Source organism: Filicampus tigris, chromosome 19 (assembly GCF_054856515.1).
Source record: "Filicampus tigris isolate MCC_2025a chromosome 19, RoL_Ftig_1.0, whole genome shotgun sequence".
NCBI classification, from domain to species: Eukaryota; Metazoa; Chordata; class Actinopteri; order Syngnathiformes; family Syngnathidae; genus Filicampus; species Filicampus tigris.
The window spans coordinates 1,692,659-1,814,554 of record NC_141235.1 but is presented as its reverse complement, the minus strand read 5'-3'; the positions used below and the strand labels follow the sequence as shown (position 1 = coordinate 1,814,554).

The window sequence follows — 121,896 nt, the reverse complement described above, 5'->3', positions numbered from 1 at the left end:
GGCAAAGCGAGGACGCCAAGACTACCAAAAAATCTGGAACATTTCACCGTAAAATGTGCCTGTGGGTATTTGGAGAAGCCGAAAGCCGCAGACAGACCGGCAGATCCCGGGCCAGAAGTGTCTCGAGCACAGATCAGCCTCACAGCTGATGACGGCGAGGAAGAGGAAGGTCAAAGGCAAGAGGGAACTGTCAGCTTCCACTATCGGTATACAAAGGAAAAAAAAAAAAAATCCCGCAGGAATTGGATGTCTCATGGTGTCCAGAGGAATTGTGGAGGAAAAAAAAAAAAAAGAAAGAAACAGTGGCAGTGATTGTGCATGTCCCAAGAGAGGATCAAGGAGGAAGAGGGATGGTTTTTGGGGCTGCTAGTTAAGACGAACGAGCCCAGCTTTGGGCTCGCTGCCACCGAAGCTCTCAAGTGTCAGAAGGGATCAAATCCCGCCGTCGTGGTGGTCATCGACTTTCAGGGAGGACGGCGTCGGTAGGCCGTGTCCTCCCCCAAAGTTGGGCTGCAACCAAGTGTGGACTTGATACACTTCGTCGAGGCTGCTGGGCAAACTTTGGTCCTCAAGGGGACACCTTCCATTTTTAATAATAGACTAAATTTGTCATTCGGGAATGGTGACAATGCGCAAATAATTGGTGCACCTCATAACAGTACTTTAAAAAAAAGAAATGGAGTGATAAAAAAAAAAAAATAACAGGGGGATCCGATTAAAAAAAAAAAAAAAAAGGCGAATAACAGCATAGGATCCCAAAAGGGTTCCAAACAAGGTTAATGTTTCAAACAAGGGTTCCGTTTTCAATGCAAGGTTAGGGTTTCAAACTAGAGTCGGGCTTTCAAGGTAGAGTTCCAATTTCACTTTTTTTTTTTTTTTTGCATAATTTTTGATGAACTCACTAAATAGTGTACAAAAATGACCTCCTTTGCTTAAATTTGCTTCTCAGCAGGTTTTACGCCTTTTGACTTTTTAATGCAAATGTTGCCTCAGGAGGTTGTTAGACTACCTGGTCACAATATTAGGGACAGCATTTCTCCCTCTTCTTCTCAGCATCGCCTCCATTCGCCTCCTGATGACTTCATCCCCACATCAGCTGCTCGCGAGTGACGTATTTTTCTATTTATTTATTTTTTTTTTACACTGATGTTAATTACTCACACTACTGCTGGGGGTGCATCTGTATGCGCGGAACGGCTCCGCCTGCACGGTGAGTTCAGTGACACCGCCGAAGCCGCCGCCGCCGCCGCCTGCTTGAGTAATAAGCGCTCAGCTATGAGAGGAGACGGGAGCCTGCAGGATGACACAGGAGTGAGCCACCTCGCTACCTCGCTACTGCCCTGCCTGCCTTGCCTGCCTGCCCGCGCGCGCCGGAGAGGCTGTGTGATGTTTCACAATCAAGCTTAGTCGTCCAAGCGTGGCGAGCAGCTGGACCGGGCTGGTATTAGTATGCCCCCAGTATCCCCAAAGCCACAGGGCCTACGTTCAAATAGAAACCCGGCCTGCATTTTCTGCCAGCATTTCATCGCCCAACACTGGCAAAAAAAAAAAAAAAAAAAAAGACTAACAATTAATTTCTGTCAAAAATAGGCATGCTCGACATCACTTCTTTTTAGACTGATACTAGCACGAGTATTGATCTGAAGTGCTCCCCAACACCGACTACCAATACCTCTAGCGCGTTAGATATGTAAAATTTCATTGAACACACTGACCAAAATAATGAGAATTGGGAAAACACCCACATTTTGTTCAGATTTGTCAGTTTCATAGACAACGATAAAAAGGCATTTTTGTTTAACCCCTCGGAGCAGTTTGCCACGTTAGCAATGAGTTCTTTAGAAGTCATAATTGAGGTTTTTTGGGCCGAATCCTAACAAGAACAAGCTCAGACCTCCGCCAAGGCCAGACAATCCTATTTTGCAGCAATGCCAAAATGCAAACAGCAAAATTTGAGGGATTTTCCAGAGTTTTGTACAAGATGTTTTTTCGAGTCATTTTTCGTAGCCCAGCTTGGAAGCAAACGAGAATCAGCACAGAAATCCACTAAGGCCAAATGAACCTACCATGCAATATTGACAAAAACGACATTTCTAGATTTTAAAAGGTCTGTAGTAAAATGTAGAAAAGTTGTCTTTTTTTTCCCTTTTAGCAATCAAACAAGAGATTTGACCTCCGCCAAAACCGAGCAATAAATGCCGTACCATTAAAGCGCTTTTTCAGATTGCGCAAGCCAATTCAAACATTGCGCAACGCTTTCCCTTTATTGTCAAGTGAATAAAAAGTGCTAAAGGCCACCCAAAAAGAAATGTTTCTGTCTTTTGTTTTTCCAGTTGTCATAGTTTAATAATAAAAATAATTATAGTCCTCTGGCGGAAACATCTCCAATGACACCACATGCAGTTGCACTTTCATAACTGCAGAGTTATAGCTTCAATCGTTGCGTTTGAATGAGAGTCCGCTCTGTTCACATCTTTGCCACCTCAAGCGTTGCTTTTGGCTGTTGGCATCTTGACAGGGGACAAAAAAAAAAAAAAAAAAACGCTTCTTTTAAAGGCATTTTTGTGTGTGGGGGATGAATGGGGAGGGAAGTTATGTTCTTTATTTTTTCCTTTTCCTTTTCCTCAAAACACAAGACCACATGTGCTAATGGAGGACACACAAGTAAGTGAAGCCGCCACTACAGTGGAGAGGCTGCTTGTTATTGCCCAAAGCCAACATGGCTGTCTTGGAGATGTTTTGATAATTCCGGAAACTTTTAGAAAGAGAAACTTTTTAGTCCCACAGTTACACGAGGAGAGAAAAGGCCACTCTACTGTCATGGAAGAAATGGGCCAGCATCACCAAACGCAAGTCCGGGCTGGGCCAAGAGTTGCTTTACACTTTTTGAATGAACTTACTTCAAGAATGAAGGCAGGAATGTAGAAAGGGAAAATGGCTGAATTGCTATTGATTTACTTTGTAATACTATTGAATGAAGTTATCATTTTATTTTTCGTACCCGTACCGTAACTTTGCAATGATGTAATAGCCGATGAAAAAAGACGTAATTTGATAATAGATGAAAAAGTCTTGACTTAACCAAAACAACCAACTAGGCTCATTTGATTTGTCATTTTGCCAGCAAACAAATGTGGGCGTGTTGGCCTTGCCTCACCGCAACAGCAGACGCGTCTTTGGCAGGGGTGCTGCCGATTGGCCGAAAGGAAACACAGTACATCGCGGTTTGGTCCAAACAGACACTGAACAAGCGTGAGCACGGCAGCGCATTAAATATTCAATTGGACACGATGAGAGCTCACTTGTAAAAAGTAAAAAAAAAAAAAAAAAAACGACTGCTGCTTGGAGGTGTGATATACGAGCGGGTAATATTTCCGGATGAAAACGGCTGAAGTGGAGCGTTTTTTTTTTTTGCTGCCTATAAGACATTCAAAGAAATGTGCACACACATTCATACGGTACATGCATGTACTCCGGTTATTTTAGCCATATTAGCATGCTAGTGTGCAAACGAAGAAAAAAAGATATACATGTACCAAACATACTGTATATAAATGGTCGTATTGTACATATGTGAGCATTTGTTAGCATGAGCAAAGATCTCGTGGCCACAGGCAGAGCGGACTTTATGGATTTGCGCAAACAGCCTGCGCCCTGTGGCGGCGTGCTCGTCTCGCTGAGTAAACCGACTGGGACGTGAGTTATGAGCCTGTCAAAAAGTCCATCTATGAAATGGAGGAGGCCGATGTGGCCAGATGAATCCCGCATTGAATTTGGGAATGAGCGGCCTGGGAAAGCGGGAAGATGGTAGCAGCTGTTGCGGCGAGCGAGGAGGCAGGCAGGCAGGTGAGCCAAAGGAATGTTGTCAGGAGCAGACGAATTGCTTCTGGTACGGCCGAAACCCGTCCCGTCGGCAAGGACTTCCGGCCGTCCAAGGTGGTGAGCTCATGCCCTGCGCTAAACACTGGCTGCTATTCATCGGCAGGCAGGTACCGGGGGCAAACGTTTTTTTTTGGGCGGGTCTGGCAACGTCCTCACTGGACCCGGCGGTCTTGCCAAGGCTATTCATCATCCAAAGCAAATAAAAGTTGACGTTTTACGTTATTTTGTGTCGTGTGAATATAAGAAATGGTCTTGCTTTTGCAATAACGTAATGGTATGGGGAAAAAAAACCAACTTAATTTTACAAGAATGTAATGGTACGAGGAAAACGTATATATGTAAAATAAAGGGGTCGTAATTTTACTTTTTTTTAAGAATATATTTATAAGAATAACACAGTCTAAGTGCCACGATTTTTCAAGTGTACCAAGATTGTGGCAGCTATTAAAAAACAAAAACACTCGAGCCACTGAGAACTCACGTGGGCTAACTGCATTTTGGGCATTTGGAAGATTATCACGTCGCACTTTTCCCGATTCATCGGTGCAACACTGGGCCAAATTTGTTCACATTGAAATTTTTTTCACATTTTATGTCACAGCCTTATTCCAAAACATTCATTTTTACACCAACATCGTTACCTCCGCCAGGGAGGCCGATACAGTTGTTTATCGTTCCGGGAGATGAAAAAAGTGAGTTTGAGGAGATAATCGGCAGCTTTAAAGGAGGCCTCTGTGTGCCTTTTAAAGAGCCCAAGGAAGTCATCTGCACACAGCTGATAAAGACACTCGCAGCTCATTAATATTCATGAGGATGCATTACTAATTGTGGATAATCCCATGGGTGTTTTTACATTCCTTTTTTTCCGTGTTCCATTTTCGTTAATGTTTGCTGATGATTGAATGACGGAAGTGGTAAACTGTCACGCTTAACGGGATGCCGCAGCGACCAAAATGATGAAGTAAAGGCATCGGGAAAAGGTCACAATCAAAGCTGGGAGCAGCGTTGAACGAACCTTAATAACAAAAAAAAGGGAATTATTATTATAGCTGCAAGCAGCACTGAAATGGCCCTAATAAAAATAAACACACTTTAAAAAAAAAAAAGAAAATGATTAAAGCTGCAAGGGGTGTTGAGTGGGCCCTAATAATAATATTATTATCATAACCGCCGCGAGCCACATTGACCAGGCTCTAATAATGATGATAATAATAATAATAATAATTAAAGCTGCAAGTAGTACTTGTACACCTGATCTGAATATGCCGTGGAGTGCATCCGGAACATACTGCAGCTGCTAAGTAACCTGAGTACGGTGATTTTTTTTTTTTTATCTGTGCCTTTTCTTACAGGAGGCTTGTTTTGTTTGGAACAAAATCTCAATTTAGTTTCGTGGAGGCGGCGGTGGCGGGCGCATTTTCCCAGGAGGCGTGGAGCTTATAATGCCGCTGTCTTTGCTGCGAGGCACAAAAAACAAAACAATCATCGCAAAAGGGGCTGGAGGTCTTTTTTCCTGACTGCTGTGCTTCCAAAAATCGCACCCACGCTATTACCTCTTTCAAGGCTACGGAGACGAGAACATGTGGCTGAGATCGAGATCGAAATGGCAAATTTTTTTTTACGTTTTTAACAATTACCTTCGGTTTGGACAGATATGGTCTCTGATTGGTCCAAATTTGCAATACTCACTATTCTCACCTTGAGGTACAAAGCAGTTCTGCTAGCGTGTTTGTTTGATTTACGCCTTTATACAGTGCAGGTGATGGGATTTAAAGGTGGAATTTTAACACCGGAATGTTACAATATGTCAAGTATGTTACACAGTCAACATGAACAAACTGTACAAAGCAGAGTTGGCTGTAAAATGCCCACTGACCCCCCCTGCCCCCTCCATCCAAGCCGTTTGCTTTTCCACTCAGCTCTCCGGCACCTCTGTGACGAGCTCCACGAGGGGCCCGATGTTTTATTTTTTTGGTTCATATTCGCAAATTCCTGAATAACAGATCGTCGACTGTTATGTTCCGCGCTGACGAATGCTTCCTATATTTATAGTGCGCCCTTAAAATAGCTCAGCGGGTGACCCCTTCCGCCGAGCTGCGAGGGGGTGAGGACGTTTCCCCCTGTCAGGATTGAAACACTGCCCTTATTGTACGGCCCGCGGACATGACCTTCATTTGTGCAGTCACACTGTCAAAACACTGGTATGCTAACACACACATGACATAGCACAACTTATAGCTTTCGGCGGCAAAGCTACACACTGGATAGCATAGCGTAGTATAGACGAGCATGTCATAACAAGCGCATAGCATAGCATATACTAGCATTACATAGCATAGCATGGAAAGGGATAGCAAAGCATAGCACATCCTAATGACAGAATGACAGCGCATAGCATAGCCCTCGCGTTTTTCGGCTACTAAATTTGATGGGTGCGTCTTTATTAAATGTGACTGCATGTGTGAAATGACTCGCCGCGCTTTTAATAGAAGCGCACATCTGCGAGTTCGCATAGGATCAAGGTCAAGACGTAGTCACGATTGCTCGGCCTTCACACGCTCTCCTTGGAACCAAAACGCTGAGTCAAGCTCAAGCCGGACCACCAGACACCCCCCCGCCCATCCGTTCTGACCCCCCCCGGGGTGCTAAAACCAGACATAGCAACAAAACACTGGCGGCAAAATAAAGACGACTTGGGAGAATCATCCAAAGTCTGAGATTTCCTCGCAAGCTAACTTTTTCTTTTTTTTTTTTTTCCCTAATAAAAGTTGACATCATCATCATCATCATCATCACACAAGGCTTCATGATGAAATTGTGGAAAAATCTATACAGTGAGTGAGAGTGAGGTAGCCAGACCCCCTGAGGATGCTGCCTGCTTATTGCAATAAGTGCAAGCAATAATAATAATAATGCAAGTTGACACTTATTTGAAAAGCATCCAGCAGCGTGCCCTTAATAAAACAGGCACGCACGTACACTTCACGCTGAAAAGAAATTGTAATCTATTGCCCATTCATCCAAAATGAATTAGAAAAAAAACGCTTTTTTAAAATGTATTTATGTATTTAGTGAATAACCTTTTTATTGTGGATAGGAAACTGAGTAGTATTTGTATTGTATTTTCAAAATCTGTTTTAATCCTAAAATCTTTTTTTTTAAAAAAATATCCCAATCCTTTATTGAATTTTTTTGGTTAACTGATTTAATGTAAATTGTGTTTGTTTTAATTTTTCATGTTATTTTTGTTATTTCAGTTCATGTATGAACTGAAAAACATTTTTTGTGGAGGGTAAAAGACATTTTTTAATCTAGATTTTTATATCAAATAATAAACAGCATTCAATACATAAATTAAGTTTTTCTCCCCTTTTTTTGGACCGAGAAAGAATTGCGATTCGTGTTTTCTTCCCCAAATCTTCCAAAAAGCACTCATTGCACACCAAAATAAACTGAATTCAATCACAAGTCTTTTGCCCCCAAAATGGCGATTGTTTTTGATGCCATTCGTGTTTTCAGTGCCGTCATTATCTTTTGAAATGAATTTCTTCCAAATTCCCGCGAGCACGAGCTGCACTGATGGATGCGGCGGCTAAATGGCACACGCACGCGTGCCTGCTCCCGAGTAAATCACCTGACGGAGTGCACGGTGCGACGCATACAGACGCTTTTGCAATATAAATCGGCTTGGTTATGTTCCACACTGCGTATATTCGCGCACGTGCGTAACGATGCACGCGCTGGCTAAGTGAACTATCATATAATGGCGCATGTGGCCTATAAATCCTTGTTTGTCTAAATGGGAGCGAATGAGCTGCAGCTGTCTTGCTGGTGGTAGTGGCGAGTCCCCTCCCCCACTGTCACTAACCACCCCCCATTCCCCTCACCGGCCATCGATTCGCCACAACCTCACAAGTCAAGCGTGGTGGGGGGGGGGGGGCGGGGGAAGGCACGACCGTATGAAGTTGATGACATTTCCGCATAAAAGGGAAACTTTTCTTCTTGATGGAATAACACGAAAAAATTACTTCATTGACATGTGTAAAAATTCATGCGTTTCATGAAAATAACAGAATACACGATTTAAATGTTTCAAGTAATAGTTGGGACTAAGATTGTTTCAGTTGCGTGTATGGATGAATAATGTATCAGTAGTGTGTGTGAGAGTGTTACGGTAGTTTGTGTGTTTCACGAGTGTATGCAAGAGTCTGGCAGGGGTGTGTCCGATCGTCTTTGTAGTGCATGTGAGAGTGTTTCAGTAGTGTGCGTGAGAGATGAGTGTGTGTGTGTGTGTGTGTATTAATAGTATGTGAGCCTTCCCAGTCGTGTGTGAGTGTTTCAGTATTGTACGTCAATGTTTCAGTAGCGTGCGTTATGTGTGAAAGCGCTTCAGTAGTGCATCTGAGCAAATCAGTTTCCAGTAGCGTGGGAGAGCCTTCCACTAGAGCGTGAGTGTTCCAAAGTGCACGCGGGAGCGTTTCAGTAATGTGTGAGAGTATTTCGGTCGTAAATGTGAGAGCGTTTCAGTAGTGCGCGAGAGTATTACAGTCATAAATGTGAGTGTTTCGGTATTTCCGTTTCAATTGTGTGTGTGTGAGAGTATTTCAGTCATAAATTTGAGAGCGTTTCAGTAAAGTGTGAGAGTAGCGTGAGTGAACCTGTTTCACTTTTGTTTTTTAAGGGCAAATCATTTTTCTGCGGCGCGTCAACGCGTTTCAGTAGCGTGCGCCCGCATGCCAGCATTTCAGTGAATCATTTTTCAGTTTCAACCAAACTACAGATGAAAGGAAAGAAGTGTGCGCATGATGGAAAAGGTATGTAATAACGTGACGTGTGGGTGGGTGTGGGGTGGGGGTGGGGGGGTCGCCTATGGGGGGGCTGCCCCCGGCTGGCCCCCCTCCCTGCCTCCCCCTCCCATCAGAGAGGAGTCAGAGAGAGAGAAGCAGCGAGATTGTCAGTGTTCACATCGCGGGTAGGCGGCAAAGAAGGCAGGCAGGAAGGAAGGAAGGAAGGAAGGAAGGAAGGAAGGAAGGAAGGCAGACAGACAGACGAGAAGACGAGCAGCATCAGCTCGGACTCGTCTCGTGCGTTCACGCAATCCCATCGCGTTGGATTTTCTCCTCTCTCTCTCTCTCAGCACAAATCCCTTGTGGGAATGGAAACCCGCGGCGAGGCGAGAAGTTGCTGGACGGCGGCGTGAGGCGGCGGCGGCGGCGGCGGCGGCGGCGTGAGGGGCTGCCGGCAGCACATGGTACGCTTCATGCGCAGCGTCTCTCTCCCGTTTCAAACGGGACTCGGGCATGCCGCGCGTGTTGACATTTGCACAGTTTGCGTGCTTCTGCAGCCAGGCGCCTTTCCGTTGGCGTCGCCCGCCCAAGTCAAACGCAGGGTGGAAAAGTTTTGCGGGCTCGGGAGGCACGCATAACGGCCGCCTTTCAGCGCGCGCCATCAATGCCTCGCCACACCAAACTTGGTGCGCGTGCGTGCGTGCGCGCGCTCTGCAGCTGGAGCCCCGTCAAACCAGACCAATAATACGCTCACAAGTCGCGTGATAAATCGCCGTTTGTTTTGCGGGGGGTCTGGTCCCCAAGACCACCCCAGCCCTCACACACATGCATGCATTGTGTGCCTCTTTTAGACTCCCACCACACACACACGCACACACAAATAAATGACTCCCTGCTGACCAATGAGTGATTGAGTTGAAATAATATAATGGGATTTCTTTTCTGGTTAAATCAAGATTTGCACTGATTGATTGAAGTATTTGGAACATTTCATTGTACATCATTCATTTCATTTGGATTTTCTTCAAAAAGCATAATACTAGATAGAAAATCATTTTTCAACGATTTTTCCCAAATCCAAATATTGCAATTTAAAAAAACAACAAACATGATTTTTCTTAAGAGTTAAGGTTTTTTTTTAAAAAATAAAACTGTAGTTTGTGATGAAAAAAAAAAAAAGTCACTTTTATAATATCCAAATCATTTTAAAAAACAAGTTTAATTATCTCCAAATGTTTATTTTATATAAATGTTATTTTCTGGAAAGAGAAGCTACTGCAGTTTTTCCTACTTCAATTTTACGCATCCAGATTTTGCGATTAAAAAAAAGAAAGAAGCAAAAATACATATTGATGATGATGTGGGTTAGATGAATAATATCATAATGATATCGTTTTTGAAAGAAAATCTCAAACTGCATGTTGGTAGACGACCACAACACACATCTTGTGGATTCGCCCATGGCGCGACTTCACCGGCAACTTGGTGAAAAGCAGCGTTGTCAATAAGAAGACTGCAAATCCTGTAAATCAGGATAACTCAAAAAGCCGACATTGTCTGCATTTTCATCTGCAATGCACGTGTGTGCGTGTTGCAGAAATGCAAACAACATATGATTACGCTCCGGCAGCTGTCCAGAATGTTGCTGTGACCGCGTGTAGCTTACGTTGTGCCTTTGATGTGAGCGACAGCCGCGAGATTTCCCTCCATTCCCATGAGGCTTCCTTCGAATCGAGCAAGTATGGATTTTTTTTTTTTTTTTTTTCACTAGATGCGTTTCTCAACTTGCGACTTTTTTTGCCCTTGCGTTGAAAATCGCCGCGTAAAAAGGAGCCGTGGTGGTCCGACTCCTATGAGTGCCATGGCATTGAAAAATGGCACGCGCTCTTGATTTGAGGTCACCGTAGGTCAGCTGGAGCGTTTTAAGATGATGTTTATTTCCTCATGCGCCGATCCTTGACGACACAGTCAAGTGATCAGAGCGCACGCTTGCCCTTTAAGAGATTGTGCAGCGGCAGACTCCTAATTATGACCACGGCTGTAAACAAAGTGTATGCGTTGTATTTCTCCACAAAGCGGAACAGATGGGGAAAATGGAAAATGGCCTCTTTTTTTTTTTTTTTTTTTTTCCTGCATAAACACATCTCGCAATTTGTCAGCAAACACGCAGGCGAGGCTTGCGCTTGTTGTGTTGTCTTGGGTGGCCATGACACGTTATTGTTACTATAATGGTTATTATGTTGTCTTGACGTTGTTTTTTTTTTTGTGTTAGTCGAAGTGGGCCGGCGTGCACTGGGAGCTTTGCTTTGGATCATTGGAGACATTTTGGGGCCTGAGTTGCAACTGCACTTTTATTTTCATTGTTTTAATTGTCACTATTTTTTTTTTTATTTTTTTTTTTTTTATCATATCATTGTAAAAGTTGTTTTCCGTATTCTATTTCACATGAAAATTTGTAGGTTTATTTTTACTTCATTGTGGGATTTAAACATGTATATTTATGCTTTGTTAAATTATTTCCTTCGTAACATCATAAAAATATCTATTTTAAAATGTAAACTTTTATTTCACGTCAATATTTAGCAACTCATTTCACGCTACATTTTTAATTTTCTTTTTTTTTTTCCTCCATTGTCTTTTATACTATTTGATGAGGATGATGACAAAGACGACAATAAATACGATTACATTTTTGTAAGAAAATCTTTAAAAACAAACATATAAAAATTCCCGTGTATAATTCCAATGTCTGAGAATCAAAGAAGTTCTTAATCAATCTCGCGCGCTTCTAAGGGGGTCTCCAGCGCTCTTGCTCATTGGTGTAACATTTCTGCATTTCCTGCCAGTCACACTTGTGGTTCCCAAAGAGCAAATCTGCAACGATGACACGAATCCTCCGTAGAATCGGAACAACGTGCGGTCGGTTGCGTGATCTCAAACAAACACTGCCACTCGTCAGCATTCTTTTGCTAATTCATGTTCTAAAGTTGGATGTGGAGTTGCAGGCGCATAATAAGTTCAGACTGATCAATTATTCATGGCTGCATTATTTTACGTGCGCCCTTGCAAAAACGTGTTGTTGTTTTTTTTCCTTCGCTCCCGCGATTGTTTACGCTGTTAAATATCCCCATTGGCCTTCTAGCGTCGGCCTCAAGCGAGATGAAAGGATGAATAAAAGATAAGTAGAACCCAGCGCTGAACGGGGAAGCCACCGAAGCTGCCGTCAAAACAGTGGATAGAAAAAGTCTACACACCCCTGTTTAAATGCCTAGAGGCCAACAGCAACATGGAAGACCTCACGGGAATTTCTGGCAAGTATTGGCTGTCAACAATCTCCTGTTTTGTTTTGTTTTTTTTTTAAATCACAAAAATAGAAGAGGGGTGTGCAGACTTTACACAGTCGGTGTCCATCGTTACCAAATGTGCCTTTCAAGTTTGCGTAGAAGAAACTCATCTAGTTTCCAAAATGTTGACATTCAACGACATCGCCATCTACAGGCCCGGCACGCACGCACGCACGCACGCACATAACGTACGCTGGTCTTGTGGATGTGAAGGGATCGCCACAGTGGCGAGGAGGAAATCCAATTGCCGGCTGTTTTTCTCTCACAGCCCCGGATTAATTTCACGCTCGGCTCGTCAGCTTTGCTCTCGCTTCATTTGACGCCTTAGTGGAAATTGATTTCCTTTGTTGACACACTTAAGACGGGCCATTTACACTCGTCACTCTGCTCTTTTTGTGCGTTCCACAAAAGTATGATCAGTGCAACCTTTTTCATCTGTCAGCTTGTTTGTGGTCGGCAAAGCCGCTCTTCTTCTCCCCACTTCCTTGTTTGTCGCCGTCCGCCAATCAAAGGGCCGGCCGGCTGCACAGTCACATGATGTGGCCTCCTGTTGAACTTTTCATTGCGGCGAGTGGGCCAGCTGGGGAAATAGTTCTCGCCACATTTCACGCCACTTTTGGCGTTATTACCCAAAAGACGTTCAATGGGGTTTTTTTTCCCCGTTGGCTTTAACTATCATGAGACATGTCCGAAATGACATGAAATCATTGGGGTTTTTTTTGACAATGAAATGGAACATTTATAGAGACTACAGTCATGATTTTCGGAAAGAAGTAACACTACAAAGACGAATATCAGGACTCTTAAAAATGAAACACGGAAGTATCTTTGCCATGAGATTCTCCGATTTCTCCGGCTGCAGACGTTGGCTGGGCCTCCATTTTCTGTTTTCTATCATTTTCAGGCTCTGAGTGATGTTGTTCCCTTCCACAAAAATTAAAACCAAAACAAAAATCAAAGTTCCTATCTGAGTAGTTTCAGCTGCTCCTCGGGGCTCTTTTTCATCGATAAAGCGCCTCTCGGCCAAGCTGGGAGGGGGCGGCTTACTTGTTATTCCTCCGCCTGTGCAACTGTGTCGATGTGGCAAGATGGCGAGGTAAATGACACCGCCTAAGCGAGGATGAGGCATCCTCTTATCGGTTCCACAGATAAGGGGGATGGGGGTGCACCTGTGAGGGGGACTGGAGGGGGGGCGGTGTGTGTGTGGGGGGGGTGATGAGTCACCTCCACAGCACTTCTTATCGCCTGATGAATGAGCACAGGTGGAGCGGCACGTCCTCACTACATCACGCCTGCAAAAGCGACTCAAACCCGAGTGTCGGATTCACTGACCTCCATTATCTTGAAACATTTTTTTTCTCAATCAGAAAAAAAAAAAAAAAAAAAAAAAAAAAGAATTCTCTCTTTCACCCATTCCTGGCTCCTGATCCGCGTGAGAAATCAGATTTTTCCGATGATACGATCCCTCATCCGAGCCACGCTGTCTTTGTTGGATCGGATGTCCAAGCAAAGCCCGCCGCCGCCGCTTGGAATCCGTCCCGCGTGTCCTTATCGCTGCTTCCATATTGTGATTCCATGCAGCGGGAGTGGGGGGCGCTTGGAGTGTGATACTTTCGAATAGTGCCTTTCCTCCAATAGTGGTGGCCTTGGGAGCTTGTGTGGGAAATGGCCAAAAGGAAACCAGAATGGCAGACTTTCGGGGCACGCATGTCTTGGTGAGACTTTTTTTTGTGCATCTACTCATGAAAGACATGCCTAACAAATTTCACAAGACTGAGTGAAACTGGCTTCGGGGGCTGAAGTTTTACAACATTGTGGGTTGCGAGACTAAACCCAAAATGAGTGCTTTGAACCAAAATGGCAGACCGCCTGTGCCTTTTTTTGCGGATCTACTCATGAAAGACACGCCTACCAAATTTCATGTTAAGTGTAACTGCTTTCAGGGGCTCAATTTTTCTCAATGTATTTGTAGTATTACTGGGCCCATTGGAGCTTTTTAGAATATTATTCGATGTTATGATGAACAGCTGGCAGAAAGGTTGACAGCGAATGAGTGGTGAGTGCATCTGCCTCACATTTCTGAGGTTGGGGAATCTCTGGGACCACAGCATTCCCATTCCCGATCCAATTTCCAAGTGAAGACATTGACCAATCGACGCCTTGCACGTTTCGCCCGATTCAAATATCATCTTAGAATGAATATTTCAACGTCCCTACAAATCCCGCAGCGTTTCAGTTCAGCATCCACACGCACACAATATCGACAGGTACCCTTTGAAGGTTTCCAAGTCAGCGAAATGGCCAACCCTGCCGTTCGCAGATATCGCTGAGAATCTTTTGCGATTTCGTAACACCGTCCAACCTTTCCGAGCGTCATCCGCAAGTGAGTCATAATCGCTACGCCGGCGCAAACGCCGCAACTTCCTGGTTTCGTCCCACTCGTCCTGTGCTTTCCTCCTTTTTTTTTTTTTTTGCTGCGTGTGCGTCAATGACTGACATGTATGAAAAAGGCGACTCAATGCTCGCTTGTCTCTCGCTGCCAGGGAGGCGTCAGCGGATGAGGTGGCCCCTTGTCACCGGCCCATCATGGACAGTCAGCGAAGCTCCTCCAAACTCTGGGCTCCCGTCGCCAGGCAGCATTCGGGGACCATGACCCGCATGGACTACAAGTACACCTTGCTGGACTCAGGGGGGGACGACTATGGCAATAGGCCGCTGCTCCTGCAGGTGGACCGGGCGCCCATGAACCTGTTCGCCGTCCTGCAGGTGAAGCCCGAGCTCCCGAGGAGGTGGAGCGCGCCCGGCTGCGTGCGCAAGGTCCGCCTGTGCGGCGTCCTTCTCGGCGTGGCCGTCACCTTCGTCATCATGGCCTCGTACATCCTGACGGGGGACCGCAAGGATCTTCTGCTCACGCCGTCGCCTTATCACCACTTGCTCAACTCCCCGGGGCCCCTTGCTTTCAACCTGTCGTCGGTCAAGGACTACGCGCACGTTCGGCTGGCGGTCAAGTCCATCGCATCAAAGGTGGAGTTCGGCGGTGGCCGACAGCTGCCGGAGCTCAAGGCTCTGCTTCGCAGTGAGCAACATGTGAGTAACTTCAAGTCAATCTGGGATCGAGGGACGGCTCTCCGAAAAACCGCCGTTTTACATGTCAACGCGAGACTTCCTCTGTCCTTTTGAGACGTTTATGTGGGTCAACTAAGGACTGCCTGGTTTAAAAAAAAAAAATTTTTTTTAAATGCTTGGTGGGTCTACGTATGATGGACATGCCTACCAAATTTCAACAGTCAATTTGGGGGATGTTGCGACAATAACTGGGCAGCGCGGTTGCCAAGTGAATTCTACATCACAGTTCTTCCTCCCCAAACAACGGCTGCTTTGAGCCAAAATTGGAGACGTGCCGTGTCTGTTCCAACATGCCTTTTCGAGCCTTTTTGGGGTCTACTCATGAGAGACATAGCTACCAAATTTCACCATTCCCAAAAAAAAAAAAAAAAAAAAAAACTGATCACAGATCACCAACAGACAGAATTTGGTTTTAACAGGATGAGCATGTGGCTGTTGGCTTTTAGTGTTGACGATTTCGATTCGGAGAATCTAGGGCTCAATGCGAGCTCTTATTGCCCGCCCTGTACAGAAATAAAACGAAAATCTCAAAGTCATCGCCGGTCTTCCATCAGGGCCGCCGTCTCCCTGCCTCAGCCGAGTCTTAGATTGGCCGTTAATTCCAATGATAACGACTTCTGCCTCGGCTGTTTGTGACATAACTCATTTCTCGTGCGACGCGCTAATGAAAAGGAGCGTGGCCCCCACATGGGACGATCGATATCCCGCCTCCAACAAATCTGGCCGTTAATTGCATTTGGAGGAGCCGGCGTTCAGCTTTGTTAGGCTTTTGACGGTGAGACAATCTGGGATGTGACGAGACTGCGAGAGTGGCCTGTGCTGCGCTCGGGAATGCTCTTCAAAATGTTAGCGTTATGATCTCTAGAAGGCAGCGGCTTGATCCAAATATCGAATATACCGAGATCGGCATCGATGTTTGTGGCTCGGGCGGTTTGATTTTCGTATGATGTAATCACCTTCAACTTTGACCAAATTCTCTTCTTGGGTTTTAGAAATAATCTAAACGACCAAATCATAGAAACACTGAAAAGGTCATGACAATTCATTCAGATTTTGCAATTGGACAATTTACCCACCTTAACTATTCAAGAAGTATTGATATTGGTATCTATTGGCGATACTGGGCCTGTAATTATTTGCTATGGGAATCAATCCCAAAACTTGCAGCTGACACCGAAACACTAATGAAAGCGCCTTTACACGGTCTGGATAATTCCTTTTCATTTCCAATAACCAAGCATCCCAAAGGTGATAGAAATCAAGTGATTGGTGTGAGCTCTAGATTGAGTCGGTGAAAAAAAAGGAGCCGATTCATCTGGAAATGTCAACAAAGTTGACTTTCTTGTAGTAGCGTTGCATCAAAAAGAGGAGGGCGAAGCTAACATTGTTAGCTTAGCTGGGGTTGGATTTGGGTTTGCTGTGCACCATTTCCCCCCAACCTCTCTGGAAATACAAAGCGAGGGACCACTGTTGGAGACCGTTCCGACAATCTTAAAAGTTCATCTTAAAAACGACATGACTAAGGACGCAAAGTACAAAACTTGAAAACTTGAGTTCAATCCATCAAGGCCTGAGTCTGACTTGGGCTGTGTTGAATTGACGGTTGTTTTTTTGGGGTCTTTCCAGATGTTTTCAGTCATCCCCCGCCAATTCCTGCCTGGTTTCCGCAACCCCTGCTGGTACGAGGAGTACACCGGCAACGTCACCTCGGACCCGTACGGCGCCAACTTGTACGCGCGCTACGCGCGCAGCTTCCGCGCCGTCTTCCAGCACTTGAGGAGCACTTTCCGAAAGCACTTGTCGAGCCGCGACGGTAAGCTTTACCGCATTCGCTGCCTGCCGTATTTCTACATCATCGGACAGCCAAAGTGCGGCACCACGGATCTTTACGACCGGCTGCGGCTGCACCCCGACGTCAAGTTCTCCACCTTCAAAGAGCCGCACTGGTGGACCCGCAAGAGGTTCGGTGAGTTCGCCAGATGCTTGCAGCGTCTCTTTATTGAGGCACTTGTGAAAACTGCCTAAATTTAAACCAGGCATAATTAGTAGTGTCAGATAAGATTTCATTACAATCATTCACTGGCACGCCACGGATAAATATATAGTTAGCTTACAAAAGATGGTCCCGGTTGCTTTATGCCCACAGGTCACATGACTTGACTCGAGTCAGGCTCAAGCCACCAATTTTAGAACTTATGACTTGCATGGCTAAAATTTAGCAAAGGCGACATTGATTTTGGTATATACAATAATCCATACAGATAATGATACATTGACGCATAAGTGGAGCCGTTTTTCTGAGCTGTTTTTTTTTTTTTTTTCCTTAAATACAAGGCCTCTGCCTGACATCGATGACGACGCTGCATGTACTAAATTTCATGCTTGCGTCCCGATTTGAACGATAACTTTCACTTAACTTCCCAACTATTCAAACTTTCTCCCTTATGACTGTCTCAGCTCTGACTGGGCGCCGTGAATCAAGGCAGCCGCTCGGCGTTTCAGCGGAAGCTTGAGTCAGCCGGCGCTGGTGACGCCGATAGCGCCGACGTGACAGCTCACTTTAAACCGCCAACGACTTGATTGCTGAAGTAGACGAGATAACGACAGCGAGTTGAAAGAGGCGCCCGCTCCCACGCGGCGCATCGATAAACAGTAATCGGTTAATACCGCCTTCGAGAAGAGCCGCCGCGCAATCGCAGAATGACGACTCAATGGGCACGGCGATTTGCCGCCATGCATGTGTGCAATTTTATCCTCTTCTAAGTTTTGGTGTTTGTTTTTTTTATGTGTGCGCCTTGAGCTGCTTTAAAGCAAAAGCACAACTTCAAATAATTTCACTAGGAGGTTTATGGCACATCGTTGCAATATTCCAGAGCTGGGCCAAAATCTTTTTCAAAGCCTTTTGGCAGCACCCTTGATGATGCTCACAAAACCCAATTAAGGCATTGATCACTCGCCACGCAATACTGCCTTCAGGAGGGATAAAGATTTGCTTTGGTCTGTATGACTCATACTCGTTTTTTTTTTTTTTTTGTAGTCACAGCAAAGTTGCAGTGAAGCAATATTCGTCCATTTAGATGACCATTCACACCATTTCTTTAGCACCTGCGCGATTTCCGTCTTTCCATTTCATCGCACTTTACAAAAATGATTTTGGGCGTGTTGATGAATGGCACTGCCATTCATTACAATCGGAAAAGTGGATGTGGGATACAATTGTTTTTGTAAACACAATATTGGGAGTTGATGCCACTAGCAATTGTGCATCAAAGCATTCAGGAACCAATCGTTGGCATGAAAATATATTACACATGATTTCCCTGGACTTGATATTCACTAGTGACGCCGATGCCACTCACCATATCCATCAGCAGGAAAAAATTCTGCGCGATGATCAAAAAGCAACGAGATGAAACAAAGAAGGATGGAAAAAAAAAAAAAAAAAAAAAACCCCGCAGCGATAGCGTCTCGGCGTCGCCGTCCCACCTTGCGAGCGGCATGTGCCACTTGGAATAATGATGCAGCTGGGGAGCGTTTTCCCAGAATTCTCTTTTTTTTTCCCCCCCGCTAAGTAGAACGAGGCGTTGTACGGCGACAGCCGGCCCGGCTCATTATCCGCGTACCGCACGCCCACTCAAGAGTGCTCGGCTATTTTACCTTGCGTACTGTAATTAGAGCGCATTGGCTCGGATGGAAACACGTTTTCCCAGGCGCGAGTAAAGCATCCACATTGGCCCTTTAATCGAAGCACAAAAGCAGTCGACTGAGACAGCGTCAGCGTTAGCCTCATGGACTCACACTTTCCCCCCAGGGATCATCCGTCTGAGCGAGGGCTTCCACAACCGCTACCCGGTGGAGGACTACCTGGACTTATTCGACCAGGGCGCTCACCTCATCCAAGGCGGCATGGCGGCCAACGACAGCGGGACGCCGAGTCGGCCCAACGTCATCATTGGTAAGATGGCGTCAAACTTTCGTGTGAAGGCTGGATCAAATATTTGCCTCACCTTTGAGTACGTTACAACCGTTCGTCATAATAATTTGACAACGTGCACTCCGTGCGGCTGCTCTGTACAACCTCTCTCAAGCAACCACCTACAGCAAGCAACTAACTAGCTACTAACCAAGCAACTAACTGACCAAGCAACCAAATAGGCAACTTAATATCCATCTAGCTAACTAACTAAGCTCAAAAGACATCACGTCTCCTCAAGCGCGTCTCCTTGCTGTGCCTTTTCCCAGCTGAAAAGAGAGCACGTCGCAACTATTGAGCGCATTTTAGCTGGCTAGTCTGTTTTGTTTCTGGCTTTAAATAAATAATCCCGGTTAAGGCGCTCAATCCCCCGATCAGTATTCACACACCGTGCCTCGGGGAGAGTGTCCGGCCAGAGCGACGCCCCTCTGGAAAGCCGGTTTGCCGCATGGCTGCCTTCAACCTTCCATGTGCAACCACATCAGCCATCCTTTGACTTTGGATCACTGTACCGCGCCGTCCCAGTGGGAGAAATGGGATTTCGGGTCATTTTTTGTCGCAGTTTATTCGAAATGTTCTGCATGTGCGTATTACAACTTTATGAATATATTCTATTTTAAAAAGGGTACCTTTTCCATCAATTATTTGCGTCTGTTGGAGTCGAACTCCAAACCTCCAGAGGGGGCGATAATGCGCATTTAAGCGATTTTGTTGACTGTAAACGTTAGGAATGAAAATGTTACGCGACAAGTTGATGATGCAATTTCACTAAAACTGTCCAAATTAGTTGTAGTCATTGCAAAATACCAACACAAGTTCCCATTCATCCTTTTGCTACATGCAAATGTGCAAAAATCATTATGTTGTTCATAACAAACCAAAAATTTGTGATCGGAATGCTTCTTCGTTAAAAACATGTTTACGAAGCTTTCAACCAAAATTCCTGAAAATGTCAATATTGGGGCATGCGTTTTTGGACACTAATAGTATGTAAGGAAACTTGCGATCCTAACTAGAAATTCTTCATTTTTCAGAAACACTTCTGCCCAACAAAAACTCACGTCCATCCACTTTGTGTTTGGCAGGCGAAGCCAGCGCGTCCACCATGTGGGACAACAACGCCTGGGTGTACTTCTACGACAACGCCACCAGCGGGGGGGAGCCGCCCTTCCTCATCCAGGACTTTGTGCATGCCCTGCAGCCTGACGCCCGCTTCATCGTCATGCTCAGGGACCCGGTGGAGAGGTACGCAGACGACATCTTTATTTGAAGGCACCCACAATAGGCATTTACAAATGTTGCGCTTCTGATCTTTGGATCAAGACTTGTCTCTTAGGTGTTCGGTACGCAAAGTGCTCACTGACCGGAACGTTCGGTAGACGGTTGAATGAGATCCAATACGGGGCCTGCTGCCTATGGCCACAAGGGGCGCCAGGCCATTTAACATGCAGACTGGCTAACCGCAAGCAGCTAACATTTAGTCTTGCGCACCTTAACTGATAACAGCCAACTCACGCTCACACAACTAACCATTCATTTAATAAGTGATTAATCTGATTAATAATTAATCTGAAGTGATTATTTTTTCAATTAGTCAACAAATCGGATGAAACTAATGTCAATAATAGCAATCCCTTTATTCCAAACCGGACATCATTTCAATATGACAGCGCAGAAAACAAACTGATTATAATTCAGTCACTAGTTTGGTCCCTAACATGCCGGAAAATCTGCAAAAATGATGATCATCGTTTCCAAAGTAAAAGTCGATATTTGCAAATGTCTTATTTTCAATAAACGATGAATTCATTAGCAAAATAGGTTCATTTATTTTGATTCATTGCTTCAACAATGTTGCACCCCCTGCCGACTCCCACGTCACTCACCAGTCCAGGTCCCGCCTTTTAAAGCCACACACACTCAGTCACAAAAGCGACTACGCTGTAGAAGTTCAGGATGTTGACCCCAAGAGGGTCAGGCGCATTTGTGAACCTGTTATGTGTTGGTATTGTTGTTTGACAATGCAAAATCTATGTTTACTCAAATGAAACAACGGGATGATCGTTAAAATAATCAATTCTGAGGATGTTGTATTACTGCAGCCCTCCCATATTTGTTGCGGTCTCTGCAGGCTCTACTCGGACTACTTGTACTTCGGCATCGCCAACAAGTCGGCGGAGGATTTCCACGAGAAGGTGTCCGAGTCGCTGCAGCTGTTGGACGGCTGCCTGGCCGACTACACGCTTCGCTCCTGCGTCTACAACACCAGCGTCAACAACGGCATGCCCGTGAGTGCCGCACCGCGACACACTCCAGAGTCTTGGCACCGAGCGTTCTCAGCTCAACCCCCAGCCCTCGCGTCCGCCCGCCCGTCCCAGCGCCCCCAGAGCAGACTGGCCCATTACGGGCTGACCACGCTCCGCCAATGGCCTAATTGCCCATCCGCTAATTTGGCCTCACGCCTGCTGGAGCGTGCAAAGCGCATTACAGCTGTCCTCACAGACGCCGAGAAAAGTTTCAGGGCCGAACGACGATGGTTGCTCAGCTACAAGGCAGCAGTTAGCAACTCACATGGCACCATAAGTAAACAAAGCCTCAGTGTCGTTTGATCAAGGAGAAGTGATTGACAAAACAGGTGTAATGACTTGAATGATGATGTGAGACTAAAGGGTGACGGATACAGGGAGGTTTTTTGTTTTTTTGATGGGGAGGGGGGGGAATCCTTTTAGAAAAATAGTCTGAGTTTTTATTTTTTCATTTTACTTTTAAGTCAATCTAAATTATTTTCATGCAATCTTGATTTTAAAAACATCCAGAAAGTCTTCATATGAAGAACATGAAAAGAGGATTGTTTGGGCAGAGAAAAAGTCATAAGCTTACGAGAAAAAAATCGAATCTAAATCTAATGAGAACAATGTAAGTGATGTGAAAACTATTCTTTTTTTTAAGAAAAAGTCAGAGTATCGTCAGGGTTGATTAAAAAAAAAGCACCGCTCAAACAATGTTTTTTTTTTTTTAAAGAAGGAAATGTTAAAAACTGTTGAATAAAACTAAATATTACGCGAAAAATGAGAACTGATTATCTATTATCCAAGCGTATTTTATAAAAACTAATAAGAAAAATAAAAGCATTTGGAAGAGTAAAAAAAAAAAAAAAGAAAATGATATCAAACTTTTTAACCATTTTTGTTGTTGTTGTTTTGGTGTGTGCAGGTGCGACTGCAGGTGGGTCTCTACGTGGTCTACCTGCTGGACTGGCTGAGCGTCTTCGGCCGCGAGCAGATGCTGGTGCTCAGGCTGGAGGACCACGCCTCCAACAGGAAATACACCATGCACACCGTCTTCCGCTTCCTCGGCCTGGGTGAGCGTGTGAGATGGAAACACAACACGACACGTTAATCAGCCGGAAAAAGCGGCACGTAATGTTGTAATGTGTTGCTTTGATCGGAACAGCGCACAAACACCGTCTCAGTAATTATAAGATCGTACAGCGGAAATGCGTACAGGATGAAAATCTGCTTTCGTGGCTATTGCTCAGAAAAACAAAAGTTGGGCAAGGACTTTATATTGATTACAGAAAGAAATATGACACAGTAGTGCCTTGAGATACACATTTTAAATAGCACTGTATACTTCAAAACGTTATGAAAGCATACAGTAATGACACGATTAAATAGAATATAAAGAATTTAACAGATTTGGCCACATTTTTTTTTTTTGCTTCAATTCAATGGCCTTTGTGCTCCTGGCCACCTGAGGGCAGTATAATACAGTCGTATAGATATACTGTACATGGGTATGGTCTCAGTTTTTCGGTAAGCTGCAGTTACATTAGTCGTTCTTCACAGAGGATAAACAATATATGTCTGTGCGTATAATTGTTTTATTTTGCTTATAACAACAGATAATATTTCTTATCGCATCTCTGGTGTTTTGCATTGTTTGTTAGCATTAAGCTAAGCAGACAAACAGTATCTATCTAATGCAAAGCTATGCGGGTGCATTACATGATGTGTAATTCTTTGTTTGATGCTGAATTTGACTGTAAACTCCAACTGGTAGTGGCAATAAACCGCTTGAAGTCGTTTTTATTCACAACTGTATTAACACAGCTTCATTCCTGAACAAATCTATACACTTAAAAAAAAAAGGCTCAGTTTTTATTCTTCAAAATATACAACTTGATTCCCACGATATTACAGCTTTTCAAAAATTATTTTCCCCAAAATACAATTATTTTTATATTATATCTTCAAAGAGAACTCAAAAGACTGACTCCCCCCCCCCAAAAAAATCAGACTTTATTTTTGTCTATTTTACATAATATTTGTTCTATTTTGAGTCCATCAATGACCCAATACTATGACTATAAGTAGCTAGAACAACACTACCCCCTAGTGGCATTCTTTTGCAATTGCAATTTATTTTGGAGTTAGAAAAAAAATGTTCTCTATGTTAACCTAATCAACAACCCGAAGCAAAAAAAAAAAAAAGTTGAATGGGGCAGTTGGCTGAATGGTCTCTTTTGTACTTTGTGGCAACGCACCAACAGGGCCGCTGAGCCAGCCAATGGAGTCGGAGCTGAACAGAAGCCCCGCCTCCAACAGCAGGAGGCCTGCGGACAAGGATCTGGGCCCCATGCTGCCGGCCACGCAACACGTTCTACGCCACTTCTATGCGCCCTTCAACCGCAAGCTGGCGCAAATCTTGCGCAACGACGCCTTCCTCTGGGACTCCACACCCTGACATTTGCAATGAACCACGAACCACCGCTATATAGGTGGGCTCTCGTTCAATGTCGCGAATGTTCGTGAAACGTTCGCCAACTCTTTTAGTGATTTATCTTGTCGCAAGGAACATGTTCAAAATTCCTTTGCGACAAGAAGAGTACAGGCGAATGCTTGCCGAACATCTGACGACATTTTGGCGAACATTTGCGACCTTGAATGAACCCTGAGATGAACACACATTTTTCGACCTTCGCCAACAGTCGGAAATGTTCACCCCTCAGTGGGATAGGGGCTTAATATCAAAACTGGCATCATCTTAAAAAAAAAAAAAAAAAAAAAAAAAATCCAAATCGGTCGCGCCTGACCGTCATCTTCATCATTATCCACCTTCTCAAGTGCCCATTTTCTTTTTTTTTTTTTTTTTAAATTTAATTTATTTTAAATTATGGAAGCCGCAGAAATTAATCAAAGATTGTGAATAGCACAAGTGAGTGTGTGTGTGTGTGTGCGCAAGTGACTTAATTGTTTGTCCGAAGATGTACAGTACAAAGACTTTTTTTTTAATTAAAAAAAAAAAAAAAAAGTCTCCTCTGTGGTACTTTTTCAACACATTTGTTCAATTTTTGACCCCATTATTGCGGTAAAATCCTACATTATAAACACAAAACAAGTTTATTTACCTTTACTGCCACTCAGTTTGACTGAGCATTCATTGTGGAGAGTGAGCATGTCACTTCAGCTCACTTGCGGAATTCACAAAAGCAGTTGTTTTTGTTGAGGCATAAATGAGCGTTGCAGTCTGGCCCTTACAACTGGACGAAAACGAAGAAAAAAAGAAAGGACTTTAGAATAGGGCGGACGTTATATCTATTCAGTGTATAGTAGTTAGGTCAATAAATGTCACAAACAAGCTGACACTTGACACAAAGCCATTTTCACCTGGTTTAGAGTTGAGTGTATTCCTCATCACCGTCCCCACTTTATCTGAGACAGGCCGCCACTGTGTCCACAGAAGGAGGTCTGGTCCGAGGTCCACCTGCTTGCTTTGTGTAGAAAGATGCTGCGTTTATTTTTAGTTCTACCCAAAAATAAATCAACAGAAATTACGTTTGTAACTCAACGTGTTGCTTTTGTAAAGCTTACAGTGGACCGTGAACGTCGAGGGGAAAAAAGAAGGAAAAAAATCGCACTTTTGCCTTTGCTTGGCAGATTGTTATTGTAGTCAAAGGAGATTACATCACATTTTGAAATGAAAATAATCCCCATAAATCAAATGATAACGACCCACACACAGTTCGTTGCTTTTCAATGAGCGGAGAGTTTGTTTTCACCAATTTGACCGCCATTGACTTGTTACGTCATTTTGACGGAATTGTCCTAATTAGCATCACACCGAATTTGTCAAATTATCTTCAAAAACACTTGTCAGAGGCACTCTACCTCCTCATTTTACCGATACAAGTACACAATAAGACAGTATATCTTTTCTATTTTAGCACAACTTACCTCAAATCGGACAAATGTTCCAAGTTTGGGGTCCCAAATGACCGCGTAGCAAGAGTGAGTTTAGCAGTTCAAAACAGGATGTAGTATCCCCTCCGACCGGAAACCCGAAACTAACGCTTGCCAAAGCTTCCTATTCCCTTGAAATATTTTATATACTTGTTCATTTCTTCATTTTAGTTGTATATATCTTGTGATATTCTTGACCCAAAAATGGTCAATTCGTGCAACATTACCCTCTAGTGGTTATTTTATGCACCTGCGATTCATTTTGCAGGGGACAAAAAACGTTTTAAATCCCCCAAACTATACATCAATACAACATTAATGTGGCAGGACTTAAAACATTTATTGCACCTCATTCATAACAGGCTTCTTCAGAGCTTGCTTATCATTAAGATAAAGTGTGTTGGTGGAGGGAAACATCTAATACATGCAGGATAGTGGCCCTCGAGGACTCAACTTTGACATCTCTGAGGGAAGTTGTGCGTGCCATTGGCAAACATCAACCAAACACATTTAAAAAAAGAAAAAAAAACAAAACACAAAAGACAAGCCCATAGACAGCCAAACCACATTTTTACTGTTCATCCTTCAAGGTAGTGTTGAACATGAACTTTAGCTGTTGCACAAGTCGGTGGTGCAGCAAGAAACAGTGGAAGTGCCGGGCCTGTCCCTCCGCTGGCACTCATGCAACGTGAAACAGCCTTTAAGGAAGGTACCTGTGAACAAAAAAATAATAATAAATAAAAATACACAGCTCAAAAGCAGTGCAGGTATCAGCCTTCCACTTTCTTGACTGTCGTGCTTGTCACCACTGGCCACGGGCGAGCTGGTGCCGCGACATGAAGGCGTAATCTTCTGAGCATAGCATTTAGTTTTACTGAGAAGAATTCAGATTTCTACAGAAAAAAATAAGTGTACTATTAGTGGAATAACTGTATTAATTCCAGACTAAATGTGGAATCCTCCGAGAATCACATTTGTTTCGAAGAGAAAAAATGATTTGTTTTAAATAGGAAAATAAGGTTGTATCTTTTAAACATAAAAAAGGTAGTATTACAAAAGTTTTATTTTTCCCCAGCAAATCTGAAATACTACAAAAAAGTATCATCCCCTTACCGAAATTAAGTCATGAGTAGTCGAGAGAAAAAAAGTCGCAACCAACCAAGTGTCGCGATAATTATTTATGAAAAAAAAAACAACCTTTTTTTTTTTAAATAGAATAAAGTTGTAGATTTAAAAATATTGTTCATGAAGTGTATTTGTTAGAGATAAAACAGATCAAAATTACAAACAAAAGTTACATTTTTTTCCCTTGAGAAATGTGGAATATTAAATAGAAATAAATAAAGCACATTTTTTTTCCCAAAGAAAAACAGTCCGAATCTTCTTAAGTTTAGGGGGGGAAAAAAAATCTCCCCGTGTTGTCTTAATGTGAATACGACATACCAAAGTGGGAGCAGTGGCCCAAAAAAATTACACACCCATCATAGGACATACAAGGAGTGAATATGACAAGACTGGACTCACGGATGCCAAATTCAAAGTTGACGTCGGCACAGACGTAGTCGTTAGAAGGGCAGTTCTCCACCGGTCTTACACAATTACGCGTCCCTCCGCAGTAACATTTCAGGGCCTCACCTAGACAAACAAGACAAAAAATGTCTTTAACGATCACAATTACGTGCTTCAATGTGAACGAAGCACGACGCGCTCACCCTGGCTGACCAGCACAAAGACGAGAAGAGCAGCAAGGACGGCCTTCATGTTGTTCAAGCGACGAAGCGACTGGATTGTTGCTCTTTCTCGCCGTGGCCTCCTTTATATGCAACCTTCCTACCCCCAATTTTTACAATGTGGCGCACAAGCCTGGTTAATATTAACACTTTGCCCGTTTTGTTTTAAGGGAAATTACTTTCTTACACAATAGTACGCAAACATGTGCTACAGGTAAAGTAAATAAATAAATCGATCGATTGCAAAAAAGAATGCAGGACGAAGCAATGTAGGGATGATTGCTTCCCAGCTTTTCAAAGGTCATCTGATACTGAACACGGTTCCAACTGACTACAATAAATGACAAAAACATTAAAAAAAAAAAAAAAAAGCACAAAAGACAAGCCCAGTCGAACCATGTTTTGTTATTTTTATTTTGAATTCATCCGTCAAGATGGTGTTAAACATGAACTTTAGAAGTTGCACAAGTCGGTGGTGCAGCAGGAAGCAGTGGAGATCCCGGGCCTGTGCATCAGCTGGCAATCATGCAACGTGCTGCAGCCTTTGAAGTAGCTCGGACCTGTGGACCAAACACAATAAAATAAATAAAAATAAACAGCTCAATAGAAGCGCAGGTATCAGCCTTCCACTTTCTAGACTGTCGCGCTCGTCACCACGGGCGAGCTGGAGCCGCAGCATGCAGTCGTAATCTCGTAAAAGCTGTAATTTTACCAGAATGAAGTCGTATTATTTTTGACAATAAAAACAGAAAATGCAAAAAGTTATTTATTGTATTAAATAGGAAAATGAAGTTGTACCTTTAAAATATTAAAAAAAAAAAAAAAAGATGCAATACTACAAAAATAGTTGTATTTTTACCCAACAATGGTGAAATATAAAAAAAAAATGACCATCCTATAACCAAAATAAAGTCATGAGTAGTAGAGAAAAAAGAGGAACAAAGTGAAACAATTATATTCTTATTTAAAATAAATAAATAAAATTTTCAGAGAATAAAATTGTATACTTTAATTAAGTTAATTAAGCTTATTTTTTTAGAGAAGAAATAAGCCAACATTATAAAAAAAGTTACATTTTTTTCCTTGAGAAATGTGGAATATTAAAAAAACAACCAAAAAAAAAAACCCAATAAAGCAATATTTTTTCCAAGAAAAAGATTCTTAATCTTAAAATAAAAGAATATTCTTTAGGGGAAAAATAAACCATCTCACAGTGTTGCCTGAATGTGAATACGACATACCTACGTGGGAGCGGAGTCCCCAAAAATCCGCACCCATCATAGGACACACTGTACGTGGAGTGAATATGACAAACCAGGAACAAAATACTCACGGGAGCCAACTTCAAAGATGACGCTGGCACAGGCGTCGCTGGAAGGGGAGCAGTTCTCCACCGGTCTTACACAATTACGCGTCCCTCCGCAGTAACATTTCAGGGCCTCACCTAGACAAACAAGACAAAAAATGTCTTTAACGATCACAATTACGTGCTTCAATGTGAACGAAGCACGACGCGCTCACCCTGGCTGACCAGCACAAAGACGAGAAGAGCAGCAAGGACGGCCTTCATGTTGTTCAAGCGACGAAGCGACTGGATTAATGCTCTTCCTCGCCGTGGCCTTCTTTATATGCAACCTTCCTACCCCAAATTTTCACGATGTGGTGTACACGCCTGGTTAATAATAACACTTTGCCCGTTTTGTTTTAAGGGAAATTACTTTCTTACACAATAGTACACAAACATGTGCTATAGGTTAAAAAAAAAAAAAAAAAAAAGGATTGCGAAAAATTCAGGATGAAGCAATGTAGGAATGTTTGCTTTCCAGCTTTTCAAAGGTCGTCTGATACTTTTGTCTTTAGTACTCTTTAATTTTGACTGCTTTTCTATTTGGTAGCGCTCAGACAAATTCTCTTTTGGAGGGACACCTGGAAATGGTCAAATGACCCTAAGATGAACACTTGGAACCAAAATGGCAGACTTCCTTTGTGTTTTCGGGCTGGGTTCTTGAAACTTTTGGGTGGATCTACTCATGATAGACATGCCTATCAAAGTTCATGTTGCTCACACAAACTGGTGTCAGGAGCTGGATTTTCTTTAAAAGACCTCTGCTTTGAAAAACAAAAATGGATGCATGAGAAACATTAACCCCGCCCCACAAAAAGAATCACTACACTTCTAGGTGGGATGAGAATTGCCGACATATGGAGGGAAATAAATCTCACCAGTCGAGATTTCACGCAATACTAATACTCTTGAATTGAATTATGACACTCCACGATTACAAAATTGGCATAATCGTAAAAGACGATTATTAATATGCATTTATATCCCACACACTGTTTGTTTACACACGAGGAAATCATTCTTGAATTTATACATTTGCACCTTTTCTTATTCTATTTCATTTCATAAATGTTGTTTCGAACTTACATAATTACAGTATAGCGTTTCAAAGAAATTTATTTGGCTTTATTGTTTTTTTTCATTTGAAACATTTTCTTGTTTTGTACCAAAAAAGAAATGATCGTTTGAATAATCCTGATTTCAATTATTACCGAAATAATCGTGATTGATATTTTTTTTCTCAGAATTGAGCAGCCCTACTACAAGAAGTGCAGCAAAGATTCAAATCCAAAGCTCAGAAGACAAGCCCATAGGCAGTCCACCTACATTTTCTTTATTCATCCATCAAAGGTAACTGCTGCAAACGGGCTTTAGATGTTGCAAAAGTCGGTCTCGCAGCAGGCGGCTAAGGGGGAAACGCTGCAGTAACTCTTCAAAAAGCACCCGTGAAAAGAGTTGAGCTCTGCGGGCAAGAAAGACACACATCGATGCCAAAACGCAAAAGCAGTACGACAAAAAAAAAAAAAAAAAGAATAAGCAGCCGTCAGACATTATTTGCTGTAGCGTTTGTCCTCAATCCGTCACGCGTCAACCCAGGTTGTCATTTGCAGTGGATGCATTTTTTTTAAAGTGAGAAAAATTCACATAAAAAAGATAAATAAAGGGATGGTTTCCATCGATAACATTGTATTTTTAAAGATAAAATAATCTTAAGAATACCAGAATAAAGTCTTGTTCATTTCATAAAAAAAAAAAAAAAAAGAACATTCAAAATCTTCAGAGAATAACGTTTTAACAGTAGCGTGGTATTGTTTTCCAAGGAAAATGTCACAACCTTTCAAAGATAAAATTATACTTGGAAGAATAAGACAGGCACATTGTTACCAGAATAAAGCCAAAACGTTGGCTCCAAAGAAAACATTAGATTATTTTTTTTTTTTTAAAGAAAGAGGAACAATTTGATGTGAATGAAGTCATATATTCTTTTGAACTAAAAGAAAAGTTATTTTGAGAGAGGAAAGAGGTGGGATATTGCAAAAAATGTTGCATTCTTGAAAAATAAATGTAAATGAAAACTTTTACAGAGAAGTGTAGGATAAAATCACATTTTTAAAAGGAAATTTTAAAGAAAAATGTAAATGCGTAATGCATTTTTTTTTTTTTTTTTTTTTAGGACAAACATTTTCAGAGTGAAATCAGTTTTGTATTAGGATCCAAGGATACTCACCAGAATCCACTTGAAAGATAACCCTGGCGCAGGCCTCGTTGTGCCTGCAGGTCTCCACCGGTTCTGGGCAATGACGTTGTCCTGCGCAGTGACACAACAGGGCCTCGCCTGGACTGCGAAAATGGTTGATCAGAAGCACAACTAAACAAGCTTAAGTGAGAACGAAGCACGACACACTCACCCTGGCTGGCCAGCACCAAGACCAGAAGAGCAGCAAGGGCAGCGCTCTTCATGTTGCTCAAGTGAGGATACGACTGGATTGGAGCTCTTCCTCCGTGTGGCCTTCTTTATAATTAAACAAGCTCCCGAGCCAAAATATTCACCATTTGGCAAAAAAGCTGGTTTAATATGAACCCTGTACCCGTTTTTGGGGGAGGAAACTGCTTTGTTAAATCATAGTGAACAAACATGCGCTTCGGCTAAAAACAAAATCTAAAATGGCCACGTCAAACCAAAATGGCAGACTTCCTGTGTTTTTTCGGACATGGATCCTTCAAACTTTTTTGTGGAATTTACTTTTCTTTGAAAGCCCTCGATTGAAAAACAAACATGGGTCCATCAAATGGAAAATTCAGACGTGAGAAACATTACAAACTAAAAAACAAAACAATTAATATACTCATGAATGAGATGGGAATTGCAGATGATGAAGGGAAGTATTTTTTTCCCTCAAACTTATTGAAGTCTGGATGCCTCTTCTCATAGGAGGGGATTATCCTGCCACTGTGACAAGCTGCCTTTATGCATCCCAGACTGTAGGTGGCGCCACCATATTGTTGTCATTTTGCTGGAAATTGATTTCATTTTCCCGTTTGTGTTTGATGACCAGACAGTTCAAAATGTTTGCATTCAACCTCCACTGAGTTGTTATCACCAAGGCGGACTGGCATGTAAGTGTGACCCAAATAAAGTTGGCAAACACTGTTCTCAAGATTACGATCACATCGAAAAAAGCACAAAAGATGACAGCCACACCATTTTTTATTCTTCACCCACCAAGGTAAGTGCTGTGAAAGATTAATTTCATCAGTTGCAATAGTCGGACGCGCAGCTGGTAGCAGCGGGCTCCAACGAGCAGTAAGCACTCCTGACGCTAGCTTTTTCAAAAAGTTTTCTTCTTTACCTTTGGTTCTATTTAACGAGAGGTTAATCATTTATTATTTGTTAGTAATCAAACAAATTTCTCGGCAAATTCCACTTTCAAGGACCGCTGAAAATGGCCAAATTGAGCAGAAAACGGCAGACTTCCTGGCACGGATTCTTGAGAATTTTTTGTGCAGCCATTCAAGAGACAAGCTGAGGAACTTTCTTGTTGCTAGCAGAAAGTTGCTTCAGGGCTTGGATTTTCTTTGCAGGACCCCTGGCAGTGTCCAAAATGAATGGGAAAATGACCAACGGCTTCCTGTGTCTTTTTGGTTGTGGCTTCTACAAGAGATGCCGAACAAATGTCAAATGGCTTCAGCAGTTTATTTATTCAATTTTTGACAACCCCTGGAGAGGGCAAAAGTGACTCGAAAAATGGCGGTTCAAATCAAAATGGCAAACTTCCCATGACTTTTCGGGCATGGACTCAAGTGAGGCTTAGTTGGGCTTGTGGAGGTCCCTCAAAGTCTTTTATTATTATTTTTTTTTTTGGGGGGGGGGCACTGTTTTGATGTTTAATCCGTTAGGTCCAGACACCACGACTGCTCGCTACTCTGCGTTTGCACGCCAACGCTGGACCTGGACGTGCTTTCGCTTTCTCTGCGGCTGCCCAGCAGGCACTCCAGACTGGACTGGTCCAGACTGAGACCGGGTCGGTCCGATCGAGGTGAGGACGGGACTGGTGGCGGGGACGTACAAGCGGGCATTAAAAGAGGGTGCAAGTCTTGGCCGAAACGCTCAACATCCTCGTGTGAGGTTTGCAACAGGCCGAGAAGGGGGTAAGAACCGGCCGCCGGGGGGCGGGCCAGGGGGTCGGCATCGGGCCGCAGGTCCAGAGCGGGCTGGGATCGGCTGATGGCGGTCGGGCCGACCGGACCTCCGGCGGGGAAGCCTCCCGACGTGCGCGACGGCGGCGCGGCCGAGGCGGCGGCCGGCTGGCTCCGGTGGCCCGGCTGCGCGGGCGCCACCTGCTGGTGGAAGTACGAATTGTGATGGGCGCTGACGTGAGCCTGGAGGAGGTGCGTGATGCGGCGCAGGCCGTTGGCCAGCTCCGAGACTTCCTGGTTTAACGAGCCCATCTGTGCGGAGAAAAGTGGACAAAGCCGCTTTACAGCCGTTTCAAATCCGCAGGGAGGCCGCCGCCAAGTGGAAAAATATGCAGCGCTGCATCGTCATCAGGCTTTTTTTGTGGGAGTTGGGGGGGTGCGGTTGTTCACAATGTTGAGTCAGCTCTCCGGAGAGCTCCGCTGATTAATGAATGGTGGCTCCTGCCTGAGCCCATCTGGAGCCGCCTGCGCCGCCCTATTTACGATCCAATAAGGGGACACAACAAACATACTTGTTGCAGCTTTGCCTACGACCGAAGACAATCTACGAATAAGGCTGCAATGCGGTGGCGCCTTGCTATAAAAGTGACCCCCGTTTTCCCGAGATGACGTGCGAGAAAAAAAAAAATAAAAAATCGGGGATGTGAGCGACGTGAACTCAGCTGACTTGACGTCAAGCAGCAGTTTGGCAGAAAATGAAAAAAATCTTTTGTCAAACTAAACATAGAACAAAGAAGATTATGTCATCAAAACGACTGCAAAGTTTTACTTTGGGAAACTTTATTTTTTATGCTAGGCATGATTTTAGTCATTATACTGTATTTCTATTTCTTAATAGTAATTGGTTGATTAATTGGTCAACGGAATTGTGTTCTCCCAAACCTCAGAATTGGCATCAGCCCCCCCCCCCAAAAAAAAAAAAAAAAAAAAAAAAATCTGTCGGGCCCTAATATATTCTTTATCCTCTATGAAGAATGACTAATGTTACTGCGGCTCACTGAAGCGTTTTGCCCGGAACATGCCTACATGTGCGATTAACTGGCACACAGCAGAAGAAATTGAATTGAATTGAAGAAAAAAAAAATAATCTTGAATTCTTTACATTCTACTTGTCATGACTGTTTGCTTCGATAAATATTAGATGCTATTTTTCTTATTAAAAATGCGTTACAACAATCCTTATGTTTTGGCTAGGATGGAACGGATGAATGTCCTTTTTGTTCATGCCAAGGGGGAAGGATGATGTCACAGATTATTGTACAGTTGTTTTGTTTTTGTTTCCCGGGAAGCCGCTTCGTACCTTTTGGTGGAGTTGGCTGATGCCCTGCCGGACTTCCTCGGTCTCCAGCAACAGATGGCCATTCACGCGGCTGGAATCTGCGGGAATACCAGCAGCTTGTTAGCGCTCCGCTGCTAGGATGCGACAATAAACTTTGACCCCCCCCCCCCCACTTGATTCTCAGGAAATTGTGACTTTTTTCTTCCACTTCATTCATGTAAAACTATCAGATTTTTGTGTCATTGGACTATAATTACTGTAAATTACTGCGATTGAAGCAGAAGTGGATGAATGTCAGTGTCTTGGTGGCGGCAGTCGAGCGAGCGAGCGAGGGCCGCCGATTGGATGCCAGATGGCACGCGGGCGGGTGATTGGCTTACCTTGGCTTCCGCCGCTTCCTCTTCTGGCTTGCGGCCCGACGTGCTCCACGTTGAAATGGAACACGTGTCCGTTGTCCTCGATGCCGTCCACGACCCTTGAGCCCGAGTAACAAGAGAGCGTGTTCAACTAGGACTCCGGCCAGCAGGCCGCAGAGGCTTGGGCGGGGGGCCAGGTGGGGCTTTCTCAACAAGTACTTAGCCACCTACGGAAGGCCCGTGCGGGACTTTTGCGACAGGATTATTCAGTTTGATATGTATTCAACTTTTCAGATGTGTTTTTTGAGGGGGTAACCGAGCCTCTGTTATTCACTGAAAAACTTTGCCATTTGGTGACACCTTCCTAAAGGAATTCTTGTTGAGGAGCTTCATTTAGACAAAGGTAAACCTTCACCGCCATCTTAGCAACCCTTTTAGGAGGGGCATCAGTTACTGTCAAACTTTGGAGACAATTAAAAAGCAGTATACCTGGGACTAAGGTCGGGGGGGCCAAAGCAGGTGACGGTGGGGATGAGGAGCTTGGAAGGCTTGTGCTCGGCTTTGGCCGGCGTCTGAGGCGAGGAGGCGGCGGCGGCGTGGCCGAGGAAGCCGCGGCCGAGGTTGGGCGAGCGGCAGCGGCGCAGCGCATTGAACTGGCGCAGCTCGTCGCCCAGCAGGTTTCCCAGGGAGGTGCGGCGCACGGGGCTGCTCAGGCTGGGCAGCAGCAGGTTACGGCGCGAACGCCCCGACGGGGACAGCTGGAAGCAGTCGAGCGAATCCTCACGCTTGCTCGTTTCCGCCAAGGGAGTCAGGCGCGCTTCCTGATGAGCACAAGAGAGGACAAACGGATTGAAATGGTTTGCTTTACACAAATCTTCACTCCAAAAAGAGAATCACAGCCCTGGCATTGCTTCAAAGTCAAAATTAAATGAAAACAAACCAAACAATAATAATTTGAATATTCAACTATTGGGAAAAAAAAATGGAACTGTGTCAACATAAAATCATTGAAATATGTCAATCAAAAGCTAATCATCCATCTATCTTGTCCACAACTTATTTTATTTTATTTTTGGGGTAGAAAGCAAACAGTTGGCTGTTCACAAGTTGCCCTGAAGTGAACTATTGAAGCAGTTAGCCGGAAGTAGGCTACAAGGACACCCCCGCCCCTTCCCTCCCTCGTCTCCCCACTCCAAATGAGTTCCAACCTGAAGGGGAAGTCCGTGTCCCAGAAAAACAGCCACACACGCACACGGCGTAATACCTTAACAGGTGGAGAAAAGGCTTGGCAATCAACTCACATGCGGGATCCTGGGCGACCTTGAAAACCTGCCCAGTCCCTGCACAGAGAAGAAATAGGCAGGTGAAGCCCACAATTGACTGCATTTGCATTTTGATTTCGGTCCCCAAAAATCAAAAAGGTCAAACGAATCCAAGTTGAAGAAGCAAAAAAACTACACCAAACTATTTCTAGGAAATAGGTCACTTTTTATTTCATTTGGCATTTATGGATACACACGCTAGTTATGTTCAATTAGCGTTAGGATCACGATTGTGTCCTATAAGAACCCCCCGCTTCATGAGAGATCGTGTTATTTATCCCTCTGAGCTGACAAATGTGTCGTTTTCAAAATGTTTGTCTCCCGCGGAGACGCGCGGCCGTTAAACGGCGCGGCGCTCGGACAGCCGGCCCATGCCGCCCGCCCACCGACTCATCTCCCTCCAGCAAGTTATTATGAAACAGCAGCTTGAAGGGAGGATTGAAGGGTTTTCCCTGACTTGGATAAATCCTAAAAATAGCGTTCCATCTGCCAGATTGGACTGCGATATATTTTCCGACGGTCTGTTCCCTTGGCAACGTTTTATCAGCTTTTTGACTAATGGCTGCAGGAACTGGAAGGCGTCCCGGTGCGTCTCCCGCCCTTAAACGCCGCGATGGCGGAAAAGCGCCCCGCTGCGTCACCGCCGGACGTCATTTTGTTTGCCCTCAAACTCTGAGCGGGTGGCGCGAGACAAGTTGGGATGCTAGCGAAGCATCCACATAGGAAGCGCCATGCAAAAATAGGCGGGTTACTTTTTTTTTGTCACTTGTAAATTTTGCACTGACTATATACATATATTAGGCGTGTGCGTTTCTCCAATAAAAGACAATTTGATACATATCATTCGATACAATTCAGGGACGGTTCAACTTTTAAGTAGAACGATTCAATTTGGTTCAATTCAGTCAGATGACGATTCGATTCAATATTGCGCGTCTCAGTTCAAGAGGATATGACGCAAATGTGTAGTACTGCTAATGTGGCATTTCTTTCAAAGATATGGCTCTCCGATAAAAAAACGATTCAATATGTATCTCGAGTGGAACGACTGGATTCAGTTTGATTTGACGGACTCGCAGCTTTTAAATCAAAACCAATTTTCAGATTAAAATAAGTTTGTTACAGCCCTCGTAAAACAGCAAATTGTAAAAAAAAACAAAAAACAACCACAACAACAACAAAAACTGGCCCTAGTACTCTGCCATGATCCTGTATTGTGTGGTAACTGGGCGGTACCTGGTCCTGGCTGCCCTCTCGCAGGTTGTAGGTGATGTTGTTGTGAATGTCGGAGGCGAAGACGCTGGCGTACTCGGGGTAAAGGTGAAGCACCTCCCTCAGCCCGCGCACGCTGATGTACTGAAGGTCGCAGTAGGTCAGCGCCTTCACGTCCGCGTTGGTCTTGATCACCTGCTCGCTGTCCGGCAGGTCACAGCCGATCAGGTCGCCTTTTCCTACAACCACAAAAATACAAAGATCTAAGTCTACATCAAATGCGGGCAGTGATGATATGCTACAGTAGCTCCGTTTTATTCAGTTTACAGCAGTCAATCTCAATGGCAGTCCATTTCAAGTTTGGGGATTTTGTTAAATGATCATTATTATTTTTTAATGTGGCTATACTTATTACCTAGTCGTGGTTGCAGTGAATTTTTATTCAGATGATCCGGAATGTTCCGTCTACTCTATGTCAGCCAGGCTGGCACCGCTTAATTAATTTATCAATGTCCAACATAGATCGGCTGAACGGACACGGAGGGATCCATTTAATCATTGTAGCTTTAGGTTACCCACGAGAACATAACAGGTGTGCGTTATACGATCCCAACTAAGACACTTTTGGCCCACCATCACAATCGACCTTCCCATAAATAATAGGCGGGGACCAGGGTGCCTCTGATTGACTACAGCTGACCTGACCTGAAAACGATTACAAAAACGGAGTTATAACCCTCTAAGCAATGGACAGCTGAACACAAACGGACAATATAACTCAAATACTCACTATATTCTTTATCCTCTGTGAAGAACGACTAATATTACTGCAACATACTGAGGAGTTTTGACCAACGCCATGTATACCCGCACGTTATATTATACTTAGCTACTTTTAGCTTAATGCTAACGCGTACGAACCGAGTATGGCCAGCACCACGCCATCCTTGAGGACCTCCAAGGATCCGGAGCAGACAAAGTAGTTGGCGTGCAGCGCGTCGCCCTGGCGGATGAGGTACTCGCCGGGCACGCAGAAGGACGTCTTGATATGCAGCGAGAGCGAGCGCAGGCACCCGCGGCTGGCGCCCTTAAAGACGGCCAGCTGCAGGATGTCCTTGTTCAGGTGCGTAGCGATGTCGGCGCGCAGCTCGTCGGGGAAGTCGTGCAGCAGCTGCGCACGCGGGCGCCGAGGTGACAAGACGACAGCGGGGGCGGGGAACAATATTCAAGAATTCAGTTGCAACGCTTACAAGTGGAAAAAAAGTTAGCAAGTGTGTTTTGTGATTTAAAACATTTTTTTATACAAATGAGCTAAACAATTTAAAGTTGCAACAGTGAGAATGGGACAAAAATGTAGAAATGAGAGGAAACTATGGCTTTAATTTAATAGGATTCATAATAATAGTAGTTCCCCCCACATTTTACTTGCAAAATAATCTCCAATGGAAAAATGTTTCATTCCAATAACAGGGAAGAACTGCGGCGGTCACTTTTCAGCGTTCCTAACGGGCGCCTGACGAGAAGTTCGCAAAGTTAGAAGAGCAAATTTGCCGCGCGGGCGGCTACCTCGTTGGCGTCGATGCCGTTGTTGACGGACCAGGTGGTCTGGAAGTATTCCAGCATGCGCTGCTTGAGCTGCTGGGGCAGCGCGTGCACGCGGATGAAGTCCTTCAGGTCCTTCATGCGCGTGTGGTAGAGCGAGCGGCGCGAGTACATACGCTGGATGATGGCCGTCACGTTTCCGAACACCAGGGCGTGCATCAGCGCTGCGGGGAGAGTTCGCCGTCAGTCTCCGGAGGGTTGCGCCGGCCAGAGGCGTGCGCGTACGTACCGCCCACCAGCATGGTGCAGATGGAGAAGATCTTCTCGGCGTCGGTGTTGGCGCAGACGTTGCCGAAGCCCACGCTGGTCAGGCTGCTGAGGGTGAAGTAGAGGGCGGCGATGTAGGCGCTGCGCACCGACGGCCCGCCCGCCGTGCTGTTGACGTACGGCGTCTCCAGACGTTTGCCCAGCTCGTGCAGCCAACCTTTGGCACATCCAAAATGAGCTTTTCACTATTAGCCGGGTCCAATGTATTTCCATAAATACACAAGTTTAACGCGTGCGTTTTTATGGTTTTCCTTTATATGGAATGAAGTGCCGTTGAGCGCGCTGACCGATTTCCCAGGTGTGGCTGGTGTCGAGCTCCTTGCGCCCTATCATGTACCAGACGCAGGCCATCCAGTGGGCCAGCAGGGCGAAGACGGACATGAGCAGCGTCAGCACCATGGCGCTGTACTGCGAGTAGCGGTCCAGCTTCTGCAGCAGCCGCAGCAGCCGCAGCAGCCGCACCGTCTTCAGCAAGTGCACCAGCGACGTCTGCCGCCGCCGCCGCGCGCAAAAAACATAACGAAAAAAGACGAGCTTTGGCTCTCCTTGCCCACAGACGAGAGCATCACAGGACCTTGGTTTGGCGTCCTCACCACTGTGATGTTGAAGGCGTAGAGGAGGTCGAACGGCAGCGCGGCCACCAGGTCCACAAAGAACCAGGTGGTGGCGTAGTGGAGGCAAATGGAACGCGACTGGTACACCACCTGACCCGACTGGCTCACAAAGGTGGTGCGGAAGTTCAGGATTATGTCTGCCACAATAAGAGTTCAAAACTATATTTTAATACGAAATCACAAGGTAAGTAAACCAGTGACGATGAGCAAGTCTAATACATATATATGTATTCAAATTTTTTTTTTTCAATGCAAATAAATTACTAGTGTGACATTGTAATATATTCGAGTAAGTTGAACATAAAATCATCATTAGAACAAGACAATAAAACCTCACTAAGAGGAAAACAATGAGGGCGGTATAAAACTTTCAATCATAATTTCATCGAATTCAACTTTGACTACAGAACACGATGCGATGCGAGGCTGAGACCAATCCTCATGCTGACCTGTGATGAAGAGCATCTCGACGGCGATGTCGCTGACGATGGTGGAGCGCGCGGCGGTGACGTTGTCGTGGTAGGGCGTGAAGCTGACGTTGTAGGGCACGGTGACGGCCACGTAGAAGGTGGCCAGCAGGATCAGCCAGTCCCACAGCGCCTTGGACACGCTGTAGTGCAGCAGCAGGAAGCGAGACCGCTGCACCGCTGCCACCTTGTACTCCGGCACCGACGGCCGATCCATCATGTCCTGACGAGGGAGGACACAATGCAAATGTTAGGCGCGTGGTGACAAAAAGCAAGCGCCACGTTGAATTTGGTCCATTTTCATTGGAAGAGTTTAAACGCAAAACAGATTATCTCCATTTTTTTTCCGTTTGAGGTTAATATAAAATGAGGAATAAAGATGCAAATTTGGCAAATGCGTTTTTTTGGGGGGGGGGGGGGGGGGGAAATCTTTGGAAGAGTGCTTTGATGTCATTTGACTGCAAAAGCAGAGAACTTAATACATTTCTTTGAGTCCAAAATGTTCACGTCAGCATAAAAATGTGTGTCAAGTGTTACGTGGAAGCAAGTTTGTAGTGGCAACATAAAATTTGGGAGGCACAGCTACCATGAGCGGATGCGCAAAACAGCCTAAGAAGCCATGCCTGACACAGCAAGTCAGTCATTTTGGTTAGGTACGGACATTTTAGGGTCAATACAGTTCTTAAAGGTAGGCCTGTCCATCATGAGAAGAGCCACCCAAAAGAGTCTCAAGAAGCCATACCCGTAAAGACACAGGAAGTCGAGCATTTTGGTTTGAGGCAGAAGGCTTCGGACCGTCATCAACAGCTGACTGACACGCTAACGAGCGTCCAGGCCGCGTCGAGAAAAGCTGCTGCTTTTTTTCCCCCCTCCCCTCTGACACCCTTCTTTTTCATTTGCCTTTCATTCCAGATGTGTCTGCGCGAGCCCGGTGATTGGAAAAAGGCCGAGTGCGGCCTGGTGAGGACGTAGCACTTCATTAAGTCAGGAGGGAATAAAAATTCTCAGCAGGCTTTGAGCTTGATGGAGAAAGTGGATAGCCAATTCTCTGGCAGTCACACTTTGGGATGGAATATTTTGCAATTGAAAATGGAGCAAAGTCAAAGTACAAGAATGGTATGATCCTTCCCCACTGAAGCAAATGCCAATGCCATAAATCGGTTCCAGCTCCCGCCCCCCCCCAAAAAAAAACAAATATTTGCAATGTGTTTTTTAGTAAGAATAATAGCACTCATAACACTATACTTTATAAAAATATACAATAATGACATATTTAAATAGAATGTTCCACATTTTTTGCTCCACTTCTGAGGATATTGTGCTGCTCATTCTGATGTGCACGCTTTGCCCACCTGGGGGCAGTAGAATACAGACGTACGGATATATGGAGCCTGTCAAAACTCCTCAGTAAGCTGCAGTAATATTAGCCGTTCTTTCCAGAGGATAAAGAATATATGCCTGTCGGTATTGCTATATTTTCTGTCTACATGTGTTGCCCCACTGTTTGCGTTCAAATGTCCGGAGCTTAACACCAAATAGTTACCTGCTGAATCCATTTAATCACTGTTGCTAACCAAAACAGTAGCACTCAACTCGCGTTTTCCATCCCAAATTTTAATAGGCTATTTTTCAACTATATTTCTGAATATGATGTGTTGAGGTATTATATAACCACAGAACTTGTGACCTAGTCAGGGCTATTGAAAGAGTGTGAGTGTGTGTGTGTGTGTGTGTTTAAATAAGGGTGAGCTGGCCCTGCTTCAGGTTTGTCTCCAAAGAGGTGCGGAGGCAGACCAAGGCTTATGTGTGCACTGTGAGGAAAAAAATTAAGGAAGCACGGAGGAGGTAACCGACGCGAAGGAAAATAGAACATGGTGGGGGGGGGGGGGGGGGGAACGGAGCACAGCATCGTGGGAGGACGGAGGCGTCCGACAAGACGTCTGACAAACACGACTCCATTCAAAGTCTTTGGCAGCGTGCTCATTCACTGGCCACAACATGAAAACTGAAAAATCTGAAGAAAACTAATTATGCTTTGATTGTTGCTGTCCAGTGCAAAAACAGGTAAACACAAAGATTTTTTTTCATTTTATTTAAAAAAAAAAACAATTTGACATGAAAAATATGAAAATTAAAAAAATAAATGCAGTGGTTCACTGAAGATTCTAAACCGATCCACTACTTGGGAAGAAAAAAATAAGACAAATTGACCCAGTTTTGAACAAAACGACTCCCAAAATTGGGTAAAATTGAGTGGATCGGTAGATTTTTCACCCAAATTGGGTTATTTTGGACCCAACTGTTTTCAGACTGTGGCTATATAATTCAGACACATTCTTTGACTTGTATTTTATTTGAGATTTCTTTGGATACGTTTGCATTTTATATTAATTTCCCACACGTGCTGAATGTTTTTGTTTTCGCATTGCGGCGGCGTACCGACCCCGCCCAGGTTGACGTCGCCTTTGGCGCGGCGGGAGAAGCGGCTGGTCAGCTGGTAAAAGACGGTGCGCCCTCGCTTGCGGGCCTCGCTCAGGCGGGAGTTGCCCTTCCTCCGCCGATGCTTGTCCTCCTCCAATACTAGAGCACAAAAACACAGCACAATGCAAACTGCGGATGGGCTAACAACAATACAGTACAGCCAGAAAGTGCAAAAAGCAATGATGCTGATTTGACGCGATGCCCGTCGACTTCACAGTGGCCGTGTGAAACGCGGCTACTCGTTGCTGGCCTGAGAAGACGTGCGCCTACCTTCCCTGGTGCTGTTGCGCTGACATTTGCCGTGGCTGTCGGTGATGTCCTTAAAGGAGAAGAGGAAGAGGACCATCTCGCCCTTCTCGTTCTTGATGGGCACAATGTCCAGCAGGCACCAGAAGGAAACGCCTGGAAACAGTCAAGATTCTTTATGGAAATTTGTGAGTTGACAAAATCTGCACAATACCCCCATTGTTAAATATTTAATATATTATCATTAGGGATTTTTAAGACCATTATTTTTTCACACCAATACCAGAATTCACTCTCAGTACTCACTGATACCGAGCACAGATACCTCTAGTACTTTTGATATATAAAATGTCATTGAACACAACGACAAAAACATTGTGACCTCTTTCCGCGCAGACGATGAATCCCCAATGTGTCAAACTGCCACAGTATAGCGCCAACTACTGCCGAGGAGGATTTAGTCAATGACAGATTTCTTTTTGCCTTATGTATCAGTGGCTAGTATCCGCACCCTCCATGAGGATTCGATATCTTAAAATAAGGCCGGTATCAGGACTCGCTCATCTATAATTATTTCTATAAAGTTTTACGATTTTTAAAAAATGATATCTTTATATTACCATTTCCATTTAATATATTTCTTGATAAAAATAGGAAGAATATATTATCTCATGCATTAAATAAATATTTGTTCGATTTTTTTTCTAATTATATAAATTATATATTTTAATTTGGAATTTGATATATTATTAGATGGTTGAAATAAACCGGAAAATGTACGATGCCATTACAAACGACAAACAGGCGCACCGCAACCACTACCATGCATTTACTACCATTGACTGCGATGGACGTCAAAGATGCACTTTTACCGGGCTGGTGCAAATGAGTTAAAGGCCTCTAATTGTTATTGGAATAAGTAAATGCCGCGTACCGTCCTTCCTGTAGAAGTGCACCTGGGCCTGGTACTCGTGGCGTCCCTCCAGTGCCTTCTCCATCTGCTGGGCCACGCGCTCGCTGGTGTCGTCGCCGTGCAGGAAGCGGCAGCTGCAGTTCTTCTGCATCACCTCGGTACGAGTGAAGCCCGTCAGCTCGCAGAAGCCGTCCGAGCAGTACACGATGGGGTAGCCGCGCTGGCCCTGCGCGTTGCCCAGCAGGAAGTTGCTGTCTGACGCCCGCAACGCCCACAAGGCAAAGAAAAAAGCAAAAGCAGTTAATCCTTCTAATCAGCGCAGTGCAAAGTACATAAAAAATAGAAAAGAGTTGCATGTTACAAGATAGCACTTTTTTTTTTTTTTTTTTTTTTTAAATCACAAATTTGAAAACATTCTGAATTAAAATATCACACCATACTATATTTTTTTTAAATTCTCAATTTGAAGTAAAAGTCAAAATGGCGGGTGCTTCTTTCATGAAAAATATAACTAATAAAGTCTGTTAAAACACTGAATTTCAAAATTAAGTTAAAATATTTTCTTAAATTTCAAATATGAAGTGTGTAAAATGTTGACAAGACATTTTCTTTATGGAAAGAAAAAGAAAAATGTTGAATATTACAACAAACTGTTTAATTAAAAAAAGAAACTGAAAATGTAAGAAAAAATTGAAAGTTAAACACTGACAGCACACGCTATTTTGGATTAAAAATAAGATAAATAAAAATAACACTTTATTCATTTGCAAAATTACAACAATAAAAACTAAACATTAAAAAATACATAAAATTAAAGGTTAGCCATTACAAGATATGACTTTCCAAAAATGAAAAAAGCGCTTTGTTAGAGCTGTAGCTGTTATGTAACACGCTATATAAAGTTGCATTGTATGAAGCAAAAAGATCACATATTTGTTTCCTTAACTTAAAAAACAAACACATATTTGACTAAAATTGAATGAGACCCACTAATAATCTTTGTCGCCAATAACAAAATTGTTTTTTTTTTCTGCTGATCTCCAGCACACTGGACTTGATTTGGCACATTCACTCAAGTGAGGCAAAGTGGTCCCAGTCCCTCTGAAGACACCAAGCAGCAAAAGAAACCAAAGCAATAAAGCGCCCGAAGCAAGTCTTGAGGGCAAAAGAACGCGGCGCGTGTGATGACTGCCATTTGCCGCTCTCATCAACATGCGCTAATATCTCCACACGCCGGCCTCAGCTTCTTTTTAGCCACATGATTACCACGCCGCGCTAGGCGTGATGATGATGATGATGATTATTGCTATTAGATGAAAGAATGATGGAAGAAAGCAATAAAAAAAAAGCAGATGAGTGCAAAGGGGCAATATATCCAAATGTCAAGCTGCAGGACTTGTTTTGCTCATTAGCACACACTTTGTGGTCGCTTTTTTTTTTTTTTTTTGGCTCTGCTTTGTGCTTGAAATAATCAAGGGGCCAGCCACCGGCATAGTGTGCAAAAACTTGCTATCTTGGTGTTTTGCTTTTTCTTTTGGCTGATTCCAATGATTTGAGGCTACAGCTTTACATTGTATAACTGTAAATAAATTATTTTGGCAAAAGTCACTGCTGCACTTGACAAGGTTGATTTCAAAAACAAAACAAACTGGTGTTTTTGGTAAAAGATTGAATCAAAGAAAGGCACTACGAACACCAAGCCAATTTCGCCACAGCAAGAAAATGATATAATACGACATCTCAAATTCTTGATCCTTGATGTGTTTTGACAAAATGCCACAGACGTTATTAAGACGCCAACCAGGGGACCGTTTTGAATTGTGGGGAAAAAAAGCAAAATGTCTCCACCGCTGTAATCTGACGGCGGCGGAGTCGGCACAGATGTGTCGTTAAGGAAGGGGCGGGGCCACCGGGAGCAATCTCCAGCAGAAGATTAGACTGCTTGGCATCGTCACACACTCGCACGCCGATTAGCAAGCGTGCTCCATTTTATGTTTGTAGGACAAACCCCCTCAAACAGAACAAGGAAAGGGACATCCTGAACACAGGTTGCCTTCACAATCATCACAAACACGGCAGCCTTTTCTGTTAGCATAGCCTAGTGATGGGAATTAGCATTTTGTTTTAGCCAATTTTGTTGAGGCAATTAATTGAGGTAATTTTTCAGGACATATGCACATCTGTTTTTAGTTATCGTTGTCGCGGAACGAATTAAACTCAAGTACTAAACCTACAAAAGAACGGCCGCTAATGCTAGGTAGTGCTAAAGAGCAGCTCTCTTCAAAGTGAAACCAAACTTTTTCAAAGCCATGTTTTTTGGCATCGATATCTCACTGCGGCTTGTTGGTGCCATAAATCCTTACAAATGGAACTATTCTTAGGTGATCGTCGTATCATATATAGTGTCTCACTAGGCCAACAAGCTTCATTTTTGGAACCTTGCTTGATGTGTTTTTGCCTTCCCTGTTTTTCCTTCTTATTTTAGGCTATGTTATGTTACGTGTGGTGGAACGTTTTCCAGTCTTCGCTAGCCTCCTGACTGTCTGATGGACTAGACTCACTCTGGGCTCCGTTATTATTGTTTTTTTTCTTTTGAAAAGGAGACTTTTGTGTTCAGGGGAGATTTGTGAAAGTGCGACTGGTCCAGCATGAGCCCGCCAACACTCTGCTCAGTCTGCTGTGATGTATACGTGCAATTAGGCAAATCTGCGGGGTGCCGTGAGGACTTTATTGTGCCGCACTTGACAAGTTGGGCAGGCACCAGCTGCTTTTTGATGGGCTCCGTGCTGCACATAAAGAAGAAATTGTTTTAAAAACAAATACGATCTTGAATAAACGCGCATGCTGGTGCGGCCTTGCGATGAAATTGCTTTAAAGTGTGTGTGTGTGTGTGCGTGTGTCTGTGTTCGCGCATCACAATGTGACTTGTCTCCTCACCACCGCTTGCTCGTCTTGTAAGTGAAAGGTGTTTGCTGACGGGGTGCGGGTACAAAGGGGCTCCTTATCTGTCCCTGCAGCTGCCTCCACGCCGCCACTGTAACAGTGTGAATGCGTGTACACGTGTAAGTGGCACAAACACACACAGCACATGAGCGAGAGGGGTATTTGACAATTCATAAGGGGTCAAATTAAAAGCTGACGCGCGCGAAACATATTGCAGCAGTGAGCGCGGGCAGCTAATGCTAATGCTAGTGTCAAATGCTTTCTGTACACATTTAAGAAACATATCAGTCTTGGCAATGTTAATGACATTTAAACATGTCACATCAAAGGTGTTGATGATGCAGCAAGCAAAGGCACTGGTGCCAACTTTAGCGTTGACCTAGCGTCTAATTGATTTTCAGACTCAGTTTGGGGCTTTTTTTTTTTTTGGTGTCAAGCTCCAAACAATAGTAGTGAGAAATGAATGCCTTCGGCTAAACAACATTAATTAAAATCTAAATGGGTTTTTTTTTAATGAGAGCAATAAATGTAACGGCATACTTGGATTGACGTGAACCATTTGGTGGCTGTGGAAAATATACAAATAAGTATGTGTGTGCGTACAAGTAGCTAAGAGTGACGCGTCTGAGCCACTGTCTTGACATTTGCTGCTGCCGAGTCAGCGCTTTTTCTGTTTTGTTTTTTTGCGCCCATCTGACGCATTTTCTACCACACAATAACTGCTGTCCTCTGCCTTCCTACATAGCTCAAAGTATCATTGTTCAAAATTCACCATGTTATTTGCAGCTGCTGTCGTCTGCTTGATGAATAAAATAAACTTGTGCTGCTACCATAAACACACACAACATAGCTGGCTTGTAAAGCACATGTGGCACCTTTAAAGCTGACGTGAACAGTGGAGATTAATTGCCACTTGAATTACTTCAATTACTGTCCCGATTTTTTTTTTTTTTAAAGTTTTGGTAAAAGTGAGGCATATCTCTGCAATCTGTGACCGAGTAGATGACCCACAATGCCGCCTGATTCCCACACAAGAGGTGGCGACCTGTCACCCGGGCAACAGGACGGAAGCTATTTTGAGCGGCGGGCATTTTGGCTCGGGGCCGAGTGCTGCAGTGGGCACACGTTGGCCTTTGCACCGCGCTGCAGACAGCCAGCTGGGACCGTCATTCTTATACATTTTGCATTTAATGCAGAGCAGTCACGACAAGGTTGGCATATGCCATTTATTTTGTTTTCCTTGAGCTCTACGGGCAGTTATGATGAAGCCCTACAAAGTCTGTACGAAACCGGATCAGGGAAAAGAACCTGAGAAATTCTGTTTGCTATTTGCTAAACCTACTCAAACAGATACAAGAATAATAAAATTAATCTGTAAATGAAAATGTCGTAAATGTGTCAAATTTTGTTTGCACATTGCTGTTGACAAAAAATGGTACGTTAAAAAAAAAAAAAAAAAAATCTCACACACACACACAGCGTATGATATATATGTATGTGATTAACACCTCAGCATGTGTCATATAAAAACATCGATTCTATCGCACACCATCATCGACAGCTACTTAACTAATCATGGCTTAAACAACTACGCCACAATTCTCTGGTTAATTCCGCTTTTATAACACCGGTTGGCAACTTCCGTCCTCTGGGCCAGGTCGCACGAGCCCACGAGAGCATTTCGATTCGACCCGCCGTGTAATTCTGACAACAACTACACCTCGGGGGAACAGTCGGATAAACAACCACAAAATGCTCATCATATAGAATAATATGGCAAAATTGCGTCATATTTCTCCATGAATTTAGCGTGGGCCTCCGAGGATTTGCGGCTACAGAGGTGGGAGGAGAGCTGAAACAAGATGCACAACACACGTGCGCACACGCACGCACACGTCCCCACGGCCGCTGTCTACAACGAGGCACACGTTCCCCTGAGTAAGCAGCAGCTACAAAACAACAGAGTGGAAAAGCCGCTGCCTAACGTGATCACCGCCATGGCTGCTTGAGCGCTCAAAGTTGGAAGTCAGAGGAAATAAAAGCTTTCGGGGAGGGGGGACGCCAATTATTTCCGTATATTTACTTTTTTGGGCAATTTTAATCCTGATGCATAGAGTGCAGATACTGAAAAAATGAAGATCTTCATTTAGTCACAAATGTACTTAGTGTGCCTGTTTAGTTGAACACAAAGCTAGTTTTCTGTATGCATGGCAACAAGTGGATAAATAAGTTCATTGAACCTTCTGCCATCTAGTGGTAGAGCATTTCATTGTTCTGCCCGTCACTACACGTCGCTGGCAAAGATAGACCGAACGCAGACATTGAAGCCACACAGGAAGTCGCGAGCACTTACGGGTGCCGTCGAAGCGAGTGGCGATGTTGTCCAGGAAGGTGTTCTGGGGGGCCAGGAGCCCCTTCATCACCGGCATGTTGAGCCCGCTTCGGGGTGGGGTGGGAGGCCAAGTGGGGTCACATCATTCCAGAGGCGTGGTGAGGGGGGGCTCCATGCGGGCGGCGACTGCAGCGGTCCACCATTTTATAGGAAAAAAGGGACAAAAAGCCAAAAAGGAGCCCGATCCAAACATGTTGCGAGGAAGTTCCGCGACAATCCCTCGTCGCATCTTCCGCGCTCCTCCTTGCGCTCCTGCATCCCGCTCCCTGTGAGGCGGCGGCCAATCAGACGCTTGCATCCTCTGTGAGCGAGCGAAACACACAGAGAGACAGAGAGAGAGCGAGAGAGAGAGAGAAGAGAGAGAGAGAGAGAAAGAGAGAGGAGCTGACAGCAGAGCCATGGAAGCCACTATCGGCACATGGCTTTTTTGTTCACCAGGAGATGGACGCTTTCTATTGTAGTTTTTAAGAATGTCCTACAAAGTACTAGCCTGTCTGATAGGAATACATTGGATGGATGATTGAATCCAACAGGAAAGAGAGGAAGGACTCCACGCTGGTCTGATCACAAAGAACTTGATTCTCAAAAGCAGAAGGATAAATTCAAGAACATCTACCAGGAGAGACCCAAGCACAATAAGCAAAACACACGCTTAAAGTAGACCAAAATTTGGCACAGCTCGTGTTCTCTGATTGGACAATCCTGGTTGGATTGATTTTTAGTCGTGTCAGACAGCTGACCATATTTGGTCAAACGTGTCTAAACGTAGTTTTTTTTTTTTTTTTTAAAGGTGTCAGAAGTTTAATAGTTTAGCAATTATTCCACCGTTTAATCTGATATAATGATTTTAGTTTTTCATTCAACTGTATTACAAAACCATTTTTCCCCAGTTAGGCTACTTTTTGTTAACCAATTATTATTGTTCAATTGGTATCGAACAACTAAACAACAATGAAGCAATATCACACAAGAGAGATTGATGTTGATTCACTTACCGGTTCGGTCCTTGTTTTCCAAAGTAAAAGCAGATCTATTAAACACAAAAGATCAAAAATCTGTCTGCTATCATCAAAGATGACAGAAATCGGAGAATAATTACGGTACTATAGAAAGGACAATTTGGACAATTTCAAGTGAAACAATGGCTCTTGTTTAATTAGTTGTCAATTTTGACATCTCTAGTCAAAAGTAATTGTGATGTTGACTCTACTGGAATCTAGGTTACTTTTTTACAATCTTTAAAGCACAAAGCCAAAAGGTTAATAAAAGACACCACACACGTTTCTGCAGGAATTTGTGTCAATGTGGTGGGAACACAGACAGTTCTTTAGATTAAACACCATTTTCTGTGATTTAACACATACTGGGATATCTCAGATCCGTTTGACTAGACATGCATCGAATTTAAGTGCACACAACTTTGTAGCATCTGTACAAATTGTCATATTTAAATATCTTCCATTTTTTGTGTATTTGTGCCACTTTAGGAAAAGTCATCAAATTTCAGGGTGAAAGAATGACATTTAGGGTATTTTTATTGCTGTCCAGTTTGTGCCACATGGGTGTTAAAACCAATTTTTTTTCTCCATTTACAGCTACGGCTGCTTTTTTTTTTTTTTAACTCTCACATTAGAGCCGTTCAAATTGTAGCTTGTGTCATACCCGGTCCCATCCCATCTCGGACCCTCAACCCCCCTTTGCAGCATCCTCATGAGAGAATTAAGGCTCCGCGGTCAGAAAAGCCGCTAAGAGCGGATTACGCGCGTAAGCCGGGAGATGTTTTTCATGACGACTTGATGCTTAACACGCCCAAGTAACACGTCCGACAGGCCAACAAACAACTGGCAGCCGACAACAGGTGGGAACGTGCCCACGGGTAGCTGCGTTCAGAAAAAGAAAAACAATATACAAAAGTTTGAAATCCCCTAGAAAAAAGAAAAGAAAAAAAAGACAAAAATACCTCCCAGAAATCCAATTGTTGTGTTTCATTTTTCACAATCACAATAGACTAACAAGAAGCATAGAAGAATATTATCAGGATCATAAAGCATCAACACCGTGCATCTTGCATGTACATTATCATGAACCCATGTTACATAAACAACTGCATTCAATAGTGAAATTATTCAACCCAAACAAGACACCCGCAGATGAGTCTCATCGATGGCATTAGCTAGCATACTAACCTAAATGACATGCTAGCACAAACTTATATGCAATAAAAAACATTAGGGAATACAGGAAAACAGTGATGGCTATTTGTAGGCTATTTTTAGCTGCGTTGGCTGTGGTAAAAAAAATAGGTTTGGCTCGGGCGGGACTCAGACTTTGAAACTTTCACCGCCTCTTCCGTACGTGTGTGTTCATTTAATTGGCTTGAAATAAGGCACACGCAGGTACATGTGAGATTCCACTGCAGTGGTTAAATATAAATAAGATGGCCGATTCGGTGGTCAATTAGGGGATGACTTGGCAGTTATGCTTCATAAGATCAATGGTGGAAGCAAGTGTAGTGAAAGTCTTACCGGCGTAAGGTTCCGCCTCTCGGATTCCATTCCAGCGTCGCCTATCAGTTTCCCCCCCCCCCCCCCCCTCGAGTGAATGGCCTCCCATTGTCTGGCGGGCCCGTTCGTACTTCATCCATCTCGTCCTGCCTCTAATGCATTAAACATGCTGCCCGCTGCCGATCTGCTGGGCGGCCCGAAAGGAAACAAAGACGAGCACCTGGCAGACCCGATTCCAGTCAGGGAGGGTGGCTAGTCAAGAAAATACAGATACTGTACATTTTATTAGGAAAGAAAATACTGTGGTACTTTGACTTATACATTTGATTTGTTTCATGACCACACTTGGAACTTAGTTCATTTGCATTTCAAATGAAGACCATTAATATATATATATATTTTTTAAATGAGTTATAGATCACAATGGTTGAATTATTTTTTGAGAGATTTAACTTTGTCAGATTTTTTTTTTCGCCGCAAAAACCTGGCTTTTGAACAGGGGGTGTGTAGACTTTTGCTCACGTCACGGTTATTATCAATGTCCACCTAAAACAAAGAGAATCAACCACCTTAAGAAAGTCCACTTAGCTCAATGCTAACAAACAAGGCAAAACACCATCGACGGGCTAATTAATAGCATGGCTAGTGGCAGTGTGACAGATAGATGGGGGAGGAGCACATTTAGATATAATCTAACAAAATATGCACCTATTCTTTATCCTCTGTGAAAAATGACGACTATAACTGCAGCTTACTTTGGAGTTGTGACCGTCTCCTCTGTCTCCATGTCTATCAGTATGTCGGTAATATACTGCCCACAGGTGGCCAAGCGGCACGTACCAGAAGGAGCAGCACAATGTCCAATGAACTGAAGCAAAAATTGCGGCGCCAATGGTTTCATTCTATTTAATTATGTCATTAAAATTACGCTCTCTCCATTTTTTAAGTGTAGGCAGCAAAACTTAACAGGCGTGTATACGCCAGTTACACAAATAGTTGGAAAATGTATTTTAAGTACAAAATAAAAATATTTGTACTTGGTTGCTTGCCACGTCCGTAAGGAGCCTGAGCTGAATTCCCTCAATGAAAGCCTCTGCGCGGCCATTGACAAGTCAGGCCCGTCCGCCATTCTCCGATGTCAGCGCTTTGCACTCGATTGACACCAGGCAGATGTGCGCGCGCTTAAATCCTTCAAGCACGAAGGGGATGAGAGGCCTGACAAACACTTGCTAAAACCTCCACCAGGAATCAAATCTCCACAGGGAGAGAAAATACAGTGCAATGCACGAGAAAAAGTGAGTCATTCATGAGAATTGGGACTTGGGAAAAAAAGTTGGCTGGAGTGCGAGTGTGAGGCGCGACAATGTCAAATGCGGACAGAAAATAGGACGATGCTGCTAAAAATACGAGCCCGGTTGCCAATGGGGAGACCTGCAAGCTGTGCAAGAACACACTTGGAGAAAAAAAAAAAAAAAATCACCAATGTATACACACACATTCATATATATACACACACACACACATATATATATATATATACAGTATATGTACACAGTATGCACACATGCATGTACATATATACATATCTATAAAGAGAGAGGTAGAGATACATACATACATACACATGTACACTGTACATACACACACACGCGATCCAAAAGTGGAATTCAGTGCCCTCCATAATTATTTGTTGGCACCCAACACCAACACTGCCACTTGTGCACAACATTCTTTACAAATATATCTGGTGTCATTGACACCAGTACAAAGTAGACATCTTTTTGTTTTTATTGATATATTGATTTATTTTTGTATATGGTGAGGTGTGATTGTTTTTGTTGGTTGTGAGCGTCTTGGTTCAATTGCACCGAAACACACTTAATAAATACACATATCCCCCCCCCCCCCCCCCCCCCCCCCAAATGTTTATTTCCCCACATATGGACTGTATTAGATTCATCTGAGAGGTTTCAACGCAGACTAAAGTTTAATCACCAAGTTTAATTACTGCTGGATGTGTCATTTCTGACACCTAGTGGTGACCATTGCACACAGCAAACTCAACGTCACCCCGGATTGTGTATGGGAGTCCTTGAACAGAAAACAACACAAGTCGGCTGACAATTCAAACAAAATGACATTCTGCTCACATTGTTTTTTTTTTTGCACAGTCTATTGAATAATTTACTTTTTTTTTTTAGCTTATTGGACAGGTCATCAATGTAGACTCTGCATTTGAGATGAAAAGACCTCATACTAAATGACTGATGACAATTGTAGGAGCAAAAAATCAAAATTCAAAAAAAAAATAATAATAAATAAAATCAACATCACTGACTGAGTGACAACACGACGTGAAAATGGAATAAATTGTAGTAGAATAGAATGTAGTAGCACATCAAAGTCACTGATTTCATTCAAAGCGTATAATCTGTGAGCGTATAAAACCGGTGAGAAACTCAACGCCATTTTGTTCTGTCTTGTACATGACATGTGCTAGACAACTAAACTTGCCGTCAAAAGAACGAAGAAAATGCCTGAATAAAACTACTTCAGTAAATATTGGAAAAAAATAAGTATTGAAGAAAAATGAACAAACAGCAAAATAAATACTTCATGGGACCTTTCATCATTTATTCATTAGATTTGGGCAAACCACAACATGACATTTTGCTCGGATTGACTTGTTTCGTACACATTCTTTATCAAAAATCGTAATTATTATCTTATTTGATTGAACGGGTCAAAGTAGAAATTTTAAAGACCTCATACAAAATGATTGATGACAATGGTGGGAGCAAAACATCTCCAAGATGGTCACTGACTTTGAGTGGTAACACGAGGCGCAAGTGCAATGATTTGCAGAGCAATTTGATCAGCTGTCCACAAGCAAGGCATGAATCTCAGATTGTCAGACAACTGTGGCGCATCAGGTGCTTTGGTGGTGCACAATTTGGTGTTTGTAAGAGAGTCGGAGAATGAAACGGAGCTTTCGTCAGTGTCCACGTGAACTCGGATCCTCTGCAGTTTCACTCTCGGTTGCCAGGATCCAAGTGGCTCGCAAAACCTTTGGTATTTATCATCGCGGAATGAAATTGTAAATGCTTCCATGTCATCTGGCAAGGAAGGGTCCCCCCCAAGCCACTCCCACTTCCCAGTGCGCGTTGTCTCCCACCTCAACATCCCACACGTGTGTTCCTGAAGCCAAAGCAGGACCCAGCGCTTCACCAAACATCGACCTCTCTGGATTGTTTGGACGCTTCTGCCCCTTTCCAAAACTCACGCTGGTCAGATCTTGGGACAGACTGAGTTCGGCGCGGGCCGTGTTTGGGTCCAGAATGACGGGACTGTAGGAGATCCTCTCCTTCATTCGTTCCCACACGTTGAACTTGAGGTTGCCCGCGTGTTTGGCTTCGTCCAGCAGAGCTCCTTTGAGCAGCTCGGGCTTGTCGGGCAGCTTTTGGATTGTGCTCATGGCAGTCTTGAAGTTCTTCATGAACGAAACCGGCGCAGACTTCAGCAGCTCCTCTGTGCTTCGGATGGCGGCTGAGAGAGCGCCCGTTTCCCGGCCGAGAGCCTCAATCTTCTCCTTCGTGGTCCGGATCTTCTCCTCTTTTTCCTCCCTCACAGAAGTTACTTTATTGTGATAAAAGTCCCAAAGCTCAATTCCTGCTTGCTTGAGCAGTACTTTTAATATCCGAGTTCGGATGATGACCTTTGGACAAACTTTATGGATTTACTGTGGTCAAATAGTAGAACTGCGATTCGATAAGTGCAACATTGAATGAGATAACGTCCGGTGGAAGGAGTGTCGGGTCAAGAGGTTGTTCGGGTAGACAGTACTACATTTACACTTAAGGTATCATCTTAAAAATAAGTATGCAATTCGAGTGTTAATCAGGTGCGAAACCCAAAGCCACTTTAATTTTGTATCAAGTGGAGCACATCGGAATCAACGCAAATAATATGTTGGCAATAAAAATGCTGGACATTTTAAACCAAAATGAATCCATATTTTTGCCTATCCTTTCCATAAAGGGTCCCCTTTGAAAGCTGGGTAAAGAGTAGCGTGTGAAACAGGTGAGAAACACAACGCCATTTTGATTTTGTGACAATGGCGGGGGAGACAACAAATTCACGCGTTTTCTTTTGTAACTGTCAACCGTCTTGACCCACGCAAAACTGTGTAGAACATTGCCGACAAGAGGCAAAAAAAGCGCCTCTGACCGAAAAAGAAAAAGAAAAACAGAAGTATAAGCATCGCTGGTCAATGAGAGGTCCGGTGTTTTTCCTGCCACTTTGGCTAATGCGAAATGCTACGTCGGCTAGCTGAGTTGCCGCATCTGCGACCACGTCAGAATCAACTCACCAGCTGCTTGTTGAAGGCTGCTCGCCTCCTTTTGGGCTCTTTTTTGAAGATGGCTGAGTTGTGCAGCTCCCGGTGGACACACAACGCAAGGATTCAAGGATTGGTTTGGCCGACATGGATGCGCCGTTCACGCCAACTGGACGGGACGCCGTGTGTGTGAGACGGGTAAGGTGAATTCTCCACGCCGATTGGCTGTCGCTACGCGACGCGCGCCCTGTTTTTGGGGCGATAATAGTCATTGTAACTTAGTCAATTAACGCAGTGTTTTTCAAACACTGTGCCAGTGTGCCGTGGGAAATTATGTAATTTAATTTGTGTGCCTATGCGGTCTAGCTCCTGGCAGCGTAATCATATTGCTAATTGTCTTTGTTTAGAGACAAGCGAATTAGTGACGCATGTTTATCCAAACAGGCCCAGGTTTATGAAAAATTATAAAACAATTTTTTCTTTGTGTTTATTTAATTCCTATTCAAGTCGTTACAATATAACGTCATTCATCAATGTTAAAAATGCTTATATAAACGATATAACACATTGTTAAAATAAGCTTCTTTTTTTTTTTATCACAATTTCAGCTGGTGGTGTGCCGCGGGATATTTTCAATGAAAGAAATGTGGCTTGACTCAAAAAAGTTTGAAGAACGCTGATTTAATGGAATTAGTAATAATATAATTGATTTAAAATATGGGAGCAAAACATCTCCATCATCATTGACTTTGAGTCGTAGCACAAGGTGTAAGTGGAATTATTTGTAGAGGAATTTTCTCTCTTGTCCAAAAGTAAGGAAACAGTTTCATGTTCCCAGACAAATGTGGCCAAGCAGAATGATTTGTTTCGTCTAATTGAGTGTTTGTAAGAGAGTCAGAGACTGAAAGTGATCTTTCGTTAGTGTCCACGAGAACTCGGATCGTCTGCAGCTTCATTGGCGGATTCCAGAATACGTATGGGGTGGTAAACTTTGTGTATTTATCATCACGGGATCCAAAGATCCATACACACATGTCATCTGGCAAACAAGTTCTTCATGAAGCAAACCGGGGCAGACAGCGGCAGCTCCTCGGTGCTTCTGATCGTGTCTGAGAGAGCGGCCGTGTCTCTGCTGAGAGCCTCGATCTTCTCCTTCATCCTCCGACTCTTCTTCTGCACTTTGTCCTTCACAGCGGACAGCCTGGCCTCCTCCTCCACCCGCAGGAAGCGATGAAGCTCCTCGAAATCCTTCTTAATCTTTCTTTCCACCCGCCAGCTCCCTCCTGGACATTGATTTACGTCGCTTGCTCATTGCAGTGGTCTCTTGTCTCATTGAAGGGTTTTAGTTCCTCTCCCGACTCCACCTCGGCTTGCCAAACGGTCTTGCACACGTTCCTCGGGGCCAAGTTCAAAGGTATATCAATCGATCGACACACTGAACTACAGACCGGACACGTTCGATCTCCTTTCTGATCCCGCCACTGCCGCACACATGCGCGGCAGAGGCTGTGACTGCACGGCAGGATAACGGGATCTTTGTAGATGTCCAAACAGGTCGGACATTGCAGATTGTCCTCAATGCTGCTAGCCATGGTCGATTCGCTGAGTCGATTCGCTCCCTGGTGAGTCACAGTGTATCTTCCTCTGCCACGGGTGGAGGAATTGCCAGACAAAGAAAAAGTCCCCGAGTGCACTTCCTGCTTTTGTTTTCAGCCTTGTCCGCATCAAAAACCATGCCGTTTGTTATCTGAAATACACACAAAAGACATTTATTACCACTTGCAAACAGAAAAAAAAAAAAAAAAAAGAACAATTCAGTCCAACAAATGACACCGAGTAAAACAAAGTGAAGAATCGATAAGTAAAACACATCAAAGTTTCACCAACGTGCTACGTAAAGGCGCCGGGAAACAAAACCAAAGCAAAATGCAGACCTGAAAGCGAAGCTGCTCGGATACGAAAAAGAAAAACGAGGAGAAAAGGAGTCAAAAGGATCATTCTGCTTACCTTTGCTGCTTCGTGCTCGATGTACCAGGAGCAACGAAAAAGCGCAAAGTGCTTGCTTGGACGGAAGAAAAACCGGCCAAACTTGCTTCACCAGATGACATAACTTTTTTTTGGTCTTTGGAGCCCTGCTAACAGTGTTTGAAATGAAAACCCAACAGAAGCTGGCAGTATCGGCGGCAACGTAAGATGGCCAATTGTGAATTGGAGATATATATATATATATATATATATATATATGTGTACATTTGTAAAGAGGGAGTGAACCCAAAGATATTTTTTTCAAGAATATGTTCTATGCAGGCCCACCTGTTTAAACAAGGCATTCTGATAAATATTGCGTTTGTGGGATAAGAGTTTATCAACCCGTTTTTAGCCATGTCAGGGGACGGCCATTTTGTCACTTCTGTCGACTGAAAATGACATCACAGTTGCTCAGGTAACGACCAATCACGGCTCACCTGTTTTCTGAAGCTGAGCCGTGATTGATTGTTACCTGAGCCCTGAGAAACTGTGATGTCATTTTCAGGGGACACAAGTGACAAAATGGCCGCCCCCCGAGGTGGCTAAAAAGGGTTGATTAACTCTTATTCCACAAACGCAATATTAACCAGAATGACGTGTTTAGACTAGTGGGGCTGCATAGAATATATTCTTGAAAATAAATAAATAAATATCAAAACAATTGAATAAATATTGAAATAAATGAAATATCTGTGTTTAAATAAACATTGGTGTACGTGAATCAATATTTAAATTACAAAATACATATTGAAATAAATGTATATGTATTAAAATACATATAACAGTGACATATTTAAAACTGAAACAATACTTGAAATATTTACATATACTTATATACATAAGATAATTTAAGCAAAGACATAAATATTGAAAGGAGTAAATAAATATTGAAAGCATTGAATAAACAGTCAAATGAATAGTGTATTTCATGGCACTTCTCGTCATTTATTCCATTTTGGCAAACCACAACATGGCAGATTGCGTTTTTTACATTTTTCATCACTCATCTTAATGATCATTTTTAGTTTATTGAACGGGCCATTCAATGTCCATTTGGGGGAAATCCAACGCAATCCAAAACGAGCCACGATGGAGCGAAACACCTCCAACATCATCGCTGACTTGGAGTCGTGACACAAGGTGCAAGCGGGATTATTTTCAGAGGATTTTCATCCCTTGTCCGGAAGTAAGGAAACATTTTCATGTTCCCGGACAAAGGTGTCTGAGCGGGAAAGTTTGTTTTGCACAATTCCCTGTTCGTCAAAGAGTCAGCGAATGAAACGGATCTTTCGTTGGGGTCCACGTCAACTCGGATCGTCTGCAGTTTGACTGGCGGATTCCACGATGCAAGTGCGCCATCACACGGTTTGTATTCACCCTCACGAAAGCCGACGCTCTTTGTTGCCCTTTCATCGGGCAAGCACGGGTCCCCCCACGTCACCCCAACTTCCCAGTCAGTGTTGTCGCCCACCTTAACATCCCACGTGTGCCTTCTCGAGGCCAAAGCGCAACCCAGCACATTGCTCTGCTTGAACCTTTCCGGATTGTCTGGACGCTTCTGCCTTTTTCCGAAAGCGACGCTGGTCAGATCTTCAGAGAGACTCAGTTCTGGGCGGGCCGTGTTTGGGTCCAGAATGACGGGACTGTAGGAGACCTTCCTCATCATTCTTTCCATCACGCTGAACTTGAGGTTGCCCACATGTCTGGCTTGGTCCAGCAGAGCTTCTGCGAGCGGCTCGGGCTTGTCGGGCAGCTTCTGGATTCTGCTCATGGAAGTCTTGAAGTTCTTCATGAAGGCAACCTGGGCGGACTTCAGATGCTTTTCTGTGCTTTGGATCGCCACTGAGAGAGCCGCCTTGTCTTTTTGGACGGCCTTCAACTTCTCCTTTATCTTCCGACTCTTCTCCTGTTCTTCCTCCCTCACAGCCGACAACCTCTCGTCCTCCTCATCCTGCAGGAAGCGACGAATCTCCTTGAAATCCTTCTTAATCTTGCTTTCCACCAGCTCCCTCTGGTCCTTGATGTGCTTTGCTTGATGATTGTAGTCTTCTATTATCTCATCATAGTCCTCCAGAAGTTTCTCTATCTGACCTTTCAGAACTTTATTGATGGGTTGGAACTTGTGGCCAGCGTGGGTTTTTTCTTTTTTCTTTTCTGCAGGCTCCTGGTGGTCCAAACAGAAGTCTTTCAGTTTCTTCTTGTGCAAGCTGCAGATGTCATTTGACGCCGCTGAGGCTTGTGAACGGTTCTTCCGCGCATTCCTCAGGGACAAGTTCCCGGGTGGATCCGTTGATTTCGCCTTTTCCCAACAGACTGGACACGATGGATCTCCTTTGTCCCCCCGCCACGGCTGCACACACACTCGACAGAAGCTGAGGCTACGCGGCAGCACTTTAAAGGCGTTGAAACAGGTCGGACAGAGGACATAGTCCCAAACCCAGCTCGGACGGTGGAGTTTGGCCCAAACGCGGCTAGCCATGGTCCTTACGAAGATGCCAACTCAAGTCTGCGAGCTTCCAATGTTCACCTTCGGGTTTGCTGCAGTGCTTCTGCCTCAGTCACAAGTGGAGGCAATCACAAGTGCACTTCCTGCTTCAGTGTGCCGATTTGACCGTATGGTTATCTGGGGTCACACAAAAGCACTTCATTACCACTTGCACTCAAGAAAAAAAACAAAACTTTTTCAATACAGCAAATCACACCGAGTAAAAACAAATCAAAGAATTGTAAACAAAACCACACCATGGGGTCACCAACGTGCTATGTAAAGATACCGTGAAACTAACTTGCTCAGATTAAAAAAATAGGAGGTTGAAAGGAAAAGACAGCTTCCTGCTTCGTGCTTGATGTGCACACCGTAAGCTTATATGAATATGTAAACAATAATTATACGAAACTGAGATAATATGTTTGCTTTAGGGCTGTCAAAGTTAAAAGCATTAACTATGGAGATTAATTTAAATTTCATAACGAGTTAAAAAAATGAACTCAGTTTTATTTACTTCCTGTGACAGCTGACCTTGGCGGCACTAGTTTGCTTACTTTATTTTATTTATTTTTTTTAGTTTATTGACGTTTACAATCATTTTCCATAACTTAAAAGTTTGGATGGTACACGACTTTAAAAGAATCTACTTGGGCAGATGCATGTTGTGCTGCTCAAAAGAGAGAAAGCGCTCACTCTCGAATGCGGAAACACGATTGTGATTGCAGCACTCAACCAACCACCGGTGTCCAATTCTTCACTATGTCGGCTGGCTAACTGAACTGCGCTCTCAACTGCGTCTTTGCGCTCTTGAAACAAACACGTCGACTTACGGATACAATAGTCAAGGTGAATAAATGTGAACATTGCAAACTTACGGACAGTACAGCGACGAGGCCGACTGTTGCGACGTGGCCCTGATCTGAAGTGTACAATCTCGCGCCTCCTGAACCCGCTAAACATTGAAAATGTACTTTCGCTTCCATTTTAAAGTCCGGAAGTAGCCTAAACGCGCATCGGCGCCCCCGTCTGCTTGGAGGGTGAATCAGAGAAACTTGGAATAAACAAAAATCCCAGTTGCTCAACACTGTGGTAGTTGGTGCACCTTTGTAATGTGAGAGGGGCTCCACGACCGTCATTACCTTCCGATTCACAGAAAAATGAAAACATGTGAAGCGCTCAAAAAAATAAATATGAAGTGATCAAAAACACTAACATAACTTTATTGTACGGTGTAGCAATTCCTCTGCTTACAGTAAACAAATGGCAAATAAATAAAATGAATACCATAATAATAATACAAATAAAATGAAAACTGACCCATAATGAAGAATATTAGGCGGGGAGCTGTTGAAAGTAACACCAAAAAGTCAAATGAGTGACTGACACACATTCAATTTCAACACGCACAAAATCAATGTTGTTCATTTTTTCCCTCCATTTTGATAACAAAACAACTTGGGGTGAGAATCAGAAAGGCCACCGTGACTTAACCTACCTGACATCAGTTGCTGAACCCGTCAGAAATGTGTAAAAATACAAATGAGATTTATAAATATATAAATCAACGATAGACGTTCACCTGAAGTACGACTAAGTATGCTTGTAAAACTCTTCTTTTGCTTCCTAAAAGTCTTATTTCCTTCATTAGGAAACAGTTTTGGTCAGCAGGAATTGGGCGTCCTCCTTGCGCCGCAACACGCGCTGCATTTTGAAGGTGTTGGCCGAGGCGAGGGAGGAGCTCATCATGCGCTGGCGCAGTTCGGCGAAGGCGCCGCGGCCCACCAGCTGCACCCGCGGCGGCCCGATGCTGCCCTTGATGCGGAACGAGCGGTACACGGCCGACGCCCGCTGCAGGCACGCGTCCAGCTGCACAGCAAGAGCCACGCGTTACGATCCCAAAAATCACATTTGCGTCACTCGGCGGGGAGGGGGGGCACCTTGTGGCGCTGTTCCTCGCTGAGATTCCTCACGCCCGTCAGCTCCAAGAAGACCTGGTAGTGAGGGTCGCCGCTGCCCGCCCAATCCCCTTCGGCCCGGGAAAAAAACAATCAAAACAAGACCAAAAAAAAAAAAAAAGTGCGCAGAGAGCCATCAATATGCAAATCATGTAACATGTCAACATCAAGCAAAAATTCTGAAAATGAGGCAATAGCAGGAAACAGCGAGTTTGTTTCTACATACAATTAATACATGATGTAAGGAAACATGATAAAAATCTGAAATGTGCATCATATTTTTGTTGCCGTACCCATAATCCCGCTCTCGGCGCAGCAGTAGTCGAGCAGGCGAGCGGCCGGCCACTGCGCCACGGCTGCCTTCAAAGCGTCCAGGAACAACGCCTCGGACAATTTCTCGCCGCGAACGTTCAGCATCTGAGCGCGCCTGCAAGCACACGCGTCTTCTCAAGCGCACCGCTCGCAATTTTGGGGACGGCTGCATTGTTTTGGCTGCCGAAACATACGACCAAAACTGTTCCGCGCATCACATTGGGAGGCGCAACTCCGGTTAGGTGTGTGCAGGTGTACCTAATGAAATGGCTTACCTGTATTGAAACTCAACAACGGGGCATCGGTTGTGGAATCCCACCACTCTGACCACGTCACCGATGCGATATCTGCAATTGAGAAAAAAAGAAAGAGCAGACTTAATAAATCACTCTCCTGCAGCAAAAAAAAAAAAAAAAATCAGAGTTAGCCCACTCTCATTGGCTCCTTGAACTGCTTGGTTCCCCCAGTAGGCTTTTTATGCGTGAGCCCACCTGAAGAGGCCGGCGGCGTTGGTGACCACCAGCTCGTACTTTTCTCCCTCCTTCACATCCTCCATGAGAAGCGTCGTCGCCGTCGCCGTCTCGTCCTCCGAGTGGCTCTCTGGTAGGAACTCGCAGAACATGGAGCGAGGACACAGCAGGTAACGCCGGCCGGGCTCCTCGGGCCAAAGGTTCACCCCGATCAGACCTGCACGGGGACCACGCGCACTCTTCACATTCAACGGCACGACCGCGATGAGTGTCAGGAATAAATTAGGGAGACATCACGACAATGAAGTCGTCACTCTGCTCGGGAAAAAAGTCCCCATATTATAATTGTAAAGTCATAGAAAAAAAAAAAAGGAATATCGAAACAAGAATAAGGTTGTCATTTGGAAAAAAATCCGTTTATGAGAAAGTTTTGATTATACGTTTTGGGGAAATTTTTTGGGGGAAAATATTTTGCAAGCCTAGATAGACAGAATATTCCAAGGAAAAAAAAAGAGGGGGAAAAAAGCATTATTTTAAGGGACAAAATTGAATAAATTCACAAATATTCTAGGAAAAAAAACAACAACTAAGAAAAACAATTTCACAAAACTGAATTTGGCATACTTTGTGAAAATGTTTCTTAATTTTGCAAGAGTGGATTTGTAATATTAAAAGGGAAAAACACAGTTACACAGGAATAAAGTTATAATATTCGAAGAAAAAAACTATCTTAAGAAATGTAGTTTGACAAGAAAAAGTTGTAATATTTTGACAGTTAAGTTACTTTTTTTTTTAGCAACCGTAGCTGAAATATTACAAGAAAAGAAAATTGAAGAAATATAGGCCCCGATGTTACAATGAAAGTTTCTTAATTTGTATTTCAAAATTGGCATTTTATAAGAAAAGCCCTTACTTTGACCAAATATTTAATGAGATTACGAGCCAAATCTTTGGCTGGCCTGTGGAGAGACACTGTTGCATATGTGGGGATTTGGACATTAACTGGAAAAAACATCCCGTCTACGTCCCATGAAAGGCAAACATTATGAATGAAACCTTCGGTAGCAGCGTAGAAGGGCGAGTAGAAGGGGACGCCGCTGCAGTGCTTGTCCCTCAGCATCTCGCCGTAGATCTGATTGGAGCCCGAGTCCACGGCCAGAACCAAATTGAGTCGGGGCCAGAGGCGCCCGGCGATCCCCCGGAAGCCGGCCCCGAAGTGGGCCCGCAGCCGGGCCGCCCTCTCCGGGTCGGGCCGGGTCAGGGCCTCCAGCGCGGCCCTCACGTCGGGCTCCAGATGGAGAGCGCCGCTCACCGTCCCGCGCTCCACGTCCTCCGCCAGCTCCTGCCAGCGCTCCTGGAACGTGCAAAGCAATGTTTAGGCCGCACTTACATGCACTGAGGGCAAATTAGGGCTTCCACAATGGGAACCTTAATTGGCTCACTTCATAGCAATCATCAATTCAAAATCTATTGAGAAAGGTTTTATGAGCAACAAGTGCTAATTCATGTTAGCACTAAGCATTGATTTTTTTTTTCTCACAAATATTACAAGTGCTAATTCATGTTAGCACTTGTAATATTTGTGAGGAAAAAAAAAGAAAAAAAATCAGTATTCGCGCATCACATTGAGAGGTGCATTTTTTTTCTCACAAATATTACAAGTGCTAATTCATGTTAGCACCGCTAAGGCTATGATTGAAATATTCCAAGATAACTATTTGACAAGAAAACGTCACAAAAGAAAAAATTACCATGAGAATAGGGTTAACGTGGGTTTTTTGAAGAGGAAAAACATACATAAGAGTAAACAAATGCAATAAAATACAAATAAATATGATTTTTTCTCAATAAAAACTACCATATATATATATATATATATATATATATATATATATATATATATATATATATACACATATATATACAAAATAGAATAAAAAAGACCACATAAAAATAAACGGTGAGTGAAAATGCATTTTGCGACGACTGCACCTGCAACGTGGCAAAGGCGTAGAAGACGGAGGAGGCAAAGTTGGATTCGAGCGTTCCCACGCTGGGATCTTTGAGCGCAAAGAGGAGATGCAGGTACAGCGCGTCCTTCTCGCTCGCCACCTACGCAACGTCACAAGCACGGAAAAGTAACGCAAACAATAATAACAACTTTGCCACTTGCATTATATTACTACAACGTACTTCCAATTGTCATTTTTGTGTTACAACATCAACTCTATTTTATCTGTCTGTCTGTATTACACTGCCACCTTGTGGCCAAGGCGCATACACCAGAAGTTTTCCAAGCATGGTCACAGAACAAATTGTATTCAAAAGTCAAGGTAGCGCTGAAAAAACACAAAAGACGTCCAATCACACGTCAGTCACCTGGAAGGCGGGTGGCGGCGTGGTGTAGAGGTGGAGCATGTGACGAGACGAGGCCGGCGTGGACGAATTGGGCCCGATGGGAATGCCGGCCGCCGATTGGCGGAATGTCGGCGTGTAGAAGAACTTGGTGGTGCGCTGCAAGCTGTCCGTGGCCGGGAACGCTCGCCGCATGGCGTCCAGACACACCGCCACGCCCTGGTGAACAAAACCAACACAAGTTTGTTTTTCCACACAATTTGTGGGTGGGATTGCGATTTTTTTAAAAAAAAATTTTTAACCCCCCCATGTTGGCCTGTTTTACTGCCGCTTCCCCCCCAAAATCCCGCTGTTATGCGACACGCTACCTGAAGGAAGAAGTCACTGTTGGTGTCTTTGGTGCTGAGCAACATGGCGCTGGGCCCGGACGTCCCGGAGGTCATGGCCAGGACGAGGGTTTTTTCGGCGGTGAGCACTCGCTCTTCCCCCGAGGCCACGCGACCCACCAGCTCACGGTAGTGCTCGTACGTGGTGATGGGATGGCGAGCGCGAAAGGTTTCGCTGTCTGAAAGAGACGTGTTTGGAAGAATTACCTTGTGTACAAGTTGGCCTCGATTGGTCACAATTGATTTGGACAAAATAAAAGTCCTTATATTATCAGGAAATGATTAGAATTCAATGCAAAGAAGTCCTGATACTAAAATCATAAAGTGACATTTGCATTAATAAGTTACAAAAGGGAAAAGGGTTTTATCTTATGGTGGAAAGAGCAGATAAAGTGATACTTTTGACTATGATACTTCAACAAATTCTAAAATGTACAAGAACAAGGTGGAATTTTAAATCTAATTAATTGTTCTGAAAGAGTAATTTCCAATCAAAAATTGGACACCATCCAGACGATGTAACAACACTCGCAGGCATATATTCTTTATCCTCTGGAACCCCCGCCTGACAAATATTACTGCAGTTTAGTTGTGACAGTCTTCTGTTTCATCACCAAATCTGTAGGCATTGTATACTACCCCCTGGTGGCCAAGGCGTGCACACCACAATGGCCATTGAATGATCGTGATGCAAAATAGGGGATTGTCTGAATTCTATCTCATTGTTTTTGATGTCTGTTTTTATAAACTACAACACTGTGGAGTGATGTTTTTATGTTATTTACTCACCAAAACACACAGCAACAACAAAGTTTTGATTTGTGGGGTGCGCCGGAACGGATAACGAAACGATTTCAAGCGGTGAAAAGGAACCACCACTGTCACTCGTTTCCACTGACCTTTGATAGAAGCGAAGTCAAAGCGCTTCCCGTAGAGCGTGTGTTCGTTCTTCCGCAGGCGGCTCAGCAGCGTCTCCTCCTGGGCCTTCCTCACGTCCAACGTGTCGGCCTCCAGCTTGGCCCGCTGCCGCCTGCCCAGCCAGCCCACCGCCTTGACAGCCGCGTATTGGCCGAGCAAGCTGCCCAGCGTGCGGCCTTCGCCTCTCACCTTGGACCGAATGTCCCTCCACAGCAGCGACATCGCCACCAGCGAGCACACGCCAACGGCCACAGCCGGGGGAGGAGGCGTGGCTGAGGGGAAACAGTTGCACAAGCCGGGCAATCACAACCGGGGGAAGGAATGGCCTGCTGAGGGCGCTGTTGTGCCGAAGGAGACGTGACCTACCCTCAGTGTGGACGAGAATGGCGACGGCGGCCGATGTAGCCGACAAAAAGAGCAGCGCTGCGGCTCGAAAAGACAACATAGCCACGTTGGAATGTTCTGTAGGAATCGTTTTAGTCGTCAAGACGAGTAATGGCCGTCACGAAAAAACGTTTGACAAATTAGGAGCGCATCAAAAAGTTTTCCTCCAAGTCGGCCATCATCATTTTGTCTTAGTTACTTCCGTGTTTGGAGGCGTGCTGCATTCAATTGCCCATTAAAGAGTGGTAATCGCGAAAAATCGGCGAATTTATGACCCATATGTAAATGTCTAATTTCGGTTTCAGTCTTTAAAAACGCACGTTCAGACAGAAATAAGACTGAATCTCCATTAATGCATACTGGACATGCAAATCTGTCATCGTATGGTAGAAACGAGCGACCAGAGGATTTAACGTATGTTGCATTCACGTCCCCTATTAATTATGGAAATTACGAGATTTAGACACATTTATTATTATCCCGATGCCAAATTGTAATTCCAGTTCCGCTTTGAAAACAGTCCGGATCTTGACAAAGATCAGCCAAAAATCGAATAGCTATTCATGCCATGTCAAACTGATGTCAAATTCTAATACCAATTCCAGTCTAAAAAAAAAAAAAATACGTTCAGCCAAAAAAATAGAGCTACTCGCCATAGTACAAATCGGACATGGAAACTAAGTTTGGAAGTTGTTTAGTAGAAAAAAAAAGACTAGCTGATATACTGTGCTCATGTTTCCTCATTGCATGGTAATGCGTTATCGTGTATATGATGCCAAAAACTGCAATTCTAACTCAATTCTATTTGTAAAAAAATGAGAAGGTTCAGCAATCGGACAGAGAATAATCTCTTAAGATTTTCTCTTGAGTAAATCACAGCACAAACAGAACGCAGCAGGCCTCCTTCCTCGTGTCCAAGTAGTGCAGCAGATACAAACAAAAGCCCCAAAACATCTACTGCTATTTTATTTACAACCCGAATGACAATTGTGCTTTGCTCTGAGAAAGCAAAAAAAAAAAAAAAAACTGACAGAAAACAAAAATCTGGACTTTTTTTTTTTTTACTGGCTGGTGATTCTTTTGATATTATAACTTACATTATACAGTGTTTTTCTTCATGATTGTGAATTGTTAACATGCATAAAAAGACAAATAAAGACCAAGACAGTGGATTAAAAAAAAGGCACCTGCTCCCATGATACAGGCATTTTTTTTAACCATACACAGCATCGTGTGCATTTGTTCAGTCACTTGTGTTTTGTACCGTGACAATATTTTCTTCCATTTTCACTTTCCGTCATGGCCAGGTGTTCCTATTTCTTGGTCCACGCAGCAGGTCCACTTGAGTTTGGGACAATCACGACAATAAGATACATTCAGCAGGCCTCCTCCTCGGCAAATTTCACACACTTGGGACCATTAAACACAACACAAAGTCTACAGTCGAGTGTCCATGACAGCAAACATGCAGTACAGTACATAAGAGTGGCAATGAAATTCACAAAATGTCTGGCTCATTCCAATTCATTCGCATATATTTTTTTGTCTTTTGACATGCTGCCGTCCTTCTATACATCTGTTTCATTGACAGATTGGGAACATCTGCATTAATACATGCAGGTTTAAATATTAAATAGCCACCTATGCTTGAGAAGAAATCTCCTCCAGTAGACTTACTTGGACCTTCCACGCACACCTCCTGTTGCTTTAGAGCACTTTCCTCCTACTTTATTACTATACTTCAAACCTGGAAAAATATTTTTTCGACCCGTTGTAAGGAAGTACATCTAAAAAAAAAATAACAACAACAAAAAAAAATCACTATAGTATTATTTGGTCTGGCCCATTAGGCAATATAGGCAACTGCAAGGTACACCAGGGACTCCAGGGGGCGCCACAAACTCAGCAAATAATTCACCTTCAGTATCGTTGTATTAGGTACACCACTACTTACGCTTAAAATATGCTAAAACTTTATTTTATATTTTAAATTGAGTTTCGTTTTATTTTATTAATTAAAGATAATGGTGAAAACAATACTACTGGATTTTTTTTTTTGTAAGCGCCACATGATCTGCTATACTGTGACAATAAGAGTAAACAACTCTACAGCGCTCTTTGAAAGTGTTCTTTAGTACAGCGCGTTCATTATACCTAAGGTGAATCCCAATTGATTAGAGAGATTAGCGCAGGGTGCAAAGTGCACGACTAGACTAGATTGTGTACACTACTGGCCTCTGTGGCTAGTTTGCTCACTTCCTGTGGATGCTTTCTGTAAAAGGCAGCTTGCCTATTTGATAGATTACAAAGTAATGCAGATGTAACGCTACAGTGAATGGAGAGAGCCTTTTTTTTTTTTTTTTTTTTCCTAAACATGAAGGCACTTCCTGGTAGCACCTGGAATCGTATTTTCGAAGTAACCAGTAAGAAGCCCTTAAGTCGGAGGGGAGCCTGAAGCAACGTGGTTTGGGGGCCTTTCGGGGTCACAGCAGGGTGAAGCCTAAAATGTACTGCAGCAGTTTGTTGCGGTTGGCCTGAGGTAGGAAGGTGGCGCTCAGCTCCAAAGTGGTCAGGCGCTCCTCTCGTCGCTCCTTGAGGACCTGATGAGATAAACACGTGCTGTCAGTGCCGTGGAATTCCAAAAAGGTGATCTTTTTGTTATCATTCGGAAAACATATTTTGGTTACCCCGAGATCTTTGAATGTCCTCACTGTGTTCTTCACCAGGTAATGAGTTGCACTTTCACCTGAGGACAAAAAAGAAAAGTGAATCAGTGAACGCCCTTCCTAAAAAGGGCATTTAATTTAAAAAAAAAAAAAAAAAAAAGGAAATTACAACTATGAGATTACAATGCTATATTACAGTTTATTAAATGGTGATGAAAACCTTGACTTTTAGAACCTCAAAGTAGATTAAAAAATATCATAATGGCCAGAACTATGTTTAGGGCTACTTTTTGGGAGGGGGTTTGAACCAGTGGCCGCGCGCAATCACCGTAAGCAGCAATTCTCCTCTCGGTGCGCGTGAGCAGGTATCTGAAGAGGCGCTGCGTGTACTCGGGCTCGGCCATGGGCTGACTCAAGCTGTGCACGAAGATGGCGGCGCCGCTGTAGGCCTCCAGGACGGGGCTCAGGAGCCGCTGCAGGAACACAAAGAACTCCTGGTGCTCTGCCGACAGGCTCACCTGGAAAGGGAAACCCAGGAAACAACAAGCGGCCTTGCTCGTCGGTATATAATTGAAGCCAACTTGAATGCACCAAAAAAATAAAATAAAATAAAATAAAATAAAATAAAAATGCCCGCGAAAAGAGCAACTGAAAAGAGCAAACGTGAACCTTTAGGTAGCGATCCCGCTGCTCCTCCCCAAAGTCGCTGTCCTCGTCCTCCTCGTCGCTCCTCCAGGAGAGCGGCTCGGGGAACTTTTTGGGCCAAGGTTCTTCCGTGGGGCTGGGACTCAGTTCCTCCTGGTCCTCCTGGCGACGCACAATAAAGCCATCAGGGCGGACAATGTCAAGATCACAGGACGTGCGCTTCTCTCCATACTGACCTCTGCTACATAGAGGACGCCATACTGGATGAGGCGGGTGACGGCGTCGTGGAACACCTGGTATACGGTCTGGCACGGCTGCGGGGCGCAAACAGGCTGGAGTTGATTGTACGTCGGGTCAATGCTCATCCTCTCCGGCCCCGCGCTGCACACAACTTACGGAGGCCACGGCCACCTCGTTGACCAGGAAGTGCGAGAGGCCGGCGGCCTTGCGGATGAGCTTCTCCTGACTGAGCGGCAAGCCGGCGGCCGCGGCGCTCGGCCGTTGTTGCGACGTCGGCGCCGGCGACTCGCACTCCACCGCCTGCTCGCGCTGCAGCGACAGGATGCTGCAGGCTGCGCGCAAATTCAATGACACGGCAGGCAAGATCGCGTCAGGTTTTGCTTAAATATAATTACATGAATTATATGGGGGCGGGGGAATTTTTTTTTTTTTTTTTTTTTTTTTTAAATGAATGAATGTAATGCAAACTATTTGCTTTCTTATTTGCTTCAATAATCGGTGGGACTATTATAATGCGATTATTTAAAATCATTTTGAAAAATTGCAATTTCATCGTCGATAGAGAAAGAAACGATTTCAATGCCGGTATTTGCGCTTCGATAGTAAGCGGCAACGTACCGACGATGGCGTCGGCGATGAAGACGTGGAAGAGGCCGTTGCTGTAGAAGTTGAGCTCGAAGAGCGCCGGCACGGTGTGGCTGGGCGCGATGGTGAACTCGCCGTTGCGGTTGGCGCCGGCGGTGACGGCGATGCAGTTCTCCAGCAGGTGCAGCGCGCGCATCACCACGTCCTCCGAGTTGCCCGAGAAGCCCAGGTCGAAGTCGCGCGACAGCACCTCCTCCTTCATGTTGAAGAAGTCCTCCACCAGCTTGGACAGCGCCACGCCCTGCGGGAAGGACGCTCACGTTTCGTCACGTACGGATGTCGGCCGCACGCACGTGCGCCACACGGCCTGCAGGGGGCGCTAATGCCAAAAGCTGACGATGATGGAAGGAACCCGATCTCTGGGTTATTATTGTGCAGTGACATTTGTTCCACCTTGCTTGGATTGGAGGGGGGCACCAAAAAAGCAGGCCAGCAAGGAGATAGAGTCCTAAAACGACTACCGATTAAAAACAAACGAGCCGACATACCTGTCGGTGTCGGTAGAGCAGCAAACAGGCAACGATGTGCGTGGACATGATGGCGGATGACTTGTTTGCCGCTACGAGAGGAAGATAAAAGGAATGTTGAACAATGCAGAAACAGACATACTGGCTTGGTGCTTATCTACTCAACTGCAGACGTGGGAGGCCTTAAACTGTACAAACGGTAACACAGGGCTGGGTAACAAAAAAAAAAAAAAAGAAAAAATGGAAGAAAAAAAAAAAATCTGAATACGTCCTACAAAATTGAATGCATTCAGTGGGATTATAAAGGTTATACAGTTGCAAAAAAAATGAAGTGATTTCTGCATACATTGCTCATAAAATGTCATCCGATCCTCATCTGTCACAACAAGGCCTCTCAAAATGTTCACAAAGGACTTGAGAAGAGAGGACGCGAGAAACCTAACGTTTGAGGGTTACTACGAGTCATGCTAAGCTTCGGTCCTTGGAGGGCATGAAAGGCAGCGCAAGCAGCACAACGCCGGCGCTGGCGCTGCATTCCAGCCCCTCTTGGGCTCCCCCTCTAGCTCCTCCGTGTCCTATTGGTCCAAAACAACATGCCACACAGCTGGGGGCGCTGTGATTGGCTGCAAGCTATGAAGGAGGAAAAAAAAAAAAAAAAAAAAAAAAAAAAAGAGTATGACAATGCAGCTGAACGAGCTGGGGGGGAACCGGTTTCTGCTGCTGCTGAAAGGCCGGCCGGATTTTTCAGTGGCACACCTTGGGACGGGACATTGGGAAGGAATCAGATCCGCAGCCTTACTGAAAAGAACGTGCTTGGCCAGGTTGTTGATGAGCTGTCGTCGGCACAGGTCTTCGGGAAGCTCTCTGTTCTGCTGGCCCTCCTCCTGCCGGTCGAACAGCTGAGCGTCGGGCCTGAGCGGATTCAACAAAGCGTCACGGGGAGATCATTGGCCGTGCGTTGTTTTGGTGCCGCGAGGGGCGAGTACAAACAAACGGGCAGCTGCAGAGGGACCGTGAACTGAAATGACCCCGAGGTAATGCGCAAATGTCAAACGACGTGCGGGAGAGGGCGGCGGGTGTTGGAGGCTTGATTTGAAAGCTTGAGCGCCACACAAGACGAAAAGCGCGGCACTTACTGCGCATCTATGATGGTGGGCATCAAGGCGTGCTCCAGGGACAGCGGGGGAGCAATGTGGCGGCTTCTCTGGCTCTCCAGGTACTCCTGTGGTCAAAGGCTCACAATCAGGCGATCAGTCAAGCTCGACATAGCGTCGCTGCCCGACGCAATCCTCGCATCTCCAAAATGGTTGCAACAATGACCAAAAAAAAAAAAAAAAAACATCTTGTCTGAGCTAGCAAACACCGCATCGTTCAAGATCAAGACACCACTCCCGATTGAATAAGCTAAAAGAAAAATGGGCTCATGTATTCATTGCTATCGCTGACTGAAATGGCACAGCACAGCAGCGAGGAAAACAAAGAAAAAGCTTTCACTACTCCACAAAAGCTCAACTGTGGTTTCATCTTTCCAATCTCTTTTTTGATTGATTGATTTTGACCACGGATGTGTGTGAAATGCAGCCCCTGAAAACGAGGGCCTGCTCACCTTCAAGGAAAAGGGCTGGTTGAAGTCAACGCGGACGCAGCCGTAGTTCTTCCTCAGCATCCTGAACACGCCGCACGCTATTCCCCACAAGCTCTCGTTCTTCTTGGGCTTGCCCTGCTCGCACGGAAGGGTTCAGACGCGGCCGCCCGGAGTCGCCGGCGCCGACCGGCGGCCTCACCAGCTGCTCGCTGTTGTAGTTGCCCTCGATGATGCGGTCGTAGGAGATGCCCACCGGCACCACCAGCACGTCGCCGATGGAGCCCGCGCGCAGGGCGTCCACCACGATGGACAGCATGCCGGCGCGCGCCGTGGACGGTTTGCCGCTGCGGGAGCGCGTGCCCTCCAGGTAGACCTCCAGGAATTGCTGCTGACGCAACAGCTCTTCCGTGTACTGGAGAGAGAGAGAGAGAGAGAGAGAGAGAGAGTACGACAACCGAGAGGATGCAACAGGCTAAAGCGAACCAATGTTCAAAATGGGGTTGGCTTTGCGTTCAGAAAGAAGGCCGGCGGAAGGCGATCGCCAAGTCAACTCGTGCTAAACACTGACAGGGAACCCTCGCATAGTCGCGGTTCGCTAGTCCTGCATTTGCTTTTTTCACAGATTTTGGGGCGGGGGCGGGGCTGGGGGAACTTACCTGCTCACCTAGTTGCTATGTTTGTGCTCATCTAATATAAAAATATTGCTTTTGGGGCTGGGGAGGAGCTTCATAGCCGTGACTGACAGGAAAAAATGTGCTTTGGTGCCACCTTGTGGCAACTATAGGCAATTCCAAACCGTTTTGGGTGGGTGTCAATTGTGGATTTTTGCTATTCGCTGCAGGGCTCCATCGTTAGCCCCCACTCCCCCCCGCGAATCCGGGGGAGACCAATTTATGGCCCACGGGCCAGACTTTGGACACAAGCAGTGTTGTGCAATATCCTTTCACAGCTGTCTAAGGACATTTGGGGAGGACGGGGGGGGGGGGGGGGGTTGGTTTGTCCGGAAATAGACCGCCGGCTTGGATTCAGCTGCAAAGATGAGAGGCCTTAGCAACATTTACTTTGTTACGTTGGGACCGCGGCCAGGTACATGCACAATGTGACGTTTGGTCGAATCGCTGAGCAGGCACTGTCGAGGTCTAATTTGGTAGCGGGAGGCACAATTTTGAAGGTCAAACGACACGAGTTGGCCACTACCACGCGCGCGCACACACAAGTGTCCTCAGCTGATAGCACTTATCTTATTGGGCTCAACACGCAATTACTTTGGCGGGTCGATGTCAAGTGCAGCCCGTCGCAGACAACAAGCCATTCTTCAACAAGCGCACTCATCCCGAGCGCAGGTTTCCCGTCTTGCAAGTTCACAGAATTCGACAGGCATTTTAGCATTAGGAGATTGGCAGACGTAGCAAGGACAAACATTTGATGTGCGTCTGATTACGAAGGAGTATTAGGGCGACACTGGGAAAAACACATTTTATGACAATTAAGTGGTAACCTTACAGGAGTGTACATTTTCAGATAAAAATTCATCATTTCAAGAGAAGATTTCATCGCGCCCGCCCGCGCCAAACGTCAGTGGACTTACGGCGTATAAGAGCGATCGGTACAAAACGTCTTTCTTGCCGTCCGCGGACTCCTCCATTTTCCGCCGTATGAAGAATCCTCCCAGCTTTCGGATCAAGGTGCTGAAAGTATAAAAACGGCGTTGGGCATTTTCCCGCCGGCAGACATGATGCGAGGCTCACCTGAGAATGGGGATGCTGAGGTTGTTGCCGGCGGCGATGTGCGGCGCTTTGATGTTGTGACAGAAGAGGATCAGCGTGATGAGGAGATAGTCGATGTGGGACTTGTGGACGGGCAGGAAGACCATGGGAGCGTTGTGCTGCACAACATCAACAATTTGGACTCCGGTTGGCTGATGGAAAACTACACAAGGCTTGACAAATGTTGGACTTTTTTTTTTTTTTTTCGGCGGGTCTCCTGACCTCTGCCGCCGCTTTTTTGACCATTTCCAGCTGGCCTTTGTGGATCTGAATGCTCCAGAAGAAACCGTTAAAGAGCCTCAGGAGAACCCAGCCTGTCAGCCTGGATCGGGCAGAGAGGAAAGGTTTGAAAAAAGTGCGCGCGTAGCTGCTGCCACGCGAAGACAGTGACGAGTGCAAAATGAAGTCAAATTGGTCAGTGAAGACATTTGGCAAACACACAATGGAGAGAGGCGAACTGGCAGCGTGAAAGGGGCCAAAGTCGGGAGCATAGACTTGTCCAAAAATGTCTTGCCGTCCAAGTCGCTGGAGGTGGGCCCAATCAATGAGTGGGTGCGGCTGGCGAGTTGGTAGCTTAGCGCTAAAATCAACGCTTTCGATTCATTGCCTCACCGAATGCAACAACATTTGCGATGGCGTGACGACCCCGCCTCAAGTCGGGAGGCGTTCGCCCGACGCACCTGATGAAGGCGGGCGAAACGCTGGCCACCATCTGCTGGAGGAAGCGGCGGGCTTTCTGCTTGACTTTCCTGACCGCCTTGCTGCGCTCGCCGCCGCCGTCGCCGCCGCCGCCGCCGCCGCCGCCGCCGGGCCGGCCGCCGACGGCCTCGTCCGAGTCGGAGGCCACGCTCGAGATGGCGCTCTCCACACTGCAACACAAGCGCCTGGTTGAAAAGGAACGTCGTGCCTTGCAAATATTTAGGCCTCCGGAGCGCATGCCCCACCGTCAAGCGTCACATGAAACAACCGACCAAATCGCTGACTGCCTCTTTCCGTGAATGAAAGGCGGACTCGCTAAACGGCAATGTTTTTTTTAGGGCAGGGTGGATTACCTGTCGCAGTTGAGCACGTTTTCCACCACATTCCGGGGGAACATGTCATTGTGAACGTCTCGCTCCATGACGAAGAGCACGTAGCTCAGTTGCCGCGCCAACCAGCCGCGCTGCCTGCACACAGGGACCCAAACGCGCGCTCAAAACGCAGCACGTGAGCTTTTTCATTCAGCGCAGTTTCATTCATTTGGCAACGAGGCTGCGTTACATAACAAAATGTGTCAAAGGGACTTTTGCAATTTCGAGGGAAAAAAAATGTCACTTTTGGTTTGACTGTGGCTCGACTGCCGTTGAAAATGTACACCTAGGAAAGCTTTTATGACTGGAGGAGTAAATTAATTGACTTGACATTCTTGGCTGCGGACAAATTTGTTTTGAAACGAGAACAACTCAAAGTCGCGTGGTGTTCCACTCGGAGTGTCCACTGTGCAAGCATTGAATATATTTGGTTTGAATATCTTCACGAAGGTTAGACACATGCGACACATGTGACTCCACGGACGTTTCAATTATTCAGCTGTCTACTCCAATGTTGCAAACAATTCAATACACGTGTTTCCACTACTCCTGCTCCATAGAAGCCTCAAAGGGTGCTGCTTCTGAAGCACAAGAGTCAAATTCACCTCAAGGTGCCTTTCAAGCAGGGCCCCCCCCCCAAAAAAAATTAATCTGAAATTTTGGAATGAACTCAATATTCATTGAATTGCAGCACAATTTACATGCAAAGAGCAAAACAACGTGAGCTGCTTCCTGACAGGGTGGACATTATTGGCTAATGTGGGCATTTTATGAGCACGTGGTGGCACTTGACTTTGCAACATGATTCCGTTAGCAAGGTGACTGCGCACGGTTTAACAAATACATTTTGAATTTCTGAAATGTTCTTATATCAATGGACACTTCACAATGACAGAGTGGACACGTTAGTCGTTAGCAGAGCAGCATGTGGGACACGCTAAAATCACCTCTTTTCTATGAAAAAGTCTCAAATGAAGGAAAGACATTTTAAGCGACTTGTCATTGTACTGCAATGTGAGCGAGTGTTTGTTCACTGACAATAAGACCTCAGAGTTATGTCATTCTGTTCCATTTCCACGATGAGAGGGTGACCGTGATGAGGGCGATATGGACCGGCAGCAGGTACCTGGTGTGGGTCTCGTTTATGTAGATGACGTTACGCAGGCCCAGCGATGGAATGCTGGGGTTGAACAGCTTCTCCTGTAGCGAGAATGCAAATGCTTGAATGAAAATGTCTGTCAGGGAGCCCTTCTGCCCCACAGTGATGTAACAGTGGGGCCACCTGCCACAACTATGTTATAAGAAACCGCACTCAGCGTGCCGCAGTTTGACACTACTGCAAACAAGCGCAATAAACATCGTCTCCAATGTCTGTCGCTCCTGTCCGTCAATTACGCGAACGGTGAGGAGTTAATTAGCGGCAGTGTGTAAGGTTACCCAGCTCTGCGGCGTGCAAGAGTGGCAGCAGCGGCCGACGAAGGGCCTCTTCCTGTTTAGAAGCCCCTCCTTCCACGTGGTGGCCACGCAGCGCAGGACCGACGGACTGGTACTGCGGTCCTTCAAGGACAAAAACAGACAAAAATGACACCGAGGTCAAAATAAACAAGAGAATGCGCTATCTGTTGATGTACTATTCCTTAAGGGGACTTGCTGAAATACTAACATGCTAACAGTAGGTATGCTAACAAAAAAAATAGTAACCTGATGTCCTGAATGAGCTGAACAGTTTGTAGATGGAATAATCTGAATCAGTTGAGAAACGTGGAAGGATTAGGTAAAGACAATCCAATTCATATTTTTTTCTGAGAGGAAAATGTGGAATTCAGGAAAAACGTGGTCAATTGCGGGACGTAAAAAAAAACCAACAACAACGATGCTCCGATGTCCCGAATGAGCTGAGTTCTTTGACGATGGAACAATTTCAAAGTGGCCGCGATTTAACGTATGCGGATTTGTGAGTCTTACGGAGTCGTCATTGGGCCGCTTCCAGCGGTTGCACCACTGCTCGCCGTTGTTGACCTGCAGCAGCAAGCCGTCCGCCAACTCCATGGCCTCCGAAGGCCTTTTCTTCTCGTCCCCTTCGGACCCAGCCACCCGCTAACCGGACACCTGCTTGGAACGACAAAAACCACCACAATTGCTTTCAATTGATGTTCTCGCGACGCAGCCAGCTTGAGCACCGGATGCAAGTGAGAGTCCCGCTGAGGGACTACAAATATTCATTTGTCCGCTTGGCCTTTTATTTCCCTCATTGTTTGCCACCACATATGCGCACACCCGTTTGGAAATAGTTTAGCGAGTCGCTTTCATGAATGGATGCTGCCCAGCGTCCAGTGTGCGTGTTGTGTTTCAGCGCCAGTGCTCGCCGCGCACACTGATGAGGAGGCCGAGTGGGCTTTTTTAGTACGGGGTCATTGGCCGAGAGTACTCCCCGCCATGGGGTGACTGCTGGGAGCCAAACAAAAGCAGCTTGAGGAATGAGAAGCCGTGGCCGTTGAGTAACAGTGGAAGGTTATTGCCACGACGCTCACGAAGATGAGAAGGAATAATATTCCAAGTTTCGCCTCAGCTCAAACAATCACTATTTTGTTTTTTTTGGGTAAAACAATACCTGCTAAATAAATCATTTCCATCTGTGGTCCTTTTTCAAGAGTTCTTATGTTTGCTACACATGTTATACTGTACATTTGAAGCTTTAAAGAGGTCATACAATGGTCCCCTAAATCATCTTTCATCATTGAAATGAATGGAACTGCCATTAAGCTGTTCCAGTTCTCCCTCCAACACATGAAAATGTTTGAACTAATACTCTATTATATTGTATTTAATAATAAATAAAAAAGAACATACAGTAACAACATCATTTTGACACACATTTTTGCTTCAATTCAATCGACTTTGTGATCAGTAAGCATCAGTAATATTAGTCATTCTTCTTAGAGCATCGGTGTCAAACTCAAGGCCCAGGGGCTGGATACGGCCCGCTACTTCATTCATTCATTCATTGGTCCAAGTAAGCAAGTACTGGTCATCAACTTCCATGCTGCTGCTAAAATCTCTCCCAGCATTTCAAAATGTCACAAGTAGAAATAATAACAGAGACATTGCAAGCAATTTTTGTTACCAAGCCCCTTTTAACAGTAACTTGAACAATAGGTGAACAAACTATTATCCTTGAAATCTGATTTCAAAACTAGCTATCCATCAGTTGTCATGTAGAAGCAATAAAATGAAATCAAACATTTATATGGTTTCACAGTCATAATGGCCCTCTGCGGGAAATCGTAACATAACGTGGCCCACGACAAAAATGAGTTTGACATCCGTCTTAGAGGATAAGAATACATGCCTGTGAGGATTATTGTCTCTCTGCATGTGTCTCTCCGCTGTTTCTGTTCAAATATCTGTTGCTTAAAGGATACTTTTCAGAATGTTCCTAAAGGGAAACTATGTGGATGTTCCAAATATGCACATGCATTGTCCTTTGGAATATGTTTCATTTGACAGTAAACTTCAACTGAGGAGTGACGTGAATCGACTTGAAGGCTCTTTATTTGACAAAATGTATTGGGTGCTTGCTTAATGCATGAGACAGATCCACCTCTAAAACCATGGCATAGCAATATGCTGTAAAATGTGACTAGAATTCTTGATCTTCTGGGTATTTTCATGAAAATATACCACAAACAGGTTATGGAGATACCTTTTAAATCAAGAATGAAAAGTCTCAAAAATCTCAATGTTTTGACACATTCAAGGATGCTCGGGGAGGGGAAACAAAAGGCTGTTGAGGATCCCCCGCCGCCCCCCTCCCTCATGTGATTTCATAAACAAGCAGGTCAAACTGTCTCGTGACAGACGGACGTGCAAATGAAATAACTAGCCGCACAGACAACAATGACGAGCTGAACGTCTGGCCTCGCACTGCTGCATCACCACGTTAAGTGGAACCAGGATTAGCCACATGCTAACCGGGATCAACTTAAACTGATTGGGAACAAATTGAACATGCACAGCGGTCGCACCTTAGTCTTTACTTCAGTGTCAACAAGGAGCCAACGTGACTTAATGCTAGGTCGTATGAAAGTTGGTCAATTGCGGCCGCCAACGTCACAAACTGATGCAAGAAGCTACCGGCTGCTTGTTTCCATGACAATGACAGCACGAGACGACCGATGGTTTGCTAGCAAGAAGGCGTTGGGGGCTCGCTTACCTTCAATGTCGCATTGCGTTGACTCGTGTCTCCCAAAAAAAAAAAAAAGAGTCTATTCAAAATCGAACAACTCGTCGACGGAAGCGCCTACTCCACAGAGTTTGGTCGCCGTCGGTGCTGTGGTACTGTTCTGACGTCGGCCGCCCCAGCACACAGAATGCGGCGATTAAAGCCTTTCTTCCATTGGAGCAAAAAGCCTCAGGCTCGTCATGAATATTGATAACATTCACTTAGCTCTGATTGGCTGGAACTAACTCCAAAACCCAATCACATGGAGGCGCCTTATTAATATTCATGAAAATTGCGTTCATTCAAGCGGCGTCCCTCATCTTCTTCGTAAACGCACTGCTTATCTAAAAGTCGCTGGACAAAAACACGACTGCCACCGTCAGGTAAAATGAGCAACTACACGTTTTACAATTACTTTCTGTCAGCTGTCATCCTGAGAGGTCATGCTACGTCCTCTAGTGGTGAAAAAAAAGAATTGCATCACCGTACCACGGCACGTGGAACGTACCACGCCGCCATCTGTGGGGCGGGTTGAATAAAATTATAAAAATGATACGACTTTAATACGTTAATATCGTTGGCAAGACCCACACTAGTTTGTTTATTGGTAAATAATGTACTACTTGTTACAACACTTGTTACAACTTGACTGAAAACGACGGGTTTATTTAACCGTTTATAGCTATGGATGTATACACGTTACCCTTGACGACGGTTAAAATGGTTGCGACCGCACCGTCCGGTTTCCCTGCCCTGACTTCTTCATTGAGCTAGCTGCAGACATGAGGTAAGTTTGTCGTTCCACGTCCATTTTTTTAAACTAGCGGTTCTCAGCGACCTATTTCAAACACGAGTGAAGACACTTCTCTAGCATTGACGTGAATTAAAGTGTCACGTAAGAAAAATGCTGATTTTGTCCCTTTGCTAACTAGTTGGCTAACTTCAACAGATACGTCTGACGTCACAACAGGTTGAGAGGCAGATGACAGAAAAAAAAGACGTAGATGACAGACGTTTTCAGTTTACAGGCATTACTTCAATTTTGATTTGCTGTTACATTCCTTCAGGGACAAAGGTATTCCAACTAGAAGTTTGCTCAAATTTTAATTCACTTGACAAGTAATGCAATGAAGGTGGTATCAGAGTTCAAAAACTCAATTATTATTTTTAAAAAATCCATAGTAAATGTGAGACAAAGAGACTGTTGGGAGCAACTATAAAAACAATCTCATGCTACTTGGTGTCATAAAGATACAGTTGGGCTGGAAAATGTTTAGAGGAATTTTGGAAGCGTTCCAAATTGGGTGTAATAAGAGCTTGTGACTGCATCTAATAACATACGTAATCAAACTTGTTTTCCCAGTATGCTCAGGCTTCAGAAGCGTTTGGCGTCCAGCGTCATGGGCTGTGGCAAGAAGAAGGTTTGGTTGGACCCCAACGAGACCAACGAGATCGCCAATGCCAACTCGCGTGAGTTGTTTAACTGGTTCCAGGTTGTAACCTATTTTTGCAAGCTTAATTATTCCAATACGACTCTACATGGCACAGGCCAGCAGATCCGCAAACTGGTTAAGGATGGCCTGATCATCAGGAAGCCTGTGACAGTGCATTCCCGCGCCCGCTGCCGCAAGAACACGCTGGCACGCCGCAAAGGACGTCACATGGGCTACGGTGGGCCATTTTTTCCCCTTCATTTCCGTCGTACTTTGGACACATTAGAATGGAGTGCAGTGTGGATTTAAAAACATTTGTTCCCAATGGAAATCATGGAATTAATCTATTCCAGGTAGGGATGGGTGTTTTCATTGATTTTAGCGATTTTTTTTTTTTTCTCCCCACTTTTTTTTTTTTTTTTTGAATATATGAACTGCAGAATGCCACGTTTTTAACTGCAAATGAATTTCCAACACACCATTCGAGGGTTTAAACAAGCAGCCTTCGAATGAAACTGACAACTTCTTTCCTTGGGCTGGCAGGTAAGCGGAAGGGTACCGCCAACGCCCGTATGCCAGAGAAGCTGACGTGGATGCAGCGCATGCGCATCTTGCGCCGTCTCCTCCGCCGCTACAGGGAGTCCAAAAAGATTGACAGGCACATGTAAGCGGGAAGCGACCTATCCTTTTTGGTGTCTTTCAAGTTCCTTGAGTTTTACTGAAAGTTCCTTTCCAGGTATCACAGTCTGTACCTCAAGTCCAAGGGTAACGTGTTCAAAAACAAGCGCATCCTGATGGAGCACATCCACAAACTGAAGGCAGACAAGACTCGCCAGAAGCTCCTGGCGTAAGTTCTTTCATTTGATGAAACCCTCATGGAATCTTAGTCATATATTGTGCCATTCGGGTTTTGTCCCCAAGCTCGTTTTAGATCTGTTGTGATTATTAAATGAGTACATAATTGACAAAAAAAACATCCAATACAAATCAATTGAAAATCTCATTTTTGCACGAAGTCCAAGTAAGATTTCAATGTGTCTTATTGACTTTCAATTTGTCATTTTCATTTTTGTCCACTGGACGGGGCTACTGTTGCCGCAGGCATCCCAACTGTTTTTTTGCCAGAGTGCCTCTCAACTGAAATCATATTGCTACGTGTCTTATAAAATCCTTCTTCATAACAAATACAATAAATGTAACATTTTTCTGTGAATTGCACTGAATAACTCTCATTTTAATACAATTTAGCCAATTCCTCCCACTTATCCTAGAGTTGTTAACATTTAATCTAATAATTTTGTGCGGTATAATGAATAGAAATGTGTCTCAGGCTAATTATTGACACTTGTGTCCTCTGGGTCCAGCGACCAGGCCGAGGCTCGCCGCACAAAGACGAGGGAGGCTCGCAAGCGCAGAGAGGAGCGTCTCCAGGCCAAGAGAGAGGAGTTCATCAAGAGCTTGGCCGAGGAGGATGAAGCGGGCAAATAGCGACCACATTCCACTCAGATTTTTGTTATTAATAAATTGGGTTAATGTCACCACGTGCTGGTCAAGGTCGTTTCTTATGTGTGGAGGTTAGATTTCAAATACGGTTGTACCTGGACTTAGAAATAACAATTTCGAGTTGTCAGTGGAATGGATTGATTCCAGAGGTTGCTCTTTGAACAAATGAGTGTTTTGGGCTGGATGCCAAAAGGTGGCAGCAGATCACTTTTTACTGTGGAACTTAAAAAGCCAAGTTGAAGCAACATGTCATTAGTTATGTCATGTATACAGGTCGACAAATAGAAACATCCCAGGCGGGAACGAGTTCTGACCTGCCTGTACGATTTACTCCATGATCCCTGTTTTTAGTGTCCATTGAAATAAAAGGTCACATTGCAGCCTACGTTGATGGAGCCGCCATATAAAAGCAATCCCGCTGCATGTAAAAAATAAAGAGCCATCTCAGGTAAGTAAATGAAATGCTTCCGGACGGGGGGTGTGGGGGCAAAGAGGCGGAGGCCGTTTTGCGGCTCGCCTCATCTCGCTTCTTCATTACGGGGAGGCGCTGCTGTTTCCTGGAGCGTGAGCCTTAATCGGATCAGACGAGGAGAAGGAATATGAGCCGCTCTTCATTATTACGCTCAGCGTTCCACGCACACTCCCATTTTCCACACGCAACAATAACAATACGTAGCTAACGTAATTACAGCTCACTCTGACCCTATTTGCTGTTGTGTTGCTATTTTTACATCCACTCCAGTGGGCCTCCATAGAGGAACGTAAAGTTTATTAACTCTTACTACTGAGGACAACCGGTTTTCATACGATTCATTTTTTGTCAAAATTTTGTTCCGTTTTTTTGTACATCCGCTCAGTTTTCATACAAATAAAAAAAAACAACAACATGTCACACAGCCATTTGTTTCACCAGAATCGCTGCTCATTTGTCGTAAATGTATTACTTTTTTGCCATGGTTAATTAAAAAGGTGTCAGATGAATTCATTTTCTATGGGTAAAATAGTTTTGACATCCAAACAAAATGGAGGTCTGCCCACACTGCTTTCTTCAACATCTGGCCTATAAATAATCTCTATAAACGGATCTAGTTGGAGGCGGAGCTTTAAGGGGCAAACAATCGCGGGGACGCGAAAAACAGCTGGAGGCAGCAAACAAAAACGCTTCATTAAATAATAAATGAGTCAGCAAACGCTAAACGCATTAAAATGCTAAACAAGTTAAGCCGCAGCGTGATTCATTTTGTCACTTTTGCAAGTAAGATGGAGAAGTTTAATCATCAGCGGGGTGACAAATGTGATTCAATTCTTATGGCCATTTTTTTCTTGTTCACTGTATGCATGCGTTGTCTACATTAAGCCACGAGAACAGAAATTTCCATTTGAAGTGCACACCGAACGTCGGAAATTGGGTGCTGCCGAGAGGGGACGAGATGAAAAGATGTGATGAAAAAGAGGCCAAATGTGCTTGGAGCAGAGTCATTTGAATTTCGTGGTTCATGGCGGCTCATCAAAGGCTCCGCCCACATCCTACGGCGGAGGATTAAACTCCTTCACCATCTGGTATCCCTGATTCTGATTTGGGCCCATTTGGTTGAGGAGTTGGGTAAAGCGCCAACTCAAGGAAGTTGATCTAAATCCCCGAAAAACGGCACCTTCAAACCAAAATGTCCAGCAGGCTGGATGACAGATTACAAGGTAATTTGGCGTTTCACTTCTTCTTCTACATTTTTACAATTTCGGTCTGTACCTGCATCTGTAATCTCGATCCGGGTTTGGAATTGATATCTGAATATTTGTTTGCCAGCACCCCAAAAGTAGAGAACAGATTTGAGCATTTAGCGTGTTGTTCTTCTGCAATTCTGCAAATCCTCAAATCTAGATTCGTAATCTCGGTCTGGATTCACAATCTTGATCTGGATCATTTTTGTTGTGTACATTTAAAACTGTCTGCGTAGCCTCGGTATGTTCGAAAGACAAATTTATGTTGGGATCAGGATCCTGATCCTAAATGCGGAGGGGCGTCGATGATATAGCGTAATTGTAAACGTGGTAAATTTATGGAGATGAAATGAATTTGTAGCCTTGGTGAGGATTACCTGGGATGACATCATTGGGTTGCTTTCTGCAAGCAAAACTTTCCGAATGATCCTCTTAACCCGAAGAAAATGCTAAGTTGACGTCGCCTAGATTCGCTTTGCCAAGCCTCTCCAACTTGAATGCACCGAGCCCGTCATGAAGCAAACAATAGCGGCGCTGCAAACCCAAGTGTCGGCGTGTGGATATATTTATATATATATTTCAAAATACAGGCTCAGAAAAGAGCTTAGGCGGAGGAGCTGAAAAATTCATATCTTCGCATTGGCAAATGCGTCGTGACACCAGCCACGGAGCGCACAGAAAGAAAGAAAAAAAAAAAAAAAGGGCTTCATTTTAAATACCTTTCTCAGCGACTTAATGGATTTTCAAGTGCACTTTTAAGATTTTTACCAAACTGTATGTTTGGAAAGCATATCAAGTCAGCAAGAGGCAAACAATTGAGAAGTTGTTTGAAGAGATGTAGACTTAAAAAAAGGAATACTTGTGCACAAATTCAGAAAATAACAAAGCAGTGATTTGGCCATTAGTTGTACTTACGTATGCTGAAAGTTGTAATCGTGCTAAGTGTCGTCCGCGTCTGAAAGAGAGAGAAAAAAAAAAAACCATCCCTAAAATGTTCAACCATCGTGTATATATTTAGTCTAAAAGTCATACTTACACTTAGTCGTATTCGGAAGTGTTGTTCATGTCTCAAAAAGAAAAACAGGTAAAATAGTCAACCAATGCTTATATACACACACACACACACACACACAAAATATCATACTTACATTAAAAGTCTTACTCCTCTACGACATACTCGCACTAAAAGTCGTACTTATGCCAAGTGTTTCATCCAAGTCTCAAAAAGAAAAACTTTCCTAAAATGTTCAACCATAGTGTTCATATTTAAACTAACTTCCACCGTGGTGTTTGTATGTATTCAGACTTGCACTTTGTCACGCTTACGCTAAGAGCCATACTTGTGCTAAAGGTCATACGCTAAAAATCCTATTCAGGCAAATCAATTTCTGTTTTGTTTTACTGTATTTCTTTTCTATTACCTTACTTGGCATGTATAATTCAGATTCGTTCATGGCAAAACGTAAGTTAAAATGCGTAACCAATGTATTACCCCAAATAAGACATCTGACTTGTGCTAAAAGAGTCTGACAGGCTAAAAGTCTCGTCCATGTCTCAAAACGAACCAGGACTAAAATGTAGTAACCTGAAAGTTGGGCGAAAACCACGGCCCATTTCTCCCGACAGTAAGTGCTGCCTGTTTGCTAAGCTCATCGGTGTGCTGTTGATTGCTCAAACACTAAAAGCAGCATTAGGAGCGTGAATAATCGCTCACAGAAATGATTTCATTGTCACTTTGTCATTGAGTCAATGGGTAACCAGAAGCGTTACTATGGGAGAACCTTGTTTACCCAGCCATTAGGGGGATACAACAAAGTTGTTTTTTTTTCTTCCCTCGACTAATTTGCGAGTAGCAGCTTTGAGCAGAGATAAATCACCGGCGTGCTCCCTGGAGTCATTAAGAAGGAACATTAAAGATAAAGAAGCAAGCGTCTTGCCAGGAGCAGCGTCCTCATTAACCTCCATGCCTCAAAGTACAAATACTTTGTTACTTTAGCTTATTTTTCAGGTATCTCTACTTCTTACTTTTCCTCCCTGTATTTGAAGACATATCTGTACTTCCTGCACTTTACTTTTCCAAAATTCTTCATCTTACCCGAAAAAAACTAAGGTGAGGTGTATTTTTTTTCCTGTTGTTATCAATAGCTAATTTAGCATTTTTTACTAGTCAGTTCGCAATGTGCGCAAATCTGGAAACATTTTGTTTTAAAAGCTTGAGCTAACGCTAGTTAGATTTTTTTTTTTTTTTTGCTGTTGGGGCAGAATCATCGCATCTCAAAAACGTATAAAAACGTGCAGTAAAATTAAAATCAAACCGTTTTTGCTTCAATTCAACGGACATTGTGCTGCATCTTTTGATGTGCGCGTCTTGGCCACCTGGGGGCAGTGTAACACAAACACATATGGAGAGACATGAGAGTCCCAGTAGCACCTGAGTAAGGCAGAGGATTAAGACAATATGCATATGCAACGCTCATGCCAATTAGGTTAAAAAATATCGCCGGAAATTCATAAATCGGGTGCACTTAAGGTGTTGACTTCTACTTTTACACAGGTATCTGAACTTATACTTAAGTACACAGCGTGAGTACTTTTGCCACCTCTGCTCGTCCGTGGCCATTTTAGGAGTCGAGGGGGGACGACATCAAAAAGGCAAGATGGAAGAAAACTGCGCTAAGCAGGTGTGGAGGTGGGCGAGCAGACGGTTGACTTGCCACAATGTGCCACACAGGCTTAATGCATCTGGAAACAAACAAAAAAAACATCTGTGATAAGCGCTGACTCAGCCATATGGAACCGCCCGCAGCAGCATTCGAGCCAACTCTAAGGACACGCTCAAGTAAAGTACAACAAACCCACGCAAATGTGCAGTTTGGCATTCTTGAATTCACTATTTTTTGGGGCGAATCTCACTGAAAAGCACACTTTTTCACAGTTTTTGTGCACAGGCGGTATTACTTTGGTATCATCTGAAGTGAGTTGAGGAGCTTCGTTTAGATCAAAGTAGTCATTCGGCTCCATCTTGTGGCATGTATAGGTAATTATAGTGCAGAACTTTTCGGGATGAGTGAGTGTCGCAAGTTTTGGCCAACAGTAGCTCCTTGCGAGTGTCTTCATTTTGGATTTATGTGTTTGGGGTTGACCACTGTACCTTAAAATAATCCTTGAATGTTGGGAATCGAGCGGACTATTTTTCATAACACTGTTGTCTTTTTGGGGTTGATTTTTTATTTTTCTGCCAAAGCTGCAGATCGAAATGTTTCCTCCCCTCTCAACCTGCACGTGTAATCAAGAGCTATTTTTGGCGCACAATTTTCCTCTGCACTTTGCAACGTGGACGTTTTGTTTCCCCCGAGCTGTCAATGATTCAAGTGTGAACGCACCAAAGGAGACGTCGGCCTGCCTGACGTTTCTAGCTCACCTCAACAACATGAAAAATGGAGATATTTGGAGTTTATCCCTCTGTTTCTAAATCATTGAAAATATTGACATGTATTATGTTGTTTTTAAGATACTGTTTATGTGAAAATAACCATATATCTCATTTTCATTTTGGTAATTTTTGAATTTTTTCATTTTGCATGAGTCAGAATTTACATTGTATTTATGTTTAATTGGAATTGTTTTCCTTTTATACACAATTACTGTATTTTATAGTACATATGGGAAAAAAAATATGCAAAATTAAATGATACACATTTTATTGCTTAGTTCCTTACGATACCATTTTTAGAAAACGGCTGATGATGACCAATGCTGTGTCTATTACAGTACACATTTGTTTGTCGGTTTGTTGGTCGAGCATCCTCTCCGGTGACAAAAAAAGACGCCAGAGCAGCTTGATGTTCTGCCACTCGCGCGTCTTTCCAAAATGGGATTCCATCCAGTTTGGTAACAGAATTGGGTCATCATTTGAGAAATTGCGCCACAGCACGCACACGCGCGCACACACGCACGCAGCGCCAGTGTTGTCAATGGCCTGCCAGCAGCTTTTCCGCTGCCAAAGACTTTTATTGGGAGTTAATGGAATTACTTGCGCTCATTATGAGCAAGCGACCCGAGACTTCTCAGGATGGAGGCGAGGGGACCCTAAGTGTTATGGATCCCCAACAATCGGACTAACAAGGAGAGAGAGATGCAAAACATCTTCTGGAGGTGAATTTGGCTTCCTGTCATCAAGTCCACCGACTTGCTAATGACAGGCGACACAATCACTGTCAATCACACAGCTTTGCAATTTTCACCGGGATGTCAGACGTCCTTCCGGGTGGCAATAGCTCGCCAAGCCTGGCTGATTAATTGACCTTTCTGTTGCTCGGATGAATGTTCTTTTGGCACTGCCACGGATAGCGCAGAGTGCTGCAGAGCCGACGTGAGCGAGCAGGCTAGCCAAACATTTTACAGCAGGAGTCGCCAAACTTTTGCGAACTGAGGCCTACTTCCTGCCGTACCGATCGTGTGAAGCGCTTCCAGTTTGATACAAACTTCTGAAATAACAAATTTGCTCGCATTCATTTTGTCTAAATAACTTGGTCATGCGCTTCAACACTGACCTTTGAACAATACTTTAACAATGCCGGCGTGCCGCTATTTTTTAAAAATATTATTTTTATTATTATTATTTAAGAATAGAGAAATTTAGCATCTCGGACTAGCGGTGAGCGAATTTTTACACTGGCCACACGGCTGTCAATAAGCTTGTCAAACAAATGACGACACACACAAACAAACGGAGGGTTCATCGCACTTTATTGGGCAACGCCAAAACGTGATATGGCCTGTCAAAAAAGGATCCTGAGCCCAAGTGTGTGTTTGTGAACGCGTGCGTGGACAAAACAAAGCGAGCGGCTAGATGAGCTGTGCATAGTGTTCAGGTTAAACCGAGTAAATAGATGGATAGAACAGTGCAAAGGATTCACGGGCTTTACTTTTTCCACTTTTTTTTTTTTTCAAATGAGCTCAGAAAGCGGCAAAGAGTTAATGTAAAGAAAAAAAAATAAAAAGTAGGCATGCCAATGAAAATGAAAACTGTAAGTGATGCTCTGCTATTATTGTGATATCAATGCCCTTATTAGTCGCTTCCTGCATGGCTATACTATTCAGAGTAGCATGTCGCTAGAAGGCTAGCCACATGTTTTATTTACACTTATTGCTTTCCCTCGACGCCATTTATTATTTATTTATTTATTTTAAACGCCGGCATCCCGAGAGAGGCCATTTTGAGAAGAAACACCATGATGTGACTGTACATACAGCAGATAAGGCAAAGTGTTGAATTGAGTGTGATGAGGTACATCCATGTGGGGATAGTGTACATCATGGAAGTCACTAGAGAGTGGTGGAAAGTGGAACTTCCAAAAAAGTGGAACGCTCAAAGAGTTGTAAACAATTTTTGGAGTAAAATTTGGAGTCAAACCGTCATCATGTGCAAAATGTCACAAGACCTCAAAGCAGGGCTGGGCAAAGTATGGCCCGTTCTGTACATTTGACATTACAAGGAGGCTTATAATAATGTTGCATTAATTTTTTCCCCTACAATTGATTGATTAAAATATATATGTATTCATTTCTTATGCTATGAAATAATGCGAAATGCCGTTGTATAAGGAATAGCATCTGTGTTGCGGTGTTTATAAGTAGTGGATATTTAAACACGGTGTGGACATACAATATAACAATACTCACAGGCATATATTCTTTGTCCTCTGCAAAAAATGACAAATTTTACTGCTGTTTACCGTTTAATGACGAGACTTTACCTTCCACTAATTTTTTGTCACAATTTGTTTTTATGCGGCCGATCTGTTCATTTTAAAAGTCAATCGAGGCCCTTGAGCACAAACGTTTGCCCACCCCTGAATTATAAAGGTATAACGCCAAAAGTGTGTTTTGCATTTTCTTTGACAGCTATAGGAGAAAAGTTAGTGTGTGACGTGAGCCAGCATGGAAATTCCTGCGACATTTAACAAAAATAGCATGTCGCTCACGGTGAATGACTAGCTTGAAAAACGATAAGGGAAGCTACATGCTCCACTTTGGAGGTTCCACTGCATCGGACATTTGACGGGAAAGCGCCTCAATCTTTATCTAATTGATATTGACGGCGTCATTTTTTATAATTATGTGCACATAATGAATACAGGACTGAACATGTGTGACACAAAGTCTCCCCGTAGGCTTCCTGCAGTCCTATCGCGCTTTCCAAGTTAGCGGTGAGGTAGCCTGACTTCCTGTTTACTCTCCTTGACGCTACATTTCCCACATTGCGCTACACGAAAAGTAGCTGGACAGAAAACAAAACAAGCAAAGCCGTTGATCCCTACGCCAGCTGTTCATTGTATGGCCGTCAGCGAGGGCGTTTTGGGGGGAAAAAAGCATTCCCGAGGATCGCTCCGTCAATGTATGGTAATTATAAGAAGTCAAGTACTAGTATTAGCCGATGTCATATTTCAAGCAAAATGTCCGCCGGCACCAAGCCTCGCTTCTTGCCGCTGCTCAGACGCAGGAAGCCGTCCATCTCCTCGTTTTTGCCCACGCAGATCTGCGGCGGGGGAATGTGGGGCGGGGGGCGGGGTGAACAATTTGCGATTTGGAAAGGATGGCGACAGGATGGGGAACACGATTATGGCCACGGAAAGCGGGAATAGGTACAGTTGACGATTTGGACAATGAAATGGTCGAAGGGTGGGAATCGGATTGAGGGGAAAGGAATGAATTCCCAAAGGTGAATGGGGATAAACAGAAACGATGCGAAAACGTACGAGGGACGGGATATGCGGGGAATAACAACGGGGATGACGATATGGATGATGGATTGGTAGTGTGAAAGGGCAGAAAACAGGAAAAGAGACGTTGGGGTAAAAAGTGAGTTTTTCCAAAATGAGGCGAAAGGTGTGCGGCATCACAATGCAAATATGCCGTCTTCTGTCATTTCAGCACTTTAACGCATCTATTTGCATACATTGTTATTAATGCCTTCGCTCTGCGTGTCTCCGTGTGTGTGTGTGTGTGCGTGCGCTCACCTGGGATTCTTTCACCGTCATCTGGCCTTTGTCTCGGTTGCCGTGGAAACCAGCCGCGACCTTCCACACTCGCTCGCCTGGGCGCACCCGCTGCACAAAGTTGGCGGGGAAATATCCCACCTTGCTGCGGCTTTTCCCCTGATAAGAAAGCACAAAACGCACACGCTTATGCAGGGCAATTACCAGACATGACACGTCGCGATCATTTTATAATGACTTGGTGAAGCAGCAAGTGGCTCATTTATGTACTTTTGGTTCAGAGTAACAGAGAGTTGGGGTTAAGGTTAGTGGGCCGAGTTAGTGGGTAAGGGTAGCAATTAGGGGTTTGGGTCAGTGTTAGGGCTTGGTGTTGGGATTAGAGGACGGCATTACCAGATAGGGTTAGGATTGGGTGAGTTGGGGATTAGACATTAGGGGCTAGGGTCAGGGTATGCGTTTAGGGTTCAGGTCAGGAATAGAGGACGGGGGTTGGGGTCCGGGTCAACCATTAAATGGTCGAGCTGGGTCAAAGTAAAAGGTCAGGGTTAGCTTTACAAGATATAGGGGTTAGGGTTAAGGGTTGGGATTGGGTGCAGAGTTAGGGATTAGAGGTTTGGGGTCAGGATTCAAACAAATGGATAATGGGTTAGGTGTTGGGTATAAAATTAAATTTAGTAGATAGCATCCGGTTCGGATTACGTCAAAGGAGCTGCAGCCACACTGTTTTAGTGGCTAATCCCATAGGAGGCCATGTTTTATTTCAATTATTGTTTACTTGCGTAGGGCTTTTTATTAATTATGCATATTTGACAAAATTCATGTCTATAATTAACAACATCAGAACAAGCCACGCAGCGGCGTTTGTGACACGCTAATCCCGCATTGGAGCCTCCACAAAGTATCAAACGCGCATTAATTGGCTAATGCAACAAATATGGTCAAACTTGTTACTTCACACCTGTTATGAAACACGGACGACATCCTCTTCCCCCCCACGCTAACTAACCATGCTAACACCCACGTCCATTGACCTTCAAAGGCAACCAAGCGGCTCTCAAGTCCCGCTGCCTCGTTGGACTGGAGGAGGCTTGACTGATTGCACAAGTGCCAGGATGGCGTTTGCCCACAAAAGGTAACGGGCGCCACAAGAACAAAGATGACGACGACGCTTCCAAACTCACCTTCCACCAGTCCTCATTGCCGTCATCTGTGACTTTGACGCGATCGCCGGGCCTGAAGGATAAACACAGGCAGCAGCTAGCATTAGCTGAAATGTCATCTTGGGCTAAATTAGGGCTGAGCGGTTCATAAATTAAATCCAACGAGTGCATTAAGTTCATGAGTCAGGGCGATTTTTTAAAATTTATTTTAAATTGTGGCTTCCGTAGCTCAGGAAATGCAACTAGGTGAATTTGTTGACTAGCTAATTACTTGGTTGGTTGAAAATCTGCCTTTTACAGGTGGTGGTCTTCAACTGGTTTGGCGCTCGGCTGTAGATAGGAGCCGCTCACCCGAGGCTCGATGTCACTTTCCTCTATTGCAGAAAGTGTCGCTTATAAATGTCAAGAGATGATTTGTGACGCGCAGATTACCGGTGGGCGTGATAACGTGCTTATTCCTCCAGCAACAAATAAACTCTTTTCCCTCTTCCTGTCACACAAGCCACACAACTGTCTGGCCTTCCGGGTGTATAACAGGTCTTGAAGGAGGTCGACGGGCCATAGTTCATACTACCGCTATTGCAAATGATAATCATAATGAGAAAAACGCACATCAAGATAATAATACTAATGAGACTAAAAGGACTGACTGTAGTTCCAAGTCGTTGTTCTCCTGAGGCAGGAACTTGTAGAGAGCCACGTAGGTGTGCATGGAGTGGACCTCCACACGCTTGGGAGTCTAAAGAAAATCACACGCGTTACTTGGAGAAGGAGAAGAAGAGACGGGGGAAGTCGAGCTGCAGGAGGAAGAAGTTGAGAAGGAAGAAAAAGAGAGAGGAGGAGGATGACAAAGGCGATGAAGAGCAAGACGAGGAGGAGCAGAAAAAGGATGACGAGGAGGAGACAGGAAAAGGAGAGGAAGAGGAGGAAAAGGAAGAAGAGTAGCCAAGTGAAAAAAGAGGATGAAGAGAAAAAGAAGACAGTGAAGTAAAATAGAAGAATACAAGAGGAAAATGAAGAAGTAGAGGCAGGGAAAGAGGAAAGCAGGAAGAGAAAGTGCTAATGCACACCTTTAGGCTGACTCGCTCTTCAGAATCTGCCTTCTCGCTTTCGGGAGGGGTGAGCACTGGAGCACGGGTCAGAAAAGCAGATGTTCACGTTACGCGTGTACGCACGTATGAACAGAGAGCTTTGAAAGGATAATTTCACACACTTCCCGGAACGGGCTCCTCTTCGGCAATCGGCTGATTCTCCAGCTTGTCCGGGAGCTTCTCAACCTGTCGGGAAGAAAAGTCATTTGTGTTTGTTTCGCTGCCAATCCCCCAGCCATCCGCCAGCCGAGAGACGGCTACCTCGTGGCAGGGCGACTCGGAGATGCTGCCGAAGCTGCAGCGACTCATCTGAGCCAGCGACGTCCCGTAGCGCAGCGCTTCGTACACGGGGTCCACCGCCGCGCGGGCCGCCTCTGCCGGTTAGCAAAGCATGCCACACGTTGGACATGTGACGGCAGCGAGCGCTCCGCCACGCAAACGCTCCCTTCACTCACCCTGCACATCGGGAGTCTCCCTGACGATGCCCAGCGACTCAGTGGTTAGTAGAGGTGAGCTGAAGTTTCGCTTAAAAGCTCCCGTCTGAAGAGAGACGGCGTGCGGGGGAAGACGAGAGGTGACAGGTAAGGGAAAGCGCGCAGGCTAAAGTGATGTGAGAGTGAAAAGAAGTGAGGGGGGGGGGGGGTAAAGTGACATTGGCACTTTTGTGCGCATGCAATATCGAGCTGCGGGGTGGAATGTTAAAAGAATGCATGCGGCCACGTTTGCCGCCTAAATGGGTTTGCAGAGGAACTCAAAACACAAAGTAAATGTTGCACAGCGCTATGGACAAAATGTAATGCTGATGCTTGAGTGCTAAGTTTGCCATGGACTCACTAGTAAGCACCGCACTGCATATCGCAATTTAGGTGTGGCTCGTTTGCGGCCAGGATGGGTTTGGAGTGGGGGAAAAAAATAAAATAAAACAGGAAACAAAACATTTTGTAGCAGCTTCAACTACATGTAGTTCTAAAAAATGCTGGTAGGTGAAGATCTCTGTGGAACCATTCAGAAGTTCTACGATTCTGACTAGTTGGCCGCCTAAATGGGTTGCAGAGGAACTTGAAACGGAACTTGTAACTGGAAGTACATATTCCATGGTGACGCCAGCAAAATAAATAGCGATGCGAGGAGGCACAATTTGCTGTGGAAGTATTCACAAGACTGGATGACAGGCCTGGCTAGTTTGTTGCCTAAACAGGTGAGCAAAGAGAATCAACACATGCAGTAAACGCTCCAAAAAGCATGTAAGGCTCATGCCAGAACAGAAAGTTGGGCGTGAAACTATTTTGCAATTTAGACCCAACTGGTTTGCTGCCCAACTGGGTTGGCAGAGGCAATCAAGAAATGAAGCAAATGTTAAATAGAAGCTCCAACAACATGTCATGCTAATGCTAGGAAGTCAAGTTTGATGTCGAACCATTAGCGCACGCTGCAATTCGGGCCTGATGTTCATTGCATCGTTTTCGGACATTTTGACTCCAATTTACCACTACGACGTCAGACCAACTTGCAGCAAAGTCACAGAGTAGAAGTCACTGAGCCAAAAATAGTCGCGCCGAAAAAAACAAACAAAAAAAACAGCCAGCACAAAACCAAACCAGAGGTGTCCTGAGAAGGACGACAACAATAAGACGCGATGCCACAAGTGTCATCAGTTGGCCAGATGGCTCCAGAGCATCTCCGTCACCACATCCAAAGGGTTCGGATCTACATGACTCGGTCTTATTATTACTGTGTCACGTGTGATCAAGCGCGACTAAAAATGACCACGCGATCCAACGACAGACTGCAGAAGATCAAGCGATACGAGGATCAGTGGGAGCTTTATTTAGCGCGAGGAATATGTTTAGAGCGCTCGTCGGGAGTGGGACAACACACAGACGAAAGGCCGGCTTTCTCACCTTGAAGCGCTTCTAATAATAGTCACGTACAGACAGTCAAACGTCAACACTTGCGGGGAGAGAAAAAAAAAAAACAGAAGCTGTGGACAACTAGTTTACTGGCTGAACGTGTTGCGGAGGCAAACAAAACCGAACGTAAACACGTTCGGCGGAATTAGGTAAACACCGTAATAAGACGAGAGAGCAAGCGCTCACAAGTAAGGCCCGACTCATTTGAAAGACAGTTTGAACAAGTTAGCGGTGAAGTGCATGCAAATGTCTCTTCTGTGTCCCTGCAGGTCATCATTTGAGGCGCGGCTGGGCTCAGCAGGCCCCCTTTAATGAAGCTGTTGTTCTTTACCTTAAATGAACGCCGACCGCCGCCACGGCAAGAATACAGAGCGGCTTTATTGGAGCCTTTTATTAAAAACAATGACGGGCACACTCCACGATTGAACATGAGCACGCACCCGGGTGCTGACAGCATTTATTTCCTGCTCTATTTTAAACCCTCAAAGGTGTAAACTCACACAAAATGGCCACCGTCCCCAAAACGGGTGTAAAACTATCATCGAGCGGAATTTTGTGGAAAAGAAGGTGTGTGTGTGTTCGAAATAAAGGGTCAAAACCCCCCTGCATGGAATGAATATTTGATATGTACATTTCAGGCTGAAGTAGCTGCTGCTCTTGACTACGTAAGCACATTTCCCAGCGCGCTCGCTCAGCGTGCGACTACCCGGCAAGTTATGCGGATGTGCGGCTGCTTTGCCAAACGTCTAATCCCCGCTTTGATGAGAGCGCAGCCATCCAAAAGGACAGCGATGACGGCTTGCTTCCGTGCCCTCAAAGGCGCCGAATTTCACACCGAATTAAGCCGGGCCAGCTGGTTGGGGGCAGATGCTGAATTAGCGGCGGAGAAGGGAAAGGAAATGGAGCGTCGCGAGAAGACGGCAAAAGGAGCTGACGGGAGGGCGTCGTGGTCGTACAACTTGACGTGAGGCGTTTTATAGTTCATTCTTTGCATCGACTAACCTTTCACACGTCGGTCAGTGTCTTAATCGTCTTTACAGGCAAGCCAAGCTTATATTTGCGCTGAAAGGGGACTTGATCCTCTTTGTACAGGATGGAGGGCGTGGGGGGGGGGGGGGCTTTCAAGCTAAGCCCATTAGCGAGACTCGAAGGCCAACTACTTGGGAAAGCATTACAGCATCCAGATGCTGTTGTGGCGTTCCGTGAGTCACTACGCACGCCGCCGCGATTAACTGTGCAAAAATATGCATCTACAGTGAGGCGGATTACTGTTACGACAACAGCCGAGTAACTCGACGTCCTCGTGTTTATTCGCTGCCTGGATGGGTTGCAGAGGAACTCAGAACAAGAATCAAATATTCTGTAGCGGTTCCCAACAACGTGCAAGCGCTGCGATTCGGGCTCGACCAGTATGCTGGCTAAACGGGTTGCAATGCTAATGCTACAATGCTCAGATTGGTGTGAAAACAAGAAAACATTTTTAGGCCTGACTAGTTTTCTGGTTAGATGGGTCGCAGAGGAAGTCAAAACCATACCAGTATCCGAAACATGCGAGGCTAATGCTAGAATGCAAATTTTGGTGTGAAATGATTCGTAGTTGCTGCAATTCAGAAAAGCTACGGTTGCTGCCTAAATGGGTTGCAGAGGAATTCAAAACACAAAGACATTTTTTTTATAGCAGTGCCCAAAAATGTAATGCTAATGCCAGAATGCAGCGTTTAGTGTGGAATTAATGACAACTCAGGTCCATCTAGTGTGCTGCCTAAACAGCTTGCATATCAAATTAAAAGCGGATCTCCATTTTTTATTTTATTTTTTTTACAGTGGCACCAACGATGTGAAGTATTTCAATTCAGGCCCGACTAGTTGGCTGGCTAAATGGATTGCAGAGAAAATGTCAAAACAGGCAGGACATCTTCCCTAGCACTTCCAACAACATTTCATGCTCATGAAAGTAAGCAAGGTTGGTGTGGAATCTTTTGGCCAGTAAAGCAATTCATGCCCTACAACTATGCGTGTTGTTGACATGGAAGTTAGCTGGCGCCCGCTTGCTTACCTTGCCATTGCAGGGCTGCTGGGACAGCTCGGACGAGCACCACAGGTGAGCCGCTAGTTTGCAGGCTTTGCAGCGCAGGCCTTGCTTGGAGTTGCCTGCGTGGACATCCACATCGCTTATTTAATTACATTGACAGAAATCCCACAGGTAGACTGACGCGTCGGGTCTGAACGAATGCAGATGATGGCACTGGAGCAAAATGAATCAGTGCTGCTTTTCAAGACACAGCGTCCGCACAGTGAGATTTGTGGACTGACAACAAAGCACAAATCAACTTTGTTTGTGTCTGGAAGGAGAGAACAGGACAAATAATTTCCTAAGAGGTAAAAGGTTTGATGGCAAAGAGATTTATTTGGCCTTTAAAACTAGCACTTGCATCGCTGTGGGCTAGAGACGGCGGGTGTACAATACAATACAATACAATTTCATTGATATAGCGCATTTGACTAGTTTACTGCCTACTTGGGTTGCATGAGAAAATTAAAACAGGGTGTACATCTAATGCAAATGTTAGATGGCAAAATCTGCTGTAGAACCATTCCCAAGTAGAGCAAATCAGCTCTGCCTAATGGGAAGCAAAAAATGCTGTATGTAAGTGGCTATTACCTTGGATCATATGTTTGCATCGTTCGCAGCTGGTGGGCCTGCGGAAGACGTGCTCGAGGAAACTGTGAGTCTTGAGAGGTGGCGCGGACGGGGCCGGAGACTTGGGCTGAAGCTTGGCGCTCAGCGACAGCGCGGGACTGACGGAGGGCGAGCGCGACAATTCCGACAGCGACGGGTCGGGGCTGACGGCCGGCGTGGGAGCGGGCGACCGCTCGTAGGCCAGGGGCGACTCAGACGAGGCGGGTGGCGGCGAAGGCGAGGGGGCGATGATGAGCGTGCAGGGGGGCCGCGAGTCTCCGTTGCTGCGCTGGAAGAAGTTGTCCACGCTCTTGCTGCGCATCACAGACTTGAAGGACAGCGAGCGCTTCAGACGCTGCAGCTGGAAGGGACGCAAACACGTTAGCCAACAAGTAAGGTATGGAAAATTGCCAGATGAGTATGCGGAGGACATCAAAACAGGAAGGACGTGTTCCACAGATATGTAATGCAATTACTAGAAAATGAGGTATAGCGTGGAACCACACTCAAGGCCCAGTCAGTATGACGCCTAGATGGGTGGCAGAAGAAGGCAACATTCGACATTGCCAATCAAACAGCAAGTAGTGTTAACGCTACACAGCCAAGTCTGGAAATAACGGCAAGTAATGCAATCGCAATGCTTGACTAATTTGCCGCCGAGATGGGTTGCGGAATTGATCAAAACAGAAAGTACATTGCTGATTAAACAATATGTAATGCTAATGCTAGAAAGCTAAGTTTTGTGCGGGACTATTCAGTACCGCAAATCAGGCTTGATGAGTTTTTTGACTAGATGGGCTGCAGGGGAAATCAAATCAGGAAGTACATTTCTAATTAAAAAACATGTCATGCTAATGCTACAATGCTAGGTTTGGTGTACAACCAAACAACATCTAACACTAGTGATAAAAAGCCAAGTCTGATGCGGGCCATTTATTTAAGTAGAAAAGCCCTGACTAACGAGCCGCATGCTGCTTCACGAAATCGTTCTTATGACAACGGTCGACATAACAACATTGAATCATGCATGAGTGCGTTTGAACCAAAGAAGAGCACAAGGACAGGATGGAGGGGATCAAGCCCCATTTTCAAAGAGCGTCCTTTCTCAGTCAGGCTTTTTTTCTCCCCTTCCATCTTCGTCACCCTTGCCCTCCCCTGAGCATCCCCCCCCCCCCCCCCCCCCCTCCGCTTCCCAACTTCCTGACTTCACAAATTTGCCACCCCTTGCGAGCGGGCGCCAATCGATCGACCTTTTAAAAATTCACGTTTGATTGGTTTCATTGAGCGGACCCGCCCGCTTTGGCAGCGTTTATCCACGACTCAACTCTGCCTCTTTTCATCTCGTCACGGCCACAATAAAAGGGAGCTGATGAGCCAAACACTTATGTAGCTGTCTTGGTGAAGCAGCATGTGGCTCCAGTACCTGAGATTTGATTTGTGTTTGCGCCAACCGACCGAAATGTTGGCACGGAATTTTACCAGAGTATGCCCGCTGCAAAAAAAAGAAAAGATCATCTCTAGATGAAGCAGCATGTGGCTCATTTACCCATTGTTGTTTTTATATTAAACCAAAAGAACAATTTTGGGTTTTTTTTTTTGTGGCATTTAATGAAATGTTTAGCATTGTGGAAAAGTCCAACGGATATGGCATCAGGTTCTTCTTCTCCTTCCTCTCTCAGAGCGCAAACGCCAATTAGCGTGAGTGATGCAGAGCTGCCTCCGTTGACCCACTTTCTTGCCGGTGCTTTTGTGTGAAAGAAGAAACAAAACGCACTACTCGGAGACAAGCGCATGCTTTCGTCAATGAACGTCTCTGAGGCGAATTTAATAATGGATGTAGGGGACATATTATGGGAAAATTGACTTCTGAATGCTAAGCAGTTGGGTCCCTAGAGTCCGAAATTAAACTACCGAGTAAATCTTAAATTATTTGACCATTTATGAAAATGTGTCGGTGTGCAAGCCCTTCTACACCCACTGTGATGTAACAGTGGGGGATAATTAACATAACTGTCCCCACAGCGAAAAATAGCACTCTATTGTAATATTGTACGTGATGAAAACATGCACCGGCCACATCATTAAATAGAATACAAACAAATGAAACCAATATTGTCACATTTTATGCTGCTCCTGCTGGTGCGTGTGCCTTGGCCACCTGGGGGCAGTATAATACAGACAGACGGAGCAAAACTCAACAGTCAGCCACCGTCATTAGTTGTTCTTCGCAGAGGATAAAGAATGCATGTGAGTATTTGCAATAAACGACAACAAAAGCATGCCAACAGATTAAGGCACCTGGGAACTGGAAAAAAATGCTGAATATGTCCCTAGTTCCACACTCCTGAATGTTATCCATATTTACGGGTAACTCAGAATATTCGTAACAATTCCCTGTTGGATGAAATGCCGGTCATATGTTCCAAACAGTATTTAGCCATCTTATCCTCAGCGGAAAAAGTGCTTTGCCAATGCTGGTGTGACTGGGTGATTCGATTTTTTTTTTTTTTAAATATCATATTTTTGTAAAGAATAGAACAGCCCCTGCACATGCCACATGAAGTGAGTTCGCGGAAAGTGCAGCGCTTGAATTTGAAGTCTCCGAAACTCCTCAGAGGATAGAGAGCAAAAGAGCAAGAAAGCAGTGACAAGGCTGCCTCGTGAGCTCGGCGTCTTGCTGCATTTGGGCCACTGCTGCCAGCGCGCTGGTTCAGCTGCAGTCAGCTTATTTGTGCCAGCCAGTAGGAGGCTACTTGTCGATCTTGACTGCATTTGCTCAAACAACGGAAAGTGGTGTTCTGTTCAGGTCTTTCCTTTCTAAAATCGATGGGAGACGTGGTACCAAATGAAACAACATATTTACCTGTTTGAAAATCCACAAAATGGTTGGAAAGGAAAATCTTTGTGCATTCGTTTACTTGACGACAGAATGTACCAGGCATTTGAAACAAGGCGTTCATTAGGTAACTTTTTGGTAGTTGACGCTAAGGTGATCAAAGTCTAGTGGATGATGAATAATCAGTCACTGATCTTTTTTTTTTTCAGTTGTCAACTCGCTTTTTGTTCTACTCCAATGCATTTCAATGGCTGTCAATTCCATGCAGATTTTCACTATCGGGAACAGTTACAGTACGTGCAGTGAGAAATCTCCATTGTCATGGCAGCAGGATGTTTTTTTTTTGTTTTTTTTTTGCCTCCTTTCTACAGTACTCGCACACACCCACTACTCAATCATTAATTTATCCCAGCATTCTTCACAACAGTCTATTTATAGAAGCCTCGGGCAAAGACTGGTCTCTGTGCTCATTTTTTTTCTCAAACAGGCTGAAGAACAAGGAAGGCTTTTGTCGCACGAAAAGTGCCGGAATAAAAACAAGGTGGATGCTAGATTTTGGGAGGGGCGGTATTTCCACAGTAGGTCGCTTTCTTCTGTCACTATCTAAAGTAGTAACATTCAAGACTGCTGTTCTTGCAAGAATTTAGTAGCATTTCATACAAAAGTGCACGGAAAAACGTTGATTTTCCCCCCAAAATTTAAAGGCATATTTTGTTTCAAGTGTTGACGTAATATTTCAAATGTTTTCTAACATCAGTCACATTGACAGAAAACTGGTGACGTTCCGCAAGGCGCTCTACTCAGTCCACAGATTGTTACTGTATAATGAATAATGGCCAAAATAGCACAGTAGAAAATTTGAGGTGTTCCACAAGGCTTGACACATCAGGTCTACTCTTCATAAATGTCAAAATGACTTGGAATTCCAGAATTAAAAAAAAAAAAAAAAAAAAAGATAAAAAAATACATAGATACATGTGGTCTTCAGTACATGATGGTCCTGACAATGTTTCGAGGTTACAAACGGTGCACAATGAACTACTGCGCGAAACTGCATTAAATGTTTGTTTTATATTTATGGCCTAGGAGTGTTTTTCATACAAATATTTACTGTAATTCTGAATTGACCACAGCATTAGCATAGCTAAGCGAAAAATGAGGGTCACTTCACTGCCTCCCCTGTATAATGCTTGAGGTGCGAAAATGTATAGCTTTCAAAACATTGCCTGCAGAATAAAAAATTTTAAAAAAGATTTTGCATTTACGATCTGTTGTCGTTATTTTCTACAGTGACCTGAGTGGGGTTAGCAGGTTGCAGAGGCTTGGGAGAACAGGTCCAGTCGGCCTGTTTGTTGTGAATTACGAGCTCAGGCCAGACACGGCAAACATCTGCTCTGGGATTGGCTCATAAATTCAACGGCCAGCCTACGCACATTGTGTCGTCTGGAGGCAAGCGGAAAAAAAACCAATGTCACCCGTCAGGATCATTGTGATTTGTTGCAAGTGTTTCTTTGACAATATCTTGTTGTAGGCCGTAGGCCTCCTTGTCCGGGTGTCGCACACAATCAGACAATTTAGGCATCAAAATGATAAAAGCGTGTCGTTCTTGATGTTAACAAAAAGTCTACATTCTAATATTTATTATGTATTTGTTATATATATTAAAATGAACAGAACATACAATAGAATATACAATTTATGATAATTAAAACAAATTTAAAAAATTAAGCACCTGCTTGAACATTTATTCAACTTTGCATTTGCTGCACAGCCACAAGACCCTGCAAATGTGCATTTGCTATAAAAAAAATGGACCCACTTTGCCAGTGTGGCTCATGATTTTTTTTTTTTTGCTTTGTTTCTAGCTTTAAATTGTTCAGCAGTAACTCACTCAGCAATCAGTGTGATCTATGCTTGTACAAGCGTGAGGTCAGGTAATAAGAATTAAGGCAGCTTAAGTGCTGTTACGTAATTAGTCTCGCTTTGTGTAAATAATAATAATAGACATAAAATGGATGCCTTATGTAGCATCAATTTGGGGTGTTCAAAATTTGGCATTGGTGCCAAATTTTCCCACTGAGTATTCTATTAATAAATTTAAAAAAAAAATGGACTGAATTAGGTTATGAGGTAACGTGCAGCGAGATCACAGCTTTTCCTTAATTCTAAATGCAGATATTTTTGTGTAAAAGTCGTTTAATTTCACACTGTCACCATTTTTTTTAATTAAAATGGTTTTCAAAAAGTTACAAAACAGTGTTACTTATTTTTCATATGAACATTATAATATATTGGCTATTTTTTTTAATTTGATAATACATTTAAAAAAAGGGAACAGTATGAAATATCACACTTTTTATTTTTAATACTTTTTGTGATAAGTGATAACAGTTGAATTGAAAACAGTTTCAGAAAAAATACATGAAAAATTGTGAATTTCATTCTCATTTTTCATTTTACTTACACTTAATTTAATCATAATTCATTAACCAATTACACGATTTAATCAAATACAGGAAAGATGAAATTCAAAACGTCAAATTACTTCTACTTTTGTTTTACTAATATTTCATTATTTACAATCATTCAACTAGCCACTGAAAACCATTTTGTCGACGTCACCGGACACTTAATTAGGAACAGATACCCCAATAGAAAGTAATGGTGGGGGTGTTCGGGGGCAGGTGTGGTCTTACCTTGGACTCCGGCTGGGTGGGCGCAGTGGTCGGTGGTCTCTGGAGGTCCCGTCGCTGTGGCTCGTTCTCCGTCACGCTTATTTCCGTCATGACGGCTGAAACTAAAAACTCTCAGTGTTTCTTAGTCGGCAGGGAGAGAGGAACGGCGAAGAAATGAGGCGAGCGACGACGTGGACATGGACATGGACATGGAAGTCGTCCAAATTTGGCGTCTCCCCTCGGCCCAAGCTCGTCATTGGGACGATATATCCCGTTAAAATTGCGTCCCAGCTGTTGACTTCAATGACACATGTCCAATTCGGAAGCCGGCAGCTTGGTGTGGATGCCGGCTGGTTTCTCTCTCAGCCACCAAACGGCCACTTTGCAGCTCCACTCTTCGACTGTAAACTACTCCAAGCGCGCTCCATGGCAACTTTGATTTCCCTGTGACGTAGCGCCCGCCTCGTTCCTGATTGGTCCAAAATGCCCGAGGTACGCCCACGCCGATGAGGCGAACCTTCATTGGAAGATACAGTTATACCTTTCCTGTGTTGCTATGACGTCCATTACCTGTTCTATGGTTATCATCACACTTATTTGTCAAATGCCGAATGACTCGACGGGAGATATGTGACAAATCCATATCGACGACGCCTTAATAATTGCTACTAAAAATCAAGTTTTGAACCTATATCTTGTAAATGTTGGAAAAGTGTCATGGAGTTTGGTTCATTGGCCAATTTAACTGGACATGGTGTCATCACACACGTGCAATGCAATCCAAATTGTGTGAGCTGTTGATATGAGAAGGCTGCATTCCAGCACTTTAATTGCATATTAAAGTGCTGGAATGAAGCACTAAGTGGGTCAAAGCCAACAATTCCTGGTTGGTGACAAATCTCTTTCATGATGTAACACGTGAGTGTGCTTTGCATACGCAGCCTTGTTTCTCTCCGTTATTCATCTCTTTGAAGACTTTTTTTGCAGCTGTGGCCTACTTTTTTTCATGTGCGGTTAGTAATGCTTATGTTTCTTAAGCTGTTTTTTCTCAATTAAGTGCGTTTTGCTTCATCATGTCTGTGTACATGCCAATCATTTCCTCAATTAAGTCAACAGAAGGCATGTGGCACTTCACTAGAGGTTCTCAAACCTCTTTACAAGTACCATCTAAAAATTGCACATGCAAGTTAAAAAAAATCCCCAAATAAAGTCTAAAAGCAAAGATTTTTTAAAGATTAAATGTAAATGTATTGTACTTGAAAGTTAAATAAAACTGAACTGTACTTGTGCAGTGATTCCTCCGCATACCACAAGAGGGAGCCCTAGAATGAGAATCATTGTAGTACGGTATAGGTGATCACCACTTCAATCCGTCTGTTAAATAGTTGGGAAAGTGTGATACAATTCCTTAAAATCTACATATAATTTTTAATATATAATATAATGGTTATGGAATAATTTATTAGAATTATACACATGTAAAGCAGTCTACAGACTGCTAGTCCAAGCATGATACATTTGAAATGTATCATGCTTCGATTATACATACATTTTATTTAGTGTTATGTACTACATTCTGTAAATAACAAATACATTTTACATATAAACTATAAAAATGTATTTTTAATATATATATATTTTTTATACTGTGTATTATTTTGACCATACATCATATGTACAAATTCAAATGTTTTCCCAAAACATTGTCATTTTTAATATTTTAAATAATTATATGTAAACTATATAACGTGTATATTCAGTCCTATAACATGTCATGTATTTGTAAGTTACTCTTACATAATAAACAATATAAAAATATATACATGCAAAGAATTTTGGCATACATGCATAAAATCAGATATAACATGATATGAGGTTATTGTAGTTAGATTGCGGATGTTTTCATCCTTTTTCTTGCTTCGGGCAGGCGAAACCCAGAGAAGCACTTGTGCTTCCTTCCTTTTTTCCCCCCCTTTTTTTTTCTATTTGTCTGACATTTGACAAATTGCTCAGAGTCCACGCGGCTGTTCTAATGAGGTGCTTGTTGTGTATGTGCGGCGTGCGCTTCTGCTGAAAGGCAGAAAGAATAGAAACAAACGCTAAAGTTTCTTCCTAAGAAAGAGGCAATTAGGCAAAACTTTTCCGAATCCAAAGAGGCTAACTTGTCATTCCAGAATAGAAACAAGATGCTGCTGCTGAAGCCTTCAAATGAAGACAAGTGAAGGACGAGCCCAGTCGGAGCTCAATGGAGATGGATGGCCAGAATTCATATACAGGGTACAGTACATGTATATGTATAGTAAAAAAATGTCTATCAATCAAAATAATAGGGCAAATACAGGTGAATATGTATATTCTCGTCCTTATTCAGGAGTAAGCAAGATTTGAGAAGGTCATCTATTTTAGCCGGTGGCTCAGTGGTGACATTCAAGCCGCCAATTGTAAAGTACATCTATTGTATTGTCTGGCTGAAGATGACACTTGGGGGAACAAAAAAGGTTGGACGACCTTCCCCAGGGGAGCCTTTGTGCTGATAATGTCAGGAAGGGGAAACGAATGCACACAATTGAACCACTTTTAGTACATAGTCAGCATTTGTGATTATGAAAAGAATCACCTGATAGAATGTCACCCTCTAGCGCACTTAAGTGGTAGTGGCTCAAAGTAGTGTTTTCTCACCAGCTCTACACTTTGTTTTACTCCCCGACTTTGCTGCTGCTGTAAATAAACAGAGAGAGGTAGTTAAGGCATTTTCAAAAGTTCAAATCTTTATTGAACATGTAGAAGAAAAAGGACAGTATGCCCAACTGCTCTTATTAAAATCTACAGTCAGCTTTAACGTCAAAAGGTAGAGCAAGAATAATGTCCATTTCTCAGAAAACGACATCTTTCCTCATGTAGGAGTCAAGTGGAGAGCCTGTTCGAATCGGATTGCTAACCAAAACAGCTGCACCTATGCCTGGCGTACAAAATATTTAGGTGTTGAGGAAACAAACGCACTCAGGCCACAAATTGGGGAAAACGTTGTGTAAAATAAACGCAACCTGGTCACCACGTATTTCCGTGTCGTGTTTATTTTACTTATCCCAAACAAAATGGACCATTCCAAATAACTCATAAGAGACACTCTCTTTACAACACAAGATCCGAATGTGAATAAATAAGAGTTCTATGAGTTCAAAATGGTAAAAAACAAAAAGTACACTAGATTCTAAATAACACTGAAAGCTTGGAAGTGGACTCATGAGCTGTGGCTGTTCTAGTGGGACTTCACGGCGACTAATTGCGGAAAGAGGCTATGTACTTTTCCTTTGCGCAATTAACGCACCCCGGTCACTTTGCGGAAATACGTGCGTTTTGCATTTTGGCATTTTTCGGTACGCGGCCCTGGGAGGAAAACGCCCAAAATGAAATACCGCTAAGACGTCGCATCCCGAATGACCTGTGTGCATTTCATTTCCGTGAATAATAAAAATGAAATATTTACAATAGTGCCATTAAAGGTTGCCAGTGAGCGCCGAGTCCATGAGGTCGTCATCTTCGTTCCTCATGTACATGGGACTGGACCGCGAAGGCCGCTCAGAAGCGAGCATGGACAAGGAGGACTCTGAGGCCGAGATGGGCGAGCGGGACCAGCTGTCCGCCTTCATGGGGTGCGACGACGCTCCGCCCGACATGGACGACTTCTTCTTCTCTTTGTCCCGTTCCCTCTCGCGCTCCCTCTTCTTCTTCTCCTTTTTGTGCTTCTTGTGCTTCTCGCCGGAGCCCAGCGGGACAGCGCTCATATAGTCCTGTTGGGCAGGGAGCGGTCGCGGCGTCTGGTCGTCGTCGGAGCTCGGGCTGTTCTGGTGGGACTTCTCGGCCACCGAGCTGCTGCCCGACTCGCTCTCGCTGTCGTGGTTGAGCGGCGTGTGGCCAGGCGAGCGGCTGTGGCTGGGGGACGAGCGGTCGTGCTTGGGCGTGGAGCCGCTGAACAGGGGCGAGGCCTTCAGGCTGCCGATCTGCGGCCGCATGGAGTCGCCGGGGCCTTCGCCGCCTTTCTGCAGGGTGACTTTAGCCTTGATGCTGGGCGAGCCTCCGTCGGGTTTGCTGATGATGATCTTGGCTAGGCCGGAGCCGCTCACCCCTCCCGTTTTGGGATCCATCAGCTTTTTGTCCCCACCGCCGCCCCCCGAAACCGACACTTTTGCCTTCGCTTCTTTGTCGGGCCTCTCCCGCTTGTAGTCCCCGCTTTGGGAGGTTGCGGCGTGCTTGGCGGGACCCAAGTTTGAAGGGGGGGCATTTCCGGGAACGCTGCCGGCCGGGGCCCCGGGACCAGGCGGACCCGCGGGCGGGCCGACTTCACAACCGTCCTCACCCACGCCGCCCACGCTCTTCAGTTTGTCGATGACCGCTGTGAGGGAAGGTTTCTTGTTCCGACTGGGAGACTTTCCTTTGGCGTTTGGGTTGTTGGCGTTGTTCTGGCCTCCTCCGCTGCCGCCGCCGCCGCCACCTCCACCTCCGCTGCTCCCGCCACCGCCACTTCCACCGCCGCCTCCACTATACTGAGACTGGGAGCCTCCAGAGAAGCCCAGAGAACCGGAAGAAGAAGAGGAGCCGGAGGATGAGGACGTGGAAGTTGAGGGGGTCCCGCTCATCGGCTTCTGGGAGCTCATACCCGCCCCCGAGGAAGACTTGGACCCTCCGGAGCTGCCGCCGCCTGAGCCTATTGGGGATTTGGCCTTGGAGGAAGGCGGAGTTCCCGGCACCTGGGACTGCTGGATTTTCATGGGTGAAGACAGCTTTTCACCAGAGCTGCTGGAGCGAGAGTGAGAAGGGGAGATGTTGGGCTTGATGCTGGGGTTCATAAGCGACCCGGGAGGCTTACCGCCTTGGGTTTTGATCTTATTGCCAGTCCCAAGTCCACTTCCACTGCTTCCGGTCCCAGAGAGTCCATGTTTTGTGATCGGGGAGGAGCCCGGTTTGCCAACCCCCATCCCCTGAGAAGAACCTTTGGAATGGGACGGTCCCCCGCTGATCCCCGTACCGCTTGCTGACTTTGAGCTGTTGCCTTGCGTCACGGAGCCCTCCTTGGATTTGATCTTGCCAGAAGAGGAATGGGAATGGTGGCTTTTGCTGCTGCCCGTGCCCCCGGCTCCGCCCGCGCCGCTTGAGGCTGAGCTGCTGGACGTGTAGCCACTATGGGAGGAGGTCTTCCCACCTTTAGGGATCTGAATTGTAATCTTGGGAATGGGAGGCGTGGCGCCGCCGGGTGGCGTCTGTGAGCATCCCGAACTTCCAGGGGACTTGGAGCCTCCTCCGCTCAAGCTCCCCCCGGAGCCAGAGCCGCCGCTGGGAGGCGTGTACGGGCGTCCGCCTGAACTGTGAGAGGGCGACTTCCCGTCTGGGTCCATCTTTTTACGTTTGGGCTGCTTCTCTTTGGATTTGCCCTCACTGGATGGAGTCCTGCTACGTTTGACCTGTTTTCCCTCGGCCGAAAGGCTTCCCATTCCCGAGCCGCTACTTCCGCTGCCGCCGTTTTCATCCTTTTGCCGCATGAGGCTCTGTTGTTTGACTTTGGGGTCGCCGCTTTTGAAATCGACGCATGCCGGCCCCAAGCCTATCATGAGGGGGCTCTGGGAGCCTCCAAAATGAGTGTCTCCTAAATCGGGAGCTTGCCCGAGAAGCGGTTTGCCACTGCCGCTGTTGCCTCCGAAAAACATGCCCATATCAAAGGGGTCTTTCAGCGAGGGCTCCGGTGTGTTTTGCCCGTGCGGCGTAGGATTCTGAGGCGTGCCCGACGGCGTATTCTGCTGACTGCTACCGCCAAAACCCTTCACCAGATCCATGTCTCCGTCGGCGCTCGGTGAACTGTCTTCGAAGCAGTTCTGGGAGATGCCGTGGCCCGAGTTCAGCAGGTCGGGGTTGAATTCGGTCGCGTCGGAGAAGAAGTTAGTGGAGGACGAATCGCTGGTGGGCGTGGCCGCGGCCTCAGCGATCAAGTCGGCAGCGTCCGTGAAAGGGTTCTCGTTGCTGTTGGTGTTGAAAATGTCTGCCGAGTCAAACACGGCGCTGCCCTGTCCTGAGCTGGAGGAATCACGAATGGGGGTCCCCAGCGGGCCCGCGTCGTCGCCGCCCCCGCTCATCGGATGCTGGCCTCCACTGCTGGCTTTACCGGTTTGCTCGGGCAAATCTGACAGAATTTCCGTGATATCTGGTCCGATGCTGTCGGAGCTAGAGAGGCGTACCATGCGGGGTGGGCCGGCGCCCGGCGCAGGCTGGGCCTGGATGTGAGACGGCGGATAAGGCATGCTGGGGCCAGAGGGCGGGGTTCCGCATTGGCTCGGGGCTGGAGTGATGCTGTGGGGCGTGTCCAAGCCGTCGCCCGGCAGATTGACATCAAAGATGGAGTTCTGAGACGCATCCACATCCATTGAGAGAAGCTCGCGGTGGAAATCGTCCTCGTGCGAGACCGCGTGGTGTTGATGGTGCGACATGGAAGAAGATGCCTGTTGGGATTTCATGCCCAAACCACCTCCGGCCGCTCCCCCGGCACCAGGGGTCCCGGGCAACAAGCCCCCCTTTTCTGGCACTCGTGGCCGCTTCTTCTTGCCTTTTACGCCTCCTCCGGGGCAAGCGGCCCCCATGCTGTCAGTACGAGGTGACCCGGAGGATGAATTCTGTCTCTCAAGAGGACTGGAACCGTACAGGGCGGCAAAGTCTTGCGAAGGGTTGTCTTTCAACAAGTTCATCAGCATGGGGTGATTCTTGGTGTTGCTAGCAGGCGACGACGTCGGCGGCGGAGTCTGATGAGGCGGCGGCGCGTTCTGCGAGCTGGGACTGGAACCGACGCTTCCCGTTATCTGCAGAAGACTCGTCAGGATTGGGTTCTGCGTCACTTTGCTGTAGTCATCCGGATGGCCTTGACCCTGCTGCTGCTGCTGTTGCTGCTGCTGCTGCTGCTGCTGCTGCTGCTGTTGTTGCACCTGCTGCTGTTGCCCAACTTGAGCTTGGCACTCGGCTCCTTGTCTTTCGTTGCGAGACATCCCAAACAGAGAGGTGATGGACCCGGTAAAATTAGGCCCGCCGGGCGGTCCTCCTCCGGTGGGCGTGCTGCCGCCGGCGAGTCCCAAGAGCCCCATGGGGTTTGTCGCATCTCCGCCTGCCATGTTGTAGGCGGGACTACCGGATGGCGGCGGATTATTTTTCACCATGGTCTCCACCGTCTGCGCAATCAAAGACAGGGCCGGAGTGTCTGCCTGGATGGTCTCCGCTTTCCTCCGGATGGCCCGCATTGTCACCGGGATGGACATGCACCTGAGACAAGAGGAAGGTCAGAGAGGTTCATTTGAAGAAAAAAAAAAAAAGAGTATTTACAACAAATTTAATTATAATGAACCAGTTAATTAATTAACAATACTTTAAAAATAATAATTTCACTATTATTTTGTATTTAAAATCAACTGGCTGATTAATTAGGTGAATGAGAGTAAATACATGTCATGGGAGAGGAGGGTGTTATACATATTTCTGAGTTCAAAGGGAGTGTGTGATATGCAAACCAATAAAATAAATATGACAAAGTTAAATGAATACATTTATTTATTTTACAAATATTGTATTATATCCAGAATAATAATAAATTAAATTCCTAAATGAGATAAAAAACAATACATATTTTAATAGGCTTGGAATACGTATTTAAGTGAACACAAAAACTCGTAATAACGTAAATGTTTGCCCATTCCTGAAGTAAAACATTCCCAATTCTACCAAAACAAGCTTTTTTTCAAATCTACCAAATACCCTTACCTCTGGACCACTTTGGTAATAAAGTCATCGGTGCAGATCAGCGCGTCAGACAGTCCTTTATATAGTTTGCAGGACACCTGTCTGGAGTCGATCACGTCCATTACAACTGAAAAAAAAAATGCATTGAATTCTTGTGCAGGCTGGTCTTGGTAGGAGCGACCTGCTCAAGTATGATCTTTCATGATGACATAACAGGAAGTGCATTGCTCAGCTCAGGAGGAGATACAAGGAAGAGGAAGTACATGAAATCAGCAAAGGCTTCTGTTCAATAGTGTGGGAGCGAGAGCTTACTGCAGACCAACGATTCATTGACGGGATGCTGGAAAGAGACGCTGAAGCTCGAGTCGGTCAGGGGGCAAACCTCAAACTGCAGCAGGCCGATGCTGTCTGAAGGCCAAATGAAAATAAAAGTGAAAAAAAAAAAATCAGCATTGCTGGCTGACCGATTCTGGATTAAAAAAACAAAACAAAAATATCATTGGAGGCGAGGCTACCTTCTTTGATGGACGTCCGCTTCACACAGCTGCCAATCAAGGTGTTGTAGGCCGCCTGGTGCCGAATGATGTCCAGCAGGAGGGGCACCTGTGCCGGGTGGCGAAAGGGGATCTTGCTCACCAGGGCACCTTGCAGGGAATGCCCGTCCTGCACCGGGGCGTCGCCGTTCAGGAAGTAGCAGTGCTGCTGGTCTGGCAGCACCTGTTGGAGCACGGAGAAAACCTCTTGAATTGTTTTTTTTTTTTTTTTTACTTTTTTAAACAAAAATCCGATGTCTGATTTCAATCGACTTCCCCTCCCTCTCAAATGAATCAATCAAAACTGTTCAATTGCCCAACCCTACGTCAAACAACATGTGTCAGGATGCACACTAGAACTGCTTACTGAGTAGAAGTGCATGTTGTGTGAGGGCGGCAGCGTAGCGCCCCCCTCCTCCGGGGCCTGAAGTTGACTCTGGACAATCAGCTGGTAGAGAGCAGACCAGCTTGGGGTGCTTTCAAACACAGGGATAGCTGTAAAACACCCAATCAATCCAATTATCCTTGATTAGAATTGATTGCAGTATTAGTCGTCATTTCATCGTCATGATCAAACTTGTATGACACTAGTGGTTTTGTGCTTGAGTTGCCAAACCAACTGCATAATTTCTCTCAACTTCACCTGTAGCATTGCCCAGTCTGTGAATGAAGGACTGGGAAAATGGCATGGGCCGATTCATCTTGAGGAAAAAACAAGCCGGCAGGTCCACGCAGTTGGAGTTGGTCGCCGTGGAAAAGGAGGGTGTTCTGAAACACATCCTAAATGAACCACCAGTACATGCACTTCATTTAAATTACAGTGCGGCTGTAAAGTGCTCAGAGCGCTTGTGTTGTCTTATTCCAAAACGGATTCAATTCTTTTCTGTCCCTTCAAATTCGGCTCAAGACGTACCATGACGGCAGACTTTTAGAATTTCAGAAAAAAAAAAAAGGATTCCATTTTGTAATAAGGCTAAAATGTAATATCCTTTACCCCTTGTTGTCCACTGGGTGCGATCCAGTGATGAGCGGCGCAATGGGGAGCTTGTAGGTGTTGGCCGTTCCCTCGATGGTGACGGAAACACTAATGCCTAGTGAGCGCGCCACTGTTGTAGACAGTCAGTTTTTCCATGAAGAAAAAAATCAAAACCAAGCTCAAAAGCAGCTAACGGCAAACATCCTCCAGGGGCTTTTACCGTTGGCGTCTGTCAGGTTGACGTGCACGCCCATTCCCTCCTCGAATATGTCGTACGGAGACACGTAGCACTGGAGGGTGACAAGATGGCCGCCGCTCCTGGCTGACAGCAGGCCCACATTGCCGTGCAGGATCGTTTCGACGGCGTTGGCGTTGGTTGCCAGCCTACGGGGGGGTTTTAAACAACAGTTAAAAAAAAGAAAAGAAAGAATTTGACGAGTGAGACGAGACTGGGCGATTAATCGATTTTATCACAGTTTGAGGAGACTTTTAGAACTGAGAAGCAAAAGTTACAGGAATATGAAGTGAAAATGCATCTTCCGTAGTTCAAAGTGCATCTTTGCTGATGTGCAGAGAGGAGATAGTTGAAAAAAGCACAGTCAGTGTTGCCAGCTAAGCGATTTGGTTGCTATCATAAAGAAACTTTTTGGTTTCCTTTTTTTGAAAAAAATCAACTTTTATTCTGTGGAATTTGGTACTCATTAAGGCTCAGTGAAAAAAAACACTTGTAAAAAAGCCATCAGGAGAAATAAAGCAAATCCTAGAAGATGTAAGTAAAAGCAAAATTTGCTTTGAGATTACAGTGGTGCCTTGAGACATGCAAATGCCATTAGTACGTTCCAGTCTCCAAAATAAATGTTTTTGCAATGTGTTTTTAAATGAGAAAAATAGCACTCATTAATTATTGTACCTTATAAAAACATACATCAATGACATAATTAAATAAAATGTAAAGAATTAAACCGTTTTAGCCCAATTTCTTTCGTGTGGTGAGTTGAGTTTACTCCATACAGCGCTCGTATCTCAAATTTTTTCTAACAACTCAAACCCCCAAAATTGGGTGGATGACAACTTGAAAAACCAAGGCACCACTGTTTATAGTCAGCCAATAGCTTGTTGTATAAATGACGAGTGAGGCAGGAAAACGCACCGAAACATGTGCATCATCTTGGTGAGATCCAGCTCCAGAGACTGCAAGGCAATATACATCTTTGTTTTCAGTTTACTGCAAGGCAGAAAAAAAATATCAAAATGGATACCCACACTGGGAGGGGTTAAAAGAATAAATAATTCAAAACACACTTGTCTCCAGGGAGCTTATACAGGTCGACCAGTCCCTTAAGATGCTTGGAAAACTCCTCAAAGTTCTTCTCCCTTATTAGAAAAAACATGCAAGAAATGAACATAATCCTTCATTGATAACAGTGGCAAATTGTAAGCGCACCTTAGATGTTGAATCAACTCAGGGCAGCTCTGTAACAAAAACACATTCATTTTCCTACGACACCATCTTCAAACAAACAAGAACTTTTAGGGGTTGGGATTTCCACCCCAGAACCTTACCGTGGGGTTTTCTCCCTGATGAGCAACTTTGACGTCCACAAGCTGGCCAACGCTGTCCAACTGCACCTCCACGTAAAACATATCCGAAGTGATGTAGCACTCGGTTCCGGACGTGCTCAGGTGGGAGCCCAGCCTGGCGAAGAAAAGACCCCAAACCTGACCAAAGTTTTCCATTGGAATACATTTCCTCTACATTCACTGGAAGTGGGAACACTCACATGTTTTGTCTCGCTATGGACTCAAGACGATCTGTCATGGAAGGCAAAGATGAAACTGAAAAAGAGAATCGCGAGTCAATTTCTTGTAATGAAAGTACTCAGAGCCAAAAGTTCTCTGAACTTTTGATGGAAATGCTGTGACGGACCCAATGGGTATATTTGGTTCCGACCACCTCAGTCCCCTGGAACCAAAAGTGCCAAGAACCCCACATTTCTGGAACTTTCAGGGGAAATGAATCCCATAAAATGTGGAAAAGCTGCTTTAAAAATGTGTCAGTCTCACCTTTGAGCGCCCGCTGGAGGGTTTCCAAACAGGTAAGCAGCAGCTGGTGACCGGCGGCGTTCATCATCCCGCGTTTTTCCTACAGAGCAAACGAGAAAAGCACGTACAAATATTTGTGTCATGTTAAATGTCGTTACTGTACACTAGTGGGGAAAATATGTTTGACTGCTCGGTACAAAAATCATAAGTTGAGGCACTTGTAAGTCATGATACCACTGTAATTCCGTAGTAATAATAATAATAATAATAACAACATGTAATGAGTGGGTCTCACCATAGCCTGACGCACAACCTTGCTGGTCTCCTGCCACGGGCGGGCCGCGTTGTGCTTGGCATGAAGCCTCTCCAGCAAAACAGCCATGCGACTCTGCTTCTCCGATTCTGTAAAACAAACACGCCGCTTTAAATTTTGTTTGGGCAATTTATCGATGTTCGCCAGGAAACAGAACTACTTTCACATTTCGTATGACAAGGAGAAGCCACTTGCCACAATTCCTGTCCATGTCTACATAGGAAAAGACTGTGAGAGAGCTGTCAATAGACCCATGGACCAGTTGAGCCAAGTTTGACAGCTCATTTTATGATGTAAAATAAGTGACAATTTTAAATGTTCACGTTTATAAACGCGTTTACATTCATGTTTTGACTAAAGGACACTTACACTTATTGTGGCTGTAACAAATAATATCATTGTCATTTAATTGTTCTTTAAAAAGAGGGTGAAAATCGATCAAAATCAGAAATCTCGTTAGTGTTTCTTAATTGAAAGACCATATTATCCAGCACTGTATCAAATATATGATTTTAATTAGTTTGCACATTTTTCAATGCGTCTCCAATGACTTTTCCCCTCCTGTACTTTCTGTACATGACTGTAATCCCAAACAACTCTAAACGCTCATACAATCAATTCATAAATAGCATTAGCTCAAACACAACCTACCAGCAGGTAATAAGACATCATGCACAATTTTATAACTGCCTTATTGAAGTGCAACGCAAAGTTGTGCAGGTGCTGAGCATGTATTACAACGTTACAACCAAAACAAGGCAGCATTTTGTCCAACCGACTTTATTTGCGGGGTGTCCAAGTAGCATACAGATTTTGCCCCCACCCCACACAAATAAAAACGAACAAAAAAATACTTGACTGAGGCTAAATTGTGTGCTACTTTCAAGTTAGCCTCCGCTCGCTAGCTTAGCCAGGCTAGCCAAGGGGGCATGACAAAGGTCAGGGGGGGCGACAGTAATTCACACTTACCGGTCACCTCTTCGGTTTTCACCCGCTCCGCGTGAGGCTGACCCCCCGCTGGCGGAACCGGAACCGAAGGTTCCGTGGCAGGACTGCGCTGCATAAGCACTGCGGGCACCGCCGCCATTGTGTCTGCCTCGCGCTTCCGCCCGCTGCCCCTGTCCAGCAGAACACCTTCTCGACCTGTGCCGGCTTCCGTACATTACCGTAATGCACACACAAAACGCCCGCACAATAATTGAGGGACATCATCATCGCTTTTGTAAGATGTAACACAGTAGTAGGAATTATCTATCTTAGTCCCAAAAAACAATTATTTCCTGGAGCAAAATATGGAAGTGCGGCGACAGTTCCTGGAAACTTTAGACAAAACGTAAAGTGGAAATCCAGAGACAGACACTTCCTGAAAGAGTAAGAGGGACGAATGATTTTGAGTGACCTCATCGCCAATTAGAATAGAATTGAAAATCAACTGAACTAAAATTGAAAACCAGCTTTATTCAAGCAACAACAACAACAACAGTACAGTATGACATTTCAATGGAGTGTAATATGTGGAGAATACTTCAGATGGCGCCCAATTACCGCAAGCCAGCTATCCCTGTTCCGTGCGCGTTTTCCCGCAGCTTGACCGGCGCATCTCGCTCATCGACCCGTGGTGATGAGTGCCGCCTTTTAACAATGTCTACTTTTGTGTGTGTGTGTGACAGGGAGGTAATTAAGCAAGTGGATGAGACGACATGGGAAGGGTGCACCTGAGCCCAGTTGAGCAGCTGAGCCTGCACACATGCACGACTCTCCGGGGACGCTTTTGCCACCACCCATTAGGACCTGCCCGTCAGATGACGCACCGTACCAAGCATAAGCTCAAGCTCATTTGAAACCAACCCTGTCTTGAAACTCAAACCCCTGCATTAAACCAAATTTGGAAATCCTACCGAGGCTTGAAGGTCTAATTTGAAATCTTAAACACGTTTTTTCAAACCGTTATTTAAAACCCTAACCCTGGCTTGATTGTGTAATTTGAAAGATAAACCCTGTCTTGAAACACTCACACCTGTTTGAAACCATAATTCAAAACCCTCAAATTTGCTTGAATCTCTAACCCAGACTTGAAAATGTGGCTGGAAATATGAACCTTGTTTTGCAACTGTAATTTAAAACCTTAACCCAGGCTTGAAAACCACATTTGAAACTCTGTCCCATAACACCTGCCTTGAAACCATACTTGAAACTCGAACACTTAAGGCAAAAGAAACAAAAAAAAAAGTCAGACAACGAGTAAGTCTTGCAAGTAGTTGATGTTACACTGTGGCCATTTGTCAGCAAATCATGTGCGTCAGAAAGACGGAAAAGTCGTTGTTCAAAATGATCTGTCATTGTGTTCATTGCAATTTTATGTATGATCAGTACTCGTGGTATCGTGTTCATTGCAATTTTATGTATGATCAGTACTAGTGGTATCGGTACTTGGTATCTGTATCGGTGAGTATTCAAGTGTGAATACCGGTATTCCCTACTTCAAAACCTAATTTAAAACCATAACGTTAGCTTGAAACCCCGAAGTGAAACCTTGCAATCCTAACTTGACCCGTGAGTCGATGGCCACTCGGGAAAGCCTTCTTCACGCATGCAACTCGGCCGATTGAGGGCCCCCGCGCTTGCAGTCGACAGCCACCAGGGGGGAAAGGAGGTGCGGCGGCGGCGGCTCTCTTTTGTAATTGATGTGCCCCAGCAGAGCTGCAGTTGGCACGCGCAAGACGAGGCGACGTGCACCGGTGCCAACAGAAAGGGGACCAGGAGGCCTACGGAGGGCTGAAGGCGTGCCCATCAATCAGAGGCTAGTTCACCTTCGCGTGCCAACCGGGGGAGGGGCAGGCACGCGCCGGGGACCCAACGCGCGCCTCTTGGTGCCAAGGGATGAGGAGTGGCACATGCATGCAGGGACAGAGACTGGCACCAGCCCGCCCGGTCTAATCCGCCGGGTGCAACAGCGCCACCAGGATTTAGTCAGGTTCAACTGCCGACGCTGGCGCTGGTCCACGTCCAAGCTGGTTTTTGGAGGCCATTCCCGCAACTTGAGATTTCTCATTTGAAAACCTAACGCTGTCTTCAAATTCAAATTTCAAAACATGACCCTGCTTGGACCTTTATTTTGAAGCTCAAACGTTTGTCCGGTACAGTGACCATGTCTTGAAACCCTAATCCCAAACACCAAAAAAGGCTTGAAACCCTAACCCCTGCTCAAAACTCTCATTTGAAACCCTAACCCTGTCTTGAAAGCCCAATTTGAACCTTTTCTTGAATGCATAATGTGAAACCCTAGCTCTGTCCTGAAACCCTTCCTAGCAAGCTTAATTCTGCCTAGAAATCATAATTTGAAAACCGGACTTTGTCTTAAAACCCTGATTTAAAACAAAAAATCAAAAAAAAAAGTTTGAAAGCCTCATCCTGTCTTGAAACCCTTAGCCAAGACTTAACCATGTCCCCAAACCCTAAATTGAAACCCTTACCCAAGTTTGGAACTCTAACCCAGGCTTGAAACCCTAAATGAAAGCCCTAACATTTGCTTTCAATTTTTATCCAAGAATACTAAATCCTAAATTGGAACACTAGTTTAAAACCCCTATGCTGTCTTGTAACGTCATTTGAAACCATAACCCTGTGTTAAAACGCTATTTTGAAAGCCTACCCCAGTTTTGAAACCCTTCCTCAAAACCCTAACACAGGCTTGAAACCCTACCCTTGACTCCAAATCCTAACTTGAACCATGCAGTCTAAGCCATGCAGGGGTCACCAACTCCGATCCCGAGGGCCCCTCTCCTGCATGTTTGAGATGTCTCCGTCCTCCAACACCTGATTCAAATGATCAGCTCATCTGCAGGAGCCTGATAACGATCCCGATCATTTGAATCGGGTGTGTTGGAGGAGGGAAACATCTAAAACATGCGGGATAGGGGCCCTCGAGGACCGCAGTCGGTGACCCTGCTGTAAATCTTTTGAAAACCCGACTTAATCTCCTAACTCTAGCTTGAAACCCTGACCTTAGCCCCCTGATTTGAAGCCCTAACCTGGTCTTGAAACCCTACTTTGTGTCTGGCATTTTAAGCAGAATGATGACATCAGCAGATCTTACGAGCACCATTGTGGTTTTTAAAGCTTTTTGAATGAGCCGCTTTCTCTCTCCATAAAAGTTCGAGATCAGCGAGGAGCCTCAAGGCTGGACACGGTCCAGAAAACAGTGGAGCATTATGGCGGGGGGTGATGGGGGGGACGTGACGATAAGGGGGGTACGCTTTCTGCTTCCGTGGCGCTGTGTGCCTTGAAGTGTGAGGGCAGCTGGGAAGAGGAAGCGGGAAGATGGGGAGGAAAGGAGACGAGGGGGAGGAGGAGATGGGGCCGGGGGGCGGGGGCGTGCGTGGGGGGGGGGCCCTGTAGGACCATTTGCGACGAGGCTCATTTGCACGGCGCCACTTAATTGGCTAAAACAATTAATTAATGTGTTGGAAAGTTGGCAGCAAAAGTTCATTTAAAAGGGTTTTAATATGCAATTAGGGAGAAGGCGGCGAGCTAGAAAGGAAGCACACGCGCGCGGGAAAGAGACAGGATGAAAATGTCCTCTTTTTGGGGGGGGGGGGAATAATGCGGCATATTTGGAAAAAAAGGGGCGTGGGGACGAAGAAGGTGACGCCTTTTATAGGCAGTTTCAAAGCATCCTGTTGTGAGCACGTGACATTAAGACACATTACGACAACCCCCCCCACCCCCGCACCCCCCGCAACAAAACAACAACAACAACAACACCATCCTCCCCCCTCCCGTCTCTTTTTTTTCTCCCTCACCCGCGTGAAACATCGCATGACTAATGAGCGGAGCAGGTTGAAATCCTGGGGAAGATGTCCTTGGAAGACGAATGCATTTTCAGCAGAATAATTAACTTAATTAACAAATCCGCATGCATATTCATCAGCCTATTAATGTCTCCTCTGCGCGGCTTGATGAGCAGTGGGGTAATAACCGCCTCATTTGCATACGGGCCTGTTCGCACGACGCCCCCTTTTAAAGGAGCACGCAGACGAGCTGTAGAGAGAAAACGCCAACTCCTCCCAAACTTGGAACCCCAACCGTGGTTTGAAATCCTAATCCAGACCCGACACCTAGTTTGAAACCCAAACCCTAAATTGAAATTGCAACTCTATCTCGAAACCCTACTCGGAAAACGTGTCCGTGAAAAATTTCAGTCATCCAGGTCGTGGTAATCTGTAAAGATTGAGTCTTGTTTCTCGAAGACATTTCATCTTTTTTATTTTTATTTTTTTTGGGGGGCGGAGCATCAGCAATCAGCAGTTCGAGAAGGGACACTCCTTTGCGGACAACAAGTGTCCAAGTTCTGCATTGGGACAATTTGAAAGCGGTATAGAAGAGGCCCTCTACTGAATGTCAAAGTGGAGAAGCCGAGGAGGAGCTTTGGGGCCGGTCTGCCATCCGACAATGTCCCGACGCCCCTCCCCAAAAGGATCAGCTCATTCCGCGGGAAGAGTGGCCCTAACTCGAGCCGCTTTGCGCCAAGGTGATGAGTAAACAACCGATTGGTATGCAGGATGCTCGTTGCCCCAACCACGGCCTATTGTTGCATAAATAGGGAAGCTCCACACCTGAAATTTAGAGCCGAAGAAGACTTTGGGATTCAAGGTGAAACGTCTCCAACAAAGAAGAACAGAGCAGTTGCATTGATTTACTCCGAAGCAAAAGCCCTTGTTTGAAATTCCAACCGTGACTTGAAACACTTGCCGGGTTTACACGGAGCCTTGTTTTCCGATTCGAATTCAATGTAGTGGCGCATGTCGGCAGCGGATGGGAATAGATTCGATGGCGTCCCGTGCAAACCGTTGACCGGAGAACTTGAGTTGCAAGCTTGCAACCGTTTCATTCAGAACGACGGAAATGTCTCCGTGCAAAGCCGTCTACTCGTTACAAACCCAACGACCCTTCTTTGAAACCGCAACCCTGACTAGAAACTATCTTTTCAAACCCAAACTTGGAACTGTAACCCCAGCCTGAAAACCTTATTTAAAAGCCTAACCCGGCCTTGAAACCCTACTGGTAAATTGCGCCTCAATCTCCCTTGCCT

The 121,896-nt window shown here is 44.8% G+C and overlaps 9 protein-coding genes, 3 long non-coding RNA genes and 1 pseudogene across 30 annotated transcripts; 4 read left to right on the top strand and 9 right to left on the bottom strand.

Annotated features, from left to right (window-relative positions):
* Nucleotides 1–8,838: 8,838 nt before the first annotated feature.
* Nucleotides 8,839–24,936, top strand: LOC147128794 (carbohydrate sulfotransferase 15-like). Of its 3 annotated transcripts, XM_086016502.1 has the most exons (9): nucleotides 8,840–9,133; nucleotides 14,557–14,682; nucleotides 14,780–15,100; nucleotides 16,766–17,105; nucleotides 18,951–19,094; nucleotides 20,198–20,357; nucleotides 21,244–21,400; nucleotides 22,326–22,473; nucleotides 23,665–24,933. In XM_086016502.1, the coding sequence occupies exons 3-9, from the start codon at nucleotides 14,879–14,881 to the stop codon at nucleotides 23,856–23,858; spliced, it is 1,365 nt and encodes a 454-aa protein (XP_085872628.1). In that variant the 5' UTR covers nucleotides 8,840–9,133; nucleotides 14,557–14,682; nucleotides 14,780–14,878; the 3' UTR covers nucleotides 23,859–24,933. The 3 variants fall into 3 exon arrangements, with proteins under 3 accessions (XP_085872627.1, XP_085872628.1, XP_085872629.1); XM_086016501.1 differs by having other exon boundaries at nucleotides 8,839–9,133; nucleotides 14,557–15,100; nucleotides 23,665–24,935; XM_086016503.1 differs by lacking the exon at nucleotides 8,840–9,133 and having other exon boundaries at nucleotides 14,562–15,100; nucleotides 23,665–24,936.
* Nucleotides 24,937–25,905: 969 nt separating this feature from the next.
* Nucleotides 25,906–27,230, bottom strand: LOC147128793 (uncharacterized). Its single transcript, XR_015082550.1, has 3 exons — nucleotides 27,067–27,230; nucleotides 26,879–26,989; nucleotides 25,906–26,067 (listed from the first exon to the last, which is right to left on the bottom strand). It is a non-coding gene; the product is annotated as an uncharacterized LOC147128793 (long non-coding RNA).
* Nucleotides 27,231–27,480: 250 nt separating this feature from the next.
* LOC147128792 (CD59 glycoprotein-like) lies at nucleotides 27,481–28,772 on the bottom strand. The gene is made up of 3 exons (XM_086016516.1): nucleotides 28,606–28,772; nucleotides 28,418–28,528; nucleotides 27,481–27,644 (listed from the first exon to the last, which is right to left on the bottom strand). The coding sequence occupies exons 1-3, from the start codon at nucleotides 28,652–28,654 to the stop codon at nucleotides 27,538–27,540; spliced, it is 267 nt and encodes an 88-aa protein (XP_085872642.1). The 5' UTR covers nucleotides 28,655–28,772; the 3' UTR covers nucleotides 27,481–27,537.
* Nucleotides 28,773–29,741: 969 nt separating this feature from the next.
* On the bottom strand, nucleotides 29,742–56,658 carry kcnh4b (potassium voltage-gated channel, subfamily H (eag-related), member 4b). Of its 5 annotated transcripts, XM_086016482.1 has the most exons (20): nucleotides 55,594–56,658; nucleotides 48,682–49,021; nucleotides 46,323–46,419; nucleotides 43,407–43,636; nucleotides 42,497–42,628; nucleotides 42,189–42,325; nucleotides 39,728–39,968; nucleotides 39,258–39,415; nucleotides 38,952–39,153; nucleotides 38,627–38,821; nucleotides 38,362–38,561; nucleotides 37,717–37,966; nucleotides 36,820–37,034; nucleotides 35,563–35,601; nucleotides 34,751–35,082; nucleotides 34,286–34,380; nucleotides 33,927–34,003; nucleotides 30,838–32,878; nucleotides 30,657–30,764; nucleotides 29,742–29,891 (listed from the first exon to the last, which is right to left on the bottom strand). In XM_086016482.1, the coding sequence occupies exons 2-18, from the start codon at nucleotides 48,755–48,757 to the stop codon at nucleotides 32,315–32,317; spliced, it is 3,240 nt and encodes a 1,079-aa protein (XP_085872608.1). In that variant the 5' UTR covers nucleotides 48,758–49,021; nucleotides 55,594–56,658; the 3' UTR covers nucleotides 29,742–29,891; nucleotides 30,657–30,764; nucleotides 30,838–32,314. The 5 variants fall into 5 exon arrangements, with proteins under 5 accessions (XP_085872608.1, XP_085872609.1, XP_085872610.1 ...); XM_086016483.1 differs by lacking the exon at nucleotides 46,323–46,419 and having other exon boundaries at nucleotides 43,407–43,640; XM_086016484.1 differs by lacking the exon at nucleotides 46,323–46,419.
* Nucleotides 34,333–40,072, top strand: LOC147128791 (uncharacterized). Its single transcript, XR_015082554.1, has 3 exons — nucleotides 34,333–34,664; nucleotides 38,933–39,462; nucleotides 39,686–40,072. It is a non-coding gene; the product is annotated as an uncharacterized LOC147128791 (long non-coding RNA).
* LOC147128789 (E3 ubiquitin-protein ligase TRIM35-like) lies at nucleotides 53,838–57,739 on the bottom strand (annotated as a pseudogene). The gene is made up of 3 exons (XR_015082551.1): nucleotides 57,568–57,739; nucleotides 56,658–57,307; nucleotides 53,838–54,770 (listed from the first exon to the last, which is right to left on the bottom strand). The product of XR_015082551.1 is annotated as an E3 ubiquitin-protein ligase TRIM35-like (transcript).
* Nucleotides 57,740–58,522: 783 nt separating this feature from the next.
* Nucleotides 58,523–61,135, bottom strand: LOC147128788 (E3 ubiquitin-protein ligase TRIM35-like). The gene is made up of 2 exons (XM_086017142.1): nucleotides 60,952–61,135; nucleotides 58,523–60,211 (listed from the first exon to the last, which is right to left on the bottom strand). Exon 2 carries the CDS (start codon nucleotides 60,065–60,067, stop codon nucleotides 58,700–58,702), a length of 1,368 nt encoding a protein of 455 aa, XP_085873268.1. The 5' UTR covers nucleotides 60,068–60,211; nucleotides 60,952–61,135; the 3' UTR covers nucleotides 58,523–58,699.
* A 137-nt stretch (nucleotides 61,136–61,272) lies between these two features.
* Nucleotides 61,273–67,077, bottom strand: ghdc (GH3 domain containing). The gene is made up of 11 exons (XM_086017140.1): nucleotides 66,839–67,077; nucleotides 66,454–66,744; nucleotides 65,537–65,733; nucleotides 65,193–65,387; nucleotides 64,806–64,925; nucleotides 63,870–64,167; nucleotides 62,835–63,030; nucleotides 62,619–62,690; nucleotides 62,325–62,458; nucleotides 62,014–62,102; nucleotides 61,273–61,942 (listed from the first exon to the last, which is right to left on the bottom strand). Exons 1-11 carry the CDS (start codon nucleotides 66,915–66,917, stop codon nucleotides 61,721–61,723), a joined length of 1,893 nt encoding a protein of 630 aa, XP_085873266.1. The 5' UTR covers nucleotides 66,918–67,077; the 3' UTR covers nucleotides 61,273–61,720.
* A 728-nt stretch (nucleotides 67,078–67,805) lies between these two features.
* Nucleotides 67,806–85,772, bottom strand: gpam (glycerol-3-phosphate acyltransferase, mitochondrial). 4 transcript variants are annotated; one of them, XM_086017138.1, is made up of 21 exons: nucleotides 85,733–85,772; nucleotides 77,906–78,052; nucleotides 77,378–77,497; nucleotides 77,067–77,140; nucleotides 75,923–76,036; nucleotides 75,551–75,739; nucleotides 75,093–75,192; nucleotides 74,853–74,989; nucleotides 74,693–74,792; nucleotides 73,304–73,516; nucleotides 73,126–73,239; nucleotides 72,656–72,741; nucleotides 72,319–72,431; nucleotides 71,541–71,611; nucleotides 71,026–71,293; nucleotides 70,564–70,739; nucleotides 70,404–70,481; nucleotides 70,192–70,329; nucleotides 69,851–70,040; nucleotides 69,544–69,602; nucleotides 67,806–69,456 (listed from the first exon to the last, which is right to left on the bottom strand). In XM_086017138.1, the coding sequence occupies exons 2-21, from the start codon at nucleotides 77,987–77,989 to the stop codon at nucleotides 69,340–69,342; spliced, it is 2,541 nt and encodes an 846-aa protein (XP_085873264.1). In that variant the 5' UTR covers nucleotides 77,990–78,052; nucleotides 85,733–85,772; the 3' UTR covers nucleotides 67,806–69,339. The 4 variants fall into 4 exon arrangements, with proteins under 4 accessions (XP_085873264.1, XP_085873265.1, XP_085873263.1 ...); XM_086017139.1 differs by having other exon boundaries at nucleotides 77,906–78,049; XM_086017137.1 differs by lacking the exon at nucleotides 85,733–85,772 and adding an exon at nucleotides 80,154–80,591 and having other exon boundaries at nucleotides 77,906–78,049.
* Nucleotides 80,795–83,133, top strand: LOC147128786 (large ribosomal subunit protein eL19-like). 2 transcript variants are annotated; one of them, XM_086017145.1, is made up of 6 exons: nucleotides 80,795–80,949; nucleotides 81,526–81,632; nucleotides 81,711–81,833; nucleotides 82,139–82,259; nucleotides 82,332–82,442; nucleotides 82,960–83,133. In XM_086017145.1, the coding sequence occupies exons 1-6, from the start codon at nucleotides 80,945–80,947 to the stop codon at nucleotides 83,081–83,083; spliced, it is 591 nt and encodes a 196-aa protein (XP_085873271.1). In that variant the 5' UTR covers nucleotides 80,795–80,944; the 3' UTR covers nucleotides 83,084–83,133. The 2 variants fall into 2 exon arrangements, with proteins under 2 accessions (XP_085873271.1, XP_085873272.1); XM_086017146.1 differs by lacking the exon at nucleotides 80,795–80,949 and adding an exon at nucleotides 80,996–81,237.
* Nucleotides 85,773–85,893: 121 nt separating the features above from the next.
* Nucleotides 85,894–104,338, bottom strand: LOC147128784 (SH3 and cysteine-rich domain-containing protein 2-like). Of its 2 annotated transcripts, none has more exons than XM_086017144.1 (11): nucleotides 104,192–104,338; nucleotides 98,642–99,020; nucleotides 98,036–98,130; nucleotides 94,525–94,609; nucleotides 94,331–94,443; nucleotides 94,192–94,255; nucleotides 94,049–94,104; nucleotides 93,629–93,717; nucleotides 93,000–93,051; nucleotides 91,840–91,977; nucleotides 85,894–87,559 (listed from the first exon to the last, which is right to left on the bottom strand). In XM_086017144.1, the coding sequence occupies exons 1-11, from the start codon at nucleotides 104,279–104,281 to the stop codon at nucleotides 87,551–87,553; spliced, it is 1,170 nt and encodes a 389-aa protein (XP_085873270.1). In that variant the 5' UTR covers nucleotides 104,282–104,338; the 3' UTR covers nucleotides 85,894–87,550. The 2 variants fall into 2 exon arrangements, with proteins under 2 accessions (XP_085873270.1, XP_085873269.1); XM_086017143.1 differs by lacking the exon at nucleotides 85,894–87,559 and adding an exon at nucleotides 89,550–91,358.
* A 310-nt stretch (nucleotides 104,339–104,648) lies between these two features.
* On the bottom strand, nucleotides 104,649–116,936 carry med1 (mediator complex subunit 1). 7 transcript variants are annotated; one of them, XR_015082626.1, is made up of 18 exons: nucleotides 116,775–116,936; nucleotides 115,788–115,894; nucleotides 115,514–115,592; nucleotides 115,231–115,285; nucleotides 115,013–115,145; nucleotides 114,894–114,922; nucleotides 114,752–114,823; nucleotides 114,600–114,674; nucleotides 113,670–113,833; nucleotides 113,468–113,579; nucleotides 113,117–113,253; nucleotides 112,841–112,968; nucleotides 112,456–112,657; nucleotides 112,253–112,348; nucleotides 111,962–112,067; nucleotides 107,658–111,466; nucleotides 106,788–106,888; nucleotides 104,649–104,687 (listed from the first exon to the last, which is right to left on the bottom strand). XR_015082626.1 is itself a non-coding variant. In XM_086017130.1 (17 exons), exons 1-16 carry the CDS (start codon nucleotides 116,890–116,892, stop codon nucleotides 107,668–107,670), a joined length of 5,412 nt encoding a protein of 1,803 aa, XP_085873256.1. In that variant the 5' UTR covers nucleotides 116,893–116,936; the 3' UTR covers nucleotides 105,926–106,888; nucleotides 107,658–107,667. The 7 variants fall into 7 exon arrangements, 6 of the variants coding, with proteins under 6 accessions (XP_085873256.1, XP_085873258.1, XP_085873255.1 ...); XM_086017130.1 differs by lacking the exon at nucleotides 104,649–104,687 and having other exon boundaries at nucleotides 105,926–106,888; XM_086017132.1 differs by lacking the exon at nucleotides 104,649–104,687 and having other exon boundaries at nucleotides 105,926–106,885.
* Nucleotides 116,937–117,033: 97 nt separating this feature from the next.
* On the top strand, nucleotides 117,034–117,702 carry LOC147128782 (uncharacterized). Its single transcript, XR_015082555.1, has 2 exons — nucleotides 117,034–117,176; nucleotides 117,476–117,702. It is a non-coding gene; the product is annotated as an uncharacterized LOC147128782 (long non-coding RNA).
* The last annotated feature ends 4,194 nt before the right edge of the window (nucleotides 117,703–121,896 follow it).

Excerpts from the sequence above, each read along its gene's own strand:
- LOC147128794 (XM_086016503.1), top strand. The coding sequence starts at position 14,600 with ATGGACAGTCAGCGAAGCTCCTCCAAACTCTGGGCTCCCGTCGCCAGG. Across the intron at positions 17,106-18,950 it reads GTGGACCCGCAAGAGGTTCG|GGATCATCCGTCTGAGCGAG; the intron begins GTGAGTTCGCCA and ends CTTTCCCCCCAG. Across the intron at positions 20,358-21,243 it reads CTCAGGGACCCGGTGGAGAG|GCTCTACTCGGACTACTTGT; the intron begins GTACGCAGACGA and ends CGGTCTCTGCAG.
- LOC147128792 (XM_086016516.1), bottom strand. The coding sequence starts at position 28,654 with ATGAAGGCCGTCCTTGCTGCTCTTCTCGTCTTTGTGCTGGTCAGCCAG. Across the intron at positions 28,529-28,605 it reads CTTTGTGCTGGTCAGCCAGG|GTGAGGCCCTGAAATGTTAC; the intron begins GTGAGCGCGTCG and ends TTGTTTGTCTAG. Across the intron at positions 27,645-28,417 it reads CATCTTTGAAGTTGGCTCCC|GTCCGAGCTACTTCAAAGGC; the intron begins GTGAGTATTTTG and ends TTTGGTCCACAG.
- kcnh4b (XM_086016482.1), bottom strand. The coding sequence starts at position 48,757 with ATGCCGGTGATGAAGGGGCTCCTGGCCCCCCAGAACACCTTCCTGGAC. Across the intron at positions 42,326-42,496 it reads GCGCAACAGCACCAGGGAAG|TATTGGAGGAGGACAAGCAT; the intron begins GTAGGCGCACGT and ends TTTGTGCTCTAG. Across the intron at positions 38,562-38,626 it reads CTGCACCATGCTGGTGGGCG|CGCTGATGCACGCCCTGGTG; the intron begins GTACGTACGCGC and ends CTCTCCCCGCAG.
- LOC147128788 (XM_086017142.1), bottom strand. The coding sequence starts at position 60,067 with ATGGCTAGCCGCGTTTGGGCCAAACTCCACCGTCCGAGCTGGGTTTGG.
- ghdc (XM_086017140.1), bottom strand. The coding sequence starts at position 66,917 with ATGTTGTCTTTTCGAGCCGCAGCGCTGCTCTTTTTGTCGGCTACATCG. Across the intron at positions 64,168-64,805 it reads ACGCCTTTGCCACGTTGCAG|GAGCGCTGGCAGGAGCTGGC; the intron begins GTGCAGTCGTCG and ends TGCACGTTCCAG. Across the intron at positions 63,031-63,869 it reads CTTCTACGCTGCTACCGAAG|GTCTGATCGGGGTGAACCTT; the intron begins GTTTCATTCATA and ends GTCCCCGTGCAG.
- gpam (XM_086017138.1), bottom strand. The coding sequence starts at position 77,989 with ATGGAGTTGGCGGACGGCTTGCTGCTGCAGGTCAACAACGGCGAGCAG. Across the intron at positions 72,432-72,655 it reads CCCACCATCATAGATGCGCA|GCCCGACGCTCAGCTGTTCG; the intron begins GTAAGTGCCGCG and ends GAATCCGCTCAG. Across the intron at positions 70,330-70,403 it reads GCGTCCTCTATGTAGCAGAG|GAGGACCAGGAGGAACTGAG; the intron begins GTCAGTATGGAG and ends GTGCGTCGCCAG.
- LOC147128786 (XM_086017145.1), top strand. Across the intron at positions 81,633-81,710 it reads GATCGCCAATGCCAACTCGC|GCCAGCAGATCCGCAAACTG; the intron begins GTGAGTTGTTTA and ends TACATGGCACAG. Across the intron at positions 82,443-82,959 it reads ACTCGCCAGAAGCTCCTGGC|CGACCAGGCCGAGGCTCGCC; the intron begins GTAAGTTCTTTC and ends CTCTGGGTCCAG.
- LOC147128784 (XM_086017143.1), bottom strand. The coding sequence starts at position 104,281 with ATGACGGAAATAAGCGTGACGGAGAACGAGCCACAGCGACGGGACCTC. Across the intron at positions 94,610-98,035 it reads AGCAGCCCTGCAATGGCAAG|ACGGGAGCTTTTAAGCGAAA; the intron begins GTAAGCAAGCGG and ends GTCTCTCTTCAG. Across the intron at positions 91,978-92,999 it reads GCAATGAGGACTGGTGGAAG|GGGAAAAGCCGCAGCAAGGT; the intron begins GTGAGTTTGGAA and ends CTTTCTTATCAG.
- med1 (XM_086017130.1), bottom strand. The coding sequence starts at position 116,892 with ATGGCGGCGGTGCCCGCAGTGCTTATGCAGCGCAGTCCTGCCACGGAA. Across the intron at positions 112,969-113,116 it reads CAGACTGGGCAATGCTACAG|CTATCCCTGTGTTTGAAAGC; the intron begins GTGAAGTTGAGA and ends GGTGTTTTACAG. Across the intron at positions 112,349-112,455 it reads GCGGACGTCCATCAAAGAAG|ACAGCATCGGCCTGCTGCAG; the intron begins GTAGCCTCGCCT and ends TTTGGCCTTCAG.